The 114,532-nt window shown below is 41.2% G+C and overlaps 3 protein-coding genes and 2 long non-coding RNA genes across 6 annotated transcripts in view; 4 read left to right on the forward strand and 1 right to left on the reverse strand.

The window, feature by feature from the left end:
• Nucleotides 1-6,510: 6,510 nt before the first annotated feature.
• LOC109488296 lies at nt 6,511-7,578 on the forward strand. Its single transcript, XR_002141334.1, has 3 exons — nt 6,511-6,599; nt 7,156-7,207; nt 7,510-7,578. It is a non-coding gene; the product is annotated as an uncharacterized LOC109488296 (long non-coding RNA).
• A 5,665-nt stretch (nt 7,579-13,243) lies between these two features.
• Nucleotides 13,244-13,663, forward strand: LOC109488314. Its single transcript, XR_002141345.1, has 3 exons — nt 13,244-13,261; nt 13,418-13,492; nt 13,649-13,663. It is a non-coding gene; the product is annotated as an uncharacterized LOC109488314 (long non-coding RNA).
• A 12-nt stretch (nt 13,664-13,675) lies between these two features.
• Nucleotides 13,676-65,595, forward strand: LOC109488281 (mucin-5AC-like). The gene is made up of 46 exons (XM_019792474.1): nt 13,676-13,861; nt 14,040-14,482; nt 17,692-17,694; nt 43,634-43,841; nt 44,221-44,460; nt 44,616-44,870; nt 44,982-45,086; nt 45,538-45,743; nt 46,083-46,257; nt 46,406-46,429; nt 47,040-47,260; nt 47,767-47,811; nt 48,350-48,466; nt 48,892-49,036; nt 49,542-49,765; nt 50,141-50,257; nt 50,631-51,387; nt 51,566-51,856; nt 52,314-52,528; nt 52,999-53,097; nt 53,352-53,409; nt 53,605-53,712; nt 53,956-54,170; nt 54,534-54,647; nt 55,027-55,192; nt 55,465-55,472; nt 55,563-55,671; nt 56,073-56,132; nt 56,452-56,592; nt 56,973-57,188; nt 57,364-57,498; nt 57,779-57,930; nt 58,305-58,455; nt 58,788-58,973; nt 59,400-59,537; nt 60,210-60,300; nt 60,460-60,569; nt 61,108-61,275; nt 61,676-61,857; nt 62,381-62,479; nt 62,886-62,940; nt 63,311-63,444; nt 63,885-63,936; nt 64,210-64,296; nt 64,698-64,803; nt 65,178-65,595. Exons 1-46 carry the CDS (start codon nt 13,762-13,764, stop codon nt 65,320-65,322), a joined length of 7,176 nt encoding a protein of 2,391 aa, XP_019648033.1. The 5' UTR covers nt 13,676-13,761; the 3' UTR covers nt 65,323-65,595.
• LOC109488313 (mucin-6-like) lies at nt 37,032-39,084 on the forward strand. The gene is made up of 4 exons (XM_019792505.1): nt 37,032-37,161; nt 37,765-37,918; nt 38,428-38,618; nt 38,967-39,084. Exons 1-4 carry the CDS (start codon nt 37,084-37,086, stop codon nt 39,066-39,068), a joined length of 525 nt encoding a protein of 174 aa, XP_019648064.1. The 5' UTR covers nt 37,032-37,083; the 3' UTR covers nt 39,069-39,084.
• Nucleotides 65,596-79,572: 13,977 nt separating the features above from the next.
• Nucleotides 79,573-114,532, reverse strand: part of LOC109461503 (potassium voltage-gated channel subfamily H member 7-like) — a 36,009-nt gene continuing 1,049 nt past the window's right edge. Inside the window, exons 2-17 of one of the 2 annotated variants that reach the window (XM_019757874.1) lie at nt 102,184-102,336; nt 94,321-94,498; nt 93,209-93,369; nt 91,977-92,146; nt 90,694-90,714; nt 89,807-89,830; nt 88,357-88,815; nt 87,438-87,592; nt 86,783-87,024; nt 86,140-86,339; nt 84,333-84,442; nt 83,542-83,684; nt 82,054-82,247; nt 81,438-81,670; nt 80,998-81,158; nt 79,573-80,591 (exon numbers count right to left, since the gene is read on the reverse strand). In XM_019757874.1, the coding sequence (XP_019613433.1) occupies nt 79,975-80,591; nt 80,998-81,158; nt 81,438-81,670; nt 82,054-82,247; nt 83,542-83,684; nt 84,333-84,442; nt 86,140-86,339; nt 86,783-87,024; nt 87,438-87,592; nt 88,357-88,815; nt 89,807-89,830; nt 90,694-90,714; nt 91,977-92,146; nt 93,209-93,369; nt 94,321-94,498; nt 102,184-102,274 (3,159 nt within the window). In that variant the 5' untranslated portion in view covers nt 102,275-102,336 and the 3' untranslated portion in view covers nt 79,573-79,974. Of the gene's footprint in view, nt 80,592-80,997; nt 81,159-81,437; nt 81,671-82,053; nt 82,248-83,541; nt 83,685-84,332; nt 84,443-86,139; nt 86,340-86,782; nt 87,025-87,437; nt 87,593-88,356; nt 88,816-89,806; nt 89,831-90,693; nt 90,715-91,976; nt 92,147-93,032; nt 93,048-93,208; nt 93,370-94,320; nt 94,499-102,183; nt 102,337-114,532 lie in introns of those variants that run through there. The other variant, XM_019757875.1, reaches the window with a different exon arrangement.

Genomic DNA, 114,532 nt, shown 5'->3' on the forward strand with positions numbered 1-114,532 from the left:
TGTTGGTTGGTTTGTTGTTGGTTGGTTGGTTGGTTGGTTGTTAGTTGGTTTCTTGGTTTGTTTGTTTGTTGGTTTCTTGGCTTGTTGGGTGGTTGGTTTGTTGGTTGGTTGGTTGGTTCGTTGCTTAGTTTGTTTTTTGGTTTGTTGGGTGATATGTTGTTTTGTTTGTTGGCTTGGTTTGTTGCAATTGGTGGATTGGTTTGTTCTTGGTTTGTTTGTTGGATGTCTTTTGTATATTATGTTATATCACCGCATAAAATCCCTCGTTTCCGTGTGAGAAATTGCCGCACACTTTCCCGGATATTTTAGGTTTCCGGTAGAACCCGGGGGTTTCCGACCTGCACACGAAACGTGTCCAGCCCCGTACATGTCCTGTACACTCCCGGAAATGAACCACTTTTTGTGTGCAGGTCGTGTACTGGACGTTATATGCCCGGACACGATCCCTGTACATCCCCGTACACGGCAGGAAATGGCCGTGCACCGCTCCGTGCGTTGCTGGAATATGCATAATTTAGCGGCAATTATCACCTAATTATTCTCCACACGGCAGCGGAAATTCGCCGTGTACGGGTCGGACATGCCGGTACTACACCCCCCCCGGCCAAAACCCGCCCCGCTCTCGGGACCGGTTGCTCCCGTTCCCGGGACCCGTTGCTCCAAATCCCGGGGCCCTGCTGTTCCCCGTTCTCGGGACCCCACTGCACCCACTACGGCGACCCCCTTCCTGCTCCCGGGGCTTCGCTGCCCGGCTCCCGAGAAATCGCTTCCCCCGCGCCCGGGACACATTTCGATGTTTTAGGAGCACATTTCATTCATAAAAAAAAGTAATACATGTTTATACTTCATTCATCGTTTTATTGGTATAAACAGGATCGCCATTTACAGACTGACAAAAATAACGCTCTATGTATAGTGTATACACGTTATGCACCATGCTAACACTATACAATAATGTAACCTGGTACTTTACAAAAATGTGTAGCCGAAACATAGAAAAACATAGAAACAATAGCTTTTTCCCGAACTAGCCTTCCAGGGACTAGACTTTTAAAATCGTTGGACCCGGTGTAAACTCAGAAATTACTAGTAATTAACAGATTTCTCTAACTTTAAAAAGTAAACTAACATCACATCTCATCACAGTCACCTCCAAATAGAAGTCCATTTCAGCAAAAAATGTCAAAAAGTAACTAATACTGACATATCATCAGGTTAAAAGAGGAAAATAGCCTTCAGATCATGAAAGTGAATGGCGCTTACACAAACAGTCAAAAGACTAAATTTTCAATAAACAAAGAAGGCCTCAAACAAAGTTCTTCAAAATACATGTACGTGTAGCAAAAACGTATTGGCAGACCTAACATGAAGTTAAATGAGGCTTGGCAGAAAACAATATCACGTCATTACAAAAAAAGATCATTTGCTCAGAAATTAATTACATGAACACGTATTCAATTTACAATGTCGTTAAAGACAAGCTGTCGGTTTCGTAAAGTTTGCGTTGTCGCCTCTACAAAATGAGGCTTAGTTGTAGATTGAAGGCCAGGAGGTATGCCCCCCCCCTTGCTTCAGGGGACCATAGCGAAATGTTTTCATCCTGGAAGGACAAACTGCCCCATGTCTGTCTGCGGGATGGCATGGTGTTGGTGTCGGTTGTGATCGCAGTCAGGCCGGAGCGGCGTGCTGGGCGCGGGGTGCACCCCGGGCGGGAGTGCAGCGGGGCCGGCCTGGGTCGTCGGAGCCTGTCGGGCGCTTTAACACAGCACCCTCGCCTTTAGATCTGAGCCTGGGTGTGCAGTCTGCCTGTTTGCCTCCAGCCTGGCCTGCAGGACATGGAAAAACGAAAATCTAAGTCAAAAGTCGAAGGCATTTTTGAATTTCATTTGAAGTTACGTGTACAATTTTGTCCAGATGAAAAGGCTCCATTCATCAAGCATCAACGTCTACTTGTTTCTTTTCATTGTAATCATGGGAACAATACAAACACAACATTTCCCTCGGTATTGAAAACAATTCAAATTGTCAAGAGCCTTGTCGGCCTTCGTATGCAAAGATATACATTTGCATAGACTCACCCTCTTCTGTGTGACTGCAGTCGCTTTTCTTTCTTTCTTTTCTGAGCTCTCCGACAGCCTGGCGATAAAGTTTCTTCAAATCGTCTCAAAGTATCCCAAATCCGCGCCTGAAAAAAGTACATATGTTCTGAGCAACATACAAACTATATCGATGTGTTAGGAGTAGATATGGGAGTAGATAAGACTGTGACCACACGGGCGGTCAAGACATATGGTCTTCATTAACGCTCACCCCGCTAGTCTCGGCTACCCTACAGATGTACTTCTAAGTAGAAATAATAAACTATGTTATTAATCAGTAAAAAAATAGTGTACACTTCTTGCCAAAATAAATATTTCTGCTGTAGGCACAACTTAGCCAAGGTTTTTAAACAACATGTTTAAGATATATGTAACGATAGTGCCGTATATATAATAGTATCCTTGTTTTAGCTTACCCTTCCTCCTGTCGGTTTGCTGGTTCGTTGCGGTGTTGTCCTTTCAATGTAGTAGAGTCATTTCTTCCGTTGCGAAAACGAAGTAACAGAACGGAATGTTTGACGCCATTTTAGTTCAGGAACATACTAGTAATCTTTGCAAGCCGAGACAAACGTGTTTTGAAAAAGCAAACCGTCGTTGTGACAAAGCAAGATTCAAACGACCCACCAAAACAAAGCATCGCGTCTCTTATTGGCTGGTCCCGGCGAGAGCGAGGTAGGATTGGTCGTCAGTCATATAATCACGTGATCGCGTTCAATACTACACCCATCTTGTTTTTAGATTATAGGTTTTAAGTAATTAAATCGCCTGTGCAGTCTGAACACTTGGATGATAGGATGTTTCTGATTGTGTGAATGTATTTATTTCAAGGCAGACAAATGATCTTCATAATTCTAATTCGTCATGATTACATGGCTTTATTCGTTCTAGAATTACACAACTTGTCGCTCACTAAGTGAAATAAAACCGCACTTCAACTCCAACATAACCTTACTCTTTGTAAATGTATCCAAAATCCACAATTAATGTCATGAGGGTTGACTTGTTTTGCTGGATTTCAGTATTTTACCAGGCATGGGGACGCTGTGAGTTCTCCCTTTGTTTACACAAAGGCTATTCACATAAACGGACGCCATGTCAGACACATCACAATACACATCGACCGAACTACAATGTAAAGCTTGCATATTATTACCCATACATGTACCTAAAAATCATAACAAACTGATCAGGTCATGTTAGTTCAAACCCCTTTAGTCAAGCGTTTGATTACATCATGGTAATGAACCTCACGGATAAACTATTATTTCCAAAATAAAAAATTCTGATTTAGACCGGAGTGTAGATTTAGGTCATTTTGACCGAGTAGGTTATATAACCCCAGCGTCGGGGCGCCCTACGCTCAAATGTGCTTTGTCGTATGGACGACATGACGATAAATCAAGCCAAGGACGCATAGGTTCAAATGTTGTATTAACAATCCTTGATCATTCTATATCTAATTTGCTTAGATTAAAGTACTGGCAACTTTGGTTCAAGTAATTATCACCTGAAACATGAATACACGCAGTACCTAATTACCCCTTATTGTTAGCCGCTCCCCAACACACGCCAAGTGTGCGGGGCGTAAATTTCCGTGCACGTGCACGGCGAGCACGAATCCGGGAGTGTAAGGAAATATCCGGGGCCGTACACGCGGAGCCCGGAAATCCATGGACGCGACCAGGACACGGCGAATTTCACGAGCGTGTGCGGGACTGGAAACTCTTGGAAACGTGGTTTTTCATACAGTGATTTCAACATCAATTGACAGGCAGATTTTCACTGTCCCTGTCAAGTTTCTTTGACCGAGACAGTTGTATTGTGTAAAAAGCAGTGACTCACATCATTTTACTGAACAATTGTAATTTTCATACACAGGAGGTTTTTGCCTTGGTCAGATTCCTGTGCATGTTACCATACTTACCACTAGTTGATGAATTTAGAAAAATCATTAAAATAGTCTCTCAGTCTATATCTGATATTTTACTCACATAATCTGACAGCTGCAGTAGGCAATCCTGATATGGTAGTTGCCAATCCAGTACAAGGCAATCCTGATATAACTTTAGAACCATGTTCCAGCATATGAAGGATTCCTCCCCCCTGTACATGTGTACATATTGTGTATTATGTACATGACAAGCCAGAAACAAGATGTTTGTTTGCAATATATAGAGGAGACTTACCTTGAATATTTCATCCAACCTTACCTTTAAATCTAGTCAGAATATCTTCAGTTGGCCCCTTCTTGTCGCACCTTCGCAGCTGTTCTGCCAGCATAGGATTTGTGCTTTGGCAGCTGATCTAAAATACAGTGTAGCAAACAGTTTTTGATTAGTCTTGTTTATCGTCTGAAGCCGGGTATTTTAATATTACGTAACAGTGATTTGTAAATAATCATAGTCTATGGGTTGCTGAAAATTTCAACTATCGACATGGGCTTGTTTGCTAGTGTGAATTTTTCTATCATTTTAATTTTTTTTCTCTTCCCAACATTTTAGAGTAAATATAGATAGAGTTTGTATAATGAGATCTGCTTCAAGATTTTTTATTATTAAAAGTGACAATCAACAGTGGTTGAAAATATTCTTGTGAGGCTCTGTTAATTTCGTGCTTCTTAGAAATATTATGTTGATTGTCTGGATTTGTTGTCAGTTTGAATATTGACAATTTGAGCAGGTTGTTTACTCCAACAGTGCTAAAGCGTGATGATTGTATATAATATATCTCTAATAGTCTATGTTTATGTTGCCTGTCTTTTGTTTGCCCTGCTGATAAGACATGACAAAACATTACATACAAGGTGGCTTAACAATCTACAAAACTATGATTATAATTATATTACATTATTCTATGTAAATAAAAAACTTTTAAATTATACAAAGGCACTTATAATCTATGAGGGATTCCATGTGGAGAGGTCAGGGTCAGTGTGAATAGATATAAGACTTGCCCAGACAGTCCTAGAGCTTAGTCTGATATTTTTCTTCTAGGCTGAAGAGAAGTGGTCTAATTATAAGGGCCAGTACGGGGTGTGTGAATGTCAGGATAACTATCAGTGGACCTGGGTGTTACTGGTTCACTGTGCACTGAAGATAAGCTGTTACTGCTAACATTGCAGTCACAAAATTAAAGTATTTTTTCATTGCAATTTGTAATTTTTTTTATAATATATACTTTTTAGGCTGGAGAGAAGTGGTCTAAGGGCCATTGTGAGCAGAGTGAGTGTCAGGATAACTACGAGAGGACCTGCTACTTTTCTTTTCATAACTCATACGTATGTTTTATAATCATACTATACATTTATCCCTTCTAGGCTGGAGAGAAGTGGTCTAAGGGACGGTGTGAGCAGTGTGAATGTAAAGATAACTACGAGAGAACCTGCTACAAGACCCGCTGCAATGTGGTTTTAATACTGTAATACATACTATTTTTCTATGAATAACCCAATTTTTTTAATATCATGCATACATAATCTTATATTTTAACATCTACATTGTAGGCTGGAGAGAAGTGGTCTAAGGGCCAGTGTGAGCAGTGTGAATGTAAAAATAACTACGAGAGAACCTGCTACAAGACAGGCTGTAACACTGACTCCAGCTCCTGTCAGGACGGGGAGATGTTCTATGATGACACTGACAATGGAGGCTGCTGCGGGTGCAGGCAGTTTACAAGTGAGTTTACTTACTAATAGAGGTTTTCTGTTTCTGCAAAAACTATAAATTTATATAAGCAGAGCTAGCTTAATATATAATTTTCAAGTCAATCAGAGAATCACTGAATATATTATAGTTTCTGAATCTTTATCTTGTCCACATCCTGATCTTGAGAGTTAGGGACTGTTGTTTCCAGCACCATGCTTCATCCAGAACCATACTCAGGCATGGTTCTGGATAGTCCCCTTTCTTATGCAGAGACTATCCAGAACCGTGCCTGATGCTAACCCTAACATTCAGACATAGAGCAAGATAGGCACAGTTCTGGATATGATTGGGAGCCGTTAAAATGTCTGATAAAATGTTTTTGTTGTAGCTATCACCACAACCACAGCCTCCAGTACATATGTGACAACCCGGCTGCCTCCTTACACAACTCCTGCTGTCTGTGAGGTGAGTTTTCAACATGTCTACAAAACTTAGGTTTACATTGTGTAAGCTTAGGGCATGCTAAATGATGGAAATTTAAGGACTAGATACATGTTACTGTACTAAAATACAGTTATTCTGACTAACAGCTTTAGTCTAGCTATACTAAATTTCAATTCTACCAATGAAAGCTAAATCTATTGCATGTTTTTCTTGAGGAGAGTATTACATTTTCTATAATTCAGGAGATATGTCACTTTTGTAGCAATTCGTGTATACATGATGTTATGCTATAAATGATTTGTATTTGCTACAGGATGGTAGCGAGTGGGTAGCAGATGAATGCCACTCCTGTCGATGTGTGAACGGCCAGTCAGAATGCTACAAGGCCTGCAACAAGGACAGCTGTGCTGAGGTGACTATACTTTTTTGTTTTTTTATTTATTTATTAATCTTTCAAACATATGGGTAGTCCCTTCAGCTGTTGAAGGCTGATTTCTACGGGGGCCAATGGAAACATGATACAAGAAAGTAATATAACATAAAATAATAATTAAACATACATGTAACAATTTCATTTTTATTTTATTCACATTTATTTTTCGAGGATTGGGCAAAAAGTTATAAAACTTATCTCAGCCCTCTCCTCACACATAAAAGGAAACAATAAAATAAAGTAATAATAATAATAATAGTAAGAAAGGACAAAGGTACATAATGAGCTGGTGTACAAATCAAAATCAATCAACTAAATCAAACAAAACGTCCTGTAACAATATAGTCACGTAAAGCAATTAAGTAACAAAGGAATTTGAAAGTCATAAAATTCATACCTCCACATAAGGAAAACATTGTCTTAGTTCTTCTGTTCCTTCTTCTTCCTCTCCAAACAAATATATGTAATGTTAATGATGACCTGGACCAGACGTCTGTCACCATGGTAACTGAGTATTTGTTGCTTTTGTTCTCAGGGTTACAGGCTGGTGCAGGAGGAAGGAAAGTGCTGTGAATGCAGAGCAATCAGTAAGTTACAAATTTAAAACATCATTTATTTTGAAATTCATAACATTAAAATCATCATTTTTATTATAAAACCTACAGTCAGTCAAGTTTCCAAACCTGCCTACCTGCCTAAGTTTCTAAACGTTATGATTAAAAACTGTCAAAGGCACAAAATTATCATCATGATGATAATGTTATTGAATGTGTTAATTTGTAATCATATACCAGTGTTGAAAGAAGCTTTACTTATTATAATTATTATTTATTAATTGTACAAAGTTTTCCTGCCCTTTTATCTTTCCTAAACATGTTCTCCTTTCCAGTTGCAACCACATCTAAACCGTCCCCATACCCAGAGTACACTACTGCATCCACTGCTACTGAGGCTACTGAAGCTACTGAAGCTACTGGGCCTACAGCTACAGGGTCAACGACCCCCAGCTCTGGAGTCACCACCCCTGTTGGTAAGGACAGTTTAAACTTTGGTGTACAGACTCAATGGAGCTGGTTTAATTTATGTTTGGCAGCAAAGTAAGCAAATCATTGCACCTTCATTGAACCATCAAATCGTCGAACCATATCAATTATACATACAATTTGTTAGAATATCATGATTGTTGTACAATGTTATATATACCTTAATGCTTGTAGTCAAACCTATCATACTCTTCATCTTTTGTAATATTTCTAAACCAAACAAAAACAACACTTTGTGTCTCCATGAATCTTTCTACTATTACATATTTTCTTAAGTCCACCCCCTTGCACCTTCAGTGCAATCTTCAGATATTATTAAGCATATGAAAGCTATTACATAATTATGATCATTGTAATTTTGCATTTTGTCTCCAGTATGTTCCGCCCTTCTGCTTGCCATGCAGTGCAGCTGTAACCGGACCTGTAGTATGGTGTATGAGGAGTGTAGTGGGGAGAACTGTGCAGATAAGCATGATGTATGAAGGCTAACAGATGGAATGAATGTTTTATTTTCCCTGCAGTCTGTTCCGCCCCGCTGGTTGCCATGCAGTGCAGCTGTAACCGTACCTGTAGTATGCTGTATGAGGAGTGTGGTGAGGATAACTGTGAGATGGGCTGCTACTGTCCTGAGGGAACCTACAGGGACGGGTCCAGGTGCATCCCTGAGACAGAGTGTCCGTGTGTCTACCAGGGAAAAACTTACGCTGTAAGTCTTAAGGAAACATGCTACAATATGTACATATGTATTAGGATTCTAATATAGGAAATGCTGGTATAAATTAAAGTCACCACATTGTCTCAGTGACCACTTTTTGGTCTTGTCGTATAACATTGGATGGACGTATTTTGTTCTCTTAGAAATGTGTAAACTTTGTTTTTTGCTGGTTCCCTCATTCCTATACTATATTTAGACAAAATGTCATGTACAACATACTTCTTATGGTGATTAGAATATCTAAAGCAGTGTAACATAGCATGTTAAAGAATCATGCTGTGTATGATAAACAGTTAAGGAAAATTCTTGTATTATAAAATTTAATCCTAAAAGAAAATGTTCTGCAAACATGGTAAAATCTTTCTCGTAAACTTTCAAACACATCTATTTGCATTTATTGTACTGGATAAGATGTGCAATTAATGTTCTTTATATTGTATTTAGTCTGGTGGAAGGTGGCTGGCTAATGAGTGCACCTTGTGTATCTGCCAAGAACGTCTGGCCTTCTGTACCAAGAAGTGTGACAAGACTTGTGCAGAGGTGAGTTATTTTTTACAACTGTTATATCTGCATTGTACGTTTTAACAGCAGCATGTTGCAGCAGACTCATTGGTGTAACAGTAATCACTCCTGTTGCATCCAGAATCATGCTTTTTCCAGAACCATGCTCAGGCAAAGTTCTGGATAGTCCCTGTGTATCCAGAACAGTATCTACGTTCTTGGATATTACAGTATCCAGAACCATGCCTGAACCTAACCCTAACCCATTCAGGCATAGATCTACATGTAGTCACAGGCACGATTGCAGATACAATAACTCCGTATCTGTTACAAGCAGCATGTTTATGTTTTCTCATTTTTCACCCAGGATGAAGAGCTGATCAATCCCTCAGGAAGCCAATGCTGCTATTGCCAATCATGTAAGGCATTAGTCACTTTAATGTTCAAAGTATATTCAATAAATGTGTGTTTCTTCTCTAAGCATTTGTCTTTGCTTCCAAATCGTACAAAAATGCAATGTTGGGTGGCTTAGCTTTAGGTTAGCCTTGCCCCAGCACTTACAAAATTATTAAAATTTCCATTATAGTGCCCTCAGAAACCACCGTCACTGCCACAACAGCCGTCCCCACAACTCCGACCTCGTCCGAGTCTGTCACCACGGTTACGCCCACAACAGAGTTCCCCAGCTCCACACCAGAGCCGTGCAGTGGCTGTTATGTACAGGGAGACTGCCTGGAGGTAACAAAATGGTCATTCCTGATAAACCTCCTTTTATGAATGGACTATTCATACCCAGAACACAATGATCATCATAATGTTTGCTAAGGTGGACTTCTCCTACAGAAATGCCTTTCTCAGAAATGTGTAGCATTTACAATATTAGTCCATATTACTTCAGAATATATGAAGTCATTATATTCCTCATTCTAAGATGTATTCAGTAATACTAAATGCTCATGGACAGAAACAGTTCTCATACCTGACAGTATATTTTCATGGTTTTTGGATAAATACTTGTTGACTTTAGTCTACTGTTCTGTTTCTGTCATGACATCCCTGAAGAAAAGTAGTGGATGTGACCTGAAACTTCTGACTGTTTTCGAAATCTATCCAGTTGCTTGAGGAACTGTTACTTTAGTAGCTGACAAATTACATTTTACCCAAATAATTCAGGTTGGTAGTGTATGGAGGTCTGACCCCTGCACCACGTGTGAGTGTGAGTCCCAGGGAAACACAGAGTGCACCACCCTGGAGTGCGCTGTCCCCGTGTGTGAAGACGGGATGAAGCTGGTGCACAAACCTGACCAGTGCTGCCCGGTGTGTGATGAGCACTGCCCCGGACAGTTCCCCTGTAATCACACAGACTGTATCCCCCTGTCCTGGGAGTGTGATGGGAAGGCAGACTGTGATAACGGAGCTGACGAGGCTTTCTGTGAGACGGAGATTCCCCCTACACCCGCCCCAGGTTAGTGACAAACTATCAACATCTTCTGGTATCTAATATATACCAAACTGGAGTTGTATTCTAGACTTTGCAAGTCAATTTCAGTGGTCTCAAATTTGTGTGTTTTGGATCAAAATTGCTGTTAGTTTGGTAAAAAATTTTTTGAAGAACTTAATTTGATATTTGTCTCGTACTATATTTGTATCACTTGAAAATTAAGCTAGCCTTTCACTACTAGTATTTGAAAAGCTGGATAAAATTTTATCGTGTCAAATTTTTTGGTAAATTCATTTCATTTTTGTCTCTTGCTATATTCCCAGTTGAAAAACTGGAAAAAGTCTTTTGCAGTACATAAGAGTAGGGCTTTCTACAAAATTCTATTCAGTTGAACAAGTCTTGTAAACTCTATGGGACTCAAACATGTATGATAAGACACATTAATACTAGATTATGATTTTCCGAATGTGAAACAATTTTTCTAACTTGTCTGTATCTACTTTCCTCAGTGTGTCAGTACCCGTACGCTGTGTCTGAGTGTAAGCCGTGTCTGGAGAAGGTTTGCCATGTGCTGAAGGACTCCTGCCAGCCCATGGGGGAGGGGTGCTGCGAGTGTAGCGGGAAGTCTGTCTTCAACGGCAGCCGGTGTGTGGATCCCATCGACTGTACCTGTCTGGACGATGAAGGCATCGTCAGGATGGTAAGTTGTGAATCTGGAGAAAATCTTCAGCTTCTTTACATTAGGGTACATCCCTAGATAGCTTTAAACAACAAACATTTACAATTACATGTAGATGTTCAAAGATTAGGTATGACAGGTTGTTTCAGTGTCTGGACCCCATCGACTGTACCTGTCTGGACAACAAAGGCATCGTTAGAATGGTAAAAGTGTCCTGGTGAAATTAGAGAAAAACTCTGGCATCTACTATGTTGGTTTATGGCCATTTTATGTCTTCCGTGGTAAGGCTGTAACCATTGGCCAAAGCCAAAGACATAACCGTTCTTTACTTCGGTGTCTAATGGTCACTCCTTTGGCCAGCCTTGTCACCGTAGAATCTGCTTGGAGATTACATTTTTACTATGTCTATGTCAGAGATACCATACAGAGGATGGGTTGACAGTTTTGTAGTTGGTCCCACCATTCGTTGGTTTGCTCATTATCTTGCTGGATTTGATACTGTTCTCCTTTTAATTTTACTGTGTACAAATAATACAAATTCCTTCTCTGTTCCAGCCCAAGGAGACCTGGACAGCCGGCCCCTGTACGGAGTGTGCCTGTTTCGACAACAGGGTGGAATGTGAGAGTACTGTGGACTGTGCTGCTGTCTACTGTGATGAGGTAATTAAAAACAACTTGAAACTTAACTTTAAGATTTCACTTATTAATAACAAATCTTTGTGAGGTATAGGTAGCATAGGTAGAATTGAAATCTTGTATAAAGCCATTCTCCTAGCAATGTATAGTACTACTCAGTCCAACAGAAGTTCTGAATCAGCACTAGCTTGCATTTGTTCTTGCAGTAATGTTCAGGAATAAATGTTACAGCCATTGCCATTTTCTTAGAGGTTTTGTTATTGTTCAACTTCTAAGAAATTCTGTTCTGATGCAAGATTGGTGCAGTTACACTTCACCTCGATCATTAAGTATAATGACTGACAAGAAGTAGTGGATGCTACTTGAAACAGTTGACAGTTTTCAAAATCTATCCAGTTACTTGATCAGCTGTTATCTGAAGTATCTCATTACCTGCATATTGTCTAACCTTCATTGACAAACCTGAACCATTGCTCCCAGGCCACACAAGTGCGTACCAGGATGGCAGGAGAGTGCTGTGACCGCTGTGCCTGCCGAGGGTTTGACTGTGGAGACGGTCAGTGTCTGGCCACTGATGACCAACAGTGCAACGGTGTCATTGACTGTGCAAACGGCAGTGATGAGGAAAACTGTGAAGAAGGTACATTTATTAGTAGTCCTTTAGATAAAATCTATCCAAAATTAACTAGGGCAAGAGGGTTACGTTCTACAGTCATCAAATGCTTCAATTTCAGTTTTATTGCATGAAAATTTTGTTTTAGATTTAGCAAAGCAAAAAAAAAGCAGTTCATTACAAATTACCTGATACAACTTGTTAGAAATTACTGCCAGTAGATATTTTTGTGGACATTATTATACTGGAGAAAGAAAAATCATTAAAGAAGAAATGATTCATGCATTTTGTTATTCCTTTTAATCATTTTGTTGAACAATTATCCTTATTCCTTTGCTAGTTTACACAACTCTGAAACCCAAGATGGAAACCACACCATTCTCTGAGCTGACTACAGGAAAGCCTGGTGCAACCACCACCAAACCTTCAGCACCAGGGACAGAGCCTACAGCTCCCTACCCCTGTGAGGGCAAGTGGACAGAGTGGATGAACTCCTTCTATCCTGATGTCATCTCTGGTGGAGACTTTGAGACGTTTGAAAACTTGAGGAAGAAATATGACTTCTGTGGGCCTGAGATGATCACAAGTAAGTGCATACCCTGACAATGATGCTTGTTTATAATAATAGTAACAAGGTAAATTCCAAACATTTTTGTTCCAGTCTTCTATTCTTATCAATTCTTACTGCTTTTGCAATTTTGCATTTCCTTTTGAAAAAACATATGAGAATTCTGACTATCTGGTGGATACAGAATCTATTAGTGAAACTTGTGTGTACAAAATTTTTACAGACATTCAGTGCCGTGTGGACAGCCGTTTGGAGATGGACTACTCCAGGACTGGCCAGGATGTGACCTGTGACATCCACCAGGGTCTGGTTTGTGAGAACTCTAAGCAGCGTGGATTCCTGCCTTTCTGCTACAACTACAAGGTCAGGGTGTTCTGTGAATGTGGTGGGGAGAGTACAACAACTGAAAGGCTTACCACAACCAAGTCATCTGAGATGACCACAGGTGAGCCTTCGGGTGTCTACACCACAGGCAAGCCTTCTGAGATGACTACAGGTGAGCCTTCAGGAGTCTACACAACAGGCAAGCCTTCAGGAGTCTACACAACAGGCAAGCCATCTGAGATGACTACAGGTGAGCCTTCAGAAGTCTACACCACAGGCAAGCCATCTGAGATGACCACAGGTGAGCCTTCAGGAGTCTACACCACAGGCAAGCCTTCTGAGAAGACCACAGGTGAGCCTTCAGAAGTCTACACCACAGGCAAGCCTTCTGAGATGACCACAGGTGAGCCTTCTGGTGTCTACACTACAGGCAAGCCTTCAGAAGTGACCACAGGTGAGCCTTCAGATGTCTACACCACAGGCGAGCCTTTTGGAGTCTACACAACAGGCAAGCCATCTGAGAGGACCACAGGAAAGCCTGGTGCAACCACCACCGAGCCTTCAGCACCAGGGACAGAGCCTACAGCTCCCTACCCCTGTGAGGGCAAGTGGACAGAGTGGATGAACTCCTTCTATCCTGATGTCATCTCTGGTGGAGACTTTGAGACATTTGAAAACTTGAGGAAGAAATATGACTTCTGTGGGCCTGAGATGATCACAAGTAAGTACAGCCTCCTTTTTTGCACAGCCTGTTTGTCATTTTCCACAACATGGATGGCTATCTTCTTCTTCGTTATTGTTGACAAAACACAATCAATTTATTTCCTAAATAAACTGATGATCAACTTGTATAGGACTGACTGCTGGTTTTCTAATGCTGTTTCCACTTCTGTTTTTAGACATTCAGTGCCGTGTGGACAGCCGTTTGGAGATGGACTACTCCAGGACTGGCCAGGATGTGAGCTGTGACATCCACCAGGGTCTGGTTTGTGAGAACTCCAAGCAGCGTGGATTCCTGCCTTTCTGTTACAACTATAAGGTCAGGGTGTTCTGTGAGTGTGGTGGGGAGAGTACAACAACTGAAGGGCTTACCACAACCAAGTCATCTGAGATGACCACAGGTGAGCCTTCGGGAGTCTACACCACAGGCAAGCCTTCTGAGATGACCACAGGCAAGCCTTCAGGAGTCTACACCACAGGTGAGCCTTCAGGAGTCTACACCACAGGCAAGCCATCTGAGATGACCACAGGTGAGCCTTCGGGAGTCTACACCACAGGCAAGCCTTCTGAGATGACCACAGGCAAGCCTTCAGGAGTCTACACCACAGGCAAGCCTTCTGAGGTCACAACTGGAAGTGCAACAGAGTCTGTTACCACTGTTGCTGAAGGGACAACAGCCTTGCCTCGACGAAGTGAGTTAGAATTGATACAGCCTAAAATTCTTTTGTTATACAATTTTACTTTACTTAGCAGCTTTCAAAGATGTTTGATTTGAAGCATATTTTAAATAAAATCTTGACATCAATGTTCCAGCCTGTTCCTGGGAGTGTGAGTGCCTGGTTGGATGTGAAGGTAACATAGTGGCCGAGTGTCCACGTATCGCCGGGTGTAACTACTGCGCCTGTCCTAACAAACACATTTTTATTCTCTAGGAACATCCTACATGCCTACAACTACATGTATAGGAACTGTAATTTATTCTTATAAAACCTGACATCAATGTTCCAGCCTGTTCCTGGGAGTGTGAGTGCCTGGTTGGCTGTGATGGGAACGTGGCTGCTGAGTGTCCACGTATCGCCGGGTGTAACTACTGCGCCTGTCCAGACCCTGCCATGGAGAAGGTTGGAGGAAGGTGCGTCATCAGGCCATCATACGAGGAGTGTGTGCTCACAACAACTAGGGGACCTCAAGGTAGATTTTTGTACTGTATGTTCTGTATCAGTATAGCCAGTATAACCACCATTGAGCATAACACACCAGCTTTCATAAAGGTTACATCACATTCGATGTAAAGAGCTGCATAATTTTGATGCCATAGTAGTAGTTTCAAGCAGACTGTGACTGATTACAATCTACAATCAAGAGTCAAGGTGAATTTTGCAACATACATAGAGAGCTATCCCAAGAATGCCCTCAGTTTCCTTGCACAAAATCTATTTGTCTTTTCATTTGTTCACAACAGTTTTCTTTGTTTGGTACCTAACAGAAAAAATTGTTTCTTTTTCATCAAAGTAACAACTCTTGGTCCAAATGGGAAGTATACTACCAAACCTGGATACACTGGTCACCCAGAGTACAGCACAGGCAAGCCTGAATACACAGGTCACCCAGAGTACAGCACAGGCAAGCCTGAATACACTGGACACCCAGAGTACAGCACAGGTCACCCAGAGTACAGCACAGGCAAGCCTGAATACACAGGTCACCCAGAGTACAGCACAGGCAAGCCTGAATACACTGGACACCCAGAGTACAGCACAGGTCACCCAGAGTACAGCACTGGTCACCCAGAGTACAGCACTGGACACCCAGAGTACAGCACAGGCAAGCCTGAATACACTGGACACCCAGAGTACAGCACAGGACACCCAGAGTACAGCACTGGACACCCAGAGTACAGCACAGGCAAGCCTGAATACACTGGTCACCCAGAGTACAGCACTGGCAAGCCTGAATACACTGGTCACCCTGAGTACAGCACAGGCAAGCCTGAATACACTGGACACCCAGAGTACAGCACTGGCAAGCCTGAATACACTGGACACCCAGAGTACAGCACAGGCAAGCCTGAATACACTGGACACCCAGAGTACAGCACTGGTCACCCAGAGTACAGCACAGGCAAGCCTGAATACACTGGACACCCAGAGTACAGCACAGGCAAGCCTGAATACACAGGACACCCAGAGTACAGCACAGGCAAGCCTGAATATACTGGACACCCAGAGTACACAACCGGTCACCCAGAGTACAGCACAGGAAAACCAGGCACCACCAGTCCATATGTGCCTGGACACACCACCAGTCAACCACTTGAAACCACCACTCCCTACAGGAAACGTGGTATGTACCAAATGTGTATTAATTCTGTGAAATAGGTACAAATACATGTTATAACCTAGATTGAATTACACATTGTAAACACAGCTACTCTAAACATTGGTAGTTTGGCTCTTTTAACTTACCATGGTCTAGACATAAGAAATAAATGTGTTTGCCACAAATGTTAGTCTTAGTTTAAATTTTGAAAGTGTCTTGAAATGTTCAAATAAAATTTAACAGTTTTTATGATTAATTTTTCCTTGCACTACCTCAGCATGGTTGGCTATGTCCTTGGTGCTGAATATTCAGTTGCTGTAACCTTTGTTCTATCCCGTTATTTCAGAATGCTCTCCCAAGTGCGACTGCAAGATTGGTTGTGATGGAAGCGTAGCCCACTGCCAGGCCATCTCAGGCTGCTCTGCTAGTGCCTGTATCTGCACAGAGTACACCAGCGGACGTGCCTTCGGAAGGTGCCTGCGACTCCCAGACGTTGAAGACTGCCAGGCTACAACTGAGAGTCCAATTGTAACAACACTGAGGGCTGAGAGTACTGAAGGACTCGAGACAACTCAGGGACCAACTGTCACAGGTACATCAGAGCCATTGACTACAGGGAAGCCAAGCTCTACTGAGAAGCCAGGTGCTACAGAGAAGCCAGGTGCTACAGAACAAACTGGAACAGAAAAACCAACCGCTACAGAGCCAAGTGCAACAGAGAAGCCAAGTGCTACAGAAAAGCCAATTGCTACAGAGCCAACTGGAACAGAAAAGCCAACTGGAACAGAAAAGCCAACTGGAACAGAGAAGCCAAGTGCCACAGAGCCAAGTGCTACAGAAGAGCCAAGTGCTACAGAGAAGCCAAGTGCCACTGAGCCAAGTGCTACAGAGAAGCCAACTGCTACAGAGAAGCCAAGTGCTACAGAGCCAAGTGCTACTGAAAAGCCAAGTGCTACAGAGAAGCCAAGTGCTACAGAAAAGCCAAGTGCTACAGAGAAGCCAAGTGCTACAGAAAAGCCAAGTGCTACAGAAAAGCCAAGTGCTACAGAGAAGCCAACTGCTACAGAAGAGCCAAGTGCTACAGAGAAGCCAACTGCTACAGAGAAGCCAAGTGCTACAGAGCCAAGTGCTACAGAGAAGCCAAGTGCTACAGAGAAGCCAAGTGCTACAGAGAAGCCAAGTGCTACAGAGAAGCCAAGTGCTACAGAGAAGCCAAGTGCTACAGAAAAGCCAACAGCTACAGAAGAGCCAAGTGCTACAGAGAAGCCAAGCGCTACAGAGCCAAGTGCTACTGAAGAACCAAGTGCTACAGAGAAGCCAAGTGCTACAGAGAAACCAAGTGTCACAGAACCAGCTGGAACTGAAGAGCCTTCTGTGGAATCGACCAAGTCCTACCCCTGTGAGGGCAAGTGGACAGAGTGGATGAACTCCTTCTACCCTAATGTTGTTTCTGGTGGAGACTTTGAGACTTTGGACAACCTGAGGAAGAAATATGACTTCTGTGGGCCTGAGATGATCACAAGTAAGCTGGACTTCAAATCCCTGAATTTTGTAATTTTTGACATGTAAGGTTTGTGTACTAGAATTTATAAGTACAATGTATACACTGCAGAATTAGGACTGATATCAAAATCATATCTTTTTACAGACATTCAGTGCCGTGTGGACAGCCGTTTGGAGTTGGACTACTCCAGGACTGGCCAGGATGTGACCTGTGACATCCACCAGGGTCTGGTTTGTGAGAACTCCAAGCAGCGTGGATTTCTGCCTTTCTGCTACGACTACAAGGTCAGGGTGTTCTGTGAGTGTGGTGGGGAAACAACCACTGAAGGAAAACCAGAAATTCAGACAACAACAGGCTCAAGTGAGCTAACGTCTGAGAGGCCAGCAACAACAAAAGCACCAGAGTACAAGGGAACTACAACTGTGGCATCTCCTACAGAACTGTCTACTACTGCTGCTGTGCCTACTACAACTAGGAGAAGGAGAGGTGGGGATATATCATGCATTTATGTATTCATTCTGGCAGATGGTTCATGAGAGATTGTCAAATTCTCTTACAGAAAAGTTGATCATTATGATTGTGCTAATTACTGCTGGTTAAGATACCAGCACACATCACAAAGATGAGAGCAACACAGTACTATTTTGCATCCTGCGAACTCTGAAAGTAGAATTTTGTTCCACTTTCCTTAGCTTTCTTGTTTTCATAGTGTTTTTCTTTTCACATGTCTAAATTCCCTTAGCTTAACTCAATGTACACAGGGCTACATGTATATAACACCTTTAAGCTCTTACTAATATTACATGTATGTACAAAAAACAGATTTATAACTTTCTAAAGAAATTATATAAATTGTGAAGGATTTTAGAACTTGAATAACTTTCAGAACAAGTGGTAAACAGCTTCATCATTCTTGTAGATGAAAAATGTGTTTTATATTCATACCGTTCTATTTTTTCTATCTCTCAGTGTGTGAGTCTGTGTGCAGCTGTACATTGGGCTGTGATGGGAACACAGGAGACTGTGAGCCCCTGCCTGAGTGTGACCTGTTCTGTGTCTGTACTGAGCTCACAGATGACAGGGCCAACGGGCGCTGTGCCAGGCAACCTGCAGAGGGAACATGCATTGAAGGTCTGTATTATGTTTTATGGTAGAACCATGCTCAGGCACAGTTCTGGACAATGTGTGTCTAGAACCATGCCTTGAGCAATCTATGATCTTGAATATGCAGAACCATGCCTGGCCCTAACCTTATACCACAAGGCATAGAACTAGATAGGTACGGTTCTGGATACAGTAGTATCCATGTTGGTATAAAACATTGGTGGCTGAATTTAACTTTTTCAATCATAATTGTTAGGAATAGACTCTTATGTTGTGACTGACTTCTTCTGTTAATTACAAATGAAATTTCTCTGCAAACTTACATTTCAAAATCTGCATGTGGTACATGTATGAAAAGGGACTAACGCTCTCTGCCACACTTATTTTTGCAGAAACTACTCCAGTCTTTGTTGGAACCACTTCCTCTCCATATGCTGGGAAGACAACAAAGCCAGTCATGCCTCATACAACTGGCTACCTTGGAACTACAGGCAAGCCTGAATACACTGGACACCCAGAGTACAGCACTGGTCACCCAGAGTACACCACAGGCAAGCCTGAATACACTGGACACCCAGAGTACAGCACAGGTCACCCAGAGTACAGCACTGGCAAGCCTGAATACACTGGACACCCAGAGTACAGCACAGGCAAGCCTGAATACAGCACTGGACACCCAGAGTACAGCACTGGCAAGCCTGAATACAGCACTGGACACCCAGAGTACACCACTGGCAAGCCTGAATACACTGGACACCCAGAGTACAGCACAGGACACCCAGAGTACAGCACTGGCAAGCCTGAATACACTGGACACCCAGAGTACAGCACAGGACACCCAGAGTATAGCACAGGCAAGCCTGAATACACTGGACACCCAGATTACAGCACCGGACACCCAGAGTACAGCACTGGACACCCAGAACACACAACTCATCCAGGTTAGTCATCCCAATATTTCAGCTTGTTTCAGCAGAAATTATTCAAATTCAATATGCTTTTTGTGAGTACAAAATCAACTATCAGCAAAACTGTTTTTCATAAACAATATCCCCCCTATTTGACAGTGTGTGCTGACATTTGCGGCTGTGAGCTAGACTGTTCCGGAGATGACAGCCACTGTATAGAGATTGCCGGCTGCAGTTTTGCCTGCCTCTGTCCTGCTGGGACTGTGAAGATCAGGGGAAGGTGTGCAGCACAGCCAGACTCTTGCAAACCTGAAACCACACAGGCTCCAACTCAAGGTGCTCCTAAGACTTTTTGTGATCATAAAGATCAAAATAATACTAAATGTATATATAATACTAACATACTGGTTGATATGTTTAGAGTTAAAACTTAAGATCCAACACAAAAAATTCTCTCACCTAGAGCTTTTGACCAGTCACTCTGGTCTTCCTCACTGGACTGTCTGTTTTGTCTAAAGTTTTAACTCTAAACATGTAATTGCCAACACAGATGAACTTTCATGATAGTACTGGTTGATAATTTTTTGTGATCCAGACTGTCCAAGTATCTCAAACTGTTGATGTGAAGAAAAAAGTTAACATACAATATTGCTAATACTTTTGCCTAATGTGGAAAGGGAGAGACAGAAACATATTATGTCATTATTCTAGAGATTCTTCACTGTACAATATTCAACATGATCAAAAACACTTTGTTCACACTGTTGCTGAATGCGTTATTTCTGCAGCTGAGACAACTCCAGAGTCACAGAAGGAGACCACACTAGCAGAGCTGAGCACAGAGAAACCTGAAGAACTCACTACTGCACTTCCAAATGGTAAGCAGTACTTGTTTTCCACAAATTTCCATAGTTTATAGACACAACAATTTTCTGGGTGGTCTTAGCCATAATTCCATGCTTACAGATACACTTCAAAACAATGTATTGTTACAACACATCTAAAATATTCAACAGAGATGTGTAGAGAAGTCAAACTTAAGTGAATATTTAAAGTTTTGTCCAAGATGATCATGCGCTGATTTCACTACAGTTCACAAGCACTGTAAAATATAACAGACAAAAAGCAGCAAAATATGTGGAAAATCTTGCTTTACATTAGACTGTCAACAACAACCATGTACATTTAATTTTCCCCCCAGTCTGCCCTGAGACCTGTGAGTGTTACCTTGGATGTGATGAGAGTGATGGAGAATGTACCACGACTGATGGCTGCTCTCTCAGCTGCAGCTGTCGTAATGAGTTTGCCGACCGACGAAACGGGCGCTGCGGCGTCCCACCGTCTTCTGAGGACTGTGAGGCTACAACATCCTCTGTGGAGACAACTGTCACTGTGACAGAGTCACAGCCTCTAGAGACAGCAGGTATTAAGCTATAACTTAATATGCACCTAAAATTATCTACTGTATTAAGTACAGTATCAATGCATAGTGATTACTGTGAGTTTCAAAATAAATTTTGAAAAAATGCATGCATGTAATTTCACTTGATGTTAAAGTATACAATGTATAAAAGGAAAATAATCAGTTTTCAAGAAGCTACTTCTTGCATCATATATAATTATGTACTACTAGAATCAGCAGTAAGTATTTAGAGACTACTGGTAATTTTGTGCTGTTTAAACTATCCTTTACAGAACCAGCAACCACTGCCAAGCCAGCTGGGACTCCCAAGGCACCGGTTGGCATGACAACCACAACTGTAACCATGACAACAAAGACAACTTCTGTAACTGTCACACCAAAGACAGAGGTCAAGACGTCACCAAGCTCAGAAGTTGAGACCACACCAAAGTCTGAGAGTAAGACCACACCAAAGTCTGAGAGTGAGACCACACCAAAGTCAGAAGTTGAAACCACACCAAGGACTGAAGATTTGACCACACCAAAGCCTGAGACAGAGACCACACCAAGCTCAGAAGTTTTGACCACACCAAAGTCAGAAGTTGAAACCACACCAGAGTCAGAAATTTTGACCACACCAGAGTCAGAAGTTTTGACCACACCAAAGTCAGAAGTTGAAACCACACCAGAGTCGGAAATTTTGACCACACCAGAGTCAGAAGTTTTGACCACACCAAAGTCTGAATCTGAGACCACACCAAGCCCAGAAATTGAGACAACACCAGAGACAATCATCATCAAGACTACCGTGGTGCAGACTGTTGCTGTAACAACACAGGAGGTGCCTTTCACAGAGCCAGAGGCTACACAGGGTATGTCAACTTACAAAGTTGCAGTTAACTTTAGTCCACACTTTAGTCTATGAACAAAAAGCAATTTTCTTGAGTATTTTGCTTTCCTCCTTTTGTATGTATGATTCCTTTTTGCTTCTTAACATGTATTATTGTTTTACATACATCATTTTACATTGTACATGATTCTCTAATGTTTTAAATCCAGAGCCTCACTATACAAAGAAACCCACAATGGCAACAGAACAGCCAGAGCCAACTGGGAAGCCAGAGTCAACCAAAGAGCCATGGTCAACAGGCAAACCAGAATACACTGGAAAGCCAGAACCAACAGAACATCCAGAACCAACTGGGCATCCAGAATACACTGAACATCCAGAACCAACTGGGCATCCAGGATACACTGGGCATCCAGAACCAACTGGCAAACCAGGATACACTGGAAAGCCAGAACGAACTGGACATCCAGAATACACTGGAAAGCCAGAACCAACTGGACATCCAGAATACACTGGAAAGCCAGAACCAACTGGACATCCAGAATACACTGAGCAGCCAGAACCAACTGGGCATCCAGAATACACTGGAAAGCCAGAACCAACTGGGCATCCAGAATACACTGAGCAGCCAGAACCAACTGGGCATCCAGAATACACTGGGCATCCAGAACCAACTGGGCATCCAGGATACACTGGGCATCCAGAACCAACTGGCAAACCAGGATACACTGGAAAGCCAGAACCAACAGAACATCCAGAACCAACTGGACATCCAGAATACACTGAGCAGCCAGAACCAACTGGACATCCAGAATACACTGGAAAGCCAGAACCAACTGGGTATCCAGAATACACTGGAAAGCCAGAACCAACTGGGCATCCAGAATACACTGAGCAGCCAGAGCCAACTGGGCATCCAGAATACACAGAACATCCAGAACCAACTGGACAGCCAGAATACACTGAACATCCAGAACCAACTGGATATCCAGAATATACTGGAAAGCCAGAGTATACAGGCAAGCCAGAACCCACAGAAGCTGTGGCCACCACAGAGGGAACCAAGCTGGTTACTGTCACCACAGTCACTACCACCACTGAGACTGTGGAGGAAAGAACAAGCAAGGCACCAGAAGTTGGTATGTAGCATTGCAAACAATGCAATTCCAATATGAATAAAAGTCTCCAAGTTGCTGTGAACAGTTACCATGTACATGTGTACACTCTTTCAGCCAATGAAGTGCACTACCCATGATATTATGTACCTTTGACAAAATGAGAGTCAAATTTCTGGAAAATGGGATACTACACAAGACTCTAACCAGCACCTGTTTTTCTGTAAATTTCTGGAACTTTGCAACATGTGAAGGAAAAATTTTTGTAGAAATATAAATATATTCAAAGAACCACCAATAACAAAACCCTCAACCCTATGATTTGCCTACTAACATGCGGGAAATTGCATTTTTGGAGGCTTGTAAATAAAAAATTGGATTCAAATTTTTCATTCTATACCATACAGAACCTGAAGGAACAACAGCCTCTCCAGAAGCGACAACTCCAGCTGCTCCTGTGAAGACCACAATCGTCACCAAGACAACAAAAACCACAACAACAACACTGAAACCGACGCCCGCATCCACACAGGAGGTTCCACTGGGTGGGTGTCTTTCTTTGAAAAATATGCACTTGATTTTACATCTTTAAAAGCACTTGGTTGATGCAACAGTGAAAAAAGATTCTTCAATAGCTGACTGTGTTACACCGAAGGAGGTTAATAACTGGAAATACAGATGCAATATTACATTGTAATTGGTTGCATTACCGGTAGAAGGCTGTTTGCAGTAATCTCCAAGCAAGATATTAGGATCAGACTTATTTTCAATGTTTTTGCCTGTTTTTGAAACATTGGACCAGGTACTCTTTTTCAGTGTTGTACTTTCATTTTTAATGGTTCTGAATTTGTACATATCTATAAAGCGACAGGCCAATACTTGGGCCAAACTGATGAAAAGTAAGAAATAGGATTACCGTTGAATATTTTTATCTTTCCAATCCAGTTGAGACAACTCCATCCTCAGAGAGCACCACTCCAGAAGAGCTGGTACAAACAACAAATGTTCCCTCTTACACCACAAAGTTCCCTACTAACCCTGAGGTTACAACACCAGGTAAAAAACTAATATTTTCTGGTCAATTTAAAAATGTGACAAATCAGTTTCGACTTTTGGGAAGGCTACAAAATTAATTGCTTGAAAAAATTGAATGGGCAAAATTGTTAAAACTGATTCTGATCACACTCACTCACTCACTGTCCGGTTTATCGTCTGTTGTTCCCCGTCTTCCGAGGGTTAGACGTGCTTGCACAATACTTCTGGGGCTTGATGGCAGCACGCCACTTGTCTGTGTCCTGTGGGTTGATTTTATCTAAGTCACACAATTTTGTCTAATCTAATTACTCAATATGTTTTACCCATAGCTGTTTCTGAACCTTTAAAATACTCAATAACATGCGTTCTTTGCTACTTACGCAGGCATCTGTGACGTGAAGATGGGTCTTGAGGACCGCTCCGTCTCAGACGACCAGATCACCGCCTCCTCCTACAAGGCTGAGAAGGAGCCCAAGGAGGCTCGTCTGGACAGCCGGCCGGCCGGTAAGGAGGCGGCCACGTCTTGGCAGCCTCAGGAGGACAACAAGGAACAGTGGATCCAGGTACAGTTCACTCTAAGACATAATAGGTATTACTTAGAAAATGCATGAATTCAGTTTAGCACATTCTGTCTACTTGATAGCTGATGGTGTCCAATGGTTGAGAGGCTAGGTTAGCAGACACGAGATTAATAAGTCACAGGTTTGATCCCTTGTATTCTTGGCTAGATGGTATGTCTTTGGGAAAGGCAATTTACACAACTTTCCTCACTCCCCCCAGGTGAAAATTGGGTACCTTAATTGTCTGTTTTTATACCATATGTTTCTTCTGTTCCTGCAATTAGCCCTCGGGCAAGAATTTGCAATAAACAATTATTATTGTTAAAGGCAGTGTAAGGTGAGGGATGAGCTCTGCCTTCCAAAACCATGTCCTACACACAGTAGAGCAGCAAACCACTGCCCCTATGGCCTCAAAGAATGACTCTAGGACTATCTCTACCTTTCATATACTTAAAAGATCAAAACCTGTTTTGCTTCCATCCCCAGGTTGACTTTGCCGAGTCAGTTCAGCTGACCAGTGTGCTGACCCAGGGCAGTGGTGGGGAGGACAAGTGGGTGTCAGAGTTCAAACTGCTGTACTCAGCAGAACCACGCATCTGGCAGGCTGTGGAGGACAGCAATGGAGAACCCTTGGTGAGAAAAATGTCTTTTTACTTTAAAACTATGTTTAAAGTTTCAACTTTTGCTCCAGCACGTTCTCACCTAGAGCTTTTGATCAGTCACCCAGGTTGTCTTCAGTAGACTGACCACTAGCAGATACCTTTGACGCAGTGTTGACATCACACTTCAGAGAAGGCATGTGACAATTCTCACTGGCTCAGTCTGTTGAAGGAGACCAGAGTGACTGGTTAAAAACACTAGGTGATAACTATTCTTTGTGTTGGAATAAACATGCGTGTAATGAACATGCATGTAACTTCCAACACAGATGAACTTTCATGATAGCGCAATTTTGTTGTACAATTTCCATGACTTCATAGATGACATATTGTAGAGCCCTGGATTTGGATGCAAGGGTTGTTCTGTTTTATCATAGGATGTCTAACAAGATTTCAATCTATGCGAATTGTAATTAACTGTGCCTTTTTTGCAGATCTTTGCTGCCAACTCAGATGACTCAGGAATAGTAGAGAACCGGCTGCCAGAAGCAGTGAAGGTGCAGAAGGTTCGGCTGCTGCCCACCGGCTGGAACAACGCCATCGCTCTCAGGGTGGAGTTCAGGGGATGTCCATATGGTGAGGGTTCTTGTATTAAACATTAGTGGTTGGTATCCAGTCTTTGATTATACTGCTTTGGAGGTCCCTGACATGGGTGGGCAGCAGTTGTCTAGTCTTCACACCCCACCTCCAAATAGTTCTGTCCAGTGGGTTCACACCAGCAAGGCTGCATTCTCTATGTCCCTTGGAACATTATGTCAAAGTTATGTCTTCTTTGAAATGGAAACTTGCAGTTTGTTTCTTTGGTTATCAATGTATTAAGATGATCTTGCTAATAAGTAGCTACATGTACAGAACATGACAGCCACAATAATCTATTGATGATAGTATGAAAACCTACTTATATGTAATCACCCTCGAACCTTCAGCACCAAGGACAGAATATACAAGTCCTTTACACTTTATATATGCACGGTGTAATACCAGTGACTTAGCACTTAGAAGCCATTTTTGTCGGGAATACAAATAGATTCAAGGCCATGTTCATTTTTGCTGACTTACAGAAGAGGCTTTGACCACCCTTGCCCCTGAGCCGACCGAGTCTCCCCAGCCAGAATGGACGACTAAGAAGATGCCGACTTACACGACCAAGTTCCCAACTACAGCTGCTACAGAGGTCACCACTGCTGGTGAGAAAGTAGCTGTGTTGTGAATTTCAGCAGATTTTGAAAAATTTTATACAAAAATTGCAAGTGAATGCTTTATTTTCATTGCACGCATGCACATTTTCAGCCTTCCAAATGTTCATTTAATGTAAAATATTTAACATAATTATGTTCCAGTATGTAGGCCTCTGTAAGAGAGTAGTCACTTTGTAACTTTCAGCATATATTCTTTTTCTTCAGAAAGTAAATAGAACTGAACTCCATATTCTAGATGTTCTATAGCTACACATACATACTATTAGTCAGCTTTCAATACATTCATTTCATGTAAAGTATCTAAAATAATTTTGTTCAAATACCAAAATATTATATATTTTGACACCCTGAAATTGCCTTTGAAAATTTTAAGAATAGAGAATCTAATTTATTTTATTCCAATATGCAGGTATCTGTGATGTGAAGATGGGTCTTGAGGACCGCTCCGTCTCAGACGACCAGATCACCGCCTCCTCCTACAAGGCTGAGAAGGAGCCCAAGGAGGCTCGTCTGGACAGCCGGCCGGCCGGTAAGGAGGCGGCCACGTCTTGGCAGCCTCAGGAGGACAACAAGGAACAGTGGATCCAGGTTAAGCACCGACTGTTAGCTCTAAGATATATCCATATAGAGTATTATTTAGCAACCATATAAAATAAGTTTAGCACAATATCTCTACTTAAGAAGATTGAAAACTATCAAGCAAGTTTAAACTCAAATTTTCAACGCAAGAAATAGGACTGTACAACTTTTGGACTGTACAACTCCAGTCTTTGTTGCATAATGAGCAATCCATTGCTTCCTTCTGTAACATCGCATTTTGCAAATGACACACTTGACTTGGTGAGCAGTGGATTGTAAGTTGCAGAGTTAAGTGTCTGTCGCCCCCAGTCTTTGTTGAGGGATATTTGTAAGACCTAATGTAGAAAGGGACGACTCGGACCTAAAAAGACTTTTCCTTGTGTCCAGGTTGATTTTGCCGAGTCTGTCCAGTTGACCAGTGTGCTGACCCAGGGCAGTGGTGGGGAGGACAAGTGGGTGTCAAAGTTCAAACTGCTGTACTCAGCAGAACCACGCATCTGGCAGGCTGTGGAGGACAGCAATGGGGAACCCTTGGTGGGCATAAACTTTTATTATGTTTTTTATGAACTATAGAGTCTTAGAGCATAACGTCAGCTAAATAACCATTTTCTTACCAAACTTTGGCTGTGTCAAATTTTCATTTGAATGTCATTAGATGCTTGCTTGTTGAGATTTGAACAGGATGAATGCAAAGATGTAAATGAATTTTCATAAAAATGATTAATATAGTGACCTCGCTGACAAAGATTCAAGGGCCTTTCCCATTGTTGGAGCAGGTTGATGGCTACAAAGGCCAATTCATGCGAGGCACACTTGGCTGTTGTGGCTGTTAGTTACATAGTTGGCTACTAGAAAGGGTAAAAAGCTATGCAGTGCAAAGATTGTTTAAAGGCTGATATATCTCCGTTCTGCAGATCTTCAGTGCCAACTCAGATGACTCAGGAATAGTAGAGAACCGGCTGCCAGAAGCAGTGAAGGTGCAGAAGGTTCGGCTGCTGCCCACCGGCTGGAACAACGCCATCGCTCTCAGGGTGGAGTTCAGGGGGTGTCCATATGGTGAGCTTCCTTCTGTAACATTAGTGTCTGATCTTTGATTATACTGCTGTTGGGGTCCCTGACACGGGTGGGCAGCAGTCGGCTGATCTTCACACTGCATCTCCAAGCAATGTAAACTTACAGTTTGTTTCTTCAGCTGTCTATGTATGAAAATGATCTTCATATAGTAGGCAGCTACAGAACATGACTGTCACAATAGTTGGTTGATGATAGCGTGAACCCAGAAATACTTACTCATGCCCAATCACCACTGAACCTTCAGCACCAAGGACAGAGCATGCAAGAACCTTACACTCTATACATGTATATTCATGATGTAATATCAGTGATTTAGCAATTAAAAGGCATTCTCATCAAGAATAAGAAAATATTCATTCATTTTTGATAAATGACAGAAGAGGCTTTGACCACCCTTGCCCCTGAGCCGACCGAGTCTCCCCAGCCAGAATGGACGACTAAGAAGATGCCGACTTACACGACCAAGTTCCCAACTACAGCAGTTACAGAGGTCACCACTGCTGGTGAGACAGTAGTCATGTTGTGACTTTCAGCAGATGTTTTAAATATTGTGTACAAAAAATGCAAGTGAACACTTCAATTTTAATGCTCCATAGCTGCATGTACATTTTCAGCCTTTCAAACTTTTATTTGATGTAAAAAATCTAACATACTTATGTTCCCTATGAAGATATCTGTGAGAGAGTTATCATAATGTGTCTTTCAGCATATATTCTTCGTTTTCTATAGAACCAAAATAGAAGTAAACTAAGTATTCTAAATGTTCTATAGCTACACGTACATAGTCAGATTTCAGAACATTGATTTCAGAACAAGTATCTAAAATAATTTTGTTCAAGTACAAAAGTACCTTATTTTTGTCACCCTGAAATTGCACTGGATGCCTTTGAAATTTTATTTGATGTGAAGAATTTAAAATAATTTTCTTTCAATCTTAAGGCATCTGTGACGTGAAGATGGGTCTTGAGGACCGCTCCGTCTCAGACGACCAGATCACCGCCTCCTCCTACAAGGCTGAGAAGGAGCCCAAGGAGGCTCGTCTGGACAGCCGGCCGGCCGGTAAGGAGGCGGCCACGTCTTGGCAGCCTCAGGAGGACAACAAGGAACAGTGGATCCAGGTAAAGTAACAACATTAACCTGTTTGCTTTAAGACATAATAGATATTCCTCAGACACTGTATGAATTCAGTTTTGCACATTCTGTCTACTTGAGATAGCTGATGGTGTACAATGGCAGAGCGGCTAAAGACACAAGATCAAGAGGTAACAGGTTCAATCCCTGGTATTTCAGGCTACACATTGTGTCCTTGGGAAAAGCAGTATACACGACTTGCCTCAGTCCACCCGGGTGAAAAGTGGGTACCTTATTTTGATTGGGGATATTAAAGGCAGTGTAAGGAGAGAGATGAGCTCTGTCTTCCAATACCGTGCCCTACACATAATAGAGCAGCAACCTTCAGCCCATATGGCCTCAAAGAATGACTCTAGGACTATCTTTACCTTTATCTACTTGAAAAGACCAACAACTCTGTTCCTTGTTCCCCCAGGTTGACTTTGCCGAGTCTGTCCAGCTGACCAGTGTGCTGACCCAGGGCAGTGGTGGGGAGGACAAGTGGGTGTCAGAGTTCAAACTGCTGTACTCAGCAGAACCACGCATCTGGCAGGCTGTGGAGGACAGCAATGGGGAACCCGTGGTGGGCAAAACTTACTACATAGTTTTTGGAAGTTTGGTTTTAATGATAGAGTCTTAGAAAACAGTAGCCTCAGCTTGTCGAAGTTCCCATAGAGATGATTTGTGCACCAGCAATTTGTTGTATTTGTTTGCTTCACTGGTTATAGTACTGGTTATGGTTAAACAGCAGCAGTTTGAACAGGATAAATCCAAAAAAACATGGATTTTAAATAGGCCTCTATATAAATGATAGATAATATAAAACTACTGAAATATCAAAGATACAAAGCGTGTGGTGTGTTATGCCAAAGTGTTGTTGTACCGTCTATACAGATACAGATGCAGGAAGAAAGCTATATGTGAACACTCATACTTTTTTTGGAGAGCCCAATAGTATGATTTTCCTTTCTGCAGATCTTCAGTGCCAACTCAGATGACTCAGGAATAGTAGAGAACCGGCTGCCAGAAGCAGTGAAGGTGCAGAAGGTTCGGCTGCTGCCCACCGGCTGGAACAACGCCATCGCTCTCAGGGTGGAGTTCAGGGGATGTCCTTATGGTGAGGCCTCTATGTTATAACAAATGCCTGTAATAGAAATTCTACATCCACAACATCATACAATATTTTGGCTCTTCTGGTACTTGAATCAACATTGCATCAATTTACCAGTAAAACTTCTTATGATGTAACAGACGCTTTTTTACCTGCTTGTAAAGCTAGAACCAATGTGAACTTTCCTGTTTGTTTAGAAGAGAAGACAACACCTTCCTCCATTTCTGAGGAGACAACAAAGCCAGTCCTTCCAGAAGAAACAACAGTTCCCCAAACAGAGGAAACCACCAAGTCTAGCCCAGCAGTGACCACTGCTGAGGCACCACTGGAGACAACAACAACAGAAGTCATCGTCACAACCTACACAACCAGGTTCCCTACTACTACTGCACTGTCCACTCATGGTGAGCAGATTTACTTACAAAATGTAACTTTGTGTGAAGTATTGCTTTTCACTGAAAGAACAAATTACATTAAAACAAAGTACATATGCTACCTAGGGATGACACACGTTATATGTATAAATTTTATATTTTGATCTCTTTGGTTACAAAGAATAAGATATTTTTCAGGGTATTTTTGAATGCTTTTAAATACATCTTATTTCTTAAAGAACAGTTGTATACTGCAGTTGGTAAAGACAACAACAACATTTTTCAACTAACTAAACAGTCAAGCTATTATGGCTCTATTCTGTATTCCTATGTATAAGATTGACACTTTATACATGTACAATGTACAACAGAAATGCCTGCCATATTCACCTGTATTATGAACCATTCCAGGTGTGTGTGATGAGAAGATGGGTCTGGAGGATCGCTCCGTCCCAGATGAGAACATCCGAGCTTCGTCACAGAAGGAGGATCGTCCGACCCAGAATGCTCGCCTGGCCACCGGCAGGGACCTGTCAGGGGAGGGCGAGGCCTGGGAACCTCTGCAGGATACTACTCAGGAGTGGATAGAGGTTTGTCTAATTAATTAGTTGTTGTTGTTGGCATCCTTTAGTCTCGGGAGACGATGGAGTGTGCGCCGTGGTTCAGTTCGACTTCAGACAACGCCGGCTGTGACTAATTAATAGAATATGCATAATTTAGTAAACCTCTTGGTGACATTACAGTAACCACCTTTTCAGAAGCTGAAGAAAGATGGCAGATGCTGTCTGCAATTTTTTTTGCTTGAATTGTAAGTCACATGTTTAAATTACACATTAGTTTAAATCTTTTTACTTTTAATTTTGTTTCTTTCTTATCTCTACAATGATTATATTTAGATATGATAAGATTCATATTTTGTTCCTAAATTTAACTTATCTAAAGGAATTCTGTTGAGCGATAGACCAGTTAAAATGCACCTTCACTTGAAGTCTGATTAGATACTTTTCTTCACAAGTAATGAGTGATATGAGGTTTCACAGTGTACAAATATCAAAATAATTGAACAGCCCTAATGTTTTCCCTTCTCTAATTCCAGGTGAAGTTTGATGAAGCTGTCCAGATCACCAGTGTGCTGACCCAGGGCAGTGGGAAGAGCAGGGACAAGTACGTGACAGAGTACAAGGTCCTGTACACCGAGGACGGGCTGATATGGGACTACGTATATGACGAAGATGGCAAAGTAATGGTAAGATCACTAAAAAGCTTTAAACAACATTTAGAGTTGTAGATGGGCAAAGGTTAGTAAGTGTAACAGTTACTGGTTTTTCAGTGTTATATAGCCATCTGCCACAGCGCTGTGTGCCTGCAAAGCTGGTAAACTATGTTGCACTAAAGGGCGGTTATACTGGCTATACAGTTACAGATACAGAAGACGTCCTTAGATGTCAAAGGAGAGGCTACAGAGACTAAACATTTGCAGACCATCTAGATATATTCAGCTGACATTTTGGTGACTGTCTATCACCTTCCTCAGTGCAATGTAAACCAGTCAGAATTTCCCCAAGGAAGGTGACAGTCACTGAAATGTAAGCTGAATAAAACACTTGGTTGTATGCAAAGAGTCTCTTCATTCAGTGACTTACCAACCTGAGGAAACTATGCAAGGATAATGGTTGTTATGTTTAAACCCTTCCCCAGCTGTTTGAGGCTAACACAATGGCAGTGATTAAGATTTTACACTGCTGAATGTACAGTTCTCTAATTAAAACCTAACGGTTGTTATGTTTGAAACCTTCCCAGCTATTTGAAGCTAACACAGATGACAGCAGTGTGGTAGAGAACTACCTTCCTGCTGCAGTCCTGGTGAGGACAGTCCGCCTGCTGCCCACAGCCTGGCACACTGGCATCAGTCTCAGGGTCGAGTTCAGGGGATGTCCTCGTGGTTAGCGCTCTTTCTTCATTTTACTTACTTACTTGGGCTCTTGGCTCCACTTATTTTTATCAATGCCCTTTACTGAGTGGTTTAAATGTCTTGAGCCTTGTAGCTGTTGTCTCAGGGTTGAGTTTAAGGGATGACCACAGGGTTAGTACTCTTTCTCCTTTCTCTAATCCTTTATTTGCCATGGTTTCTCTGAACCACAACCTTCCAGAACCATGTACATACTTACATGAAGACATAATATATGCAAAAACATTCTTGAGTAAACCATCTGAACTGGGCACAGATTGGAGGAGGTTGTGCTGAGAAAGGGGCAACAAAACTGAACACAAATTTTGTTATTCCATCAGCAGTAAATTCTAGATGTCAAATCCATATGAATAAAACATTTGTATAAAATCTTATACCATGCATAGCAATACAGAATCTGATGTCTTTTTATTGAAAGTTAATGTTTATTTGTAATGTATTTAACTCCCAGGTGCAGCCACTACTGCCTTGCCTGTTGCTGAAACAACCCAGACTGTGTCAGAAGAAACAACTGTCTCCATGGAGAAGACCACACCATACTCTCCAAAGGAAACAACAGCCACAAGCTCTGCACAGACTACGTACTATGTGCCAAAGGAGACTACAAGCATCAGCTCTGCGGAAACCACACCATCTACACCAAAGGAGACTACAAGCATCAGCTCTGAGGTAACCACACCATCTGCACCAAAGGAGACTACAGGCATCATCTCCGCAGAGACCACACCATCTGCACCAAAGCAGACTACAGGCATCAGCTCTGCGGAAACCACACCATCTGCACCAAAGGAGACTACAAGCATCAGCAATGCAGAGACCACACCATCTGCACCAAAGGAGACTACAAGCATCAGCTCTGAGGAGACCACACCATCTGCACCAAAGGAGACTACAAGCATCAGCTCTGAGACCACACCATCTGCACCAAAGGAAGCTACAAGCATCAGCTCTGCAGAAACTACACCATCTGCACCAAAGGAGACTACAAGCATCAGCAATGCAGAGACCACAGCAGGACCCAATGCAGAGACAACAGAAGCCACACAACCCAAAGAAACAACTCCCTACTCATCGGAAGAAACCACACCTTACATAGGAGGGAAGACCACTGCATCTGTCATTGAGAGGACAACAGGAACATCACATGTCTACACCACTAAGGGTAAACCAATGTCTCTTTTCACAGTTGTAACATGAAAAGCTCTTGAGAGATCATGACCAAGTGTAAGAGATTGTAGAATGTGGCAATAGTAACACAGTGTGAATCTTAAAACCTGTCAACTGTGAATTCATGACAATGACAAATAGGTCTACCTTGCATGAATACTTCAGTACACATTTAAAACACTGTAAAGACCTTCTTTTTTTCTGTTATTGCAAAATGAAACCACCACAAAAGTACATACATTTACAGCACTTAGCTTACAATGGCCTTTGCACATCAAATTGACTAATGACAACGTTACAACTTTCTTTCCTTCCCTGGCTGTCCCAGGCACCACTACCAAGTCCACGGTGTACACAGTGACCAGCCGCCCTGTCACCACACAGTGCCTGGGTGTGGACTGTGGAGACGGCTTCTGTCTCAGGATGGAGAAGAGATGCAACGGCATCAGGGAGTGCGCTAATGGCAGGGATGAAGAGAACTGCCAAGGTGAGGATTTGAGTTTGAGCTGTTAGTTGATTAGAAGAGAGTGACTCATTTTTTGTGCTCTTTATCTCTATCTACCTCTCTATCTGTCGCTCTCTCCCTCCCTCTCTCTTCTCTCCCCTCTCTCTCTTCTCTCTCTGCTCTCCCTCTCTCTCCCTATCTGTCTCCCCCTCTCTCCCTCTCTCATCTATCCCTTCGTCTATTTGTTCAACCATTGGGACACCACAGATCATCTGACAACCACTTGTTCTTCATGCACCCTTCTTGGCTTTTCTGTTCCTCTTTACATGCCAGATTTTATTTCTGTTGGTAGAGTCTTTAAACTTCATAATTCCAACATTTCAGGTTCTGATAATCTACTTTTTAGTGTCTATATTCTGGAATGCACCTTGGTTGATTGCTGAACCATCTTGTGTTCCAGCATACACAAGTCGGGCACCAGTTACAGAACTCACATCAAGAAAGCCTGTCGCAACCACCACCGAGCCTTCAGCACCAGGGACAGAGCCTACAGCTCCCTACCCCTGTGAGGGCAAGTGGACAGAGTGGATGAACTCCTTCTACCCTGATGTCATGTCTGGTGGAGACTTTGAGACATTTGAGAATCTGAGGAAGAAATATGACTTCTGTGGGCCTGAGATGATCACAAGTAAGTTCTTTTTTAATGTTAAAAGTCTAGAATATGTTTCATACAAGTTTGAAAAAACTACTTTTGTTCACACAAAGTGAAATTATTATTCAACACCTGGTCAATAGTTAACCCTTGAGGTGGCTTGAAGAAACTGATAACTATAAAACTTTTATTTCTTTCCAAAGACATTCAGTGCCGTGTGGACAGCCGTTTGGAGATGGACTACTCCAGGACTGGCCAGGATGTGACCTGTGACATCCACCAGGGTCTGGTTTGTGAGAACTCCAAGCAGCGTGGATTCCTGCCTTTCTGCTACAACTACAAGGTCAGGGTGTTCTGTGAGTGTGGTGGGGAGGTGACATCAGGACCAGGGACAACTCAAGCTCCCAATCCTGCCACCACTGCTGCCAAACTGACCACCAAGGCTCCGTTTGCCTCTACAACTGCTCTTCCAAGCACAACACGAAGTACGAGTTTACATACGTTTACATTCTGCAACCTTGAATTGTTGGAATCACTGTGCAAATCTTTGTGCTGAAAAGCATGTTGCATTTCAATTAGAAGAGCAACATGAGGTTTAAGTAGGACAAGTTGAATCCACAGTTTAACCTAGAGTACAATTTTAGCACACTCTAGAGCTATCAGGAAGGGCTACCAGGAAGACCAGCAAGTAGACATTTATTGAACGTTTGAAATAAAAACAAGTTGTATGGAATTTTGAGTGCTGCCATAAGTCCTACAAGTTAAGAGAATATTGTTTACTATATTCCCTCTGCATATCTATCATAATGTCAAATGTGTATGTATCAAGATGACCATTACTATTATAATATCATTATACTGTTGTATTTGGCAGGCCCGTGCCCAGACAAGTGCTACTGCACCCTTGGATGTGAGGATGATGGAGACTGTGGGGCCATGCAGGGATGTGATCGAAGCTGCTACTGTGCTGGCGACTATGACAGGTAGGAGTGTAATTTTGTAGGAAATACATCTCTCAGCATAGGTAGCTGTTACTGTGCTTGGGACTATGACTGGATTGTGTTTTCTTCATTTTGTAGGTGTTTGCTTGTAACAGTACCATGTAATTTAAGCTTCATACTCTAACAGAAAGATCAGAGCCCCAAACCTGTTCTCCTGATACATTGCCATAATGTACAGACTGACACATTTTACATGTATGTATTAAAAAAAATCTAAACCATGATATTATTGTCTATGTTGTGTGCAGGTACAATGAGCGCTGTGCCACCATGCCAGCAGAAGAGGAGTGTTTCCCACAGACTACAACAGAACCAACTTACACAGTCCCTGTGGAAACTACAGGTTTGTTTAATCTGATACACTAATACATAGACCTCAAAAGGCCTCAAAAGCTTCAGAATATCAGTACAGCAGTTTTTTGTTATAAGGGGCAGAATCTTCAAATGAACCATAATCATGAGATCAATTTGACAAAATAGTGTATGAATATCTGTATGGCAATCTGTAAATCTTCTAAACAGCTGACTTCCGCTATATTTCTGCAGTGTTTGTGACGACTACAGGACCCACAGTGAGCAGCTACACCACAGGTGCTCCTACTCCAACCACTGGTCTGCCTCTCACTACACCAGGTGGGGTGGTCATCTTTATGCTTTGGTCAATACTGTAAATTGTCTGAAGTTTGATGGGACTTTGCAGTAAGAGGATAAAATGAGAAATTTATCAATGGTGTTTGAAGTTGGTGATTGAAACAACACAATTCAGTAGAAGACAAAGCACATCAAATCAATGCAAATATCTCATGATTTACAGTATTTCTTTTTAAACTAACTTGCAGAAACTTTTTAAGCAAGTCTAACTCTTGCAAGAAGGGAATTCTCGTGAGTGAGTGATATACATGATTAGCAATATGTATCAGTTTGCTGGAAACAATTTGAAATTTGAGTACAAATGTAACAATTTTTCCAGTTGTGTGTGGCAGTAACCAGGAGTACACAGAGTGTGCGTGCCACACCAGCTGTAAGGACCTTGCTAAGGAGAACCAGACCTGCAGCTGTACACCTGGCTGTGACTGTGTGGACGGGATGGTGCTGAACAACGGAGAGTGCATCAGGGCCATCGACTGTCCCTGCTACTACCCTCCTCACGAGAAATTCTACAAGGTGACTTGTACTTATCATTGTTGAACAACAGAGCATTCAGCACAGAACCAAGATGTCCCGGGTTCAAATCCTGCCATGTCACCGATCTTGTGCCCTTGGGAAAGGCACTTAACACAACTTTCTTTACATTGTTTAGGTAGAAGTTATGATCATAGTTCAGTTGTCCTTTTTTTTTTCAAGATGGCAGTCTTAGATCCTTGTTGGCAGTTGGTTCTGTCACAGCCAGCTATAGCTTGACAATTGCACAAAATGCATGTCAAAGGTGATCACACCTGAAAAGTTTGACTCTTACACTCAATCAAAATCTACCCAGTTGCTTGTAATGAGTAACAGTACTGTTGTCTTGTACCTGGATGTCTAACATTCATCAACATATTCTTTGTCCCAGTTTGGCACCACCTTTGCTAAGAATGAAAGTACCACGTGTGCCTGTACTAAAAATGGGATTTAGTGGACACAGTAAAGTAGGCAATGAAACATTTGACAGGTTTAAACATTTATCCAGTTGCTTGAGTAACAGTTGTCTTGTGTAATTCATTACCTGGATGTATTAACTTCATCTGCATCAGCATGCAAAGCTAACAACACTTTTCCCTGTCCCAGTTTGGCGCCACCTTTGCTAAGGATGAGTGCACCACATGTGCCTGTACTAAGGGAGGGATCGAGTGTGACATGGACTGTAACATCTCACCTGAGGACTGTCAGGAGGGGGAGGTGTTCGAGAACGTCCCTGGGAAATGCTGCGGATGCTTCCCAAGTAAGGCTAGCTTTCATACAAACTTTTACTCTCTATATACTATTAGGCATTTAAAAATCCTGTTGAAATCCTCATACTCAAACTCATTTTTATATGAAGATTTTAGACATAGGTGTGTGCTCAATGTAGGAATGTGAGGCAAAACCGGAAATATTCTGGATGAAGAAATCTTTATGATGTTTACATTACAGACACATTTTCGCACAATGTTTTATCTTTGATGCATTTACAAATATTGCAAATATAATCATTTAGACCATGTTCCATTCATATTAAGGGATACCAATAAATATATACTGCAAAGCTGCAGCTAATCAACACAGTCAGGTGATGTAATGTGTTTGTTTATCTCTTTGTTCTAGGCACTTGTACAAATGGTATGGAGTACCAGTCTAGCTACTGACCTGACTTCCTAAGGAGGCAAATATTCATTTGTTTGTTCGTTCCAGCCACCTGTGAGATGGATATTTATTTGTTTGTTTGTTTGTTTCTTTGTTTGTTTGTTGCAGGCACCTGTACAAATGGTATGGAGTACCAGTCCATCTGTGCGTGCCATCGCACCTGCACTAACCTGACGGCCACCTGTGATATGGACACCTGCCAGCCTGGCTGTGCCTGTCCTGACGACATGGTCTTCAACGGTCTGGAGTGTGTGGAACCGACACAGTGTACTTGTGAATACGAAGGGAAATCTTATTCTGTGAGTATTGCTTTTCATTTTTCCCTAGAACTATTGTTGAGTGGAGCTTGCTGCCATCAAAGTTAAGTCGGGGCATCATCACTAGATAGCTTTAAACACTTAGGTGTAACAGTTGTTCGGTGTGCATGTATAATGTAATAAGCTAGCTACTACCACCTCATGTGCCTGCAAAGCTGGTGTGTTACACGGATGGGCATTTTATACAGCAACAGATACAAAAGCTGGACCAGGTGTGTTACGCCAAAGGGTGGTTCTATCAGCTATACATATACAGAAGCTGGTCTGTTACTCCGAAGGGGTGTTATACCTGCTATACCGATACAGATACAAATTTTCTTCTCCCTTCAGCCAGGAGAGATCTGGGTGCCAGGAGAGTGTACCATGTGTAAGTGTATGGATGACCACACACCCAGCTGTGGAGAGTACTGTCCCATCACACAGTGTTACTAACATGTTTGTACATGTAACGTTATATTCCAGCCAGGAGAGATCTGGGTGCCAGGAGAGTGTACCATGTGTAAGTGTATGGATGACCACACACCCAGCTGTGGAGAGTACTGTCCCATCACACAGTGTTACTAACATGTTAGTACATCACACAGTGTTACTAACATGTTTGTACATCACACAGTGTTACTAACATGTTAGTACATCACACAGTGTTACTAACATGTTTGTACATGTATATTCCAGCCAGGAGAGATCTGGGTGCCAGGAGAGTGTACCATGTGTAAGTGTATGGATGACCACACACCCAGTTGTGGAGAGTACTGTCCTATCACACAGTGTTACTAACATGTTTGTACATGTATATTCCAGCCAGGAGAGATCTGGGTGCCAGGAGAGTGCACCATGTGTAAGTGTATGGATGACCACACGCCCAGTTGTGGAGAGTACTGTCCTATCACACAGTGTGAGGAAGGTTATGAGATGGTGAACGCCAAGCCTGATGACGGAGTCTGCTGCAAGTGCAAACCTGCCGGTAAGATATCCAATATGATTTTTCTCAAGGTGCACTTATCAGACCAAGATTTTTTGAGGTTTTGAAATGGAAGATATGTCAGTCAACCAATTAATGGACGATTTGAGATACTCAGACTGAACCTCTTCCTATTTATCAAAATGTGTTTTCATTTATTCATGAGGCCATACTGGTTTTATTATACTGATGACATCCTTTGAGCACCCCAAAACTTAAGTGGTAGTCACTATTTTTTAAGAGCAGTTTAGATATGTAGGAGTGCATTATACTCCATCCATGTCATTGGAGAGGTCTTTAGATTCCTTTTTCAGGTGGCAAATATGTGTGTGATCTGGCAGAGTTTTGCCTAACTTAGTAGCATAACAATGTAAACTTTTCTGCATCCCATCAGGCCCAGTGTGTGAGGACCCAGCTGAAGTTTACCACCAGGTGGGAGAAGTCTGGGCACGTACAGCCTGTGAGAGTTGTCAGTGTATGGAGGAAGGGAGGGTGGAGTGTGACAGGCTTATCTGCCCTGCTGTTCCCTGTCCTGAGGTAAGGTTTTCTGTTGTACAGTACAGTTGTACAGTACAGTTGTACAGTACTGTTGTACAGTTATAGTGAGTAGTTGGATATCTGTACTGCCTGTGAGAGTTGCCAGTGTATGGAGGAAGGGAGGGTGGAGTGTGACAGGCTTATCTGCCCTGCTGTTCCCTGTCCTGAGGTAAGATTTACTGTTCTACAGTATAGTTATACTGTTGTACAGTACAGTTGTACAGTAGTTAGATGTCTGTACAGCCTGTGAGAGCTGTCAGTGTATGGAGGAAGGGAGGGTGGAGTGTGACTCGGTTGACTCGTTCACCTACCTGGGTATCACTCTGGACCCCTCACTCAGGTGGTCAGCACACGTGCAAAGGATCACGAAGAAGCTTCTCAGCGGACTCGGTGCAATGAGACGTGCCAGAGCCTTTGTTACAAAGGAAGTGTTGCAGACCATGTACCAGACACTAGTACTATCTCATCTGGATTACTGCGCCACAGCGTGGCTACCGAGTCTAGTACAGAGCAACAAAACTCTGACATCACAGCTGGACAGACTGGTAAACAGAGCTGCAAGGCTCATCACAGGCCACAAACTCCAAGATCATGTCCCCGTTAACATCTTGCGAGCAGAGGCAGGGATAGACCCTGTGCGTAAACGGGCAGAAGTAGCTTCTCTTGTCTCTGTCTTTAAGGCAGTCCGTGGATGTGCGCCTGTGTACATGACATCGTTGTTCAAATGGGAAGCTCCACCAACACTGAGTGTACGCACTACTCGGTCAGAGTTAAAACGGCTACGGGACTATGACCCCCACCTACTCTCCTGTCCACCAGCAAGAGTCACTTCATACAGGAACAGCTTACAGTACTATGGACCTTACCTCTGGAACTCACTTCCCCTACAACAACGACAGCAGCTCAGTCTCAGAACTTTTAAACAGTTTTTATCGAATTGTATTTAAGATAATCATTAGTTATTTGAATATGTGCTATTTTTAGACTTTGTATGTATTGTGAATCTGTTTAACTGTTAGGTGTTTGTCAGTGCTTTTGTACCAGGATTTCCTGAAAAACAGGCCAGAGTGGCCTGAGTGTGATACCTGGTGAAACAAATAAAGTTGAAGTTGAAAGTTGACAGGCTTATCTGCCCTGCTGTACCCTGTCCTGAGGTAAAATAGAATGATGTTTTACTCTACAGTTATTCAATTAATAGCTGATATACACTTGCCAGTCACTGCCTTTTCTTATAGGATCTATAATCAGATTATGCAATATGGACCATGTTCTAAGTCTAAAGCAAAAAAGTAGCCCACTGTAATTTGAATATGTCCTTGATTATGATTTTTTTTCTTCTTACAACAGGGTTACATGGTGACCCAGGAGCCTGGAAAATGCTGCCCAACATGTGGTAAGGATCATTTCTGTTAAATGTGACTTTTATTACACACAAAAAATCATTGTAATACTCAAAAACAAAGTTTCCAACAAAAAATACCTGGTATCAGGTAATTTATCAACAATCTTTGTTTATTTGATTATGATGTAACTTATGTGTATTAACTCCAACTAAAAGCATGATTTAATCATATACGTCCTCTTTGTGTCCAGTTGGCCTGGCCACCACCACCTCGCTGGTCCCAGTAACCAGTCTGCCCACCGTGGCACCAACCACCTACATCGCTATCACATCAGGACCGTACCAAACAGAACCAACACAGGGGACAACCACACAGGCCTACACTACTGAAAAACCAGGTCAGCAGCATGGCTTATATGGCCTATTTATGGTTGACATTGATTCAATCCCTTGATTATCAGAGTTATGTGGGAAAGCAATGGAGCAAGTGAAAAAAAACAGTTATCCTGTGGTAGACACATCAATGATGTCACATAAAGTAAAGGTCAATATATGGAGGAACTCAAAAACCCAATGATTGCATAGTTGCAAAAACGTCAAATTGAATATAATCATGAAAATTCAAATACTTCCTTTAAGTCTGAAATTTCTGCTTTCTTGTTTACTATTAGTTGTCATCACCGAGGGAGTCCAGACAACAGCAGAGACTCTGCAGTCAACAACAGGAGAAGTCAGGAGGCCTCACACCACAGGTCATTATTTTCTCTTTGGACCATAGACTATAATTGTTTCCAGATTTTATGTTTCAGTTCTGTGGTTACGCATCATGTGTGTTACAGATTTTTTATGCATGCCAGGTTTTTTTTTGGTTGTTTTTTATTATATTTTGGAAAATGTCAATAAGAGAAAGAATCACAATAACATTATGGGCTCTATTGGTGGACCAGCCATTTTCATTTATGTCCACTGTACATTTTGTATTTGCTGCTTCAACTTTGTAATATGTTCTTTATGTTTCATGAAGAAAGGATCCTTATATTTACATACTTTCTGTCCAATGCTAAAAAATCTATGTGAATAAAAGAAATAAATAAAAGAAAAGTAAAATTTACAATACTTTCTGTTCCCAAACATTTATTATTTTTCCTTCCCCAGGTGCTACAACCACCGCCCCAGCCTGTGGCGCCGGTAAGCTGTCGTGTGACGGGATGTGCTTCCCTGCCAGCTGGAAGTGTGACGGGAACGTGGACTGTTCCGACGGGCAGGACGAGGAAAACTGTCCATACGCACTGACCACAACTGGGCCGTCTGAAACATCAGGTCCTCTGGAGACAACAACTGTTTCACCTGAAACATCCAGTCCCCTGCAGACCACAAAGAGTCCATCTGAAACATCCAGTCCTCTGGAGAACACAACTGGTCCGTCTGTGACAACTTCTGCATCAACTGTTGAGACTACAAAGGAAATGTTACCACGTGAGTCATTATATTGGTTATACATGTAGATACATAAAATATGTACTTTCCGTTTAAAAGGGAAAGATACAATGTAAATGTTTTGTTGTCTTTTATTTTCTGCCTAAAAAAAGTATCCATCTGTTAGTGTTGCTCTCGAGTTCTTACATCACCTTACATCTCAAATAGTGTCATGCTTTGCAAAGCAAAATTATGTCAGATTTTGCATGATGGTCATCTGAAATTATACAATCATAATGGTCTAACATGTCTAAAACAGTTTTTACTTTGCTGGAGATGATAGATTTTAAAAGAATTGATACTTTACTTACTTTTTTTTCTGACAAATACACCCAGTTTTTCTTACAATGCATTTCTACAATGTAATAAGAGTTTTTGAATCATCAAATCTGTTTGTTGTTTTCCATAGTGTGCCCATCTGCCTGTAACTGCATGCTGGCCTGTGACGGTGGCTTTGGCACCTGTCTGGACATGACAGCCTGCAGTACCGACTGTAACTGCCAGAGGGCAGATGACATCAGGCTGAGCAATGGGAGATGTGCTAGGAAACCCACTGAAGCAATGTGCACAACATTCACAACTGCAACACCAGAAGTGCACACTACAGGTGAACCATCTGGAGTCTACACCACAGGCAAGCCTTCAGGAGTCTACACAACAGGTGAGCCTTCAGGAGTCTACACCACCGGCAAGCCTTCTGAGATGACCACAGGTGAGCCTTCAGGAGTCTACACCACAGGCAAGCCTTCTGAGATGACCACAGGTGAGCCTTCTGGAGTCTACACCACTGGCAAGCCATCTGAGATGACCACGGGTAAGCCTTCAGGAGTCTACACCACAGGCAAGCCTTCTGAGATGACCACAGGAAAGCCTTCTGAGATGACCACAGGCAAGCCCTCAGAAGTCTACACCACAGGCAAACCACCAGTGACCACTGCTAAGCCACCCTGCCAGGTATTTGACTGTGGAGATGGACAGTGCCTGCCCCTCCCTGCTATGCTGTGTGATGGCAAGGTCCAATGTGCTAACGGTCGGGACGAAGAAGACTGTGGCACAGGTAAGGGATAGAGATGCATTTTTGTTTAAGATAACTTTTATGTGTAAGCCTATAACTATGAATGATGTTTAAAAGATACATGAATTTTTAAACTAATAGGTATTTCTGTTTTAAAGTACTATCAAAATAACGGCTTTTGGTGTTTATTTGATTTGCTTTAAAGAACCTCCAAGCACATATACCACTGGCAAGCCAGCTGAGATGACCACAGGCAAGCCTTCTGAGATGACCACTGGTGAGCCTTCAGGAGTCTACACCACAGGCAAGCCTTCTGAGATGACCACAGGCAAGCCTTCAGGAGTCTACACCACAGGCAAGCCTTCTGAGATGACCACAGGTGAGCCTTCAGGAGTCTACACCACAGGCAAGCCTTCTGAGATGACCACAGGTGAGCCTTCAGGAGTCTACACCACAGGCCGGCCCTTGGACAAGACCACCAGGCCAACAAGACGTAAGTGAAAGTATCAGCTAAAGGTTTTGCAACGTCTACAGTTATACATTGCAAAACTACAAAATCTTGAAACATCTGAATTTTCAAAATCTATCCAGGTGCTTGAGCATGTGTTAAATGTACAAAAATAACGTATATGTTTCTCCACCTACTAGGTTGTTCCTCGTCCTGCCTGTGCATCGCTGACTGTGCGGGTAACACGGACCACTGCCTGGGCCTGCCGGAGTGCACACGCTACTGCCTCTGTAACGAGAACACCTGGGACAGGACCAACTGGAGGTGTGTGCAGCGCCACCCGGAGGAGTACTGCAGTACTGCAGCTCCACCTACAACTGAGAAGCCACAACTTCAGACCACTGCAGCACCAGTGGAGACAACTACTGTTGCAGTGACTCCAACAACCAGGCCAGGTAACATCATACCAGACAATCTTACTTTTATCACTCATGATTCAATCTAGCTCATTTAATGAATGATTATAGAAGAAAGTACAATGCTTAACTTAGAATTGTTTTATGTAGTGTGTGGAGAGGCCTGTACCTACCAGATGACCTGTGCTGACTGGTCCAGGGACAGTTTTGCAGGAGACATGCCAGCTGACTGTGGTGCCTGTGCCTGTCCTACTGGTCAGTAATGTTCTAAACAGGAGGACTTTCACCAATATAGATGTACTGTGGAGTAGAAAATGCAAGGATAAAGTTGAAGCAAAAGTCTGCTAAATAAATATAGTATGTTCCTAGACTTATGACATTGACACAGAGTACTGGCGGAACCTGGCCAATGACTGATTCACACTGTACAGGCAGGTGAAATCAGTAGAAGCTAGACTGAAGCACTGCACAGAGAAGTGGACCCAGAGAATAAACTCTGCAACAGACAGCTTACTGAGTCAGCTCACAGATGTGCCCTATATGGCAGAGACTGTCATTCTCATGTAGTACTGTTCAGCCATAGCCAAAGCTGTAGGGCTGATATCAGTTATCATGGCCAATACTGATGGAGGCCATGTTCTCAGAATGATTTTTTTTTTTAATTTTCATTATACTTCATGTTGGATTTTGGAACCCATTACTCCAGGCACAGTAAAGGACAGCCTGTGGGGCACAGCCTTGTGTCTGAAGGAGCCTGCTGACAGGTGCTACTGTGAATACAACGGGCGGCAGTACCAGCCAGGAGAGGTGTACTGGAAGGGCAGCTGTGAGCAGTGTGCGTGTGACCCCGACACCCTGACTGAACTGTGCCACGGTAATGTCTGTCAGCTCACTCAGGACGACTGTGAGAAGGTGAGTAACCTGAACCCTTAATGTTTGTGTAGCACTTATTGACAGAATGTTTTTAGGTCAAAAAAGATATGGTCTGCAACAGACAAAATTAGGATGCAAGATTGACCACAGAAAGAAGTGAAAAATCAGAGTTTTGTGCAGGCACAGTACATTCTGTCAACTCTTTTTTTAGCATTGGGAAAACCTACCTTTAGTCCTTCTCTTTAGCCTCCCACCAGTGTTCTACATGTTTTTTTGGGGAGAATTTGAAAAAAATATGTGAAAAAATAGCCCTGGGAGAGTATACACTCTGTAACAGTGTTGTTACTGATCATGACATGATGTGTTTTTCTCTGCCAGGATGGTAAGGTGCTTGACAACAGGCCAGGAGTGTGTTGTGAATGTGTGGAGCTGCCAACAACTGTTGCACCTGAAACAACTGCTGCACCTGAAACAACACCTGCACCTGAAACAACTGCTGCACCTGAAACAACTGCTGCACCTGAAACAACAGCTTCTACACAGAAGCCAAGAAGTAAGTCTCATCATTTCAACTGTAAATTTCTTCAGTTTCATTTTTCTTCCAGTTGAAGCTATGGAAATGCAACATAATTTTCAGGCCAACTTTTCTCAGTCATTCTACCAGTAATTCAACTAATTTTATTTTGTTTTATATTTTCCAGCTACAGTTTCTCCAACTTCTCCAGGTATGTAACTGTATGTTTCCAAACATACTAACACACGGTTTTATATTAAAGCAAAGAGTTGATTAGATATATCTTTCTGATGGCCATTCAGCACCGGGGACAGGTGTAGTGTTTCTCTGTCAGGTACAATCAAGCTTTAGATTTAAATTTAAAGTGTTGGTAAGGCCACACCATCTTAATTTTATGGATTACATCCTCTGAAGACCCCCAAACTAGTGTGCGCGGGCGAATAAAAAAAAATTCCGGCCAAAAATATAAATGCTACTAAACCACAGGAATGCAAAGCTGGTATTGTGAATTTGCGGCAGTACAAGCCGGCACATGGCTTTTTGCAGAATTTATGAATTGGCACTGTGCGTATATACTGAGTTCTTGAGTCGTGGAGCTTTCGTTTTGGTAGACTGGGTGCCCGGCTCCGTATTGTCGCTAACTACCAATTACCATTGACTACCCAGGCCTAGAGCCAGGGCGTGATCTTTTTTTGTTGAGAACAGGCAAAAATCAATGCACGTGCGGATGTCATCCATAATATTAAGTCGGTGTGGCCTAAGCAATGAAAAAAAGAAGACTCTTTCTTGAATTTTCTTGAATTTTCCTGTTTCATTTCCAGCCTGCCCTGAGACCTGTGTGAAGCCGATCACCTGTGAACACCAGGAGTTCTATGACCCCATGTCACCTCCTTTCGAGGTGTCCTGGGATGATTATGATGCATGCTGGGACTGTCCGTGTCCAGCAGGGACCGTGGTAGATGAGGACTTCTGGTTCACCATGATGTGCCTGAAGATCCCGGAAGTCTGCGAGACGTGCAAGTACAACGGCAAGGAGTACAGGGTGGGTGCTAGTAGGGCTTTAAGCTCAGCATCACACTGCAGAGCAAAAACTACCCAGACAGGTCTGCAAGCTCTAATACCAGGGTAGAAGGCTCTAGGCATCAGCCAATGTTGGAAAGTCAAAGAGCCATGTCCAACGTAACGTTAGGATTTCCTGAAAAAAATATGGTCGACTTTCTACTCTGTGATTTTGGTATTCAGCAAACTTCTGGTGATCAACAAATTTATCCAGGAGTGCAAACTTCAAATATACAGGAGTTGAAAAAAAATAACGCTTGCCAAGGCCTACATAATCTAACAATTGTAATGTTTCTGCTCTAAATCTTTGCAAGCAGACTTGAATGTACATGCTGATACATAATAGGACTACTACTGTAACAGCAATAACTTTCTTCTTAAACATTGAAATGTAAAGATATTGTAGCTACATAAAAGCCTTTTGCAGATCTGTAGAAGAGAAGTAGCTAATATCTGCATTTCTGCATTTTGCTCTCTCCTTGCTTGAAGCTTGACCTGTGTGCCGGCTGTACCTACCTCGGTAGAGAGTACCAGGTAAGTTGCTTTGCTTCCTGCACAGCTGCCTGACGTGTATAGAAAATGCATGTAGAATATTTCTTGCAAATCTGTATTGCTTGCCTCTTCCCTCCATTTCTTTTTTTCTTTTGCATGCATGCAAGTATGTTTTTACACGATCCAATCTTTTAAATCTACATTCCCACTATCATCTCAGATAGTGTGATTTGATAAAGAATTCAGGTTCTACAGAACTTGGGTTCTAAAAAACTTAGGTTCTAAAGAATGTAGTAGGTTCTAAAGAACTTGGGTTCTAAACAATGTAGTAGGTTCTAGAGAAAGAATATGTTCCAAAGAACTTGGGTTCTTTTGTCAGAAAAGAACTGGACTGATGAAGAGTGCCAGTAAACTGTACCATTGCTTATCTAACCTTTACATACCTGGGGGTGCTGCACTAGAGATCTCTCAAACAAAAATTTCAGGTATATGAATGAAACCTGGCAGATGAATGTCAATGGAGGTTATGTATTATGTATTCTGGTTGTGTGACGTTGTTTGTTTGTCTGTGTTTCCACAGGTTGGAGATGTGTGGCTGCGCGGCCAGTGTGAGCAGTGTGAGTGTGTGTATGAGGATGGTTCTTACTACGAGAAGTGTGAGCACAAGTGTAACCTCACACCTCAGGACTGTGAAGCTGTGAGTATACCTGCACTATACCTTTTCACATTATCACCATAGGAGAGAAAATGGGATTTTCAATGTTTGAAGTTCTTGCTTTGGGAAATTCTAAAGTGCAGTAGAAATACAAAGCACATATTTGCCTTGTTATGATTTTTATAGAATAATTCATTATTACAGGTCACCATGAAAGAAAAACCATATAATAAAACAATATGATAAAACAATATGCTGTTACAATATAAAGGTAAACTGCTGTTACAACACAAAGGTTCTCACCTAGAGCATTTGACCAGTCACTCTGGTCTTCCTCAGTAGACTGACCCAGTGGGGCTTGTCACGTGGCCTCTTTGAAGCGTAACGTCAACACTGGGTCATAGTAGTAGAATATCCTAAGTTAACATAGCCTTGTTTAAGAATTTTCTTAATCTTCCATGCTCCAGGAAGGAAAGGTGTTGATTGACCGTGATGATATCTGCTGCCAGTGTTCAGCACCCACCGTAACCACAACAGTTCCCATGGCAACGACAACAACGCCCCGCCCGGCAACCACAACTACCCCAGTCAGGATCACCACCAACACACCAGGTACAGGCAGATTAGTCTGAGGGAGGGAAGGAAGGAATGAATGAACAAACAGATGAGTAATGTGCAAGACGTTCGACTATGACATAAGATTGGTGTCTAGTGTTTAGTTGCACTGCTTCCAAATCAGACGTTTAAGGGTTAAAACCTCATTCAATCTGAAGCTGACTGACCAACCTTCTTAAAAGGCTGGCGGTCTTTTAGATGTTGTTACAGTGACAGTGGTTTACCATCAAAATATCAAAATATGATATTACGGTTATTTCACACAATAGCCATATATATATAATCATATATATATTGAGTCTGTACTATAAACTTTTGTCCCTGTTACCTCAGTTGCTTACTTGACAAAAAAAATCTTAACTTTTTGTTTCTAAATTTTCTTGTTGATAAATGTCACACATAACATTCCCCTAATTTTATCCTCCTCAGTACTAGTGTGTTTTCATGGTGATAGATGTCAGACAAAGCATCCTAAAACTTCCCCTAATGTTGTCCTCCCCAGTGTGTTCTGAAGAGTGTAAGGTCCAGGTGAACTGTAGAGACCTGATGGCCTGGACTGCGGATGATCTGGCCAATGGGAACGCTCCGTTCGAAGAGCGCTGGATGTGCAACGACTGTCTCTGTCCAGATGACACGTTTGAAGACGTCTACTGGGGAACCTCCATGTGTCTTAAGGAGATCCCATCCTGCCCAACTCCTTGCCAGAATGGAGAAGACACTTACTATGTAGGATTTGGCTGCCTATTTTCCTCAAATCATGCTGAATTATGTGATATCATTATAACACAATACATTTGTGTGTTTGCTGCTTCAGAACTGTGCTTTAGAACTCATAGAGCCCATATATAGTCAATGACATATACTTTAGAGCTGATATTAGTATACAGGCAATAATGCATTCTGTCTTCTGTTTTTAGGTCCTAGAATCATGCTTTGTTCAGAACTGTGCCGGTAAATCAACATTCTTGGATATGCTGAGACTATCCAGAAGTGAATAGATCCTACCCCTAACCCATTCAGGCGTGGAACTAGATAGCCACAGTCCTGGATACAACAGGGACAACATGCAGTAAGTTGGTATATTCACTGATTTCCCTACAGGAAGGAGATGTGTTCTGGAGAGGAAACTGTGACATCTGCACCTGTAAGTACAAGGACGGCTACTACTATGAGGAGTGCAACGTCTTCTGCCATCTCACAGAGGAGGACTGTCTGCAGGTTTGGAGTTTTTCTTATTTCCTAAATTCATTTCTCTGTTGGTAAGGGCTAATTATGCTCACCATTGAGGAAGGAAAACATGTTGTATTTGCTCTGTTTCTTCTTCTTCTTCAAACACATAAGGTCAATGACCTAGACCAGACGTCTGTCACCATGGTAACTGGTGCTGTGACAAAAGACCCGTATTGTTGAATTACATTGTGTAGCAGGACAGAGTTGAAGGGGTGTCACTATATTTGTATGAATGTGATTGAAGAAGAATAAACAGAGCAGTAGTTTGTTGGGCTAGACCATGTGAAGGTAAACATTACGAATTTGCTTTGTAAATGTTACCCTTCTATCTTTCATTTTCTATTTTGAATGTTGCTTACAGAAAGGAATGATCCTGGAGGACAGACTGGGTGTGTGCTGCTCGTGTGTGGCACCTCCGCCAACCACACAGCCTCCAACAACAACCCTGGCAACAACAACCAGCAGCTCAGAGTCTGTACAAACCACACAGGGACCGTCTGAACCAGGAAAGACCACCCTGTCCCAGACAACAGGTGGCATTCCTCATGCTGAAACCACCAAGGGACCGATGCAGCCGGGTACCACAGCCAAGCCTTCTCTTACAACAGGGGTGACTGTGGAAGCTGAAACCACTGCAAGGCCTGAAGAAATGACGACCAAACGATCTACTTCTTCTACTGAGAGGCCAAAATGGTGGACGACTGGTGTTCTGCCAGAGGTGACCACATCTGCAGTTTCTGAGACGACAAAACCATTGTCTGAGATGACCACAGGCAAGCCTTCAGGAGTCTACACCACTGGTGAGCCTTCAGGAGTCTACACCACAGGCAAGCCTTCAGGAGTTTACACCACAGGTGAGCCTTCTGAGATGACCACAGGTGAGCCTTCAGGAGTCTACACAACAGGCAAGCCTTCTGAGGTCACCACAGGAAAGCTTATCTCAACCACCACCGAGCCTTCAGCACCAGGGACAGAGCCTACAGCTCCCTACCCCTGTGAGGGCAAGTGGACAGAGTGGATGAACTCCTTCTATCCTAATGTCGTTTCCGGTGGAGACTTTGAGACTTTGGACAACCTGAGGAAGAAATATGACTTCTGTGGGCCCGAGATGATCACAAGTAAGTTCAACTTGTTAAAATCATAACGTAGCATATCTTTACACTTACATTTGCCAATTTTTTTCTATTCAACAGATTGACTGAATACATTTTAAAATGCAAACCAGCAATAGGAGAAGCCATATAAATATATCAGTATACTAAGGAAGCACAACATACCTTATCTCTGCATTTACAGACATTCAGTGCCGTGTGGACAGCCGTTTGGAATTGGACTACACCAAGGCTGGCCAGGATGTGACCTGTGACATCCACCAGGGTCTGGTTTGTGAGAACTCCAAGCAGCGTGGATTCCTGCCTTTCTGCTATGACTACAAGGTCAGGGTGTTCTGTGAGTGTGGTGGGGAGACAACATCCAAACCTGAAGAAGGCACAACCCAGCTCACTGAAACTGAAGCACCTGAAACAACTACTGAACCAAGTGTTGTGGAACAAACAACAAAGCCTATGCCAGCAACAACCCTCCGAGGTAAAATTAAGCATAATCTCTGTGTCAAAATGCAAATTTCTTCCCCCAAAAAGGGGCTAAGATATCATGAACACAAACACTCAATAAGTCTAGAGCATTGGTATCAAAAAGTGTGGTATTGTATCTGATACTATTTACTCATTTCATTAAACAATTTTGCTTGACGTGTCAATTCTGTGATTCATGTGATTCTATCCTGCCACATGATAAGAGATTCTCCACAAATTACATTGTAATGAGATTTCCATGACATGACATGTATGTCACACCTCTGTGAAGAACAGACGATAAACCGGACAGTGAGTGTGTGTGTGTGAGTGGATGTCTTCTGTGAGTAGTACATCCTTGGCTAGCTACAGTTTTAGACCTCCAGATAGCCTTAGAGAAGCATAGAGAAGCATACATGTGGGTAAACCATTGTGATGAAAATGCTCCCCCCACACACACACACACACAGTCTGTAGTGATGAGTGCACCTGTGAGATCGGCTGTGGAGATGAGCTGGACGCCTGCACCAGGCTGTCCGGCTGTGATGACCCCTGCACCTGTGCTGACCCCGCCGCCATCAGGGTTAAAGGTCGCTGTGCCCTTGACCCCCCTGCTGAGAAGTGTGCCCCTGCCACGACCCCGGTGTCTCCTGTCCAGACTACAGAAACACCTTGCAAGGTTAGGGTCAGTTTTGTGTAAATGTCTGTAAAAATTTAACCTCCTTTTACATTATCATACTGTACTACAGTAACTGTAGCAGTAACTGTAAGATTGTATTGTTTGGCAAGACACAATTTTTAGTTCTCAAATTTTATTGAAAGGTCATTTTGAGATGATAATTTTTAGTATGAAATTGCTCATTTCAGCTACAGTATTCAAATATGCTTCAAGTTCATTTAGAATTTAATCAGTTTCCAATTTCTTCAATGGTATTGTTCAAAGCCAAACAAACACTTCTAGGCACTGACCTAAGGTGGTAAACAGACATATGCCAGAATATGGCAATTTATTTTGAAGGCTTGATGCTACAATACATTATGTTTTCTATCCACCTGTAGTATGATGCTGACTAACAGTAACTGTTGATTTCTGCCAACCTGTAGTATTATGATAAATGACAGTTACTGTAACAGTTGTTTACTGTCTACCTGCAGTATGGTGCTGAGTACACAGATGAGAGGACCTGTCAGCTGTGCAGCTGTGTGGGCGGAGCCTACACCTGTCAATCAATCTGTGACGAAGTCTGTGCTGAGGTAAACACTACCATATTAGGATGTTAAGTTATATTCTTTATCTTTATTGTAGTATGCTCAGTATAGTCGTTGCCTTACAATTGTCCTGTAATGAAGCTCTTCTATCACTGTCTACTTTTACATCAAGCGTTATTGAATACCATTTTGAAGTAGAATGTAGTTTGTACAGCGAGAGATCTAGAGTGTTGAACTTTATAGACTGATAACATCAGTGTTTCCCTACATCTTACATTGTAAAATTCTCTCCTTTTCAGGATGAAGATCTGGTCCAGATGAAGGGAGCCTGCTGCTACTGTCAGCCGAAATCCATGTGTAAGTAACATCTTTTAATGATAATGTAATATGATATTGTATCCGCATTGTAAAACAGCTAGTAATTCTTATTCTGCTGCCTTACTTTCAAGATCCTGAATCCAATGGTACTATGTCTTTCAGGTCACAATGCACTTCTGAACATTGGCATACTTTAAGACTAATTTTTTGTGTAAATTTTCAACTGTGTTACAGCCACCACCCTGTCACCAATCGTGGAGACTACCCCTGTTGCCCCCATTGTTGAAACAACACCATCAGTACAGACCACCACAACTGCTCCTAGCACCACTACTCTGCATGGTAAGCCTAGTTACCTTTGTCAAGAAGGTTATATTTGAGGAGCATGTGTATGTCTTTCTGTCTGTCTCTCTGTCTGTGTGTATGTAAATACAATAACTTTGAGTGGATTGTCCTAATATTTGGTATGTAGGTAGGCCTTGATGTCAACTCAAAATGATTAGAGTTTGTGGCATAGTACTGTAGCGGGTCTCAACTTCTTTATTAATTTAGATCAAGCTATCATTAATTTATTTCTGACCACAGTGAGCCCCCCAGCTTGCCTGTGCATGATCGGATGTACAGAAAACCAGCTGCTGCTGCCTACAGAGCTGCCTGCACAGTGCCAGCCTGACCCGGCGTGTGCGCAGTACTACTGTCCTGAGGGATCAGTCAGGGATGACAGGGCAGGCTCCAGTCTCTGTCTGGTGTACGAGGAGTGTGAGACAAGGACTTGTGAATACCAGGGAGTGTCGTATGAGGTACATGTATGCGTGGTTCTTTTCTATGGGATTCTATAGTGGATCTTTTGTAAGTTTTGGACTGTAATTACAACCTGCGTAAAACCGGACCGTAAGGTTTGAACCAGGACCGTAAGGTCTTTAATATGCTTGAGGTGTGGATCTCCTCAAACATGGATGTGTTCCATAGCTGCTCTTGTGCATCCTGGTCTATGGTTGGTTCAAAGCCTTTCTGAAAAATGCAGGACAAAAAACGCACAATGAATGGGACAATTTATGGTTAACGGTTACTAAAACATGCTTTCACTCTTAGAACTTAGGGTATAGAGGATAGGAGTATAATGTATTCTATTATATGTTAATATCATCTATTCTGTCCTGCAGCCTGGCCAGTCATACTGGAAGGGTTCGTGTGTGCTGTGTAACTGTGAGGAGGAGACTGGACAGGAACAGTGTCTGTACAACCAGTGTAGACTCACAGAGGAGGACTGCAACATGGTAGGCTGACATTGGAAACCTTCAGTTGCATTTTGTGACAGTTAATGTTTCATTCTAGCTCTACTACAGGTGTTAGTTGGCCAGAATGTACCCCTGGCCAGAATGTACCATTGGCCAGAGTATCAGGTACATGTATATGCTTGTCAGGTGTAGATTTGGGCTTGCTGCACCTGTAGTTGCATTTGGTAAACTTGGGACTAGCAGCTGCTGCTTCCCAGGTTATGTTGCTCTTTTCAGGCCTTCTTGAAAAAAAAAAAGTATCTTCTAGCAAAAGAAATCTGATTTTATAATAATGAAATCCATAACTTATGAGGACCCAGCTATTTAGTAGAAATGGTTGTTGATGAGTGCCTTATACTTCCACTTCTCTTTTTTCCAGAGAGGAGAGACCCTTCTCCAGGCAGATAACATTTGTTGCCAGTGTGTCCCCATCACCACAACTGTCGTCCCCAGTACTGTGTCTCCCACAGAGGTCTTCTCCACTGTCCTGCCATACACAACTGTCTTCTCCACAGGCAAACCTGCAACTACGGCTGAGCCAGAAGGTTGGTTCATGTACACATGCCTCCATACACTCTTAACCCTTACCCTAACCCTTCCACACACAACAGCTGTCTTCTCCACGGGTAAGCCTGCAACTACAGCCAAACCAGAAGGTTGGTTCATGTCTGTCTTCTCTGTCATAACCAGTAGAAGAATAGCTCCTCAGTGAGCTAAAACTGGATCAAGGTCACTTTCCCTTTTATCTATCTGATTCCAAATTAGTATTTCGTAGTTTGTGAACTAAAATGAGAATGATTTTCCTCTTGGGTCCCAGAACTCTATGTACGTAATGGACTTGGATCCTGTCATAATTTGATGCTGAATATTATCATCAATTCACAGTGTGCAGCGTGACGTGCCACTGTGAGGCAGACTGTGGACGCACCTGCGCACCTGTGGAGGCATGTGGAGACAGCTGCAGACTGTAAGGACGGCTACAGGCTGGTGGAGGGAGCCTGCATTGCTCAGCCTAGCGGATGTGGTAGGTGGGTCTTATGTTTAACTTATTATTACATGACTGTAAGTTTCCATCTATGCCTACAACAAGTAGACAGAGATGTAATGTTGACTGGGATTTAATTTGCTTTGTCATTCTGGTCTTTGTGAAGAAGAAAGAAAGATGTTTTTGGTAGTGTTCATGTATTTGCCCTTCCATTTGTCAATCTATTTGTCTGTCCTTCTGTAAACATGATATTTCCATAGGGCTTGATATTTGGTAAGTGGGTATACTAGGTCTTTTTGAGATGTCAAAATGATTCGATTTCTGGCCCCCTGTAGCTTGTTTGTTTGTTTGTTTGTTTGTTTGTTTGTTTGTTTTATGCTTTATCCTCTGGAAGGTTAGGAAAAGGACTATAATTAATGTATATTATGCATTTCTTTAAGTTGCCACCACATCAGAGCCTTCCATTGAGACCACAGCAATCATGCCAACCACTCTTGCATGTGAGTAAAGATAGAAAGATAATTATCATATTTTAGACAACTAAATCTTATCTAAGAGTGGTAAGGGTCACATAATAAGACAATATCTTCTATAAAATCTTGAAGCTCATTTTTTCCTGTTCCAGTCTGTGCGAGATCCAACCCTACAGCATGAAACATCAAAAAATATGTACTGCTTAAGTACTCAAAGCTCACAATCAATTCTCAGTGGTTATAGCAACTAACAAAGCCTTATTACACCATATATAACTCAGGGTGGGCTATTAACCCTTAAGTACTTGCAAAGTTTTTTTCACAATCTGATATTTCCCTGTCCCAGTCTGTGCACGTTCCTGCCACTGCCAGGCCGGGTGTGAGAAGGGCTGTGTGCCGTCGGCTGTCTGCTCAGACGTCTGCGAGTGTAAGCCAGGCTACAGCAGGGAGGACGGAGTCTGTATACAGTACCCAGCAGACTGTCCTGGTGTGTGGTATACTTTCTCTGTTTACTTGCTTATTGTCAATTTGAATTGCATTAATGGTAAAGTACCTGGTCCAGTATTGTGGAAATACAAGTTGCATCAGGAATCTTTTTATTGGAGCCATGTTGCATACTGGGTTTGGTGCATGCTCTTTTGGGGAAGTAACAGTTACTTTAGTTGTTAGAATAACTAGAACATATTATCCAAAGGTATGTAGACGTGTTTTCTTGAATGACTTGTTGCCTATTGTAGTTATTTGAACAAACTACTGAATGAAGGATAAGGACTTCAAGGCTTTTTTTCCAATGTTGTCTCACAGTTAGATATATTAATCATTGTAAAACCATGAAGAGAAATCTAAGACTTGTCTTCTTCACTGTAGAACCCATAGCAACTACCAAGAAGCCAACTGCTGAGACAGAAGCACCCTCGGCAACCACCAAACAACCCACGGAAACTTCTGAACCCATAGCAACAACCAAGAAGCCAACTGCCGAGACAGAAGCACCCTCAGCAACCACCAAACAACCCACAGAGACAGCAGAACCCTCGGCAACAACCAAGAAGCCTACTGCAGAGACAGAACCAGCATTCACAGGTTAGAAAGCTAGCTAATGCTCCTTGTAAAAAGCAACTGGATAGATTTTGGAAATCCAGCTAGAAGCCTTGAAACTAACACCTAAAACTTCACAGAGGGAACTAAGCTTTTTTTTCTCTCACTCGTGCATTAAACCTGTGGTTTGTGTGACCTAGTATTTTTTTTTTCATTTCAGGAGCCCCAGAGACAACTGTGGGCCATGTGACTACCAAGAAACCAGGAGAGTCCAGCACTGAACCGTCAGCTCCTGAAGCCACCTCCGCAATCCCAGAGGGAGAGACAACCAGTGCCTACCTGCACCGCACTACAGGCAAGCTATTTTAAAATTCAAGTATGATTTAATAGAAAAGTTCTTTATTCACGACCATTTGTTTAACAAGTGCTTTCGTTAAAAAACTGTTTGTGAATAAAGAACTTTGCTATTCAACTAGGTAGACTCAATCATTCATCAACCTACATTGGTGAAGGTTAGACATCCAGGTAATGATATATGCCAAAAAACAGTTACTCAAGCAACTGGATATGATTTTGGCACATTCATCAACCTGTTGAACGGATGGAGTATGATTTTTACCTGCACCGCACCACAGGCAAGCCTCTCGGCCTCACAACAGCCAGGCCTGAGGCTGAGACTGAACCAGAGGCCACCACGAGCAGCCTGTTTGAGACTATTGCCTCCACTCTGATGTCCTTCACAACAGCATCACCTGAGGAGGAACCAACAACAGCCGAGTGGAGGAAGGTTTGTTTGTTTGTTTGTTTTGCATAGCGACACAACCCAGTTTTGTACAGTAGTTATGAGCTGTGTAAGACCAGACTGTAAAATTTGAACTACTAACACTGGGAAGGTCCCTAATCCTTTAGATAAGAGCATTGGGATCTTTGGCTTTGACATGCTTGTTTGACTAACTGAAAGATCATACCTAACCAAAGCTACATGTACATTATTTACATGTTAAGCTACTCATTTTCAGAGTTACATGTAAGTGAGGAAATAGGTGGTGCAATTTGCTTTTCCCAATGACATAACAGTAGGGTATGCTGAGCATTCGAACCCAGAACCCTTAGATTCTGATAACCCTAACCACAAGACCACTTTGCCACCTTACATCCCAGGTTACCACAGGAGTACCAAGCGAGGTGACAACAGAGGCAGAGGGTGTGCACACCACCGGTGAGCCCAGCTCTGAATCCACTGCTGAGCCAACTGGTACAACTGCTGCAACTGGAGAGCTTACTACCAAGATCTCTATGGAGAAAACAACAGGTAATCATCGTGAGAAATATTTGCATATCAATCAATAGTTTGTACTTATAAATCTGGTTTTTAAACCTGACAACTCTCAAGTGTCACTGACAAAAGGTAGTGGAGGCTGCCTGAAACATCTGACCGTTTCCAAAATCATATCCAGTTGCTTGAGTAACTGTTTTTGGTGAATCATTATTTAGAAATATAAAATTCAGATCATACTAGAAATTATTTTGTATTTTAATTTCATTGACTGATTCATAAATTGATTACTAAAATGATTGATTGATTGATTGATTGATTGATTGACAGCTAGTTACCAACTTGAAGTTAAATCCTTGCTTCCATAGGCTCTGCACAGGCCACCACCAAGAAGACATTTGAAGAAACAACCGTTGAGCCGAGCTCTGAAACTACCTCAGAGCCATCTGGAACAACTGCTGAACCAGCAGAATCCACTACCAGGGCTCAGAAGCCTTCAAAACTCACCACTAAAGCAGAGGCAGAGACTACAGCAACTACAGAAATCCCCATAGGTACATGTAATGAACAATTTTTAGCAATGCTATAGAGGCAGAGCCTAATTCTTTTTTTATTGTTCAAAATGCACGCAGTCAAGCATTAAGCAACCAGTGTAGAGAGGACTTTTGAAAGCATGGCCATTTGACAGTACTACTTTGTAACTTAAAGGCAAACAGAGAGAAGAAAGCATAGCAAAAATGACATGAATATCTTCCTAGTAAAGGAGTGTGGTGTTTTAAATAAAAACGTACATTGCTTCTTGAACTTTTGGGACAGTAAGTTGGATGAAATCAACCTTTTTTATTGACACAACAGGGACAGGGACTTTTGTATGGTCTACTACAACTAAGATTGAACAATAAGGATGTCATGTACGCAGCAAATAACGATTTTTTAATGGTCAGATTAATTTCTAATACAATTGTAATGATATGTTCCAGTGTGTCCGACCTCCTGCCACTGTAAGAAGTTGTGTGAGTCCGACTGTGAGGCAGAGCTGTGTGGAGCCGAGTGTTCCTGCCAGGTCGGATATGTCAGGATGGGAGGCATCTGTGTGCAACTGCCTCAGGACTGTGAAGGTGGGTTTGGGTGAAATCTTCATCAGCAACTCGATTAACAAACTATCAGTTTTAGGCCATGGAGCATTCTATGGCCTATGTGAAAAGTGTATAGTAAGATTTGTAGAATGCAATTTAAAGAAGCCTGACTATGTAATTAGTGTAAAAATCTGTGGTCCTCTACTCATTGTGCTCATTGAAAAAAGCTATGGGAATTTCCCTGGTACAATGAACCTGTAAATACTGCACATAGCTTCTGTTTTCTCTGTCACAACCAGTGGGAGAGTAGCTCTTCAGTTGCATCAGTGAACAGAGACTGGATTGAGATCACTGCTATTCTCCTCATAATCATTGTATCTCTCTACCATTCACCAGTTACCCCCGAGCCAACTGCCAGCCCATTGACAACCCCAGAAGCCTTCACCACGCCCGGTGTGTGTGCCGATTCCTGCCACTGTATGCAGACATGTTTCCTCCTCATACTATTCTCCTTTTTGCAAATGAGTAAAGAGACTCTTTTTTACACAGCCTATGTCAGGACTGGTTCACATCGCACTGCAGCACAGGTGTCACTGCTATAGATGCATCCTTGGTTGTGTAAAAAAGAGTCTCTTTACTCTGTGACTTACCAACCTGATGAAACTATTCACGGGCCTTTCATACTCATTGTACCTAAATTCTACCATTCACCAGTTACCCCCGAGCCGACTGCCAGCCCAGTGACAATCCCAGAAGCCTTCACCACGCCCGGTGTGTGTGCGGAGTCCTGCCACTGTGTGCAGACATGTTTCCTAATGCTATTCACATGTTTATTATCTTTCATAATTATTGTACTTTTCTACTATTCACCAGTTACCCCCGAGCCCACAGCCAGCCCATTGACCACCCCAGAAGCCTTCACCACCCCCGGTGTGTGTGCGGAGTCCTGCCACTGTGTGCAGACATGTGAGGAGGGCTGCCAGGCTGCCAGGTGTGAGGCAGGCTGTACCTGTGCTGCAGGATTCAGCAGGGAGTTCGGCATGTGTGTGCAGAAACCAGCTCAGGAATGCTCTGGTGAGTCTGAATCTTTAACAGGCCAAATTTTGTACTTTGTGAGTTGGGCTGTATAGGTACATTGTACATTTAGCTGTGCTGCAAGCTTCATGAGGGAGTTCGGCATGTGTGTACAGAAACCAGCTCAGGAATGCACTGGTGAGTCCATTTAAGCTTTAATGGGCTAAATATTGTACTTTGTGATTTGGGTTTACCACCAGCTTTGTCAGAAGTTTGGCATGTGTGTCCAAAAGCCAGCTAGTGAGCAACATTCAGTGTACAGTGAAAGAAAGTCTGACTCAGTATAGAAAGACCATATAATCTGATCTGCAATTTGATTATGACGTTCTGTAGCAATTTTTTAAAGAATCTTCCCAAAGTGTATGCTCTACAACATTTTTACGTGCAACATCTTTGGCTTTAGTTTTTATAATTAGAATCCCACAATTTTCATTCAATCTAAGATAATTTTCAACTCCAAAAGGACATTTCTAAGCTCTATTTGGTGTGATGTCATAATGTTTTGCAGAGGAATTGTATCTTTAATATCTTTCCCCAGTGGCTACCACTTCTGCTCCAAAGAAGCTGACCACCACCCAGCCTGAGATCAGTACAGAGAAGCCAGCCCTGTACACTACCCATGAGCCTTCAGTCTACACAACTGGGCCTGTCTGGGAACAGACTACTGGTGCCTCTACTACTGCAGAGACATACACCACACTTCCTGGTATGTCCATCCTTCCCTTAGTGTTTATGATCTGCATTACGTACTTGAAACTTCACTCACTCACTCTCTCCCATAACTTAAATGAATTAAAACCTCTGGTTCTACATGAGTGTCCAGTATTTCTTTGTTATGCTGTAACAGTTGTATTATGGCCTTAATGACAAGAATGCATCTTAAATCTAATTTCTTTGTATGTGACAGTGAAAATACTTAAAATTTACCTTTTCTTGACTCAGATTGATTGTGATACAAAACTAATCTGAAATAGATTTGAATCTGGATCATCCCAGATGTTGTATGATTTTTTTCCAGTTACAGTAGTAAATTTCATTTTTAACCCTACTATTATTTACTAGGTCCTTGCTAGGTGTTATCATTGAATGTGTGGTTTCTATCCCAGTCTGTCCCACTGCCTGCACCTGCACCAGGACCTGTGACGGTGACCTTGACTGTCCCAGCTCCTACAGCGCCGACCTCTGCGCTGTCTGCTCCTGTGCTGAAGGTCGTAGGAACAGCAGCTACTGTGTCGTGCAGGACAGCTGTGACTGTGTGTACGGAGGCATGGACTACAATGTGCCAAGGGTGAGGAGGATATTTATTTACTACTTATCTATTTATTTATTAGCTTGGCTGTTCAGTACAGCCAGGGCAGCTCAACTAGCCTGTTTCTTTGTTCTTTTGTTTGTGGCTATTACAAAGGGCTTGCCCTGCTGACAAAGACATTACAATTAGAGTTTGGCATGGATAGCCTAACAATATTCAACATTATTCTAGGTAGGTAGAAACATTGTCATATGTGTCATCATCAGGGCAATTATTAAAACAGTCATAATTGCCCAGATGAAGATGACTAACAGTCAAAACGTTGGTTCTTGTTAATAAAACAAGTGGTTTTGAGTAAAGAGCTTTGCTTTTTGATACATACAAAAGGTTTAAGTTCTAGTACTGTACTAACACCATTTCTGCTACAAACATTTTCCTAAGCAAATGTTAGTAGAAACATCTGTAATTCTTATTCATCATTGATTGAGTACAATTAATTTTTCAATTTGGTTTAAACTAATATCCTTGTTACATGTCTTCATGTTTACTGTATTTTCCACAGCCCAACAATGTGTGGACGGAGGGCAGCTGTACTGTATGCCGCTGTCTGAACGGGACAAAGGACTGTCACGTCAGCTGTAACATCGACAGCTGTCAGGAGGTGTGTAGGGGCAACACTCACACACTGTTCTACACAATGGAAAATCAGCACCATGGACAGATCCTATCTACAAATTAGAAGCACAAAATGTTTCCTTGTTGATATACTTCCTACAGTTAAATGTGCATGTGCAAAGATTGGGTGTAACAGGTCGTTCAGTATGATATAGCCAGCTTCTGCTGCTACAGATACAGATATAACATAAAAGCTAAATGCATTTTGAATTTCTCTCAATATTGTGCTGGTAGCAGCATTTATAGGGGAGAAAATTACATGTACAAACTGGTGTGGTAAGAGTTTGTCATACCTGGTAACATTCAATATGGTTGTTCAGGCCCGTGTGATCACTAGAAGTACAGCCGGGGGGTCTATTTGGTTGTCTGAAATTGTCAATTTGTTGTTCCAGGGCTACATGCTTGTTGACAATGATGAGGACGAGTGCTGTCGCTGTGTACCAAGCAGTAAGTACAGGACTACTGTATACCCTTATATGTCCGTCCATCTCTATACAATAGGTGCAGTGTAGCACTTCTTGATCTTGATACATTACTGCGTAACACCCCTCAGTTGGGGTCAAACACACAGGGGGGGGGAGTGTGCAGCGCTCTAAATACTTCTCAAGTGTAGCAGAACAGCTTCCTTAAACTTGTTGGCCTCTGGTATTTCTGGTAAGGCCTGCAGAAGCTCATTCCAGTTCAATCTGTAGAGGTGTAGTGTTTATATGAAAGTCTCATGTAAACTACATTGTACATGTACTGCACTTAGCCCACATGTGCAAATAAACATCATTGTTATTGTCATTCTTGAGCTTCGTTTCCTTGTATTTTGCAGAATGTGAATACCAGGGCAAGTACTATGGCTATGGTGAGATGTGGCTGCCTGACACGTGTATGAGCTGCACCTGTACCCAGGATGGAGGGGTCGTGTGTGATAACATGATGCAGCAATGTGACATGGGGTGTGACGTAAGTGCATACTTTCTAACAAAAAAGTTATAAAGTTTCCCTGAAACTATTGGCATTGTCGTTTATGGCAGCACCCATCTCTATTTCTGTAGCCCTTGGGCCTCACAGTTGTGCAATCACTACAGCAGGGAGCTAGTACACAGGTAGTGATGTGTGTTTAGCTACCATGCTCTTTCTCAAATGCTGAGTGCTAAGCAGAGAAAGCAGTATGGACCATTTTTATAATCTTTGGTAAATATGATTCAGCCAATGAGGGATCAAACTCACGACCTACCAAATGCAAGGCGAGCACTCTACCCACTTTGCCATTGCACCAGTTAAACTTTCTGCAATTTGTTTTGAGAGGGGGTGACACTGAATAGACATACTTGACAGGATGACGTTGTATTACAACCCAATAGAATAACAGTGATTGAATTGCTGTAACATCATTTTTTCAGGAGAGCTATGGAACCCTGAAGTACACCGAAGGCCAGTGCTGCCCTGTCTGTGGTGAGTATATTGCATTCTGTGTGTGAAGTTATGATGAAGTTTTGTCTTTTTTTATTTCGTTATTCACAACCACTTTAACAAGAGCCGATGTTTCTATGACAATAATCAAAACTTCAGCTCTTGTTAAACAAGTGATTGTAAATAGTTTATCTACTTGAATAAGATGTTTTTATTGAGGATGCTTGTCAAAGATTCATTTTTTTAAAACTCTATACATGGCAAAGTTGTCTTACATTTGCTGAGTATTAGCTCATGACATGTTGTCTCTCCCAGAGCCCCACCCACCACAAGGCAGCTGCAAACCCACCTACTCCAACACCACTCTGGAACTGGGCGAGTGTGTCTCCACCGCACCTATCCGTAAGTATCTAGATTCTGTAATTTCATATCATCTCACATCCATCCCATAGCCTAGTTGTTCTATTTAATAGCAATGTTTTGGTTGGTGCTAGTTTAGGCTAGGTTTGTACTTTTGGGTTCCAAAAGTACTGTTATAAGAGCTAAGATTTCACTTGATTGACGGGTTGCTGGGTTCAATAATATGGTAACTTCATGTACTACATGTATGTAACATTGTTTAAGAGCAGATTAAGTTTACCACACTATAGTATGAGTGATAAAGCATTCTATGATTTCATTGAGAAGACTGATGCACATAGAAGTCTTCATCCGCAGCAATGGACGGCCAAGATTGATTTTATTAAGGCAAACTATATCTACTTTGCTGGAAGTTTGAAATCTCTTATTTTTGCTTGCATTAGGTATGTCCACCTGTTCCGGTCGCTGTAGCTCCACGGCTCATGTGATGCTGGAGCCCCCCTACCTGGACATGGACTGTTCCTGCTGCAAACCCACACGTGTCCGCAGGTAAACTTTATACCAGTCAAAAAATACTCTGTTATCATCTCTTTCCAACTTAGTACAGCTACAGCATCTCAATAACAGTACTTTATGTTCTTTACTGCTACTGGGGTCCAAGTCAATTTCACATTCACAAAACTGTAACATGGTTCAAACCTTTATGTACAGGTATATTCTTGTAATTGATAGATTACCAACTTGTCTTGTTTATACTCATTTTATTTTTTTTTTACCCATTCTGTTACTATGAATGTATTTTGCCATTGTGTTTTACTCTCATTTGATGTTTTTGATTAGAAGCCATCTTATAAGCTACTATGCTTCTTGCCTGATACTCAATAAATATATGTGCACTAAATAATCTTTTTTTTAATCCACAGGGAGGTCGCCCAACTGTCCTGCGCAGATAACAGCATCATCGAGCAGCCCTACTATGTGATTGAGGCCTGCGGCTGCAAGGGCTGCGATTACGACCCGTTCTCTGCCGCCACCTACACCACCGCGAAGGCCTTCGTGGGGAAATAAGTCGTTGAGATTATGAATTGTTTGATTTGATGGAATTTTGACCACGCGAGTTGCCGGACTGAGATTTGCGATGTTATAGAAAGTAGATGAAATGATGCTAATATATTACAGAGTGTGTTTTCTTTTCTTCTTCATAATTACTTTGAACTTGACTGATAAACTTAAGGTTATACGGAAATGTTTCCCTATAAGTATAACCTCCTTGATAAACTTTAAAGGTGTGGTGATCTGGCTGAGCTTTTCTTTCAGACTTGTAGATGAATAAAATGTGAGAAATAATGAAACAATTCTGTCCGTGTCCTTTTTCTTGTGTCATAATTGGTTAAAGTTATCTTTGCAATGTATACCTACATTGATTATGTAGCTACATAGCTTCTTGAAATTTTCAAGAAAAAATTGCAGCAACAGGGTGATTTTTACATTCTATGGCAAACTAGTTATACCATTCTACAGTTAATAGAACCGTTTTGTTGATAATTATCATTTTTATGAATAATATCGAAAATATCTCAACTGAGTAAGAAACTGTTTTAATTTAATACAATGGTCCGTTAACCCGGGGACGGTCGGCGCGGCACACACCGGGCGTCTCCGGTCACTGCCGCGGGGGGAACTCCATGTTCGCCCGCAGAAAACTCCGCCAAGTCTCGGTCATCCTTCAACCTCAGTTACTGGAGTTTTACAGCAAACTATAACCTTGCTGTACAGCCTAATAGACGACCCAGCAACCACTAGATGCTCAGTAAATAGCATACAATAAGTATATGCAATATAACGCGTAAAACTACCGGTTACGTAACGGGAATTCATACGGGAGACCTCGCCACTAGCCCCCGAGGAAATCCCGCTCCCGACCCGGTGACGGTTTGGTCTCGGATTCGGACAAAGGCGCCCCTACATGCCAAGCCATCGCACAGAATATGTCTGTAGCTGCCTGTGCCACCCAACACTGTACCAATTTGCCCTGTTTTCTTGTTCTAGAGAGTGATTAAATCTTCTGACAAAATCTCTTCCACACTGTTGTTGTTCGTTCGGCGGGATCAACATGGCGCTAGTGCCAAGTGTAACTAGAGGCGAGTTTACGGTGTTGTACAGTTGTGTGGCGCTTATCCGACGTTACATCTGACATCTAGAAAGTCTATAAACTACACAGGCGGTACAATTTAACTTGAAATTACCTTTATTGAGCAATAGCTCCCTGTTTCTGTCCATCCATTGAAGGCCAGCAACCCAATGGTCGCCATTGTTGAACTTCATCTCTGCCGCGTGACAAAAGCGCCGTCTAGCAGCAGACGACAATCACTGCAGTATAAGAAAATCTACAGCAAAAATGCAGCTTACTGATTGGTCAATTTGAAAAAACAATAGCCAATCAGGATATGCAATCGGTTGTTTTATGGAAATCCTAATGTCCGTAGAAACAAGAAAAGTGATTGGCTACTGGGTATGACAGATCAACCAATCAACATCTACCGATTGAAGGGCATGCATGGGGAAGCGAATCTGAATTTTTTTGGTGCTTTCAAGCATGAAAAACCAATAAAATCAAGTTCTATTCTAAAAACTGAAGATATTTGATGAATTCAGATGTAGATATCAGGCTTGTTCTGTCCTATTGAGGAACTTGACACTCATCGGGGCGTCATATTTGGCCATTTTGAAGGCAATGAAGTCGTTCGCGTCCGACACTCGTTAGTTCGCGCCAAACGAGAACCTGACTGGGGGGTAACTTGACGGTCTGAAAGCACCAAGACTTCGCGATGGAAACCGTTTTCGTGTAATTTATGGGACGATAGTGCCTATGATTATTGTAAAGCGTCGCCGGACTTTCTGAATTTTGCGTAAAACGAAGCTGGCCTCCGTGAGATTCGTAGGGAGGGGGGTTAGGACCCCTCCTTACATACTCTTCAATTGGCAGATGCTGATTAGTCAAAAAAATTAATTGCCCATTCCTGATAGGGTAGATTATGTAATGTACGGGATAGTATGCAAGTAACCCGTACGTACCCTCCACGCTCAATGCTGATTGGTCCTTACCGACCAATGGTAAAGCGCAATGATCTTAAACTCCCTCTCTGATTGGTTGATTTGTCACCCCCAGTAGCCAATCACTTTTCTTGTTCCTACGGTCATTAGGATTGCCATAAAACAACAGATTGCATATCCTGATTGGCTATTGCTTTTTCAAATTGACCAATCAGTAAGCTGCAATTTTGCTGTAGATTTTCTTAGGCTGCAATGATTGTCGTCTGCTGCTAGACGGCGCTTTTGTCACGCGACAGAGATGAAGTTCAACAATGGCGACTATTCGGTTGCTCTGACCTTCAATAGATGGAGAGAAACAGGGAGCTATTGCTCAATAAAGGTAATTTCAAGTTAAATTGTGTCGTCTGTGTAGTTTATAGACTTTGTAGATGTCAGATGTAGCGTCGGACAAGCGCCACACAACTGTTAAACGCCGTAAAATCGATTCCGCTATCACCATGTTGATCCCGCCGAAGCAATGTGGAACATGCTTTGTCAGTAGTTCTCAGTCTCTAGAACAAGAAAACACGACGAATAGGGCGAATATTGTGCAGTGTTTGGTGGCACAGGCAGCTACAGACATATTCTGTGCGATGGCTTGGCATGTAGCGGCGCCTTCGACCGAATACAAGCCCAAACCGTCACCGGGTCGGGAGCAGGATTTCCTCGGGGGTTAGTGGCGGGGGCTCCCGAAAGAATTCCGGTTGCGTAGCCCGGGAGATTTACGCGTTATTATTTTGATTTGCATATGATTGTTGTCATGATGTTATGTAGTGAGCATCTGGTGTTTACTTGGTCTTATATTAGGCTTTACAGGTTAAAGGTTTTTGTAAAACTCCAGTAACCGAAGTTGAAGGATGACCGAGACCTGGCGGAGTTTTCTGCGGGCGGACATGGAGTTTCCCCCCGCCGGCAGTGACTGGAGACGCCCGGTGAGTGCCGCGCCGACCGTCCTCGGGTTAACGCTACTGTTATGATACAATCATGAAAATAAAGACCTAATTTGTATAATAAGTGGGCAGGTGGTCGCCATAGACAGGAATTTTAATTTTTGCCGTTTTCCACCCCTGTGTAAAAAATTTCGTTTGGTACAGTCCGTCCATGTGCGCGGAGACATGTAGGTAGTGACACAGTCAGTTCTTCTGGTTCTTATGGAGTTTTTTTGGGGCAAAATTTCCAACTTTTGCCTGGAGTTTATTCTTCTAACATATGCCATGACACGTCGGCATATTTCAACGTTTGATTTACGCCATTGGGGGAGAAAATGCTCATTTCCTGACCGGGTGAACTACATGGAGTTGGAGACAACAAAATGGCGACTCCTAGAGTTCTACAGACGGCGTGGTGTGGGAAGACTATTCAAGGTAAGATATCAAGCTGTTTTGGTCAAGTTTATTTCCAATAAACTGATGTACATGTAAGTTAGCCTTATTCGGTATGATTTGGCGTGGTTCTTAGAATGCTACATGCTTTAATTTAGCTGTTTCTATGACCATTCTACGCTATGTTGAAAATTATACATTTGCCGCTTCGTGCCGTTTTGAACTTCTTGGTGGCGTCTTTGGAGAACACTACATAGTATTTTTCGTGTGCCTCTGAGATCTAGAAAAACTATGGGTTTACGTTGGAGGGAAAACTGTACTGATATAAAAATGCTTTGTTCTAACGCCACGTGGTAAGCGCGGCTCAGCGACCACCTGTTGGAATGTGCCGCACGTGGGCTTTTTGATGTTCCCGCCAAATCGGCGCTCAAACAAGGCTTCCGCCAAGCCAACACTGTATATTACAAGAACGTTTTCATACTTCCAAGTTCCAATCATTGAGTAATATTGAAAAATTCATCTTTCTTATGCACTTTGGTCATCCTGTATTCAATAAACCAATTTCAAATTATATTTTTAACCTCACAAAGAGACGAGAAGAAGCCAAACCTCTGTACTAGAGTAGTTTTAGCGCTAATGTTGCTAGATTAGTATCAGCAGTCCTGTTTGTACTACAAACATGTAGATATGCCAAAAAAAGTTACTCATGCAACTGGATATGATTTTGGAAACAGTCGAACATGAAATGTCATATACCTTTTCATCTGTTCACCTGTACTTAGCCCGATAGGCCATGAATGTACAATAAAGGTTATCCACATTAATCAGAATATTGTGAAAAATGCCAAGACACATGATGAGGTGACTGTTGGTTTATTTTAGTGAATAACTAGCCTAGTACCCACACAATGTTCACTGCTCAATATTTGTAGGATGATGCTGTTTTGTAATATGTTACATCACACTCATGCCAATGTTTATCATCTTGCTTGTTGCATGTACTAATTATCCTGTATGATATATAGAATGGTGCATCCTGATGTTCCTGTCCTGACTGGGGACTTCTGTCCAAACCAGACACGATGAGGGTGCAGAAAACCAGTTGACTTGAAGACAGTGAAGAGTTTGTACAGGTGAGACAATGCTTTTGTTTGTTTTAAGCTTGCATGTTCCTTTTTTCTAAGCTATGTTAAAACTTACAGCTGTAGAACACACATGTGCTTATGTTAACACCTAAGTTTCTAGAGCCATTCAAGCAAATGGAAGTTCCTTTGGTTTTATTGTTATTGTCATTCAGTCATGCCTGGAGATGTCCTTTTTGCCATATACTAATGATCCTTTCCTATAGTTAGGTGTGTCCTGATGTTCCTGTCCTGACTGGGAGAAACCTGTGATGACAGGAGACTTAATTCCAAACCAGATGCGATGAGGGTGCAGAAAACCAGTTGACTTCATGAAGACAGTGAAGAGTTTGTACAGGTGAGACAATTCTTTTAAGCTTGCGAGTTCCTTTTTCTCAGCTATGGTAAAACTAGCGAATGGAAGTTGATTGTATCGTTATGACCATTCAATCTTGCATGGAGATGTCCCTCGTACCATGTACTAATGATCCTTTCCTATAGTTAGGTGTGTCCTGATGTTCCTGTCCTGACTGGAAGAAACCTGTGATGACGGGAGACTTCTTTCTGAACCCCGACACAAGCAGCTGACTTGAAGACAGTGAAGTGAGGAGTTTGTAGAGGTGAGACAATGCTTGCAAGCTTACATTTTCTAGCCAGGCCAATTGATGTTTTCAATACTGAGTTTTGTTTCTTTGTTTTCCAGACCCATGTTTTCCAGATGTGGGTCCGGAGACTGGACTGTTGCAGGAGGAAGAACCTGGCTTTTATCGGCAGAGCTGTGTGAAAGAGGATGGGGAGGTGTGAGTATGATTTCTTTTTTAACACAAGACAACACTCCACATGCACACACATTTCTCTCTTCTCTTCACTCTGCTCTGAGGGTCAACATGACTTTTCCGTGAGAAGCCATTTACCGTAAATTGTAGCTGGCCGCTTTAATCCCACGTTGTTATCCTCAAATCGTCACTGAAAAAATTCTTTACACCATTTTTTTGTAAGCCAGATTACCAAAAATTGCCAGTTTGGACATCTCTTTGCACTTAGATTTTCCAAAAATGTAGTTGATTGAAATTTGTCTGCATAATAGGGACTCCCATCTGGTTAAATTAATTGGATTAAATTTTCCCGCCAAAAAACTTAGTATATGGAGCACTCTAACCTTGAACTTGTGCCCCCCTCCCCACCTTTTACACTTCTCCAAATACTTCCAGTCACTCTGCATCAACAGACAAACATCACCAAACACTTGGTTAATCGAGTGCAGTTTTTCTGCCAGAAGACTTTTTGTAGAATAATTTCTCTCTTTCTTGGTCAGTCAGTCGCACTGGTATACTGTTGTTTCGACGCAACAATGTCTCATGCTTAAAGCAAAGACATCCCCGGTGGAGTACACGTAGTGCGCATAGACTGACCAAGAGAGACAGAAATTATTCTACAAAAAGTCTTCTGGCAGAAAAACTGCACTCGATTAACCAAGTGTTTGGTGATGTTTGTCTGTTGTTGCAGAGTGAGGTGACTGGAAAGTATTTGGAGAAGTGTAAAGGTGGGGAGGGGGGCACAAGTTCAAGGTTAGAGTGCTCTATATACTAAGTTTTTTGGCGGGAAAATTTTAATCCATTTAATTAACCAGGTGAGGGTCCCCATTATGCAGGCCAATTTCAATCAACTACATGTTTGGAAAATCTAACTGAAAAAAGGTCTAAAGCAACAATTTTTGGTTAATCTGGCTTTTCACGACAGAATACAAAGTTTTTTCAGGGACGAATTCAGGATAACTATGGAATTAAAGCTACGATTTACTGAACGTGGACCCTCAGAGTAGAGTGAAGTGGGCATAAAAGAGAGAAATGCGAGTGTGTGTGCATTTGGAGTGTTGTCTTGTGTTAACAATGAAACCATACTCACAGCTCTGCCAAAGTCCGGTTCTTCCTCCCGCTACCGTCCAGTCTCCAGATGACACAGCTCTGCCAGTAAAAGTCCAGGTCTTCTTCCACATCTTGAACACAAAGAAACAAAAATCAGTATTGAACACGACAATTGGCAATTGGCATCTACAATGTCATACTATGGCGACAAAAATTTGATACGGTGGTTCTCAGATTTTTGCAGGAAATTAATTAGGCAGCATGTTTTAAAACCCAATAAAAATTTCTCTCTGAAATACATCATATTCGACCAGAAACATAATATCTGCGGAGCATTCATTTATACTTAGTATAAACGAAGTGCACAAAACATGACTATATGAATTGTACGTTTTGAAAGTCACAGTCACAGATTAAATAAAAGTTCTAAACAGAAACTTTGGCTATCTTACTGAAGTGTGAAATTCAACGCTACATTTTCATTGACACTGCAGCAGCCACATTTGTTTGTAGGTTGTCCTAAAATTTTGATGCCATAGAATTTTCAGGCTAAACCTGAAAACTAGGAGAATTTCTGTGTGCATTCCATCAACAGCAACACAATACAAGTTTGGCTGAAAACCGCGAAGAAATTTACCATAAAAAAAATAAGAAATTTACCATAAAAAAAATAGAAGAAACTGTTCTTTTCCAAGATAAGTAACTGACATTTCCGTGTGTACATTTCTCAAGAAAGTGAGGAGAAGAAACAAACTTACTTGGGAAAACTATTCAGCTCCCTTGGTGTCGTCTCATATTCACCGCATCTTCAATGTCCAGTGTCTTCAGGGCATCTGGTCTGCACTGGACTGAAGTCGCCCGTCATCACAGGTTTCTCCCAGTCAGGACAGGAACATCAGGACACACCTAACTATGGGAAAGGATCATTAGTATATGGTACGAGGGACATCTCCAGGCAACACAATGACCATTTTCCAAGTTTTAACATACAGTAAAAAGTAACATGTAAGCTTGAAAGCTTGTCTCACCTGTACAAACTCTTCAGTATCTTCAGGTCAACTGTTTTTCTGCGCCCTCATTGCGTCTGCATTGGACAGAAGTCACCCGTCATTTTAGTTTTCTCCCAGTCAGGACAGGAACATCAGGACACACCTAACTATAGGAAAGGATCATTAGTATATGGCAACACTGAATGACCATAGCAATAAAATCAATGGAACTTCCATTTGCTTGAATGGCTCTAGAAACTAGATGTTTGTTAATGTGTTACTGGTAGTGCATGTGTGTTATATGCCTCCAAGTTTTAACGTAGCTGATAAAAAAAGTAACATGTAAGCTTGAAAGCATCGTCTCACCTGTGCAAACTCTTCACTGTCTGCAAGTCAACTGGTTTTCTGAGCCCTCATTGCGTCTGCACGGGATCGAAGTCGCCCGTCATCCCAGGTTTCTGCCAGTCAGGACAGGAACATCAGGATGCACCTTTCTATGTATCATACAGGATAATAAGTACAATGCAACAAGCAAGATGAAAAACATTTTCATGTGAGGCCATGTTGATTTGACTATATGGATGACATCTGCGCACACATGAAATTTCCCCCGTTTCCAAAAAAATGTGCTCTAAATCGTACAAAGTAGCTACAAAATGACCAAGTTTATGACACTTGAAACTTTATTCGAATAACCATATATGCCGTAAAATGAAAAAAGTATTGGAAACGATTACTTATGTCGCAGAATACCAAAATCCATTCCAAAGGACAAGAAGAAAATGTGAAGGAATGAAAAGTAAGAGTCTATTATTCACCATGCCAATAAAAAATTTGTTCAATAAAAATTTGTTCAACCTTCATGACCACCTAGATTTCATAATGAAGGAAACTTTAGTTTTTGCCAAACTTTTTTTTTTTATTTGCACGCTCAAATCAGTTATGGGGTTCTCATAGGATATCCATCCATATAATCAAATCAACTTGGGCTAACATATTACTAAGCCTCATCCTAGAAGTGCACAGTGGTTACTAGATTAGACCTTCACTCAAATAAACAGTCACCTCATCATGTGTCTTGGCATTTTACACAATATTCTGATTAATAAGAAATAAAATGCTAAATTTGCTACCTTTGAAGCCTTGCTTGAGCGCCAATATTTGGCGGGAACATCAAAAAGCCCACGTGCGGCACATTCCAACAGGTGGTCGCTGAGCCGCCCTTACCACGTGGCGTTTAATAGAACAATACATTTCTGTATCAGAACAGTTTTCCCTCCAACATAAACTTATAGTTTTTAAAGCCACTTGGCACACCACAAATAAGATATAACTAGTGTTCTCCGAAAACGCCACCAAGAAGTTCAAAACGGCACGAAGCGGCATATGTATAATTTTCAACATAGCGTAGAAATTATGGTCATAGAGAAACTAGGAAAATTTTAGCATTCTAAGAACCACACCAAACCATACCGAATACAAGTAACGTTACAACGTAAGGTTATTAGTTTATTGGAAATAAATTTGACGAAAATAGCTTGATATCTTACCTTGAACAGTCCCCACACCATGGCGTCTGTCCAACTCTCAGTCAAGTCGCCATTTTGTTGTCTCCAACTCCAAGTAGTAGTTCACCCGGTCAGGAAATGAGCATTTTCTCCCCCAAACATCCAAAGAACGGCATAAATCCACCGTTGAAATATACCGACGTGTACTTGTATATGTTATAAAAATAAACTCAAGGCAAAAGTTGGAAAATTGGCCAAAAAAACTCCAAAAGAACCAGAGGAATACACTCCGTTGTCAATACCTACATGGCTCCGCGCACATGGACGGACTGTACCAAACGTGATTTTTACACAGGGGTGGAAAACGAGAAAAATCAAAATTCCTGTCTATGGCGCCCACCTGTCCACGTATTATACAAATTTGGTATTCATTTTTTACAATAGTGTTCACAAATGCCGTATTTCTTTTATTACACGGTTACAATTGCAAGTTTAAGGCCAAATAAGTCTCAAAATTTAAAACCTCTTTGCGAGCCTTTTGCCATTTCTCTATTCGGTTCCTTTGTGATTTTTCCGGATACGGCCGGGAGCGGTACTGCAGGTAAGGGTCTATTAGGGTATGTAGCACCGGCTTGTAAAAGGTGAATAACGAGGCTTAAAGATTTCTGAAGTAAAATTTGTGCTACATACCAGTTAACATTCCTTCATTCATTCATTCATTCATTCATTCATTCATTCATTCATTCATTCATTCATTCATTCATTCATTCATTCATTCATTCATTCATTCATTCACTTGTTAAGTATACCAGAAAATGTCCTGTAACAGGGCACGATATCGTTAACATATGGGCCACCCTTAATGGACTTCTAGTCCACCGGGTAAACTAGTTGTCAACTTAATCCCCTAATCCCCCACAGCAGGTCCGATTTGCAGTGTTAATCCCCGGCTAATCCGCTAATCCTCTGGGTCAGCGGGACAGGGTTTAGGCGGGGCTCATCTCACGGAGCTGTCCTCTTATCCGTTAGCCTGGAGAACAGACATCGCTGAGGTATCTTTGTACATAGAGGTGTATTCCGTATCACCCGGAATCATTGTATTTTATCATAGCATATCCACCTGAGAAAACGAACGTTTAATGCAAAAAGTTCCTAATTTTTGTGCACCTAATTGCACAAATTGTGACAATATTAATTCCAACTTTTGAATCTGGTATTCCAAACTTGTTATCTAGATTATTCTATGGAACATTTAGAAGCTGATAACCAAATAGAACCCATGTGACACGGCTAGTTATCAATCACACAAACCGGAACACCTGTATCGACCGCTATTGCGGCCAAGGTATAACATTCAATCAGTCATCAGCTACTGTTAAGACTTATTGTGAGGCGACAACAAATGGTCAAGAACATTACAATATTACTTGGCTAGAGTAAAGGAAGGAAATATTGAAACTTCATCCCGGGTCTGTTCTAGAGGCTACTGTGGATTGCTCCCGCCTATTATTGATGTCACAACCGTGCGAAACTCCTCCGGGAACACTGAGCCATCTTCTGTAATTACTCTGACAGATGCCGCCATTACCCCAGGCCAAAGGTCACGCACCTTGGGGACCCTCTAGCCGGAGAAGCAGGTGTCCATCTTCCTAGTTCTGTTACGCCATGCTTGGATGGATGGCTAGTAGGGCTGCGTACCTAAACGTAACATCAGGTACAGGTACAGGTACTGGTACAGAGGTTTAGGTACAGGTCCGGACCTGTACCTGTACCTGAACAATTTGACAAATTAACACGTGTTCTTCACTTTTTCAATCATGACACAGAAACAATAATAAAGTGTTGGAGGGAAGGGAAAATGACTGACCTCTGACCTGATTTGAGTTTGTTGACCAATCACAACCCTGGATCAGCCACACTCTCGCGATGTCTCGTGAGACTGAGGATCTCAAATCAATCGACGGTGTTTACGTCTTTTCCAGTGCTAATTTTTCGTCTTTGTGGTAGGATTTACCTATCTTTAGTCATATACATGGTGTAAACTAGCTATTTCGGTATATACTCGTTACTTCATGATCCGGTATTTTGGACCTGTACCGAAACGATTTTTACGGTATTGGACCGGTACAGTGTACCGGTCCGCAGCCCTAATGGCTAGCGCTGCTCTCATCCGTTTCCAAAAAAAAAAACAAGTTTTCGACCGCGCGCTCGGTTCGAATTATCGAACATGATCGAACAAGGTTCGGGTTCTAAAAGCGGTGGAGACTTAGGAACCAAAATTTGACGACTCTTCTTACAGCCTTTTTTTTCTTATTGGTTTTGATGTAACTTTACAATTTTAGAACAGAACCAAAAGCCGACAAGATCTAAGACCTTTTAGTAAGAAGACAGCTGTATTTTGTAAGAAATATTCACAAAAATAAAACAAAAATTTGTAAATGTAGGAATCTTGTTTTTTGGTCCGCCTTGTTTTTTCGCCCTATCACATTAAATTTGGAGTCTGTGGAGGATATAATCTTTAAAAGTGTCTGTGGAGGATATCTTATCTCTCATGCCCCAAACCCATGAGGCAGAACACCTCTCGTCGCTACTCCAGGTCATCAGACCTTCCGTCTATCAGCAGTCTGAATTAATGATGGTTCCAGGCACTTTCCAGCACGACATCGATCCTGTCCGTAAGCCGTAAATCCCAGCTGATTGCGTCCCGTGTTGCTGAGGTCTCCCGCGGGCGGAAGGTTTGCGTCAGAACCGTTATGTACAGTTTCGGACTGGGAAAACTGATTTTGGGAACAACGCAAGCTGAGAACATGAAATCACTAGAAACTACTGGGCGCCCCCAGCCCGTCGCATATCGGAATGTAGCTAGGCCACCTGTAAATTTCTTGCTCTCTGGACTATGAATATGTTATCTTATGCCCAATTACAGCAGTCTATGGCTATGGTCTCTAATGTGTATAAAGGCCACAGCAAATATATTTTGTGGACTCTAAAGTCTTTGGAGTCCATGAAAGTTATTTGCTGTGGTTTAACACATAACAACAACACCGTGTACCTCATATATTGACGACGAAATAAAGACACCGCACACGACAGTCACCATATCTTGACATAGGGGTATATTTTCGCTCTTCTATAATAATAATTATGAAATTCAAAGGTACAAAGGTCCTTGTTCTGCCTATACGGTTGCAACAATTAAGTCTCCTCTACACAACTCTTTTTATTGCACTGATTCCCCAACTTAAAACATAGATTCAGCAGAGGCATTGTACATTCCTACCAACGGTATATCTAGTCTGTGAAATGTACTACATTCACAGTTACAGATAAAGAAATAGATAAAAGGTAGATCTGTATGAAAACCTCCCCTAGAACTGACCAGGTGCAGACGGCACCCGTACGTGTGATATCCTATCATACAGTAACTGTAGTAGTGTACAACATTGCTGACCACCTGATTCAAACGTATGTACAGTGTTTATTACCTTATATTAGGTGTGTCATCTGAAGTCAGCTTTTTTGCCCCAGGACTACATTGTACGACAGGGCGTAACGGAATTGCACGTTCCCCCGACACACCGCGTCTCCTAGGATACCGTTGCCATAGCAACTGGGTAGTACGCATCCCCTATCAGGAGATGATGTCATCATATCTATAAACTTTATTGTTTTTTTTTTCTTTTTCCGAGATGGAACTCTGTTGCCTTGTACGTATAACGCTACACAAACACAAAAGTACACCCTTTCCAAAACAGGGCGGCCTTCTAAAACCTAAATCTTAAAAGTGTGTACATAAAAGACAATTCTTAAATAAAACTTAAGAATTTTCCTCAGCAACCAAGCAGACTCAAATGCTTTAAAAACACTTTCAAAGCGATATCGATTATTGCTAAAATCATTCCAGTGTACAAATTGTTGACATGCTTAATAGTTTATCATAAGTCTACAGTATAAGAATGGATATGGTTTTAGATCTCCAAACAGTGGACATTTTACACTTCCCTGGGCAAGTAACGCATTAAAACTACTGGCATCATTATAGCCAATTTTAACTGGACCAGATTACACAACATAATACTTGTGTTTAGTTTTTATGTTTGTCTACATTGGAAGACTTCTTCCACATGTTAAACAACATTCCAAACCTACATTGTGACAATCTTTCTATACTCTGGTTACAGTAACTTTTATTTGAGATCATCATTTTTTTGTTGTTGTTTTTGAAGTCTCTTATATGTTTGGTTCTCAAAGAAATTATAAGATCATAATTTCCGTGATAGACATTCCGCCTTATGCAGTGGTACTTGGAACAAGGTACAGTAGGGGCTGACTAATTGTACATGTATAAGGGGTTGTGTATCATGGAACATACCATCATCATGATTTGAGTTTCATCCTTTAAAATGAATAGAGTCTCTCCCTCTATATTGTACTACATATATTGCCAACCTTTTATATAATAACCATGTTATTTTAAATGGAATAATGAGACAACTGCTGTTCATTCTTCATACATCATCAGATTTCCCCCAGTGGAAATTTGATCCAGAGGAAGTTGATTTTTTCCACTTTGACGTAAAATTTGTGCAAGCTGAAAAACTTGAGGTATTATAGTACAGTTGTCAGGGCTCACCTATTATCGAATTTCTAGTCTCACAACACCACAACATTTTCATGTAAATTTTGTTACTGTAGGATTATCAAACTTGTGTACAACCACAAGTAAAAAAAATATGATTCATTGAATTTGAGGGACGACTCTTCCAAATTTTTATGAATTCTGAACGTTTCTTTCACGTAATAACCTTAGCCTGACTCTTCCACTTTTTCCTTTGTAGTCTGAAGAGAACATTGCATTTACTACAGCCAAATCTAGTAATTAAAATAAAACTAAGAACTTGCATTGCTTTTTGAAATTTAAGGTAACTTTACATGCTGCAGAACTCTCTTTATAAAGCCTGGCAAAGTCTGAGTCCTTACAATAATTGCTTTTTGCCTCAGATATGAGAAACAAATTCCTCAGCAGGCATCTATGATGATAATCATAACTTCTCGACGTTTGTCTGGGCAGGCAACTTTCCAGCAGTCTCCAATCCCAACTGATTTCTACAGAAAAGCAGGAGACTCGTAAAATTCATATTAAGGGCATGAAATTCTGCACGCTCTCCCACAGGTGTGCGTTATCTCTCTGACAGATGTAGGTCGCATCTTTTTTTTTTTTTGGTTTTCCTCTCGCAGCTGTTGGGCCCATGGGTTCGTTTCCCACTCCAGCCACTTCTAGAAGAACTACATCTACGCAGTTCTATGATCTCTTGAATCGCAAGTGTACATTAACTTATTAAGACACCCTCTTTGCTGCACTTATTGGTAGTTGTTTGAACTGGAGGGTGGTGATCGACGCAGCTCGAAAAATAAGTTGGGGAAAAATCCAACATCAGAATCCCGTCCGATGTCGCTGCACTTGTCATGTTATCCGAGAAGTCACATATGTTGATAAGATTTGGTGTCGTATTACACGCAGGTCGTATTTCCTTTCACAGTCATCGTTACCAGGTGCTCCATTTGAGAAGAAACAGTAGTTCCTGTTACAGGTATTTGGTACCATCACAACAGCACATTAATCCTGACGAACAACCCAAGAACTCTTGTAGTGTTCAGTTCCACAAAAACAATTTTTCACTTGTCGTTAAACCTTTTTAATACCCGGTGCATTTCTAGAATGATCAGTTCCCAACACAGATGCAGAAAATCCCTGTGAGCTTTCTACGAAGGTCGCTCACAGAGATGCAGGTCACTCCCAGAATTCACTTTGTGGTAAGCTATCACACGTCCGTATCCAGGTGCCTGGCAGTTGCAGCACCAACTGCTGCCACAGGGGGCGCTGTGGCACCCCTGTCATCATCACCTGAGTGTGCAGAGCCTTCGGGTTCCACCATGGACGGGGCTGAGGCAGCGGTTTGCTCGGGAAGGCTGGGCAAGGACTGGCTCGCCCGGGTAATCGTTGTTAGCAACCCCGCGTCTACCGCTGGAAAGAACAACGGATCGTCTACAGGATGGGAAAGACTCCTTCCCCTGGGGTAGGGGGGAGGCTGAGTCTGGGTGGGGACGCCCGAGTATACAGGTGGCATGGCGCTGGCCTGCATCTGTCTCAACATGCCCAGAATCTGAGCCATCTCCACGGTCACTTTACTCTCCAGCCGGTTCAGCTGCTGCTGCAGGTTCGCGATTTGTCGTTGCAGCTCGGAGTTTGCCACGAAACGCGTGCAGTCCTCCACCACGACAGACGGGCCGAGGCTTTTGGAGTCCGACGGGACGAGGTCCCGCGTCCGCCTGTGGTGGGAGGGGGAGAGGAACTGGCCCCGGGGAGGGGGAGGGCCCCTCTGGGTGGGGGTGGACACGGCACTCTCCTGGTCCTGGTCCCTTCTCACTGTAGACGGGTCTGGGAACCAACAGAGAAAGAGGTTTGAAACTCGCAATTGCTATTTTTACATTCAAGATAAAGGTTGATATGAGACAGGAAAAAATTTTGAGAATTTTGTTGGTATTATCAGAGATATTTTTAAGAAATGAATCTGCAGTTCCAGATTTAGCTGCTAGGGGGCCAAATACACATCACATCTTCCTGAGCACAAAAGCTTTCTACCACCTAAAATTTGTGACCCTAGCATGTCTAGATCATGAGATCAACCAGTACCATAACAAGCTGCCAGAGCATAACATGTCAAGGCAATTCATTTAGGCCTTCACAATTTATCTTGTTTACAGACACACTCATAGACACAAACACGAACAATACTGAAAACGTAACCTTCTTGGCAAAGGTAAAACAGGAAGACTGTGCGTACCTTGTCTGGGCTCGTGAGTCTCGAATGTGAAGAAGGAAGACTGAGGTTCCTGGGTAGCGCTGACGTAGGACGACATCTCGACCGCACCTGTTCCGGGACCGGGGCTGGGACTGGCGCTCGCGGACTCACCGTCCCCCTCGTCACTCGACAAACCGGCATGGCTAAGGCAGGGATATATGACTTGTTTATTATAACTCTACTACTGTACCATAACAAGGGAGCCCAAAGTTTATTACGTCTGAGATCTTACATGTATATCACTCAACAAACCGGCATGGCTGAGGCAGGGAGACAGGTTTTATTATAATGATAATAAATCAAAACATTACTACTGTGCCATGCAATGTGTGGTAGTGAGACATACTTTGTTTCTTCATTGAGATGTATCACGTGGATAGAGTGTTTGCCCTGAATCCTAGAAATTTGAGGTTAGAACTCACCTGAAATGACTTCCTCCACTCTGTGTCCTCTGTGCCTGGGCGTGCCTCATGGTGGGCTTGACTTTCACAGGTTCACTTAAGTCAGCTTTTCCTCGACTTGAGACAGAAGCAGACGACCTCCTCCTGAGAGAGTACCGGGATAACCTCATGAAGGGTCGCGCGGCTCCGCTGGACATCGGCGGGGCTTCGGCTGGAGTCGCATCCTCGTCATTCAACATCGCGCTGGACTCCTCCTGGGGAATAATACAGGTTTGTCACTCAAGCTGAAGACAAATGATGTAACTTGCAACTTCTGTAAAGAATATCAGTCTATAATCTATCCTGCAGTAGAGTTTGAATTGTCAAGTCTTTCAATATCCTTTACACACTTCCACCTAGCTAAAGGGATCTTTTGGGTTTTGAACACCTCAATCTGATGGCTGACAACTCTAGTACTTGAAGGCATTCTTGTTCTTTTCTTAGCTAGTATCAGGTACTTGGTCACACACCAGTTTATAAACTTCAACCTGACTAAATATTGGTGCTATTTAGTGGACTTCCATGAAAACGGCTGTAATGGCCAAAATTAATGGAGTAATTCTTGAGTTCAAAGGCACAAACAAACAAACAAACTCACATCCCTCAGGTTGAATGTGATCTCCAGGTTCTTCATGAAAGTCTCGGTGAACTCTGGGTACATGTCCAGTACCTCCAGGATGTCATCTCTGATGATCTTGTGCAGGTCACAGTAGGTCAGCGCCCGGACGTCACAGTTAGACTTCCCCATAATGTCGTTCTTCAGAGGGTCTTCCCCAAACACATCGTCCTTACCTGGAAGTAACGTTACAACAAATGAGTGGTACTGAGTGAAACTGGTTGTTATGGAAGCTGAATGAATTTCTAAATCAGATCTGAAATACATGTATGCAGTCTTACCGAGGGATGATGTGATATACGAGGGACGATTTGATATACGTTGGTTACAAATATCTTAAGTTGACATGTGATCACTCTTAAATACTGAATGGCCAAGTGGTATAAGACTAGTGGACACAAGACCAAGAGGTCACGGCATCCATTCCTGACTCAACGTTGTGCCCTTGGGGAGGGCACTCAATTTGCAGGATTTAACTCTCTCAGTCCAGGTGTAAAATGGGATCCTGACTTTGGTTGGGGACGTAGAAGGCGGTGGAAGGAGAGGGAGAGATGAGCTCCACCTTCCAAGTATGATTAAGATACATACAGCAAGCCTATGGCGCCTAATTGTATTTTTGGACATGTAAACACCAGAAGGCAGGCTAATTTTAGGTTCATGGTACCATGTCTCCATGTGTAGCAATTTCAGCCAACAGACACGAAGAAGAAATTTAAATGTAATTATAGTCTAACCTTATCACAGAGATAGGGAAGATCAAGTGATTACATGTCTAGCTTACGGCAATATGGCTGTATCTCACTCGCAACCAACATCACTGAAATCTTGTTACAAGAAGCAGAGTGCCAGTGGGGTATGGAATTGGCTGACAGGATTGTACATTTGCCAAATGCCTGGCAGTTAGCTTACTGATGAGTCTGGGTAGGGATTACATGCAACTCTAAATTGCTATACTGGATTTTTCAGTTAGCTGCTTTTAAATCATTTTCTTTGCCGCTATGGAACACATCCTTACAAAATGCTAGATCTATATACAATCAATCAATCATTCGCAGGCATCAGGGACTGATGCATGGTAGTTGCAGACATGCACAGGTCTCACCAGGTTGATCTGCTCTTGGCACAGACCCTCCAGTTGGTTTATATACCTTAGCTAAACAGGAAAATCTGGGAATTCTGCCAAATATACATCAGTACCAACTACCAATACTGACATAACCGTTGAGTTATGCTGTTGTCAGCTACATTGAAGGTACAATAAATGACCATACCAATTGTAGTAAAGTTTAACATTTTCACTCAATTTTTTATCTTATTTCATTGCAGTCCCAGTGCTGCCTACATGTAGCTCAGTGATTGGCACTGCTTTGCAGTGGGGCCCTGTGTCACAAATTAACAAAACAAGTATACATTGTACAATGTACATGCGTAGATGTTCTACCAACCTGATGAAGTTATTTTTGGACTCACCTAATATAGCTACCACCACGTCGTCTTTGAGTATCTCGATGGATCCCCTCGAGATGAAGTAAAGGGCCTTCAGCACGTCCCCCTTGTGCACCAGCGTGTCGCCCGGGGGAGCGTGCGTGGTCTTGAACTTCATGGACAACGCCCTGAGTCAGAGTCAGAGTTATTGAAGTCAGAATCTAGTCTTTAGTAGTCAGAGCAAGGAGGTTTGAAATTTGTATTTAACCTTTTTTGGTTAGAGTAGTAACATACATCTCAGAAAATGCATAATGTTTTCCTTCACACATGGTCTGCCCTCAATTCTTACTCAAACACATTGATTTCATATCTATCATCAAACAGGAGTCCAAATCCCTCCTGCTATAAAATTGCAACACCAGTTACCATGGTGACAGACATCTGGTTCAGGTCATTGACCTTATTTGTTTGGGGAAGAAGAGGAAGAAGAAGAGGGAAAAGAAACAGAGCAAATTAATTTGAAAACAATATGTTTTCCTTCTGCGAGGGTAAACATAATTAGTATGAAGCGTGGCAGAACAAAATTCCTTCTTCGAAATCTTTTTACAGTGACAGTTTCTTTCCCCATAGGGCCAAGCTTTGGAATTACCTCCCTGACAAGTGTTTCCCACAAACCTACAATCTACAGGCTTTCAAATCAAACGTTCACTGCCATCTCTTGACATAGCCATGTTTCTCTCATATTTCTAGTTCAATGCTGAGAAGTGGTCACATAGGCCTTGCATTGAACTACTCCGTTAAAAAAAATGAAGAGAGATGAAAAACATGCTGCACACCTTAAACAGCCCTGACTGGCGTGCTTGAAGGCTGGGGAGTTCTGGAGCAGGTTGCGGTTGAGGTGTAAGCAAATGTCCGCCTGCAGGCACTCAGGAAATCCCTTCAAAACCTGCAGGGAAAAAAAGATCAAATTACTAACTTAAAGTTAGAAAGTAGAAATATCAATTTACTTGAAAGGTAAACATTTGCAAAGCATGCATAATGTTTACCTTCATATGGTGTAGCCTAGCAAACTACTGCTATGTTTTTCTTATTGAAACACATTCGAATACATTGTATTATATGTTGACCAGCCCCTCCAACTCCGTCCTGCGACTTGCTACATAATGTAATCAAACACCACCAGCACCAGTAGTCTGCTACAGCACCAGTTACCATGATGACAGATGTCTGGTCCAGGTCATTGACCTGTTATTTGTTTGCGTAGTTGGTTAACATCATACACCAATACACCCAAAAAGTGTTCTGTAGTACAAAGTTAATAACATAATCCATAATTCACCCCAGTGCAAGATATCAATGATAGAGAGACGTATATAAACTGAGCATTTTCTGAAACATTCAATGTGGAAAAGTGAGACTAAAAATATCACCCATGATACTGATGTTGTGCTTTAGATCTGACATGAAGATTTAAGAGCACCCGTGACTTCCACCACAAAAAAAGATCACCCCTATCTCTCCAGTGGACTGGTCTGTTGCTATGGTTACTCACAGCATCCATGTCATCCAAACTCATGGCCCCAGCACCATGCACGGATTGCTGGAATACCTCCTGAACTCTCGTGCTGGGAGACTGCAATGTGTGACTAGGTTTTAACAACTTTTAACTGTGTGACAAATCCCAAAGCTTTCCTTAGCATTGATATGGGCCACTGGTTAAAACCCCTGTCACACATAGTCGAATATGACCTAACTAACACTGCCAAACTACCCCCCCCCCCAACCATAAATTGTAGTTAGGAGTGGGTCCGGAACAAGGTTGACTGTGCTTGGCTGGTGTTCAGCAAGGTTGGCAAATGCCAATTTGCTGTAACTGAATTCTGCATTCAGTTAAAGTTAGAAAGTTGTAAGCTATCCCTCACAAAACCTGCATCTATTTGTCAATCTAGCTGATGGCTAAAGCGTTTTTTTTAACATGTCAGGCATATAAAGTTGAGCTGTGCAGTACAGCAACTCAGTGGCCACCGCGTGTATATCTACATTTAGAGTGGTGCAGAGACTGTTGGAAGTGCATTGCACCTGTTGCCATGCATGTGCAGCTGTGTGATACCTGTTGCCATGTACAGCTTCAATGACAGATGTGCTCAGGTGCATTGAAACAGCAACACAATCAAGAAAAAATTGTGTACTGACAGTTATGGCTTAACATAAAGGAAGTTATGACACTTCATGAAGCATAGCAAAGCAAGCATCTGATATATAATATTACTGCATATTTGTAAAGCAGGAAAATCTTGCATACTAGCAAAATGCACTAATGATTAAAAGCATTAATAGTAGCTTCTAAAATGCTTTTGCCAATACCAATATCATCTATTGCCAAAATATCAAACATACATATAGGGCACTTTATCATGTAGCACTGCCTATAGAGACAAAGTCAGATGATAAAAATTCTGGATTAAGAATCTTGATTTAAACTTAGTTGTCTCTTCTTCTCCTTCTTGCCAGAAATTCTATTGTCTCTTCCTCTCTAATAGATGCAAATAGAATGTTATCTTGTGTGCTGCTCTTGTTTACTTGCATAAGTCTTTATTTACAAATTTTCATTAAGAATTTATTAAAAACAGAATGTATACTTACTGCATTCATGTCTATCCCATTAGTGTATGACCAGGCATGCTGGAAATACTCCTCCAGTCTCTGGCGTAGAGGGTTCGGGATCTGGTGGAAGCGAATGAACTCCTTCACACGGAGCATCTGGGTGTGATACCTGGCTGTCCCTGAGTAGAGCCTTTGGATGATGGCTGATACGTTGCCAAAGATGCTGGCATACATCAACGCTGTGAAAAATTTTAATAAAGTCAACTTCTAAGTCAAATATAATGTAATACTAGAAAGGTAATATGATTTTGCACAATTTCTTGTAACAATGCAAACTATACAAGCCAAACAAAGAGCTCTGTTAGTTTCCACCAGATTCCTTTGCAGGCTGAATGAATAGTGGAGGACCCTCTATGGCCAGCTAATTCCCCTGGCCAGTTACATTACCTTTTAGGCCAAATTCTACTAAGTTATTCAGCCTGCAAAGGAGTCTAGTGGAGACTAAAGCTCTGTAACGTACATCCAATAAGCACGATACAGATACAGAAGACCTTCTCTGCATTTGTGTTGGGAGACACGTTTCCGAACCCCATGTTATGTATGATACTTAAGGTTTTGTACACTTTTCTGCAATACCATGTACTAAACAAGCCAAATTTTGTACTTAACAAGCTACACTTACATCCAATAAGCATGATACAGATACAGAAGACCTTCTCTGCATTTGTGTTGGGAGACACGTTTCCGAAGCCCACGCTGGTGAGGCTGCTGAAGGTGAAGTAGAGCGCGGTGATGTATTTGGACTTGAGCGACGGCCCGCTGTTACTGTCGTTGGTGTAAGGCTGGTGCGTCTGTTTTGCCAGTATGTCCAGCCAGCCGATCTTGGCAGGCAACGTGGGCCGTTCCACGTTCCCTATTGCGTACCTAGTGTAAGTATAGAATGCTTTATTATTCGTTCCAAAAACTCTTCGCAGCTAGTGAGCTGAAGTTGACGTCGGTCTAAAAGTTTACAAGATGATGAGCAGATGACAATACATATTTAACAGATACCATTAAAATTAGGTAAAATAGTAGTAAGCTAGTAGCTCTTTTATATACTAGTAACATACAGCTTCCTACCAAGTATGTTATAGATATATTAAGTATAAAAGCGCCACCTATATTGGCTACATATAGCAGCGAGAAGCAGAACTCCAGTCAGAAGCTCTGAGGAATGTGTCTGATAGACATCGAAACATCAGCAAGGTATGAATATTTGGTTGTGTAGAAGGAAACCCCTATATCCCATGCTTGTATCACTGTGACAGATATGAAATGAACCAGTCTACTACTACTACCAGATGCAGGCCAGCCAGTGGGCGATCAAGGCAAAGGTGGCCATGAGGAGCAGCAGCACCGCTGCGCCGTACTCCGAGTACCGGTCGATTTTCCGCGCCACTCGGACCAGGCGCAGGAGGCGCGCCGTTTTCAGCAGGCCTATCAGAGTCGTCGTCTGCAACGGGAGAAGGAAGCGTTAGACAGGGCTTGAAATACCACCTGCATATACAGGTTAGAATTGGAGCTTCCTGCACTGGTCCATGTTCTGAGTATGCAAGTCATGCGTCGATGAAGGTTAGACATCCAGGTAATACGATATGCCAAAAAACAGTTACTCATTTGACAAGCAACTGGATATAATTTTGAAAACGTCAGACGTTTCAGCTGGTATCCACTACCTTTCATCAGTGACTGAGAGACCAGAGGGGAAATGCAGGTTTATAGGCACAAACTATTGATTGATATGCAAATAAAGTAAATTTTTGGAAGTCAAAAAGGGAACAAGTCATGGTTTGGATTGTTGTTTGCTGTACAGTAACAGAATGGTTGTGTATATGTGAATGATTATGCTGACCGTAAATCTTTTGCTATTGATTTTAACTTGTGTAGAAAATGTTTTTTAATATTTTGCAGTCAATTTCTGTAATATCGCTTCATCAAATCGGGCTGCGAATGTTGTGATATAGTTAATGTCATAATAAAATGAATAAACCATTCTACAGTAACAAAGTATTCTGAAATAAAAGAAGAAAGCATTAGAGCACAGTATAATGTCATGTAGCACGTTGACTGAATGTACTGCATCTGTGCAAAACTCGGGTTTTTCAGTTCAAGTGTTGCTATATTTTCAGCACCATGGATAGAGCCTATTAGTATGGCAAACAAGATTCTGTACTTCAAAACATACTATAGACAGTTCTGAGAAAGCTTGTGTCTTACCTCATCTGTTTCAGAACCGAACAGCAGCAAGTCGAAAGGAATGGCTGCCACCACGTCTATAAGGAACCATCCTTTGAAGTAATGCACCGCAATCTTGCCCGGGTGGCTCACCACCTCGTCATTCTTATTAACATATGTGGTCCGGAAATTTATAAGGATGTCTATAATGAACATCACGTCCACTATGAGGTCCACAATAACCAAGGGGTCCCCGTAACGGTTTGATGGACCATAGTCCCTCCGCGTATCCGGATCGCGGTTCATCTTCGCCCGCGCTTCGTCCTCGTTGAGGAGAAAGGCGGCGACGTACGGAGTGAAGACGGCAGTGTAGATCACGAGGAGTAGGATGATCCAGTCCCACACTGCCTTGAAAGGGCTGTAATGTAAGATTGTCCAGCGGTGGATGCGGGGAGACTGAAGCTTGTACTCCGGTAAAACATCTGCTCCGAGGGATAACACCTGCAAGACATGAAACACCGGAAAATGCCATCATCTTTGTAGCATGTCAAACAAGGAGGGGGGTGGTAGGACAAAATGCAAGCCGTCAGTCGTCAGCAACAGGGGTTAAATATGTTCATCCGTGTCAAATAAAAATGGTGCGGGTTAGCAGAAAAGGGTTAATTTGGTCCTCGAAAAAAAAAAATTTCACTGCGTTTTTTTTCCAAGACGTCACCGTCACAACACTTCACCACCGCTCACAAAAACCAGCACGACCATCCATGCAGTCCACTGCGAGGGTAGGTTGTTTGTGGACGTCAGGTTAGTGCGCAGGTAGCCTTTCCACTTGTGCGAGGAAACACACCAAAATGATGAAGGAATATGGCATGGTAGTATATATATGAGGAGGGAATAAAGTGATGGACAGATGGAGAACGCGTTGTGTGTTTCTTTTTTCTTGTTTCCATTTCAATTATGATTTTTCTTGTCATCTGTTGCCCTGAGTTTAACAACGGCCTGTATTTTTTTTCTAGGTTTAAAGAACCAGCAGATTTTCCTGCTTGGAACAAGTTTCTCAAAATAGACAAGGGTTCAGGTTGACAGAGCATTCCCATGAAGTTCTCTTACTTTATTTTCAAAGATGTATTTTATATAAAGGGGAAGAAATTGTCTTGAAAACTTCATAAGAATAGAGAAGATTCTTCAATGCAACAATCGCAGTAGAATCATTCTGAAAAAGTGAAGGCCGAAGAAGACTGGCACTAAATTTCAATATTTCATGTACGTAAAGCAGGACTTAATAGGGAAAATTTCAACAAAAACAACAGTGTACTCTGTCTTCCTGAACCCAATGCAACCTGGCAGTAAGAAAAACATCAAAACAGACACTTGCTGAGCAATCGACACTAAGATTTGCCACAGCAGACCTAGATGATCTAAGCTCACTACCCCAGCCTTTTCTACTCTCCTCCTTTTTCACTCTCTACAAGATGCATATGAAGTGACTTGGTACCTGTTGTCCTGAGGAAGGTGGCATCTACAAAGGATTATAAAGAATATCTTCATTGTTCCATTTGCTCAAGTCTTCTTGAATACTGTCAAACTAAACATCTAATTTTTATTTAACACTAAACCCTATCTAAAGGCTGTGGCTACTATCTGTTATTAAAGCATTGTCGCTACCTACGTATTAAATCTACTTTCAGGTTAAAACCTATCTAGATGTTGATGAAAAACAATTATGATTATGATAATTTTGGGGACACTGAGCTACATGTAGGTTTCTAATACAGACAGGGTTTGTATGACGTTGCCTATGATTATGTAATGGTCTGCTGATAGGACAAGAAAGTGGATGGAGGAACTACATGATTGTACACGTTTTGTCTCAGAGTTTTCAAGTTGTTCAAATCATAATGTTTCATTTCTTCTTTAACAGAAAAATGCTTGTAGTTACTAGTTTTGTGCCGCCATTTCTTTTAACACTGGCATGTCTTGGAAAGAATTTTCTGACAATCAGTAAAACAGATTACTAAGTTTTCACGGTATATGGTGCAAATTTCAAGAGACTTTGCAAGATTTGTTTAAAGCTAAGTCTTGAGGTTATACAGCAGTTTTTCTGCTTATGACTAAAACAGAAATGTTTTCAAAAGAAAACATTGCCAGGTTTTGCCAAGTTGACAACCTTTTCTGCTGAAGAAATTCTCATGAACAATTATCCATTGTCATAAAGTTGCCTTCCATAGGTTTTCTCAGTTGCTAAGTCTTCTGTTTTGGTCAAAATGTAACAGCACTTTTGATTGGACGATGTACAAACACAAAGGAGGATGCTAGGGATGACAACCAATGATACATCTGATTGTGGAACGACACTGACACTAACGTACACTGAACACTGACCATTATGTTCCCCATTGTCCACTAGAGGTGCGGTGTAAGAGGAACACAAGAGTGAGGATGCAATAATACAGGACAGGAGAGGTGTAAGTTAGATGATCATATTCTGAATAAATATGTAGTTACATGATTGTATACAAAGATTAGAAATCAAAATTTGTACTTAATGTAGTTCAAACCCAGAAGAGTATTAACATGAGATAAGTTAGAATAGTAAAACACAATTCTGTTAGAACTCAAATATATTCAATGCAAGTTCAAAATCAGAGCTGTGAGTATGCCAAAGTATTAAATGGTAATGTTATGAATATGTACATGATTGTATACAAAGATTAGAAATCAAAATATGTATCAAATGTAGTTCAAACCCAGAGGAGTATTAAAATGACATAAGTTGGAATAGTTCAACACAATTATGTTAGAACTCAAATATATTCAATGCAAGTTCAAAATCAGAGCTGTGAGTATGCCAAATTGTTAGATGGTAATATTCAGTATATGCACATGATTGCATACAAAGATTAGAAATCAAAATTCGTACTAAATGTAGTTCAAACCCAGAGGACTATATTATAATTAGAATGGAGAATATGAGAGAAGTTAGAATAGCCCAACACAATATTATGTTAAAACTCAAATCCAATGCAAGTTCAAAATCAGAACTGTGAGTATGCCAAATTCATAGAGATTACTTAACATAATCAAATTGTTGTGGAATTTGAAATGGGAGGTTTGAAGAAGACATATGCATGACTGATAGAGTTATGGCACATAAGATTAAAACATGACAGCAGGACATACTGTATGTACCTTTTAGTTATGTCTGAAAAATGTGATTGAGAAAGCCCAGAAAATCTTTGTAAGCTGATTGGTCAACTACTTCAACTTTGGTTTGTTTTCATTGGTCAGCAACATCAAACAAATAATCACACGAATCATCACTTCTGCCCAAAGAATCTCTGATCAAAGCATAACAGATTCAGAAGTATTTTTTGTCACCACTGTTGCAGTAAAAATAACTGGTTAGTAGTACATAATCTATGAAAATACAGTGACTGAGGAATGAATGATTTTTACAAAGTGTAATAGAATCTATAATGATGCAGCAAGAACAGCTACAGTTCAGGCAAATGCTGAACAGGACTATAAAGGACAATAGGCAATAGAGGACAATGGACAATACTCATTTTCCTTTTGTATCGGTGACAGCCATGATTATGATAACCCCCACATGCAGGGCACTAGTTTCGTGTTGTCAAACAGACTACATTGTACATGGTACTAACCTGTGTGACTTTTTTTGTAACTCCTGGTTTCCTTGTGACCGCGGCACTCCCGATCCCCAGGAAACGCTCGGCTTTACTGGGAGGACCAGCCTCCTCTCGGATCACCAAGTTCTCCGTCAGGTTCACCAGACTGGTGGCTGACTTCACCTTGTTCTTGGCGATGTCGGAATCTGACGTAGAGTTGGGAATAGGTGGTTTGAGATGGTTGCCAGGGACCTAAAGCAAGGAGAGACAGTGGAGAGAGGAGGGGGAAGTGTGCAGTAGGCAGTATCCTGTCGTATAGTCAACTGCTGCAAGGGACTAACAGAAGGGGGTTTGGCATGCCCGTAGCCAGGGGGGTTTGGAAGAAGGCAGAAAGGAACACATTTTATCTAGGTCCAAGGTTCTTCTTTAAAAGACAAAAGATGGACTGATTTGTATCTCCAGCGGGGCTAGAATCGTAGAAAAACCGCTCACTTTGTCATTAAATACAAAGTTATGTCTGACTTTTCCTTTAAAATCCTCACAAAACTGCAAGAAATGCCATTTCAGAATGTTTGATTTTCAAAATTTTTGGTTCCTCAGACAGTGGGAAGAGCCCCCCCCCCCCACTTCAAAATGCTGGCTACGGGCATCCTTGGAGGAGGGTGTTTCAGCTAGTGTGTGGCCAGGAGGCATCGGGGTAAAAAGTGTCTGGAAGGGGTGTCTATGTAAGGATTACTTGCAGTGCTTCCCACACCATGTGAAGCATATGTAAAGGGTAGTGCCCATCACCATTGGTATGGCCCTTGGGCCACACAGCTATATAATAGTATCCTCTAGAGGCACCAATTCTGATGTACTAACAAATTTTCTTCAAAAATATTTTTCTACAGTGACATTAAAACAACATTTTTGCTCATAGTTAAAACTATGCAAACATGATTTTTTTCAAACAATTTTAGTTTAACTTTTCATATCTTTACACACCAATTTTGTCTCTCAAAGAGGACAGATCGCGCCAAAATTTTGTCCATCATGAATGGGACAATTCAGCCATTGACGGCCACAGTACAGATTCTGAAGTTCTCTTCCTACCTTCGGAATCTTTTGAGTCCCTCCTCTGATCTTGGTTGAGGTACCCTTTATGATACACCATCAATTTCTTTACAGTTTCAATGGCACTCTCTTAACTGGAGGCACAAGGTGCTAAGTAACACGTCCTGCTATAGAGTATGCCTTTAAGACGATCGAGCAGTACGTTCTCCTCCTACCTTCGGAATCTTTTGAGTCCCTCTTCTGATCTCGGTCAAGGCACTCCAGTGACGATGCCCGTCGTATTGAGCCGTGGCTGCGGGAGATGCTTCCCCGCGACGACAGCTGGCTCACGTTCGATAACGACTGCTGGTCCACCTCCTTTTGGATCGGCAACAGCCTTGTGGAGAAGGACAAGGAAAGTTATTTTTATTCCCAGTGACAAGACACAATACATTAAGGGTTTTGTGGTGAAGGCACAGTCAAGTTTTTCAGCTTATTTCTATGTCACCACCAATGCAAAGAACAATAGGCAATACTCATTTTCACCTGAGTTAAGAGAGGAATTCATGTTAGTGACAAGGGCACAAGATTGGTGGCATGTCCAGACAGCCACCCAATATAAAATATGATTTCCAGAATGGGAGTTTCATTCTAATACATAATGTATAATTGTGATTCAGGAATACACAGCTACATTGTAACACACTACAAAGCTATTGGATAAAACAAAACTAATGTGAAATCAAAAGGGTTAATAGCAAAGCAACAGAAAACAAAAGCAGTGAAAAGCAACATAAAAATTCTGTTCCAAACTTACTGAGGGTGAAACCAGGTGCAAACGGCACTCACTGAACAACACTTCACGACACGGGGAGGGACTAAGGAAAGCAAATATCAAAGTAAAGGGAGGCTCATTTACCTTAGATGTAAGACATAAATATAAAGTTTAACATAACTGCAAAACAATGAAGATATATAAAATTTCAGGCTGGAAATCTCGGACAGTTTTCAGGCGATATTTTTTCCGACACAAGACTTGGAAACTATAGACAGGGTGTCACCCTTAGATACGTGAATATGACCTGAAACAGAGACGTGATTATTATATAGTCGTGGTATCTTCTGAGTTGGAGGGGTCACAGCATGGTACTGTATTACCTGCCTGGCTGAATCTACTGTTAAGGGTTGTTGGGATCCCCCATGCAGACCCTCCTTCCTGCCCTTACCTCTGATTTGCAGGGTTTGCAGCATAGTGCTCCCCAACCTAATTTACCATTGAGCGTTGTCAGCCCTCCTATTTTATAAATTAACCGAAGAATTTCTGGGATCCCCCCATGCAGACCCTTACCTCTGAGTGGGAGGGGTGGCAGCGTGATGCTCGTCCCTTACGGAGAGGACGTTTGGAGGGTGAAGCGGCCTCAGAGGGAATTGTGGGAAGGGGTCGTCGAACGGTTGGTTCTCGATGTCATCTTTCCTCTTGTCCCTCCTCAGGGCTGACAGCTTCAAACGAAACTTTGCAGGACTCACTGGGGAAAATTTTTTAAAAGATTCGTCAGACAGGGTTAAAAAATTTTTTTCTCAGTTTACAGTTTGTTCTGGATGTTGTCTTTCCTCTTGTCCCTCCTCAGTGCAGACAGCTTTGCAGGACTCACTGTGGAAAATTTGAGACAAAGAATCTGTTAGGCAGGGTTCAGAAAACTTGTTTTCTCAGTTTACAATTTCAATTTGTTCTTCCTTTGAGCTTTGATTTTTATGTATCAAGCAACACCTTTTTGTAATTTTATTCATTCCAGCACTTAAAGATTGACCATTAAAATCATTGAGTAATAATAAGGAGCAAGACACATTGAAAATAGTACCCAAGTACTCTGGAGAGGTGAGAATCAAAAAGTTGCCTTATGGCAGTTTGTGTTGTAATTTATTAGGCACAATCTGCAACAAATTCATCATAAGAAAACAAGAATTTCACAAAAAGGATCTAAATCTTTCACAGAGATAAGAGATGCAAAGTTGAACCCAACTATGACTTTTATCTATATTGATGAAACTGCACATGGGTATTACCTGAAATGAAATATTATCAACAAGGGTATATAATGCAATACTACATGTGTGCATTATCCTGCATCCCTGACTATACTGCAGGCATGTTAGAGTAATGGTTGGTAGTTTATCATCAAGGGAAATACACTCCTTTCTATTATACTCAGTCATCCTTCTACTTTCTCATTCCTTGACCTTCCAGGCTTGTATGTGCAGATTACTGTTTCCAAACATACTCTGGGCTTGAAATTCTTTTTTCTGCATACCTGCACTGGTGCATCTGAAGATTGTTTCCAGAAATATCCAGTTGCTAGAGTAACTGCTATTTGGCATATCTTATTGCCTGGATGTCTAACCTTCACCGACATATCAAGTGAAAATTACCTGTGCCAGACAAATTTTAGCTCTGCACCACTCCAAATTTAGGAAGTATGGATTCTTTCAGCCAAAGAGAGTCATTTCAGTACCAAGGAAAGCATTTCAGTACCAAGGAAAGTACTTCTGTTCTAAGGAAAGCATGTCAGTGCCAGGGAATGCATTTCATTTCCGAGAAAATTATTTCAGTTCCAAGGAAAGCATTTCAGTGCGAAGTAAACTATTTCTACACCAAGGAAAACGTTTCTGCATCAAGGAGAGGATTTTAGCACTTAAAAAACTTTTTTCAGCATTGGCAAAACTTTCCATTGCTGTGGAACCTTTTCTGCACTAGCAAAACTTTTTTACACTATGGAAATTTTTCAGCACTCGGAAAACTTTAAATCACCGAGGGAAGCATTTTCACAGAGATGGTCTTAAACTTTGAAGTATTACCCACAGTGCACCATGCCATGCAAGCCATGAATCTGCTTATTAAGCCACAACCCTGCACATGTACCATATAAAGGCTGATGAGACAGCCTTCCCCAGTGGATTTAACATATTCGGGTAATTACTTCGACCCCGAAAGCAATCTTGTATCATCTAGACTAAAAATAACATCAGTAAATGAAGAAGAATCCTCCGGCTACAGATGAAGACATGTACAGCTCTCCAGGAGGGAAGAGATTGATACACTGTCCTGTTTGTAGTTAATTAGGTCTCCAGTGTTCCAATACATCCTTGACATTACAGATTCTTGTACAACAAGTTAAAGTAGATTGAAGTGAAATTGACTGGCAGATGATGTTAGTACTGCACTAAGAAAAGGGCATTTTTTTAATGATTGAGCACACTTGAGTCCAGTTGCAGGTCAGTGAAAGAAACCATCATACTAAGCTGTGTTGTGAATAAAAGTGTTGCATTGCAAGTGGATGTCATATTTCAAATTGATTTCCGATTTTTCTATGCGCTATTTTGGTGAACAACATTATGTGCTTGCTATTCCAATGCCCATACATCCTTGTGAAAATGAAATAAAATAAGATAAAATAAATCATCATGATCAGAGTTAACAAAAACCCCAACCCTGCCCCACCTTCGCTTCATCAGTATCTCTTTAAGAGACTCAGACTTAAATGAGCCTGATTTGATCAGAGTCGCAGGAGACAGTCTTTAGCACCTAACAATTACATCCAGGCTCGATTGGCAACATCTAAATCACTTGATGTATGCGGCTGCCACAGGAGGATCGATCTCAATGATTCAGAAGCTCTTCAGAAGACACGATAAAGCGGGCGGAGCAACGCGGTCTCTGAACCTTAGGGTGAGGGGTTTGAATCCCATCTGGTTGCTTGTTTGTTTGCTTGCTTGCTTGTTTGTTTATTTATTTATTAGGACACCCATTAGTGTTAAATAAAAGTCATACTATTCTTAAGTTATGGTCTACTAAGAATAATTATCATTACCACAAAATGATGTCAACAGCTGGCTTCTCAGCATTCGTTTCACATTTGCCACACCCTATCAGCTCATACTGGTATGTTTCAAGAAGAAGGTTTGCATTGAAAATTTGCAGATACAGTGCAAAATTATTATAAACATATTCTGCCAATTTTTTAAGCAATTCTTAAACTAGTAAAATCTATTTGTAAGTCAGTACATCTTAAAATCTATTTAACTGTGCGTTCAACTTATCAAATCTTGAACAAATTTGTTTCAGAAAATCATTGCATCAATGTGAATTGGGTAATTTTATCATTAATTCAAATGCTGCAAAGCAATAGACTGTATTCAATTAGGTCATGCTAAATTTGGCACCATCACAGGCGACCTTTAACTTGGCACATTCTGTCGATATCTGCACAGAAAGAAATAAGTTACAATCCTGCTGGACTGTATTAGCTTCATGGATTTATTGTCAGCTTTGGTCTTGCTAAGGACTGTTGTCTGAGATGATATTGACGTTTTTGCTGCTATCAGGTGTAAAATATTGAGCTTATTTTCTGCTGTAGATGCATTTTTCTTCAGTTCTATAAGTGCAGTTCTTTCAAAATCTCACAGGAGTCTCTTTAAAATCTTCATAAACCCTCTTAATTTTGTATTAAAACTGAAAGGGAAAAAATACACTGACTGCAGCACACAAATTATTTTTATGTTAAACTTTATGAAAACAAAGATTCAAATTCAACATCATAACTGCCTACAATATATCATAGATAGCAATCAGATCCAGTTTTCCCAAAAAGACATTGCAGTGCATACAAAAACACTACTTCAAATGCCTAACAACTTGAAGCAGTAGAATAAAATTTTCTGTTAATTCATGTTCCTATTTGTTTTACTCTGTCTACATTTTGATCATACACTTTCGATCGTTGCAAGCAAGCTCATCTTCTTTTGCCAAAATAAGATTGCAATTTGTATATTGCTGTGTGCAAAAACACCACAAAATCAAATTCCTATAAATCTAAAACAACATTTTCAGTAAGTTTCCATCCGTTTTATACAGTAACTGTCTACATTATTTCATTTCATTTTCATTTATTTCGAAACCTTTTAGCCCCGAAGGGCTAATCTTCCAAGGCTCAAACATTATAGCAATTACAACATAGTGGAAACATTTAAAAATACATTACATACATACATGTACACCACATCAACAATAAATACACATAGATATAAACAATTTAAAAGTGGCGAGCAAGGGTCAAGGATCAGGTGACACTACTACTGTTTGAAACGGCTTTCTTAAAACTGATAACATCGCACAGTGTCTTAACGTCAGATGGTAGATCGTTCCAGAGCACGACTGCACGATACAGGAATGAGCGTTTTCTGCTGTTGGACTTAGGTATTGGTAATCTAAAGTTATGTGCGGAAGATCTGGTATTATGACTGTGAGATGCATGAACAGGCAAAAGGGAGTTGTAAATATTTTGTGGTTCGTGACTCATGAGGATCTTAAAGAACATGACCAAAGTGCTTTTCAAGAATCTCTCTCTCACAGTCGGCCAACCAAGATCTAGATGCATCTGCCTGGTAGGTGTATCAGGAGTACATTTCAGTAATAGTCTACATGCCCTATTCTGCACTACTTGCAGTTTGCGCATGTTGGAGTCTGACATGTTGGCTAAGACTGGTGCGCAGTACTGCACAACTGACAGAACCAGTGCACAAAAAATTATGTCTATCATAGCCAGTAAGCTCATCTTCTTTTGCCAAAAGGACATAGCAATTTGTACAATGTATATTGCTGTGTGCAAAATCACCATAAAATCGAATTCCTACAAACCTGAAACACAATTTAGTACATTATGTAGGTTTCCATTAGTTTTACTGTAACACTAGTACTAGTTATGATGTACTGTCTATCATAAACAGCAAAAGCTCATCCTCTTTTGCCTATAAAAGACATCACAATGTGTATTGATGTACCAGAAACAGATGAGATGCGTCTCTATAAGTCGTTCCAACATCGCTTCATATTTTACAGCTGCGTCTTCCGAGGAAATTTGGGACACCTGCCAGCAGAGCTGTCAGTGGAAAACAATACCGAAAATGGGCGCGTTGGAACCCGGCCAGACAAATTAGGGCGTCGGGCGCGCGCTCCCGGACTACTCTCAGCTGCCTACATCTAGTTAGGCCACAGCAAGAAAACTCGATGGATCACACGAAGCCTAGGGAAAAAATGTTGTGTTTCAGTCCTGAAAAAATTATGATCAGTAGGTAGGGATTATCTTTTTTTTCTTTTTTTATTAGACTTTGGCAATCTCTAGTGATCCAACTTGTGATCCAGCTTATACAATACAGTTTAACAGAGTAAAACTTGCAGGAGGGCACTTAAATTTTCAATGTCAATGTTGGGAAACCTATTATACAATGTTTCATCACTCAGTTGTCAGCTAGAAAAGGTTGGTCAGCTCAAAATAATCTCCCTTGCAGGAGTCCACACACAAAAAAGGCTAGGGTCTGCATTATCTTGAAAGTTCATCTGTGTTGGTTGAAGTCATTATGCAGCAAGTTTAAACTGTTTAAACTTGCTGCATAGGGTCTGCATTCTTTTTTTCTAGGGACAGTCGGGAAACAGGAAACTCAACATTTTTATCTGAGGCCTTTAAGGCCACTGTGAGCAAGTCTGTTCTGTGGGTCACATCAGAGTTCTAGCCAGCCTGAGTTTTTTTCTGTCATCTCAATTTTGTTTGACATCATGTCAAGCAACAAATACAACAATCATTGCAGGTTGGGGGGGGGGGGCTGCTCCCCTGGGAAATTTAAAAATCTTGCCCCTTGAATTTTAAAACTATATCCAGTTGCTTGAATAACAGTTTTTCTTTGCACCTCATTACCTGGATGTCTAACTTTCATCTACATGTACACTGTAATGTGATAGTACTTGAAGATTAAAAAAGTACTTAAAAATAGTACTTGAAGATTAAAAAAGAAAAGATTGTGTACTTAAATTTTGCTTCTCCGGCCTTGAAAATATGTTGCACCTGCTTTTAGGCCAGCTTAATCCATGCCTCTCCATGTGTGTCTTTATGCATGAAATAATGGCCTGCTCTGCCAATTCCTTTCTCAGAATGCATGCATCAACCAAACCGATGTCAACCCCACTCACAAAGTCGTTCACACAACGCCCTTCCCAATAAAACACTGCAGCAATCCGGAGCGTAAATCTCCATTTTTTCTCAACCATGCAATCTGTCACTCTGTTCACTTAGACCTGGTGGGTATTACCCAGTGCAGGTATGCTGGGCAAAATCTCATCTGTTTTAAAGGTCAGGCCATAAAGTTTAGAACTGAAGGTTACAAGATGACCTTGAGTGACCTTGACATTCAGGAAATAGCAAATCTAATTCAAAAATTATACAACACAGATTTGATTTTTTTTTCTTCTGTTGGACTTTTCTAGACATACACAGACAAGTTATAATATTCTTTTAAATTAAGTTTATAACTAGATGACTTCATCTCAACTTATCAAGAAGAATCTGAATGTTCTGGTCTTGAATCCCAACAGGCTACAGTTTTTACCCTTGGGAAAGGCACTTACATCTATTTTCTTACTTGAAAGATATTGTCTGATATCAGACAATATCTTTAAAATTTATGACACAGTATCTGAAAACTGTAAATGGGATGTTGCCATTATATAAAATGCATTCTGCCAAAGTGCCATGCACAATACATTACAGGTTTCACTCAGGCACAGTATGTCCTGCCAACATACTTGTTGCTGAACTATGAAACTGTCTGAGGCTGGAAGGTCTGGCTATAAGGTGTGATTTCAGGTATTACATGGAGATGAATTCTGCCGTCACGCCGTAATTCTGCATCACAGCCGAGTCACGACACAGCCGGCACCAAGGCCACCAGAGATTGGAAAACTGACGGCAGATGTGATAGATGATGGGCACAAGGACAACCACTCATCATCAGGCCAAAACAACACAACTACGGGTTTCTCAGCAAAATGTTAACATGTTTTAATGCTCAAGAGAGATGCCACCTAACACTGAGAAACACTGGCCACTTTTTGTTTTTTAATGCGTTTGGAAAACTGACAGCAGATGTGATAGATGATGTGCACAAGGACAACCACTCATCATCAGGCCAAAACAACTCAACTACGGGTTTCTCAGCAAAATGTTAACAAGTTCTAAAGCTCAAGAGAGATGCTAACTAACACTTTTTGTTTTTAACTGTGTTTGGGAAACTAACAGCAGATGTGATAGATGATGTGCACAAGAACAACCACTCATCATCACTGGCCAAACCAACACAACTACAGGTTTGTCAGCAAGGTGTTATAAAGCTTGAGAGAGATTGAAACATTGAAGAAAAAGTGGTTCATTCGAACACTCATAGTTTAAGTCTGACGTACATGTAACAACTGTTTTAACATCCAAGTTAAGCCTAATTTGTTTGTAAATAAGTTTACCTTTTGTATGTTTTAATTTGATACAATTATTGGTATTTCAAACATCTGGTGCAACTTTCACTGGTAATCAATTCAAATGCAGGTTGCACTTGTTTTCAGACTCATTCTCAGCCACTGATGAAAAATAGTGGATGCTGCCTGAAATGTCTGACTCTTCTGAGAACCTATCCAGTTACTTCAATGATTCATTTTACATGACGTATCCACTCTGATAGTACAGACTGTCTTTGAACTCATTCTCATCATTTATTGATGAAATATAGTGTGTTACACTATCTAGAAACGTCTGACTCTATCCAGTTGCTTGATTTATTTTGCATGGCATATCCAGTCTGTTGACGCAATGCTGATTGAAACGATGGCAACTATTACTAACTAAGCAGTTTTCCCCATAGTTCCAGCCATATTACATGTACATGCATGTTGACTGTGCTAGCTTGTTGATAAGCTACTTTACTAGCCTCATGAATGGATTGTCCCCAGTCTTACTAACCTGATAGCCGTTTAAAGCTGCTTCTACACAGCCTTAAGAAAATAAGCATGAAATACCAAAGCACTATAATACCTACATGTATCATAGGTGTCTAGCAAATTTCAGCAATTGCCATTTTTTATATTCCATCTTTTCTTCTATTTTGTGGAGAGTGGTTGACTGGACTTTCATAAATATTATTACAGTAATGTATGAAGATTTTTGTTGCAACAGCTTGAAAACTTAATATCATGATCATCATGATCATCTGTTTTGTTGTCCCATGTAAGAAGAGAATCATTCTCTAACAAGATCCAAATAAAAGGTGTCCTGTGATTGGCTGGCAGCCCCACATATTTGAAAGCTACATGTATGTAAGAAGAGAATGATTGGCTTACATGCTCCAAAAGGTGTCCTGTGATTGGCTGGCGGCCCCATGTCGCTATGGAAGGGTGCATCTGTGATGTCCTCATAGTTGATGATGTACATGACCACGTCACCATTCTCATTCTTCACCGGAGCTATCAGCACACTACACAGAAACTGGCTCCCTAAAAAACACAAAACAACAGGTCAGAGATATCAGCACACTACACAGAAACTGGCTCCCTAAAAAACACAAAACAACAGGTCAGAGATATCAGCACACTACACAGAAACTGGCTCCCTGAATAGATACAGAACAACAAGTCAGAGTCACCGGAGCTATCAGCACACTACACAGAAACTGGCTCCCTAGAAAAACACAAAATAACAAGTCAGAGAACTCATATCCCTAAACAAATAGAAAACAACTAGTCAGAGACATCATACCTCTTTGAAGTACAATTTTTTTTGTTGTAAATTTTTGACAGTTGAAATAGAAGACAAGAAGTCAAAGATGTCTCTGTGAAGTATCATTGCCTAACCTCACCAAAACCATGACACCTGTCCTTGGTGCTGATTTGGAGAATTACTTTGGTTCAGCAGTTCTAGATTTCATTTAACCTTATTAAAGTAACTACAGAAACAAAAGTAAATATGCAAACAGACATATCAAAAACAATGCTTCCATCTTCTGACCCATTAATCAAGTTATCTCAGCTCAATGTTTTTTCATAGCATATCTAAGAGAAATTTTCAGATTACATATAAGGAGGACACGATAGTTTTTAATTGATTTTTCCCTTCCTCACAGCTAAATTTTGTTAGTACATTGATTTTTCGCTCCCTCTGCTATTTTGTATTCAATCAAAATTATTGGTATAATACTTGTCATTAAACAAAGTCTTGCACATTCTAAATAAGCCAGGAATATATTGTAACCTGGGCAAAAGAGAAACTTGATAATAACCATATTCAGATTTAACCATATCAAATTTATGGTGAGTTCCTTTCTTGTGCTGGAACAAAGCTTGAACTCTACAACTACTGATACTATTAATAACCAGTTTATTCAAAGAGCCATAGTTTGCAAAATAAAAATAGAATTAAAAGAAACTTTGGCCCAGAAGTGCAGCGCTACAGTCTCTGAAGAGGAAAATTTATGTACCCGCTTTCTACTATTTGAGCTCCACTGTGCCACCCTGGCACTATCCTGGGACGGTGGTGCTTTGTCCTCCTTTGATAACTTTCCAGCGATTTATGTACCAGAAGAACGGCTCGCAGCGCCGGAAAATTTTATTACCCGGATTTATGCTCAGGTCTGCACATTGCTCACACCAGCTACTGGGCCTAGGGAAAAATGTTGTGTTTCCTGTTGACTGACAAACCCTAGAAAAAAACTGGTGACCGTAGACTTTTTCGTGAGGACCCCTGCAAGGGTCAGATCAATCAGTAGGACCTAGGAAAAAAACGTTGTTTCCTGTTTCAGTCCTGAAAAAATTAGGGCCGGTAGGGACGGATTATATATAATGTTTTTTCTTCTTTCTTGTCTTTTAGACTTTGGCAATATCTACATAGTGATCCAACTAATACAATTACATCAGTTTAACAAGTAAAACTTGCATGAGGACACTTAATTTTAATGTTGAGGACACTTAGTTTCAATGTCAATGTTGGAAAACCAATTGTACAATGTTTCATCACTGAGGTGTCATATCATGGAGCTAGAAAAGGTTGATCAGCTAAAAAAATTTGTGTCCGTTGCAAGGGTCCACCCCAAAAAAAAGGGATAGGGTCGGCGGTATTTTCTAGGGTTTGTCAGGAAACACAACATTTTTTCCCCAGGCCTTACTGCTCAGTGGGGGATGAGAGACGGGGAGAATGAGGGATAGCGGTTCCATCGTTGTCGCAGGAGTTCTGACCCTTCAGTGTGAAATTGATGTTTCCCCCGTTAGAGACTAACGCGTCCCGTGTAAGGGCAGCTCTGCTCGGCGCACGCAGACTTCGTAACGAAGTGATGCAACCCCCACAAGAACTGTATTTAATATCAAAGGAATTCTATATGAAAAGGGCATACAAACTAATCATGAATAGCTGTCCTACAATGATCTATCTGTGTATGATCCATCTATTGAACAGTCACTTTTTGTCTTAGACACAGTACGTCAAAGACGTCGTGAATAATGATGTGATATTTGTGTTAATGCCTGTGTAAATAAATGTAAATAAATGTGTAATAGATTTGGATGGACAACTGGACATAATTCAGCCGTTGGCTGCAAAGTCCATGTTTTTTATGAATAAAACACCATTTCATTGATTGATTGATTGATACAATGTATATAGACCCCAAATCTGCAAAGACAAACACTTAACATGTCTATGATATATATTGTAGTATCTAAGTGAGAGTACTAATGATTCAGATGCTTTCAATTACTAATTTCTTGATGACTTCATGACAATATGACGTCAGGGCTCAAAATACAACCTACACAGCAATGAAACAGCATGTGCATACCAAAACACAGAACTGGTGTGTCATGCCTCGAAGCTGTTCTCCTAGTTACATTACGCAGACGTCACCTTCACTAATCTGATTTTGTTTTATGAAAGGCTCTTAGCAACTTCCCAATTTAAAGCAGACGTTACTAGCTGCTTAAAGTGTCAAATATTATTTCCCATTTGTCAGACTGGGAGTTTGTGTTTTGGGACGCAGGCCAGAATCAATGTGTGCACAGATGTCATCCTTAATGTGCAGTTTGTGCCGCAGGATAACAGTCTGGGTCTGGCTTTGGAAATTGAGACGATTAAGAGACTGAGAATGCCCCCAATGAGCCTAAATTATCAGTTTTCCTTATTTCCAATTTATCACCATATTTATTTAGCAACAATCTGATTTTTCGCTTCATTTTCAGATTGATATTTCAATATGTCATTGCCTGAACCTCACCAAAACAATGGCATCTGTCCTTGGTGCTGACTTTGAAGAGGTACTTGAGTGCAGGAGTTTTAGATTTTGTTAATCTTCAAATTAAGATACAAACACATAACAAGTGACTATCACCTTTTCAAGATATCAAGATGTCAACCCAGAGACTAGACAGTAAAGTTTGAACCACTCACATCGGGAAGACCCTATTCTTTTTTATAAACATGGTGGGATCTTAAATGGCACTCCTCAAACACAGGACCTCCTGATGAATATTCTACCCAAGACAACATCCCTATCCAAAGCTAGGTACTCATTTTCACCTTTTTTTAAGTAAGGATATAGGTGTTAAGTGCCTTTTCATGGGGGCATACCAGGGATTTGAACCCAGAACCTTCAGATTTTTGCCTCCTATTAAAAGATACTGGTACCGCAAATATTTCAGGTTTTACAGTACTGACTGTTTTCAATTCCTGCACAGGTAATGCTAAGCCCTCTGACAGTGTCCTCTGGTGGATCAATACCAAGTGGTTTATGAGCTTTTCTGATGAGTTCTGCAGACTGACACTTTGCAATAATCTCAAGTGTTGCAGCTGAAGGGGGTGTTCGCAAGATGCGCTCAAGGTGGCACTCATAAAGCTCCTATAAACATTTTTAGTAAAGGGTATGTCTTGAATTTTAATGCTATTTAACAGGCCATAACTGAAAGGCTATTATCAACAACATTTCACATTTACGATTCTTTGAAGCTTCCTGGTGGCAAATTATTTAAATGAACTAGAAACATTTTCAATAAAGGGTACGTCTTGAATCCTAATGCTATTAAACACGCCATAACTGAAAGGCTATATCAACAACATTTTACATTAATTTTACGATTCTTCCTGGTGGCAAATTATTTAAATGAACTATAAACATTCTTAGTAAAGAGTACGTCTAGAATTTTAATGCTAACAGGCCATAACAGAAAGGCTGAATCGACAACACTTTGGTTTTATGATTCCTCCTGTTAGCAAAATATTTAAATGAACTAGAAACACTTTCAGTAAAGAGTATGTCTGGAATTTTAATGCTACTAAACAGGCCATAACTAAAAGGCTGAATCAACAACACTTCAGCTTTATGACTCTTCCTGGTGGCAAATTATTTAGATGATCTATAAACATTTTTAGTAAAGGGTACGTCTAGAATTTTAATGCTATTAAACAGGCCATAACTGAAAGGCTAAATCAACTTTGGCTAAATCACTTTGGCTTTACGAATTTTCCAGTTGGCAAATTATTTAAATGAACTTCGTAAAAGCCAGGCATAAACGAGGCCCAACATTTACGCCTTGTTGTGACCTTCTAGTGTAGATGACATTTCTAGCACACGTCATCGTAACATGACATCAAATTCATCATTGCACATCTTCCCTATTCAAACAGGCTCCTGGGATGATCATGCCACGTTTATTCACGCACGTACGCATCTCAATTGTCAGTTGAGTTCTTTCTCACGACAAGAAAGTAACTGGTATTATTTATGTCTACTATTAGACACTGTTCACACATATACATGATTGATCCTCTGCATCTTACTTATACGCTACTCTTTTGTCAGAGATGCCATTTTTCTCCTTTGTGAGCCTGTAGACATTTATTAGCCCTGAACATGTTCCCCAGCCAGCGGGCGACTTTTGTGACTGAAAACTTTCCACGCCGAGACTTCTGTACCCGCATGAGTGATAGCCTCATCTCCATCTGTACAGATACTGACAAGGATTGTGAAAGGAGAGGCAGTATCTATGGCTGGCTCTCTGTGTGTTTGCCGGCTGATATTTATAGTGTGTTATCTGTATGGCCTCCTGGCAAGTTGTTAGCGAGCATTACTGGGTGCCCACAAATCAACCTGTCTGGACCGGCTTTGGCCGACGCGGTTACAAAGGACCAGATCTACCGCACACAGCCGGCGCAATCCGGCCTAACTACCGGGGAAAGAATGGGCCTTTCTGCCATTCTTCTGACACACAGGAGCGAGGAGAGATGAGATATGGACAAGGCCACAAAGGGGGGAGCCATTCTCCTGGGGAAAGATAGGTAACCCTCATTCATAGACAATGTGTTCTTTTAGTACATGTAGCTGATGTGTAAATTATGGGGCTATAAGATAGCATAGGGGGCATATGTTAGAAGATGGGATCGCATTTACAGAGGATAAATTTTAGGGCTGGACATGAAGCAAAACATTTCAGATGGCATCTATCCAAAATCACAAATCTGCTCTACATCACAGTACATCCAAAATTACGAATTTGTAGTAAAGTAAAATCATTACTTTTGCTGATTAGGATTATTGAGTGCTAGTATCAAAATTTTGTTTACAATGATCAAGAATTCAAAATGACATTTAACAAATTGAATGCAATTCTATTCTACATATTATCAAAACTTGAAACAGAGTTGACATAATTATGTGTCTGATACTTAACAAGTCATTTTGTGTTGTGCATCAAAATCTTTCTGTGAACCAAACATTTCAGCTTAAAGTCGCACCAGTGCACCTGAGCTCTGCACATTAAAACACAGCAACTTGTTGAAGACTTCAAATTTACGACAATGACATTTTCAGTTTAAAGAGCATCTCGTTCCAATAAATCAGGGCTTCACACCAGACTTGAGACGAGCATTCTGCATCCCGCGGAAGTGTTACTGGTTCAGCTAACGTCCCAACAACCTTGAACTTGGAATCCATCAAACCGACAGCCAGAAAAGGACAGAGAAAACGACGGCCGTGATGGGATCTCGGGCCAGAAGGTCGGATAAATCACACGCGGAACTCGTCTAACCTTCAACAGTGTCAGATACACGACGTGCTGCTCTTTAGGCCACACCGACTTAACTTGTTGTTTCTCTGATTTTTTCAGAAAAAATATGAAGGGACAGGGCGAAATTAAAAAAAAACAGGCCAACGCACCCCATGTTAGCAGGAAATGTTACAATATGAGCCATGAAGTGAACATACCAGGCTGGTTTATGATTAAAACAATAGATTTTGAACTTTTAATGAAACAAAATTGCATTGTTACATTGAAAAACTTTAAGAACTAGGAAGAAAAGGACTTTCTTCAACCGTTGGGGACAAAATATGTCTTTCATTGAGCATTTTGCAGTTAATTTAGATTTCAGAACCCCCCAAATTGTTTTTTTTTTTTTGCAAACTGGAAAAAAATGGACAGCGCGAATCCGAGAAGCAACAAATTAACTTGGTGTGGCCAATCTTCGGCAGTGTCAGCTACACGATGTGCTGCTCTTTACAGCGACCTGAAAGTGTTCACCTTCTGCAGGCTTTGCAGCTCTTTTTGTTGCAGAGATGACATGTGTAACCATGGTGATGCACTCAGCCGCAACCTCACATCGGGAATACAATGCACTTGATCTTCAGAACAACCTGGAAACTTTCACCTTCACTAAGCTGTGGGCTGTACATCAATATGTTACTGAGAGTGAAAGTGATCTGGAACTAGTTTAGCAACTCAGTAAACAGTTGAGCTACTCTTCTACTGGTCGTGACAAAGAAGACACTGTCAGACATTATGTAGAGTGTTTACAGGTTCATTGTACCCAGGAAATTGTACCCATTGTACCATGTTTCATGTTTTGAAGTTTCAAATCTTGCAAGTTGATAGTTCTTAATGATAGTTATTTTGAATAGTTAATATTTCTAATTCACTTGTATTTTCTAATTAGACAATATTATGTTTCCTATGCCTGAAATGTGCAATTCAGCAGCTTGTTTAACAAGGAGCAGTGTCATGTCATATAAAATTACCTAGAAGATGATAATAATGTTATGATAATCATCCATATCTAACATAGTAAACTGTCAGCAAACATCAACATTTCAAAATATTGCGAATTGCTTAACAAAATTATGATCTAATTCAAATTATGCTTTGTCATAAAATCCTAAAGCATAAATCTGATCTTTCTCTAAATTGCATGAGATTCAGGAAATTCTCAAATTTATGTTATCCTTAATATGATGTTTTTGTATAGATAAATTTTGATTAATCTCCAATTGCATGAGATTCAGATTATTTAAAATGATGTTATCCTTACTATGAAGTTTGTATGTCGTAAAATAAATGGCAAAAACCCAGACCTAAACCCCAGTCCAACAAATGCATTTACAGTAAGCCGTATCTTGCCACAGTGAGAAATCCTCTGATCCCACATGTTTTATTGCTCCGTTTTCCCAGATGCACTTGTCATATTTCTGCTATAAATTCTCCATATGCTGCAGCAAATGGCCAAGTTCAATGCACTCAGTGCAAACGTTAAAGATTTCATCTGCCTAATGCATGGGAGTAGGTCTGGGCGGTCCATGCATGCGACCCAGGGCTCGAAATTCATTTTTAGGAACAGGTGCACTGGTGCACCCAACCTGAAAAAATTTGGGTCCACAACAAATTTTTTGGGTGCACCGTATAAAATGAAATAAGTAGAATGTCAGCAAAAACTAATTATGTTTCATTTCTGAAGAAAAGTACTACAACAATGATTTTATTATTTTTCTGACAACTTCATAGGCCAGGTAACAGTCAATCTAGAAAATGTGCAAAATTTGTCTTGAAAGGAGTTCTACATGACTCTAAAATAATGGATTGGCCTTATAACTAGTGTACATTCAGTGATATAGACAGATTTTAGCTTTGAAAAGACACAGAGTGAAAATCTACCAAATTTTTTAAGGTATATGTCATTATATGCAATAAAAAAAATAGAATGATTTGGAAGAAAATTTGGAGTCCTGATCAGAGTTGGTCCTGTCTGTCTATCTATGCCTGCGACCCAAACCTTCATCTTCCCGTGCTCAAAAGCCATTACCTCGGCTTCGGGAATCGATGCCAATCTCCACAGCGCGGTGCAGAGTAGCCATTAATTACTGCTTCATTATTCAATTTGGGCTGAAACTGATTCTAAAACCAAGTGGAAAAATTAAGGGCTGATTAAAATGGGTAACTGTCAGGCGGGAACAGATGTCACCAATGGCTTTTCTCTCCTTGGACCTCCTTGGTTCAGTATATAGTTCACAAATGTCTAACATATTTTCTGCAACCTTAGTCTTGGCTGGCAAATGGATAGTAACTCTTTAAAATGATATAGCATAGTTACAGAATGACAAAATTTTTTCTGTGTAGTACAAAGTATTACAAAATCCTATAATTATCAAAATTCTAAAACAGCTACTCTAAATGTTTTAAGTACCGGTAATACAAAGCACAGCAACATTTTTTAGTATCAAAATGGCTTCCAGTCATTTCTTGTTTGGTCGACCAAAGTTTACACCATTTGAGGTTCTTGTTATGATGAGAAAAATCAAAGAAACCAGTAATTATGTGTATAATAGTGTGTAAACTGGCATGACAACAGATCCTCTCCCTCTACAGGACTCCGTCACCCTCTGCTCAACATAATCCATATTCTCCAACTCAGCTAATATCAGACACTGTTAAAATCGACAAAGCTTCAAGTCCGTTCCCCTCACCATTTCCCAATACAAGACCACAATCCAATATAGTGGGAAGGGAATTGTTTTTTGACACACTGGTGACCTGCATTGCTACAATGTTAGCTACACATGTATCATCATGTTGAAATACAATATTTCCAATATCTGTGTTACAAGATTTGAAAGGCATTGTGAAGGTTAGGTCTAGAGGTTCAGGTATGAAAGAGTAATAATAATTTATATTTTCTGAAACTTGATTTCGGTGAAATATATTTCTATGTTATATAAGCTTTGATATGTGAATCTCGTTATCTACATTGTTTACTTCATTTGTTACATTTATTTGACTTGTTTTATGTACTTCATTAGTTTGTTGTATTGTTTTGAGGCATTTAATTATAATTATGAGTGATATATTTTACCATAATTTTAATTAGTTTGTATCTTTGTGTGTAGACTTAAAAAATGCCAAACATTCCCTTGATCATGATATGGATGTTGATTTTAAATCATTATTAATACCACACTTATTGGTAAGCTTCTATTTTATTAATTAAAAACAGAACCTTATTTGTTATGATTGAGCTTTTATGCAATGGCACCATTACTGAGGTCATAGGTCGGCTGCCAAATCAAGGGCAAAAATTCCCTGCCAAGGTCAGACAAGGGCATTTTATTTTATTTCGTGATGCACCTAGATTATAAATCAGGTCTGGTGCTCAACCTTTGAATGCAGAATCATAACAAATATGGTATCACTGTAGATTGTAGATACAAAGCTTTGTAGAAGCATAATATTATATATCACACATATATTAACATATCAACAGAGGTCCAAACCTTTTGTGTGGAGTATATTACGTAATGAATATGGCATCACTGTAAATGGTTGAAAAAGATGTCCAATGACATGTAACATTATATACATGTATCAATAAATAACATTGATAATAAATAAAGGTTAAAACTTCTTGTGTGGAGTATATTACATAATGAATAAAAGATTCAAATCTATGCTAATGACCACCAGTTATGATCTTCCCAATCATTTAAAAATCATTATCAATTTATTTCATAATTCCAAGCCCCGGCCTCATCATGCACTAACAAAATTGCACATAAGCAGCTCGTTACGCTGTAGAAAATGAAAAGGAAAATTGTGAAGATGTGGAAAAGCGAAATTGCGCGTACAACATTTCTCCCGTAATTGGAAGGAAGTGATGCATGTAGCCGCGGATGGGCGACAAGGGGAGACTTAATCATCAACAAACGACGACGAGGCATCCAGATTCATCATCAAGCACCAATTCCACGGGAGGCTCTCCGCCGTGCATGAGAGATCACTGATGATTCGCCGAGATGAAATTTTCAGTCAGGTCTCTTCCACAACAACCCCGTGTGCAAAGGGTGGATGAGCGGTTCTTCACAGTTGGGCTAAAACAACTCAACCATCTTTACTTCAATGTTAGAACAGTACTGCACAAACCATTAACAAGCATTATAAACAGTCTATAGTTCAGTCTGCACTCATACATAGCTGGTGTGTTACGCCGAAAGGCGGTTATACCAGCTATACAGATACAGATACAGACAGATACATAGTTTCAGACATACCTTGTGAATACTGTAAAATTTTTAAGGGGACTTGATATTGTGATAGGAGAGGAAAGTTTGGCATGTACTAAGTATATTCAATACTTTACAGTTGGGCTGAAACAATTCAACCATCTGTACCTCAATTAGAACTGCACAAACCATTAACAAACACAACAGTCTCTGCACTCAAGAGTAGTCTCAGGGATATCTTGTGAAAACTGTAAATTCATCTGCATTGATAAGAACTTAATATTGTGATAAGGAGGGGAAAGTATGGCATATTCATTTTACTTTACAGTTGGGCTAAAACAACTCAGCCATCTGTACCTCAATTAGAACTGCACAAACCACTAACAAGCATAACTTACAGTCTACTTCAGTCTGCACTCAGAGTAGTCACAGTCATATCTTGTGAACACTGTTAATTCTTTTACATATTTTGTACTTTAATAGGGACTTATATTTTACTTTACAGTTGGGCTAAAACAACTTTACTTCAATTAGACTTGCACAAACTATTAACAAGCATAACAGTTTAGTTCTGTCTGTACTCAGAGTAGATTCAGACATACCTGGTGAACACTGTAAATTCATTCAAATAAACAGATTCTTTTTACACAACCACAAGGTTTATTCAGCCGACGTTTGGGTGGCCATATAAAGAAATTCTCTTTATTCAGTGACTTACCAACCTGATGAAACTATTCATTTACTTTTATTGGAGCTTAATTTTGTGGTAGACGGGGAAAGGTTGATTCCACTGTGCTTTAAGCTAAGTTCCATAGTTAACTTACACTTGCTGTTAGTAAATACATATTATTAATATATTAATTTTTTTCTAGTGTCGCAGTGGATAGATGATAGCAAAAAGATTTTATGCTGTCTGAATGACATCATCAGGTTTCTTGATTATTTACATATAGTAGCAATAGGCCCAGTGCATTATTTTAAAAGGGTAGAGGTGCACATTTAATACATGCAATCATGATTTCGAAAAGCTACAAGTCCCCCAAAAAACTTTCTAATTTCATGGAAAATTTTTAGAATTACAATGTAACTTGTGATTCTAAGTGTTCAAAATTATCCCGACAGCAACAAGTCCTTCTGTGTAGAACACCCAGTAAATCATATATGTACTTAAAAGCTGTGGCACCTCAAACTGACAAACAAAATATGCATTAATAATTATTACATTATGCAATCAGCTCTAGGCAAGGAAGCCATCCTTTAGTATTTTTATGACAGTTAATTTGATGCAGGCTGCGAGACTTAATAGCTCCACAATGATGAAATAATTGCAAACTCCACATGATGAATCACCCTTCACACCTGTTTATCTGTCGTTATCAGAACTCCTGTAATTTTCGTGAGGTCGTTTAAAGCTGATTTAACGAAGCTCGGCGCCATTCCTCATGTCACCCGTACTAACATGTAATAATGCATGAAAATGATTTTGTGCCTGACTGTTTCCCTCACGTTCCATTGCTCACCACCCACACGATTCGCCATCATTAATTCCCCATGTAGAGATGAGCTCCTGTGACGAATAGCATTAACAACTTGAACATATACTGTAGAATATGAAATATGTGCAGTGGTTTTAAGTTTACAGTTGAACTTTGTTAGCCTCCCTCGCAGTTTTGTGGGGGGGTCGGCGTTATTTTTTCTCTGAGCGACGCGAGTAATATGCGGCCGCAAGGGACGATTTGCTGCCGAGGGAGTTTTTGCCACGGAGAGAAGGTTTCGCGCTCCTTGTTAGAACTTTGTAGTCATCACACTTGTTTGTACCTGCATACCTGCACTGGTACAGGTGACACTGAAGATTACCTGCAGTAGACAAATTTCACCTGAACCACTCAGAATTTTGAGGTATGGTTCACACAGGTTAGGTGCAGGTACACATCAGAAATACCTGCTCAGCTGCAATTGTACCTGCACTAACCTGTATGTGCAGGTGGAATTTCAAGCCTTGCCCTTTATGATGCATTAGACTGTATAGCCTTGTGTAACACTACTAAATTTATTGTACTTCTTTCAAGAGCAAAGTAAAGAAGCCAAACTGTTGGCACAAGACTCAACTGCTCAAACGTAAAGGAAATTACAGTATGAAACTTCACCCAGATGAATGTGTGTGAAATACTTTTAAAAATTACCCAGTTCCAGCAGTCTAGGCCAGACTACAGTTATCTGTAGTAGATGAAATGTTATGTTCTGCTAGATGAAGATGTGTGAAATCATTTTGTATGCAGTTAGAGCTAGGCAGTTATTACCAGACAGCTGTAGCAATTTGAGGCAACCTGCAAAACTTGATAACAAGATCTCACAGGTAATTCCATGTCATTATGTTTATCTATAAGCAGAAA

This window comes from Branchiostoma belcheri, unplaced genomic scaffold (genome assembly GCF_001625305.1).
Source record: "Branchiostoma belcheri isolate BF01 breed outbred unplaced genomic scaffold, Haploidv18h27 scaffold93, whole genome shotgun sequence".
Taxonomy (NCBI): Eukaryota; Metazoa; Chordata; class Leptocardii; order Amphioxiformes; family Branchiostomatidae; genus Branchiostoma; species Branchiostoma belcheri.

Coding starts and splice junctions, on each gene's coding strand:
- LOC109488281 (XM_019792474.1), top strand. CDS start 13,762: ATGAACTCCTTCTATCCTGATGTCATCTCTGGTGGAGACTTTGAGACA. Junction 45,087..45,537: donor TGCCTGTGCCTGTCCTACTG/GTCAGTAATGTT, acceptor CCATTACTCCAG/GCACAGTAAAGGACAGCCTG. Junction 56,593..56,972: donor GTACCCAGCAGACTGTCCTG/GTGTGTGGTATA, acceptor TCTTCACTGTAG/AACCCATAGCAACTACCAAG.
- LOC109488313 (XM_019792505.1), top strand. CDS start 37,084: ATGGTGCTGAACAACGGAGAGTGCATCAGGGCCATCGACTGTCCCTGC. Junction 37,162..37,764: donor CTCACGAGAAATTCTACAAG/GTGACTTGTACT, acceptor TCCCTGTCCCAG/TTTGGCGCCACCTTTGCTAA. Junction 38,619..38,966: donor ACGAAGGGAAATCTTATTCT/GTGAGTATTGCT, acceptor TTCTCCCTTCAG/CCAGGAGAGATCTGGGTGCC.